The 144,179-nt window shown below is 42.3% G+C and overlaps 2 pseudogenes; both read left to right on the plus strand.

Annotated features, from left to right (window-relative positions):
• The first annotated feature begins 25,023 nt into the window (after positions 1-25,023).
• LOC125426229 lies at positions 25,024-78,500 on the plus strand (annotated as a pseudogene).
• A 6,730-nt stretch (positions 78,501-85,230) lies between these two features.
• LOC125427586 lies at positions 85,231-85,350 on the plus strand (annotated as a pseudogene).
• Positions 85,351-144,179: the final 58,829 nt, after the last annotated feature.

Genomic DNA, 144,179 nt, shown 5'->3' on the forward strand with positions numbered 1-144,179 from the left:
CATTAAATGTCACATAACTTGTAATCCTAAGGACAGTTTCCTGGGAGCAAATGTCTTTGAATAGCAGGAGGCTTACTTCTGAGTAGGCCTGCTTAGGGGTGCTTGCATAATATATTGACACCGTAAAGCTGGGGGTGGGCAGTGAAGTTACTGAGTTGGGGCTACATCCTGGATGTAGAAATACTAGTTACTGTGCTGAAACAAGCTTTTTGACTTGCGGTTCATTTAAACAAATTTGTGAACAACAAACATGCATTATCTATTTCTCTTCTGAAGCTATGCTTCTGCAGCACATGTTAAGTGCATTATTTTATCATAAAAAAAGTAAGTCATAGCTGAGGTGCTTGGATATGAAGCACTTACCCTCTTGACATTAGTTTGCAGCAACAATGTTCAGTTCCTTCTTCAAAGTACATGATTATCAATTCTGTGAATGTCTCAGAGGCACCTTTGATTGGAATCTATCATGGATGTCCTTTCTGCTGCTCAACACAGAAACACTTTCCTCTTAATTTGGTACAAATTGTTCAACCTGATGTGATTAAGTACTCAGAACGGCTAATGTGTGACTTACTACTTTAGGCAGAACCACGTACAAGGAGTATGAAGGCTTGGGACAATAAAGGTCTTTATTACAGTGCTTCTTGTATGGGTGAAAGCTGGAAACCCAGTCCTTTAGTGTGAGTTTTCTCATTATTAGAGGATACATTTTTATCCTTCAGGGCTTAAACATTACCCTGTGACATAACCCAGTTCTTGCAGGCATGGTATATGCTAATATTACAGAAGTACAGGAATATTAGGTGACCCTATACAATGTTGCAATCTACTGTCATTCCATATAGCAGTGACATTTTGTGCTTCTTAGCACAAGGGCACACAGTCTTGAAATAGCTATATTTAGGCTGTTCAGAACAGTCCAGAACAAGGGTATCTTAGCAATGGGATGGCCACATAGAATGATTATATCAATTTATTACCTAGAGTTGGGTCAAGCAGTTTGTTGGTCAAAAGGTATGCAGTCCAAAACTGACTACATTCAGCTGCAGGTGGTTCACTGAAAAAAATTCCAGCCAGGTGAATGTATTCCATGACAAGCACATTGGGCATCAGTCCAGGTTAACATACTGCCATTCCGGTCCATCCCTTCCCCAGTTTTCAGTTGATGCTTTGCAGAGAGCTTGGTGATTCTTTTGGTGTAAGTCCAGCTGGGTTAGCATCTCATCCTCAATTTAACTCCAAGCATATTACGTGTCACCTATTATGTCTGGAACAGCAAGAGACCAAAGGTGCCACTGCCCACTGTTCCAAATAATCCTGAGATGTTTTGCTTACCACTGAACCTTTGATGTATGGCCTTTCTGGACCATTCAAATTGGCTTCATTCCAGTGGTGGGATTCAAATAATTTAACAACTGGCTGTTTACAAGCACTATTTTAACAACTGGTTCTGCCAAAGTGGTGCGAACCGGCTGAATCCCACCACTGCTTCATTCCCTCCCTTATTCCCTTCCTTAGCCCTCTGTTAAAATTGCTTTGGAATTTTTAGAAGATCAATTGATGTAAATAGTTTGACAGAGACTTGAGCTAGCATAATTCAAAAACAGGCAGAAGAAACCGGAGCCAACCAATCTACCATTTCTTTCTTCTTCACTCTTTTCCAGTATATATTTATCCAATTCTTGGCCTCCTCCCATCATTCAAACTCCACTGATGCTCATCTTCCCCATATATTGTCTCCTCTATCACACCATGTGTGCTTCTTTCTTCCTTCAACACCATATCTCTGCCACCTATTGTTTTTTCACACCTGCGCTGTTCGGGTCCTATTCTACTTAGTATTACTTATTTTTAGCTACTCCATTTCCTTACCAACCAGCTTCTCTCTCTTCTTTCCCACACAATAACCAGTACCTTCTGAGATCAGCCTGACACTTTCCAGGTCATGGCAAAATATACACGGTTCTGTATATCTAACTCCACCCACAAACTTTCCTAGTATTTTATTATCAGATTTTCATTGTGTGTGAGAAAAGTGCTGTCAAGTTGCAGCCAACTTATGGCAACCCAGCAGGGTTTTCCAAGCAAGAGGATAACATCTCCATCCAAGGGGGGGAACACAACTTGGGGGAATTGTGTGGGACTGTACCAGTGGATTTGCGCTCCCCAGGAAACTTATCCTGGCAGAGGGGCAAAGACACCAGTGGGTGGCCATGGCTGTCCTTTGGAACATCTGGGTGCTAGGTGTCACGCCAGTGCTCCTGTGCCACCGCTGGCCCTGTCAGCACAGCATAGGGGTATTCCAGAGGCATTCCCAAGGGTGCAGTTGACATTAGTTGACTTTCACCCTGGCTTAGCAGGGAACTCTATTAAGGCATGGGGCTCCAGCTTGCACCTTTTGGCATAAGTCCATGTAGCCCTATGGAGGAATTTCTGGTGGCAGGAAGGTTTTTTTTAAATTTTTTGTCTTCCTGTGCTACCAGAAAGCTCTATGGAGTTGGCATGGTGGCATGGCAAAAGTGCCACCCCCAGCTGCCTGGGGCTGTGGATGGGGCTGCCCCAGGTTTGCATATCGTCCTTAGCATAGCAACCCTGGTATTCCTTGGTGGTCTCCCGTCTAAGTGCTAATCAGGGTCAACCCTTCTTAGATCTGACAAGGCTAGATCTGGCCCATCTGGTTCAGGGGTGCTCATTAAAAAATAACCTTTATTTACTTTAGTTATACCCTGCCTTTCCCCCCCAGTGTGGCTTACATTTTTATTCTCTCCTCCCTTTCATCTTCATAGCAGCCCTGCGAGGAAGAGTAGGCTATGCGCATGTGAGGAGCCTGAGATCACCCAACAAGTTGCCATGGAAGAATGAAGATTTGAACCTGGGTCTACCATATCCTAGCCAGATAATCTGATCGCTACACCACACTGGCTCTTACTGTTAGGTAGCTTTTATTGTGGTCTTGTACCAAATTAATGGTGTGATTTATAAGCAGTGATCCATCTGTCAGATTATTATCGGTCTAGCTTCATGGATATGGAAATAGAGTCACAGTGATAATTAACTGTTTGGATTAGAATGAATGTTGACATCTGCACTGTATTGTGCTTATGATGCTGAAACTTAAAACAGCATGTCTCTGAGCTAGTACTGTGAGATGGTATGTTCTTGTGTTCAGTTTGTAGTCTAGTTAGTGTGAGGAAAAGGAAATTTGTGGAAAAAAACCCACAAAGGGGAAGAGGTTTTATCTGAATTTGTGATACCTTTTGCTGTTTCCTAGAAAATTATTACAGGGCAGCTGGTGGGTACGTTTAATAGGACTGTCATGTATCAATATGTGTATATAAACTATGTTTTCATTTCAATGTTTTGATGAAATCTTGAAAGTCAGGAGTCACTGGATATTATGTGGGAAGGAAGAGGGAGATGCTGGTTGGTAAGGAGATGGGAGTAGCTAAAATAAATGGTACAAAGTAGGCTAAGGCCTGAATAGTAGGGATGTGAGGAAACAATGGATGGTAGAGATATGGTGTTGAAGGTAGCAGGAAAAGAGGAGAAAATTGTATTGGTGCAGTACGCTATTGGGAAAAAAAGAAAGCAGAAGAGAAGACCTGGAGCCAATTGGGTCATCTAGATTCTCACTGAACTTCTGCCAGTTGTGGCTTATGCTATCAGCAGAGCACTGTGATCAAGTAGTAGGCCAGGAAGAGAGGCATTTTCCACAATGATTTGCAATAACAGCCAATTCTTTGGCTGTAGGACTCCCATTCTCTTTTTATTCCAAACACTGTTTGATTTAGTCTTCCATTTACCCATCCTTCAGTCTTTTTCAAATAAGTTTCCTTTATTTCCCGCCCCCCCCCCAGACATGTGAACTCAGTTAAAGCCAGAACAATTGCACAACATTTGAGTATGTTGTGTAAATGGTGTTGCAAGTATACTCAGTTATTGAAGCTTAGTTATTGAGGAAAGGATAGATTCTCAGTTAAGATAAAGATTGGCAACCTTTTTATAGACTGAAAAGTTTTTGAACATTGTGCAGAAAATGTATTTCCAAGGGAAGGAATATATGACTCAATTGTGTCGGCTAAAAAGCAAGAAGACTCTGATGGGTGAGTAATTAAGAAGCATCACCCCAGATAAAGAAACACTTGAGTTATTGTTGATTATAAGCATGCCCCACACTGTTTTATACCATCTACAGTTTCACTCCTACACCACTGAATTTCTTCACAGCAGTCAAAACGCATTTTGCTGATCAAACTGCTTAATTATAAATTAATTTACTGGATTGTCATTGTGACTTTCCTACTTGTTGTTAACATCTTATGTTGACACCAACTGAACATGGACAAGCACTACAGAAATGTCTCATACCCCATGGGTTCTGGAAGATGAAGGATGCAAAACAGACAGGGAATACTTTCTATCAGATCAACATACATGGGGTAAGGAAGTAGAGTATTCACACAAAAATCTATCAGGGAGAATGTCTACCAGTAACCTTCATGAAAGATGGGACAAACACAGCTTATTGGTCCAGATCACCCCACCCCCCCACTTTCTGATCTGCCACTACAGATCTTGTGCATTATCTGAGGTCTCTTCTACCATTTTGCCAAGATAATCAGAACTGCCTGTACCAGATCAAACCAGTCCTTGTAGCCCTATGAAGCCCTGAAATGCAAGATGGAGAACCTATCACAATAGTGACCGTTTTTTGGGTTGCCCCTCGAATTTCCTGGGTGTTACTATTTTGCAATGGCGTTCCTGCCTAGGGACAGGGGTTACCCTCTGTCCCCGGGTGCCCCCCGTTTGGTCACGTGGGGGGGGGGGCGCCAACATTTCAGGGTCGTTTGTGTGTTTTTAAAGTTTTTAAGTGTTTTTTCACGTTCCGACCTGCAGGGGGCACATTTTTAAAGCTAGCAGCACCACATTTTCAGGGTATCATCCAGAGACTGTCCTGATGATACCTCCCAAATTTGGGGATGTTTGGTTCACGGAAAGCAAAGTTATGGACCCCCAAAAGGGGTGCCCTATCCCCATTGTTTTCAATGGGAGCTAACAGGAGGTGGGGGCTACCCATTTGAGGGACCATAACATTGGTCCTCCTGAACCTAACTTCACCAAACTTGGGTGGCATCATAACAATAGTTAACAGATGATACCCTGAAATTTTGGTGCCACTAGCTTTAAAAATACACCCCTTCCAGGCACCCTAAGAAATTTGCCCAAGATTCTTTGTTTTGCAGTGATTTAGCTCCATTGTAGCCAATGGGGAATTTCTGAGTGTGCAGGCAGGCTGCACATTTTTGAAGATTGAGGCACCAGACTTTCAAGGTGGCTCCAGGAGGGCCTCCTGGTAATAGCATCCAGGCTTAGAGACCTTTGCTTCTGAGGGTCCATTTTTATGGGCTCCCAAAAGGTTTATTTTGTTTCCCTGCTCCTGCACATGAAAGCCTGTGGGCTGAGTTCTCTCAGAACTCTCTCAACTCCCCCCCCCCGCACTTCAGAAGCAAATCTCACCAAGCTTGGATGCTATTACTCAAGGCCTTTTGGAGCCACCTTGAAAGTCTGGCGTCTCTATCTTCAAAAATGTGCAGCCAGCGCTTACACACTCAGATAGTCCCCAGAATCTGCCAGTCTCTTCAGCAAGTTCTGTGGTGGGAAAAATTATTTTTCCCACCATAGACTTCAATGGGGCTTTCTGTTATGCCCAGATGGCTCTGTGGTAGAGGTTTCAACAGGAGGCACTGTGGTAGGGATCTTGCTCTGGGTGGGGGCATTTCCTATAGCTGCTGGTGTGAGTCTCCTGAAAGAAACCAGCCAAATTTGCTAAAATGTGTGTGGAAGAGGAAAATGCTGTGGGCACTGAGTTGAAGGTGAACCTGATGCCCACAGCATTCGGCCATCCCAGGCAAACTTTAGCAAAGTTGGCTGGTTCCTTTCAGGAGACTCACACCAGCAGCCCTGCGGGAAATAAGTGCCCCCGCTCAGATAAAGACCACTACCACAGTGCCTCCTGTGGAAACCTCTACCACAGAGCTGGGCATAACAGAAAGCCCCATTGAAGTCTATGGTGGGAAAAATATTTTTTCTCACCACAGAACTTGCTGAAAAGCCTGGCAGATTCTGGGGAATTTCTGAGTGTGTAAGCAGTGACCACACATTTTTTAAGATAGAGGTGCCAGACTTTCAAGGTGGCTCCAAGAGGCCTTGAGTAATAGCATCCAAGTTTGGTGAGCTTTGCTTTTGGGGGTGGGTGGGGGCGCTGAGAAGTTCTGAGAGAACTCAGCCAGCAGGCTTCATGTGCAGGAGCAGGGAAACAAAATAAGCCTTTTGGGGCCCCATAAAAATGGACCCTCAGAAGCAAAGGTCTCTAAGCCTGGATGCTATTACCAGGAGGCCCTCCTGGAGCCACCTTGAAAGTCTGGTGCCTCTATCTTCAAAAATGTACGGCCTGCCTCAGAAATTCCTCATTAGCTACAATGGAGCAAAGTCACTGCAAAACAAAGAATCTTGGGCAAATTTCTTGGGGTGCCTGGAAGGGGTGTATTTTTAAAGCTAGTGACACCAAAATTTCAGGGTATCATCTGTTAACTATTGTTATGATGCCACCCAAGTTTGGTGAAGTTAGGTTCAGGAGGACCAAAGTTATGGTCCCTCAAATGGGTAGCCCCCATCTCAGGTTAGCTCCCATTGAAAACAATGGGGATGGGGGCATTCCATTTGGACATCCATAAATTTGCTTCCCCTGAACCAAACTTCGCCAACCTCGGGTGGTATCATCAGGGCAGTCTCTGGATGATGCCCTGAAATCATGGTGCCGTTAGCTTTAAAAATGCGCTCCCTGCAGGTTGAAAAAACACCAAAAATATCCCCCAAAAGCCCAAATACCTTGCATTGGCATTTGTTCATATTTGGGCAGGACATAATCAGACAATTTTTGTCCGAATGTGCCCAAATTTGCCCAGATTCCAGCCAAATCTATTTGTTTCATCTGAATCTCCAACCCTCAAAAGTGATGCTGTTTCAGGGTGGGGGAGAATCCGCCCCCAAACAGCATAACTTTAAATTTTGTTTTAACCGGGGACCCCAGATTCTCCCTTTAAGGTAGATTTAAAAGAAGAATATGAGCTCCCTAGTTTAAACACCATTGAAAGTGATGCTGTTTGGAGGTGGATTCCACTGGAGGTGTTTTGTGAGAGATGATGCTGACATTTGTTTGGTAAATGTTTTGCTGGGGGTGATTTGTGAGAGATTTACATGCTTAATACCCACTTGCACTGGCTTGGAGTTGTTTCTCAGGCTAACAACCTACCTCATAGGGTTGTTGTGATTAGGAAATTAGGAAAAGAGTTGGTGGGGAGAGAGCCATGTATGTTTTGCTGGGAGTGGGAGGTGTTTTGTGAGCTGGTACAAAAAATCATTGTTTGGTCATGGTGGGGGAGGGTGGCCGCCCATACGCCGGGCGGGGGGGACGACCAAATTCAGGTTTTGTCCCCAGGCACCAGTTTGCCTAGGTACGCCCCTGCTATTTTGATTCTTTTGTCACCCTTTTCCGTGCTGCCTTTTAAGATGTACTATGCATTTTTGCATAGCAGATTTTGTATGATGGTAGCAGTGATAATTTCTGCCTTTCTTGTACCTTTTGCACGACATTACTATATTATGTAAAGTAAACATACATTCTCACTACCGTAGGCTGGACTGGGATGTTAAAATGTCTCAGGAGTAAGCCAGGCTGAGCGACCCTTGCAGCTCTACAAGTCATTTCTTGTGAAGCCACTAACTCGGATCTAGTTAGCAATGTTGGTGATGGATGTTGATTCATGAATCCTTCAGCACTTCCATTAACTGGCGTCCAACCACCGACAAGATAAGATAAGGAAACAGGTAAGCTGACCCATTGTTAGTAACACTGATCAGGTCTGAACTGAACAGTAGCACTGGCAGAGCTACTGGGGCATAGCTATGATTGCTCTTTGCTGTCAGTGGCTCTGCAGGGTAGCGGCCACACCAGGACATTTTCCTGCAGCTTAAATGGCCAATCTGTTCTTGCAGACTGTCCTCACTATCATATGTCCTGCACCACCACATTAACAGTACAATCCCAAACAGAATTAACACCCATCTAATAAGTACATAGAAGTCAGTGCTCGGTCAACAGGTTAACTGCTCTGTAAAGAAACAAACATGGCAGCACCATGTTGACACGACTGTACATACTCATTGCTGTGAGTTAATGATCTTCCCTTAGGAATAAAGTGCTATTTGATTTTACTGTCAGCAAAGGCAGCAGTTCTTGTATTCTGCTGATCTGGCTGCCATCAAAAAAGGCTCATTTTACACAACAAGTCACAGGAGTGTTTGTAGCACATTGATTCAGCGCATCAGAATCCAGAGCTCATTTTACATCTGACTTTAGAAGACAGTATTAAAGTTTGCATCAGTTCTAAATTAAATATGAGTCAGCTGGATATGAAAATAGCAGCATCTTTAATTGCTTGCTGAAGAATCTTGAAGGTGACTGCATGCATTACTTGTCTATTTCTGCCCAGTAGGGGAAAACACCATCTTTATATTTTGTTATGCAATCAAGTGCAAACAAATCATCTTACAAAAGACATTTAGTAGCTACTTGTTAGCATTTATGAACGTTTGTCTTCTTGGGATTACCCACAATTAAATGGGTTATGTATTTGTAGGAAAACGAGAGGGAATATGAAGATGTGAGGGACTTACAATGTCATCCTACAAACACTTTCCTAAGAGTAAGACACATTGAATTGACAGAATCTGCTGGATTCTGCACGGGCCCCAGGAGCAGTGTACATGCTCTGTATATGACACTGTACATGACACTGGCACCGGCCTTGGGCCATTTGCACACTTGTGTGCCGGTGGCCCTGGTGCTGTTGTCGTCCGCAGTGGCACCTCCACATGAAGGCGCATCATTTTGTTTTTGTAACTTACCTCCTCCTCCCTGTGTAGCTCTGTCAGGATGAAGGGACACACCCCCATGGCCCTGGCAACGGCCCAGGGGGCAGGGGACAAGTCCCCTCATCCTGACGGAGCTGTGCAGGGTGGAGGAAGGTTTTAAAAAGTGGTTTGCTGGCAAACAGCACCTTCTACCTGGTGACTCGCTCATTTAGTGAGTCAACAAAACACCGGGGGGGGGGGGGGGGGCGGCACTGCCTTGATTTGGAGGCGGCAGCCTGGGAAGTTCCCCCTCCAAACGGTGTTTTTACCGCGCTGACACAAGTGATTTTGGCCCATGCAGACTCCGCCTCTGTGTAGACCTGGTTAGGATTGCTATTTATGACAATGAGAATTCGGATGCATAAAAATAAAATTCAAACTTCCAGCATAAAGAGAGAATATGTATTGTAATCCAGTTGTGGAACATGAGGCTGTACTGCATTCAGAAAACTCCCAGTTCAAACCAGCATGGTGCAGTGGTTAAGAGCAATGGACTCTAATCTGGAGAACCAGGTTTGATTCCATCACTCCTCCACATGAGCGGTGGACTCTTTATCTGGTGAACTGGATTTGTTTCCCTGCTCTTTCACATGAAGCCTTTTGGGTGACCTTGGACTAGTCACAGTTCTTCAGAACTCTGTCCCACATGCCTCACAAGGTGTCTGTTGTGGGGAAAGGAAGGGAAAGGAACTTGTAAGCCCCTTTGAGTCTTCTTACAGGAGACAAAGGTAGGGTATAAATCCAAACTCTTCTTCTAACCCAAAGACCATCCAGTTGTCCTCAACCAAGCTCACAGCTTTTTTGGCTATGGCCCCTGCCTAGTGGAACTCTCTGTTGAAGGAGACCCAGACCTTAATGGATATTTTCCAGTTCCAAAGGGTCTGTAAGACAGAGTTGTTCTGCCAGACCTGTGACAGCAACAGTTTTATATCTATGACATTCTATTTACTGGCCTGGACCTTTCCCTCCTGCTTGCTTCTTCTTTCCAGTTTCTTCCCCCAGTCTTTCCTTTGCTTTGTTTTTACCCAGGCTGGGCTTTGTTGTTACTCCCTCATGCTGTCTGAAATACAATCTGATGTCCCAGTATTGGGGGTTAACAGATGAAGAGGTACGATTATTTTAGCATTATCTTTGCTTGCGTTTTATGATTTCGTCATTTTGTTTGTCATTCAAGATTGATTTTTTTTTAAAAAAATTCTTGTTGCAAACTGTCCTGAGCCCTGCTTTGGTAGAGGGAGGGCATGATGATTGATGATGATGATGATGATGATGATGATGATGATGATGATGATGATGATGTAGTAGAACAGTGGTTCTCAACCTGTGGGTCGGGACCCCTTTGGGGGTCAAACAACCCTTTCACAGGGGTCGCCTAAGACTTTCTTCATCAGTGTTCTCCATCTGTAAAATGGGTAAATGTTAGGGTTGGAGGTCACCACAACATGAGGAACTGTATTAAAGGGTCGCAGCATTGAGAAGGTTGAGAACCACTGATGTAGAAGAAGTAAGTAGGACTGGAAAAATTTTCTGGATCCCAGTAGAGGTGCTGCCAGCTAAAGAAGAAGTGCTGAGTTAGATGAATCAATGATTTGGCAGAATAAGACAGCATTCTAAGTACAACAATTAATTTCAGTGGGTTAAAGTGCACTTTTTGCAAAAATCCTAAGACTTCCAGGTGTTTATTTGTTTTCAAATAAAAGTTCAGCTTCTGTGGTTGTGACAATTATTTCAAAGAATAAAACCAATAAAATCAATCCAAATAATAAATCTCAAATAATGGGGCATTTTCATAATAAAAACTTAACACTGCCACTCAGATAGTTGGAGACTATCTTTGGGACACACAGTGGGAAGCATCTGCACACCTTCGAAAGCATTCAGGGCTGAAGAAGATGAAGCAGGTCTTGCTACGTTGTTTGTCAACTGCAAGTTCATCAGAACAAATTACTGCAGCAGATCACAATCTTATTGTTGAGCCATTTTAATTAGTCTGTGAGGACTGAGGGCTCTTTAGGAAGCAAGGCACCCAAATCAGATCTTTAGGTGAGCTTCCTTTAGACCTAACCTCACATTATAGGGTCAATGTCATAAGACAGGATTGTCAACTGGCATGTCACATTTGGTAATGGTTATTTACTGCCAGGGCACTAATATAGATAGTGATGAAGGGAGGGGGAAACCCCAGTCTTAAATTGGAAAGGGCATAGCAAATTACAGCCAACACTGGAAAACACTCTGAGGCAAATTATTCTGTCCTCAAGAGGTCTGACCTTGTTTGTCATCTACGAGGCCCTTGGCACGATCTTCCAATCACAATCCCCGATGTTTAATTGCAGGAACTGTGGCAGTGATGACAACAGCTACAGGAGGAAGGAGGCTACCCTCATCTCCTTTCACTGATGCCTCAAACATAATCTGGACAGTATCCAGTGCACTGGGAACCATAGGAAATGTATTCCTCAGATTCTCTGATGTTAAACATACTGGGAACTACATTTCCATAGATCCCGGCAACTCAGGAATAATAAAACAGCATAAAGGGGAATAGGATGGAGGGCGGGGAATGAAGGAACACAAACAATAGCAGAGAGAACTATTCCCTTTTCTTGCGTGCAGTTGTGGCATCTGCTGTCCATGTAGGTAAGTGGAATTGGGTGGTTTGGAGGAAGAGGAGGACAAGATTTAGAAGAAGAAGAGAAGAGTTTGGATTTATATCCCTGCCCTTCCCCCCTCACAACAAACACCCTGTGAGGTAGGTGGGGCTGAGAGAGCTCCAAAGAACTGTGACTAGCCCAAGGTCACCCAGCTGGCATGTGTTGGAGTGCACAGGCTAAACTGAATTCCCCAGACAAGCCTTCACAGCTCAGGCGGCAGAGCGGGGAATCAAACCCGGTTCCTCCAGATTAGAATGCACCTTGCTCTTAACCACTACGCCACTGCTGCTCCACTGCTGTAATTTAGATTACAATTCAAGGGAATTCGTATTCCAAGTGCACAGAACATGAACTTTGGAGGTATTTTTTGTTCCAGAGGCAGCAAGACAAAAAAAGGAAATGAATAGAATTAAGACTGTGGAGAGTCTTAATGGTAGCATTAAGGTCTGCTGGGAACCACCATGGGCCTCCAGACAAAAGTTGGATGTGGACCTCCTATTTGATCCTGATCTAAAACAAATATTGTAAGCATTGGTTTTATTCTCAACAGAGCGGCCATGTGAGTTGAATCTCTCAAAGGTGTCTTCCTGTGCCTGCACTAACTTTAGAAAGCAACTCTAGTCCCCTGATTGTGAAATCCAGCTAGCTCCAGACTCTCTTTTCCTCTCTTCTTCCCTCCCAGCCTATTTCCTCGAAGAGAACAAAAAGCATGAAAGGAAAGGCACATTGGGCAATTGAAATAATCTTGGAAATAATTCCCAGAATGCTTCTGGTCAGATTGGAGGTACAGATCCTTAGCAGAGGTACAGAACCTTACCAGACCTTCCTTAAAAGTCAGTCTCATTTTATTCAATGAGTCTTACTCCCAGCTTTCAGTTTTTTAATGGCATAAGTGGTTTTTTTAATTTAACATATAACATTAATTCATTATTATGTGTTTTAATGGGAATTTTATCTGCTTTCCTTCCATTCAAACAAAATTTTTTTCTGTGTATAAGGCTTTATTTTCAGAGGATACATTTATGGACCTGATGAAACAGCTTCTAACCGCAAAAACTGCAATACATCTATTATTTTTTAATGGTGGCACAAGTTTTCCTTTTTGGTTTTGCCACAACAGACATGGCTTCCCCTGGAGAAGCTGTCTTTTGTAATTATTCCATTTGTACAAAGATTTCACATAGAGTTTAACCCAATAGATTGTTTTCAGCCTGGGATGAGTTTTGGAAAAAAAAAGTGCTGGGCATGCACAGAATGCCTTTCCTTTAGTGCTGAACAACTGCAGTCTCCTTTCTTCCCACACACTTTAATAATTCAGTAGCATACTTAAAGATGCAAAAGAAGCGATGGGATCACTGAATTATATTTTTAAACCCCTCTGTAAAAATGAGAACAGGTACCTATATGCCTTGTTCCTTCATAAAAATGAAATAAGAGGCTTGCTGGATCAAACCAGAGATCTCTTCAGTGCAATGTCTTATTTCCCACACTAGCCAGCCAGATGCTTCCGGAAATCCCACAACAGGGGGGGGGGAAAGGCAACTGCCAGCCCACACGTTTGCATTGGGAGGCAAAGAAAAAGCCAGACAGCAAGTTTCTTGAATACAGAACTAATGTTTACTAATCTCGTACCAAAGACATTTAAAAGCACCTCACTGTATTCTATCCATATACGTGTGCGCCTCCATACGTGCCTCTGCCATCTTTAGATGCAGCTGATACAATTTAAATTGGAGAATCCTAACACGTATTGCTGGGGACAGTGCTTTTTACTTGCCCTTAGATCGGAGGCATAGCTCCAAGGGCGTGGGGGGGGAGGTGCGCGATGCACTGGGGCGCGCCATTGTGGGGTGTGTGGCGAGGGTGGTGGCGGGGGCATTCCAGGGCGGGGTGGGGGCGGAGTACACACCAGTGCACCGAGCACTTTCCCCCCTTGCTACGCCTTTGCCTTAAAGTATTTTGTAACCCTTTGCATCTCACACCCTGTATGAATTATGCCCTCCTCCTTTCTAGGAAAGTAAATATAACTTTGCCACTATACATGTTAAGCTTCTACTAGAGACTAACTAAACAGATGTTTAATATATTTTGTCATGAGTCTAATGCAGGCATTGCTCATTAATCCCACCAACAAGAGAAACTATGCAAGCTTCTCTCACAAAGCCTGTTAAGAAGACGAACCCCTGTAGTAATTTTCATTTTCCAAGTTTGATTTTGAAATGTTTATTCTTTTATTTACATTCTCCGGGTTTACTGATTCTAAGAAAAGTGGGTAACTAGACTGTCTGGATATTTAAAAATAAACCCAACCAGCAAAATCCCCAAAATACCTTATTGTATTTTTTTTTTGGGGGGGGGGGGGTTCTCCTGAAAAAAAGACCACAATGAACAAAAAGCAAAAAAAAAATGGTTTCTGAAAAGTGCAGAACCTTTTTGGAATTTTCCGGGCCTGTTTGGTCTGCAGCCTGAAAAAAAGAAAAATAAAACCTCTATACCCCTCCCTCTATCACGTACTTGCAGCCTGGACAGGCCCAGTGTTCAACTTTGTTCCTGCCTCTGGACACCACATGGATCTCTGGGGCAGCAGGCGGCATGGGTTCAGGTCTGTGCCACCTGCTGCCTCCCTGACCCACGTGAACTCCTGAGGCAGGCGTATTTTTCAGGTTTGGGCTTAATAACCTGAACATTTTTGGAAAAACCTGGAAAAGCCAGTATGTGGTATTCGCTTTTTGTGGACTTTTTGAAAAATTCTGGGTTTAATAAACTTTAACCCAAAAAATACCAAGAATTTTATTTTGCCCACCCCTATCCTATTGCCTGAAGGAGTGGTGGCAAGAAATGTGGTTTTCTGACAGAAGTTCCCTTACCATCCTAGGGCTCCTTCCGCACAGGCAAAATAATGCGTTTTCAAACCACTTTCACAACTGTTTGCAAGTGAATTTTGCTATTCTGCACAGCTTCAAAGAGCACTAAAAGCAGTTTGAAAGTGCATTATTCTGTATGTGGGGAAGGAGCCTAGGAGACATGACAAACCTAAGTTCCTGCAGCCAAAGTTTCCTGCAGCCCATTTCATGAGATGCAATGAAAAGCAGGATTTACCTGTTGTGATATACCGATGCAAAACTCAAAATACAAAGTGAGCAAGGTGGCCATTTACAGTAGCTGTAACTGTGTCAGATTAAGTTCGGATTAAAACACTTAAACCTACTGTTAGTCCTTGTGGTGCCACAAAACTCCTTTTCATTTTTAAGGAAGAACAGTTGTACCACCCCCAAATGTATTTTGCCATGGAATTATTATCCTTTCCAGTAAATGAATAAGTATTATTTGTTTAATGATAAAGAAATTTTTAAAAATCTGTTTCCCTGGAAACTGCAGGGTTTTTTTTCTATGATCCCATCTTATGCTGTATAGGAAGTAATGACAGAAATGGCAGCAGAATGGAAATTATACCTTGCTTGAAATGACAAAATACCTTGAACTGTTATGAGGATGAAGTTGAGAAGGTATCTTGTCTTCAATTGTTTTGAAGATGAATAGGGCAAAAATACGAGGACTGTTAAATATGAGCCTGGGAGCCACTCTTCTTGCTGAAATGGATTCCTTGCTTTAGCAGAGGTGCTTACTAGGGTGGAGTGTGGTGGGGTTTTTTGGCTTCAATGGAAAGCACATTTCTGGATGTATGCCTTGAAATAAAATGTGAAAGGATTTAATCACTGTCTCAAGTTTCAGTTAGAAAGAAGAAATGTTTCATCTTTTAGGGTAACTTTTTATTAAATATCGAAGCCTTTATATATAAAAATGAATGATATCAAACATAATATTTCTATGCTGCCTCATCAGAATCCTAGGCCAAGCTTCAAGACGGGAAACATCGGTAGGGGTTGGGGTCGGCAGACATGACGCCGGTAACTCCAACCCCTCTGGGACCGTTTCAGCGATGAACAGTCCCAGAACTTACTGGGACGCATTGAACCTACTGGTCGACTCTACCTGTTTGGCGGCTCCTCCGGGACACGCTAAGCCGAGGTTAGGGGACACGCCTCTGCCTGCTCCCATGCCACTGCCCGCGTCACAGGGCAGAGGGGGCGTGTCCCCAGGCCTCGGCGATGCGCCAGAGGGCCGCAGAGCAGGTAGGTTGACTGGACATGGGGGGAGGGAAGATGCCTTCGAGCCGCTGCCATTCACACGGCAGTGGCTCGAAGCCGCCATTTTCCGTAAACCTAGCTCGGGGAGCGAGGTAGGAAAACGGCAGCTTCGCGCTGCTCGGGTGGAGCGAGGGCGGAGTGGCTGCGAATCAGCTGCGCCCCCTGTGCGAACGGCTCCCTGGGGACTGCGTTTTTGCCGTCCCTAGGGCGTCGTATTAGGCCTGGGCGGAAAGGGCCCTAGTCAAGGTGACTTACAATTAAAAACAAAATCAGAATAAAAGCTATCCATAAATTATAAACACAGAGACAAATTATCCAGAAGGGCTTGCAGGGGAATCTCATTTCCCCCTCTCCCATTATTTCCTCTATCCCTTCCTTGATATCCCTATATGCCATTCCCTTTTTATGCTTCTTTTTTAATCCTTTCCACCCACTCATCAGCCAGTCTACATTTATCTGCCCCTCCTCCCAGTATTAAGCTTTCTCTTTGCTCCTATCCCTGGCAGCCTTTACCCAGAAAAACTATGGGCTTGCTGGCAGTGCCAGCCATTGGGCTAGGCTAAGTTGCGTGGTGAGGAACCTATAAGAACCTGCAGGGGACACCACATTTTCTCCTGTTTCATCTTCCTTACATTATTACCTATATATCTCCTGGCAACTCTGAACCTTTCCTTTTCATGTTTCCCCCCCCTCTCTCTTATCAACAAACCAATGAATCTACCTAAACTTTATCTGTCCCCCTTCCCATCTCCAGCTATATTATTTACTGTTACACCTTGCCTTTCTCCACAATGAGTACCCAGAATAGCTTGCACCAGTCTCCCCTTTTTCATCTTATTTTCATAACATGCAAAATAGGTTATTCTGGGAATATGCGACTAGTCCAAGGTCAACCAGTGTGCTTCCAGGGCTGAATGAGGATTTAAATGTGGGTCTCCCATATCCCTGTCTGAACCTCTTAACTACTATACCAGGTAGGGCAGCCAGATCTTTCCTGGCAATGAAGGGAGATATTGAGAGGCAGGTCCAAAGGACAGCAATTAGTGGCCATGCCCAATGATGTCATGTCTGGTGTGATAAGGAAACACCAGTGGGTTTCCATAGGTCTTGGGGAAAAGTGATAGAGCATCCCCCAGATGCGGTGCTGGTGCTTCTGCACCAGGCTCAAAGTGATGCCATTGTGTCCTCCCATTTTGGGTGGCCAACTTTAACCCGCTGAACATCTGAGTATCGGTTGTCTGTTCCAGGAATCACCAGGAGACTGCCTGTAATTACAGGGTACCTTAGAATCCTAACACCATACTGGCTTTCACATCATGACTGCCGTTCAATAGGAGCAAGCAAGCAACCAGGCCAGGCAGTGGTTGTTGTTGGGCCAGGTGCAGATCAATCTTCCCACAAAGGCCAAAACAGCCTCAGAAAGGGTCCCGTCCTCCTGCCTTTTACTGGCCCTTTCCCCACTTACCTTTGTCTGAGGGTTGCTGCGCGCAATTCCCAGTGCGCGCAATTCCTGGTGCGCGCCCCGGCTTCCCCACGACCCCGCGCTCTGCGCGGGGTCATCAAAAGGCGCCATTTGAAAAGGCACCAGGAATTACGCACGCTGAGGGGGCGCGAGAGAGGCAGCATCGGGGCGGCTGCATTCTTGCTGCCCCTGAAGTGGGGAGTGCAGCTGGACCCCGCGCTACTTTAGGAGAGTAGCGCGGGGCTTAAGGTAAGTGGGGAAAGGGCCACTGACAGAAACTAAGGCACAATGGCTGACAGTATTGTTGTGGTTAGTTAACAACGGCCACTGCAGAAGGCATTCATGTCATAAAGATACAGACATTACTTATATTCTTTTTGGAATTTTAACCAACCCTCTCCCTCGTTTATTAATTTCAGACTTTTCTGCAAACCTAATGTTTTCTCAGGTTTGTAGAAAGATCTGCCTTTTCTGTTTTATGGCTCTAATCTCCAGATTTAAGTGTTCAAAAATGGGGGCATATTGAGAAGTATATGTATTGATACATCAAAGTGCAGTCCTAAACAAAGTTATACTCTTTCAAGCCTATTGACTTCAATGGATAAGAAGGCTATAGCTCTGCTTAAGGCTGGCACTGTAAATTGCTTTAAAACAATGCTATTAATAAACTACTAAATGACTCAGTGATCAGTTAGTATCCCAAGGTCTTACCCCAGCCAAAAATGAAATAAAACATCATATCTAAATACATTCTATAAATATTCTAGCAGCACTCAATATGATAATGGTAGCACACTGCTTCCCAAAGAATTATCTGCATATTCCATATAAAGTGCCACTTATTATAAAATGTATTTGCATTAAGCAACCTTGTTATTTTTCAGATTTGACTTGTAATTTTTCCAGATCTAATTGAAAATTTTCTTTTCATGCCAATAACTCAATGATGGTCTTGGTTATTTTTCCATGGAGCCATTAGCAGTAGTAATAAATTGTTCTAATAATTCTTTATGTCTTCAGTTCTCATTTTTATCTTCAGAAATATCAGAAATTGCTAATGCCACACATACATTAACTTTCTGCTTTGTAATTAAATCTACAGAGTCAAAAATGTTGGACCAAAGCATACAATTGCTTTGGAACCCAATCGCATGTATAATGTACTTGACCACCACAATCACGCCAACATTATTTGTTCTTCTTTTAAATATTCGTTACACTTTGTAAGTGTCATCAACTCACAACTGACTTATAGCAACTCCAACAGGGGTTTTTCAAGCCAAGTGAGAAGTGGTTTGCCCTTGCCTTTCTCTGCAGAATCTTCTCTGGTGGTTTCCCATCCAAGTAATGACCCTGCTTAGCTTCTGAGATCCTATAAGGTTGGGCTATACCGTACTATTCTATAGTCAGTTCTTTTCGCTCTAACTGGGATAAAATGCCATCTTCATCAAATGTTTTAGATTAGTTCAGATACAACATGGAACCACTGTTTAATGAACTAACATTAACCAGATACTAACACGATGACCTAAGGAATGTTCTCCAAACATGTTCACTGGAAACATTTCTTACACTGTTCAAATTTGGTTCATGTGCCCTTGCTCTGTTCCCCAGACTGCAGCTGTGAGGTCAAGTGCAGCGTGGGTGGGTGGGTGGTAGATGGTACCAGATGCCAGTGGACAAGCTATTTGGTTGAAACAGTGCTGATCATAGTGATCATACTGTTAACTATTAAAGAAGACCTGGTGGTGGATGTACTTTTAGTATGCTGCATAACATCTGTGAATTAAGAGAGAGTGTTCTTTTCAATGATCAAGCAGAACTGCTTCATTGCATGAACCAGAATTTGGTGAGTGACATCTTTAGCAGCCTCCCCATTCCAGGCAGATGTCGATCTCCACTGGCAGCCATCTCACAAGAGGCTATCTATAAAGAAAGCACATCTGGAGCCAATATTCTCCATCTTTCCAGAGGCCCTAGAAAGTTTATGTCTGCCTTCAGATTCCCTATCCGATCCAATCCAATCTGATCCGATCCGATCCTATCCAAAGCTCCATTATATCCAACCTATTCTAATTCCCAATTCCCAGTCTGTTTCCAGTCCTGTGTCTAGTTAAGGACACATAGGCTGATTACACACGAAATCTTTGCTGCGTAGTGGAGGCCAGTGTCCACTGCAGCAAGATTTCTTGTACGCAAAGATGTAGGTAAGGGGGGATTTCTTGGATTCAAACCCCCCATTACAAGTCTGAAGCTCCGCCCCCTGGTTCAGTATCCTGTAAGGCTTGGAGCACAAATAGGAGGCTGAGGAGAGTGTTTACTTGACTTTACGTGTGTGTGTGAGGGTATTGAGGTTGGAAACAGGAGTTTGCTTTTCTAGGTTTTTAGTGAGAAAACAATTAATGTGAAAGCTGGCCATGGCAGATGCTATTTACCATTCCAAGAGCGGCTGAAGATTCCTAGCAGAGACTTCCCTGCTCTCACACTGCCACTGGCCAATGTTACAGAAGCTGGTGAGCTGATGAAGTTTTGCCCTCAGCTGGGAACCACAAAGCAGGTTGGTTTACTAACCAGGTCCCTGGTGGAGAGACAGGGGAAAGAGTGCTGAAGTCAGCAATTAGTGAAACAAGCCTGATTTCTCTTTTCATTTATGAAATGATTTCAGGTTTTACAAATTAACCGTGATTTAAATAAACCCTGATTTCATATTGTTCTTCAGTTTACCTTATAAAAAACTCTAGCAAACATGTACCAACAAACACATTACACCACTCATAAAAATAGTATTTTTTATTTATTCCTAAATTCATCTCCAGACATTCCCTTACCCCATCAGATGTTCCGCATACACTGTCTAATAGTAACTGATATATTACTGATGGGTCCCATTTAGATCCACTTTGAAATCTAATATCAATATTTCAAAAGCAGTTAATGGGCTTTTGATTTTACAAAGTATAAGATTACTGTTCACAAATTGTACAGGACTCAAGGATTGGTATCATTATATCCTGTATGTTTCCTAATTTATTTTGTATTACATTTAAAAGGACACAGCTAACATTCTGAAGAATATGTACACAATGATGTACATTTTCATTGTGCCATATATCATACCACTATTGGGAAGTTTGAATTTTTGGAAATTCATAAAATGTGACAGTCATGACAAGCTTAGTGCCTTTTTTATGCAGCTTATCCAAACAGTTTTGTGAAAGGATGATTTAGAATCTAGGTAAAAATTAGATTACTCAGTATTTTATACTGAGCGCATACCTCACATGTCAACTCAGGAAATATCTGATTTTCTAACAATTTTGAACAATTGACTCAAATTAAATGTGTGATAATGCAATTTTAAGTTTGATACTCTATGTCTGGCTCCTCTGTTATTTCTGCAAATAGCATTTGTATCTTAGGTTTCTTGCCCCTTGATTTCTCAGTGTCCAGACCAAACAATGTCCTGCATTTTGCCATTCCTTTAATTGCTTTTTGTTGAGTAAAGTTGGGATAACCACAAAGAAAATCTTGGGTATTAACCTAAAGTGGAATTTACGGTATTAATGCCAAAGATTGGTTTGCCTTAACCCACCTTGGAGACAAGGAAGACATGAGGCTTAATTAGGTAGCTACATTTGATGTTGCAAATAAAAAGGTGTGATTATGCCAATTATGTTGTGGCTACCCATCCTCCATGCAGGCTTTTCTACTGTCTGCTGAGGAGGGCAGTTGGTGCCAATTTAGTGAGGTTAGAAATTACCTTTTATATATCGGTTGTGGCGTTCAGTTTGGGGTGTTTAACAGAGTGTGTGCCAGTGGTGTGCTTGTAGACCCTGGGGTTGGTTGGAGAGGTTTCATGTTCATATTTGGAACTATGAACAAAACTTAAATGATAGAGAAGTGAGTGACTGCTGTGACTGCTGTGAGTGACTGCTGTGCATATAAGGGATTTTTTTTTAAAAAAGCTCATAACCCACCCCCCACTATCCAGCAGCCTCTCTGTGCCACTCTTGCCTTTTTTCTGATATTCTGAGTGGATTATGCTAGACAAGGCTTGAGAATCTGACTCCAGGACCAGGTCACCATTTCATGCCTTGCCATCAGAGGTCATTTTGATAAGTGACACTGAGAGAGAATGTGGTCATTTTGAATGGTGTTCACTTGAGTATGGTGGGCATTTTGAGTGGTGCTTGGTTGAGCTTGGTGGTCTTTTGAGTGCTGTTGAGTATGGCAACCATGTTGAGTTGTGCTCCCTTCTCCAGAGCCCTGCCGGCATAACTGAGGATGCCAGCATGACTGGGGGTGGGCTAGGGGTGTTCCCCAAAATGGAATGTCCCTCTCCCCAGCCATTTTGCCCTATGGAAACTTTCCAGGTGGCTGGGAGTTTTCTTGTTTTGCCTTCCCATGCTGCCTGAAAGTTCTGTGGGGGTAACATGGTGGCAGCATTGTTCCTGGCCAGTGAACACTCTGGATTTGGCTGCCCAGCAATTTAGTTTTACTGGAGCTGAAAGAAAGACTTTTATTTGAGTTTGAGAGCTATTCTGAGACATCAAATGAGAATATTAGCCAAAGGATTATAATAGCCTTGGCAGATTTATTGGAGTTTTCAGAGAAAGATATGGAGAGATAAGTTGATAGTCTATAGAATAAATTCTAGATATGCTGCAATGAGAAAGGTCCCATTAGGCACTCTGGTTCATTTTGTAAGGAAGATCAAATTCTGCAACAGTATTTTGACACAAGATTGACAATAGACAATATAGACATAGGCTCATTCCGCACATGCAGAATAATGCACTTTCAAACTGCTTTCAGTGCTCTTTGAAGCTGTGCGGAATGGCAAAATCCACTTGCAAACAGTTGTGAAAGTGGTTTGAAAACGCATTATTTTGCGTGTGCGGAAGGGGCCATAATTATTCTGAAAGAAATCCCTATTAGACAATATAGACAATATAGACATAATTATTCTGAAAGAAATCCCTATTAGAATTTTACACAAGAGAAAAGAATATGACTTCCTAACTGAAAAACCAAAACAAAAAGAGAGATTGTTTTATTGGGAAAAATCGGCGGGTATATTTTTTACTTTCAAACAACAGATTCAGACTGAATATGATTCAAAAAGTGCAAGAATTCCTGAAGTTCCATGAAACAGAAACTTTGGAAGATTTAAAACAATATAAACAAGAATTAAAGCAGCTACAACAAGCAAAGGAAAAGGAAGATACTGGATTGGATGACAAGGGCCTTTAAACATCTGGAGCCTAATTTTAGATTATGAATGTTTAACGTGGAATATAAATGGAGCTAATGCTCCACAAAAGAGGAGAAACATATTTTATTACTTGAGAGCCACATTATAAAAAAGGATATAAAATGTTTGTCCTATAAATCTTTGGCCTTAGATTAAATATAAAATCTTACAAGATACAAAGGAAAGAGAAGGACTAGGCTTACCTGATCTGAAATTATATTTTGCTGCCTGTTGTTTGGTTTGGTTGAAAGAATGGATTCTGTCGAGAAACAGATTTCTGGAATTAGAGAGAGATGAGATTCAGATGGCATGCCTATTTATAAATATGTTAAAGTAAATGAGGATTTTAAAAGTCATTATATTAGGCATGTCATTCTGAGAATATGGGACAAATATAAACCCAGGTTGTGTCAGAAAACACTGTTATGGCTTTTGTCACAAAAGCTGTATATAGATGAAAAATGACATTTGAAGATAGGTGGCCTTTTCACAACGGGACTTTTCACAAGGGGAATGCAAAATGCAAAATGAAATCGAGAGAAGACTTATGGCCCAATTTGAGGGGTGGGTGAAACTGCATCTGGGAGCAGTGCAGGGCCATGCCGACATACTTGCCCCCTCTGCCTCCATAAAGGGAACTCCTGCTGACAGAGAGAACAAAGATGCTAGTGTCCAAGTGTCCCACAGCACTGCGATGGCCAAACCTCGAAGTGGGCACTGCTGTGGAGCTACACTGGTATCTGAGCAGAGGCTGGGGCAGGGGCGTACCTAGGCGAACTTGAGCCCTGGGCAAAACCTGAGTTTGATGCCCCCCCCCATGGGTGGCCACCCTCCCCCACCATGACCAAACAATGATTTTTTCCACCAGGTCGTTTCAAAGTCACCATCACATTATAGAATATCTCCCAACTCACAAATCTGAACGTAGCAATGGGCCATGCCACACAGCTGAAATAATATTTGGAATGCATTTGCAACATGCTTTCAAAATGCTTTTATTACTGCTATGAAAACATTTTATGGTGTTGTATCCAGATCCTTAATTAGGGAAACAGCATCATTTTCAATGTTATTTAAACTGGGGGGGCCTAGATTCTCCCTTTAAGGATTGGATTTCTAAAAGGAGAATCTGGGCTCCCTAGTTTAAACAAGTGATGCTGAAATCCACCCCAAACAGCATCATTTTAAATGGTGTTTTAAACTGGGGACTCCTCAGATTCTCCCTTTAAATCCATGCCGAAGGAGGTAGATTTAATAACAACAACAACAACAACAACATTTATTAGGCACTGAAAGAATAAAAGAAAGAAAGAAAACAAGCAGTGGTGGGAAGGGAGTGAATTTAAAAAGAGAATCTGGGGAAATTTAGGGGGTGCCTGTTGTCAGGGGTGCAATTATTAAGATAGCAGCACCAAAATTTCAGAGTATCTTCGTGAGACCCTACTGATGATAGCCACTTCCAGATTTGGTGAAGCTCACTGGTTCAGGGGGTCCAAAGTTATGGACCACTCAAAGGTGTAAGCCCCCATCTCCTATTAGCTCCCATTGGAAACAATGGGGGATGGGGGCACTCCCTTTGGGAGTCCATAACTTTGGACTCCCTAAACCAAACCTCACCAAACCTGGGTGATATCATCAGGGGAGTCTCCCCAAAAATCCCTGAAATTTTGGTGCTGCTAGCCTAAAATCTGCGCCCCCTGCAGGCCAAAAACGGGAAAACACTGAAAATACAAAATCCCTCACAAACCTGCAATTTTGTCGCCCACCACAAGGTGGCGCCCAGGGCAGCTGCCCACTTTGCCCAATGGGAGGTACGCCTCTGGGCTGGGGCAGTGGGGTCAGAGTGTTCCTGGGGTGGAGCTGACTTTAGTCAGCTTCCACTGGTCTCAGCTTCCACTGGGAACTCTGTTCTCCCTGGCCTCAAATGTTTCACAGCCTTGAAACAATAAACTCTAAAACTTACAACTCAGAACAACAGTCTCCCTTCCTTACTAGTTCCCATTCATACATCAGAGTTACCTTAAACATGGTGCAAAGAGCCTATAATTAAATTTCAAGTTCCCACCTGGGTAGCCTTGCTTCCATCTTCTGCTTCCTACACATTCTGCATCCTTCTGCCTCTAGAGGCTCCGCCCCTTACTGGCTCATTCCATTCTTATCTACGGGTTATACCAGCATTTTCTGTAATTATAGAAACTGGTTGCTTAAATTTCTACCTCTGGCATCTTGCCATGGGAGGAAGTAAGTCCATTGCTTGAATTACATTTGCTAGTTTATATCTCAAACTATGTAATCAATTTTGATAATCACATTGGATCACTATCAGAATGGCCGGGAATATTCTAAATATCATTTGACAGAGGCCAATTGATCTTGAACAAGAGCAGGCCCTGTTGGGCCTGAGAAAAGAATGCTAGATAAACAATAATATCATCAGCAGTTAAACAATGCCAGCAGAGGCGGACCGCCCATTGGGCAGAGTGGGCAGCTGCCTTGGGCGACGGAATTGCAGGTCACGTGAGGGGCGACAAAATGTCTGACCGGCCCCGCCCACTTCGGACGGTGGCTGGCCTGGTCAAGTCACCCGAGCAGCCAGCAGGCTGCAGGTCACTCACTGATGACGTGAGTGAGTGAGTCACATGGGGAAGAGAGCTCCACCTCCGCCTCCTCTGCAGTCCCGGTCCCGCCCATCTTCCCCAGCTTGAGCCTGCCCAGCCCAGCCCCTGTTGGCCCGCCGCAAGCGCAACTTCCACTACTCGCAGCTCGGAGCAGCAGCCGCTAGCCGGCAGGGCAGCGGCTGCCCCAGGGGTCTTCCACATGCTGCCGCCGGCCACGGAGGCCTAGCCTTGCGCTCTGCCACCCGCTTTCCTCTCCGGGCCGGGGACCAGGTCACTCCACGCCTGGGCAGGTCGCCCCGGAGCAGAAGCCGCCGCCCCCAGGAGTCCCTCACATGCCGCTGCTGGCTGCAGCGGCCACTCCTCTCCCTCTGCCGCCCGCTTTCCTCTCTGGGCTGGGGACTGGGTCGCTCCCATGCGCCCGGGCAGGCCGCCCTGGAGCAGCAGCCAGCAGGGCAGCCGCAGCCGCCCCTGTCCCCAGGGGTCCTCCGCATGCCACCGCCGGCTGCTGCGGCCTCTCATCTCCCTCTGCTGCCCGCTTTCCTCTCTGCCACGCGCCCGGACAGGCCGCCCCAGAGCAGTAGCCGCCAGCTGGTAAGGCAGCCGCCACCCCAGGGGGCCCCCACATACTGCCACTGGCCGCCGCAGCCTCTCCTCTCCCTCTGCCGCCTGCTTTCCTCTCTGGCTGTGGACCGGGTCACCCCCCGCGCCTGGGCAGGCCACCCCGGACCAGCAGCTGCCAGTCGGCAGGGCCGCCCCCGCCCCCAGGGGTCCCCCACATGCCGCTGCCAGCCGCCGCGGCCTCTCCTCTCCCTCTGCCGCCCGCTTTCCTCTCCCACCCGGGGACTGGGTTCCCCCCAGCGCCCGGGCAGGCCGCCCCGGAGCAGCAGCAGCCAGCTGGCAGGGCAGCCACCGCCCCCAGGGATCCCCCACATGCCGCCACCGGCTGCTGCAACCTCTCCTTTCCCTCTGCTTCCTGCTTTCCTCTCCAGGTCAGGGACCGGTTCGCCCCCCCCACCTGGGCAGGCCGCCCCGGAGCAGCCGCCGCCAGCCGGCAGGGCAGCCGCCGCCCTCGGGGGTCCCCCACATGCCGCCGCCGGCCAGGAGAGGCGACGTGTGCATTAGAGCCGGGAGGAGGGGGGGCTGCCCAGGCGCGGAGGCCGCGACCTGCTCTCCGGCCAGAGAGGAAAGCGGCCCATGGGGGGGCACCAGACTCAGGGCAGCCCATGGGGGGGGCACCAAACTCAGGTTTTGCCCAGGGCTCAGGTTTGCCTAGGAACGCCTCTGAATGCCAGACATTCCTCTTTATCATATAGAGAGTAAAAGAATTGCATGCAGTGGATGTTAGAGCTGCTGAGATACATTAGAGTATACTTACCCTTTGGTCTTGTGCATAACAGATGACACTTACTCTCTTCTTCTCTTTTGTAACTCCTGTATCATAGTGAAAGAATGACATTTAATGTCCATGCCCACTTTTTACAGATATGTATTAGTTCAGTCATACCCTTATAGTCTCTATAATTTTGGATCTGTTCATCATCCCTCTCTACTTCCCTTGGTCAGCCCTGATTTTATGTTAATCCTGTTTTCCCCATCTATCTAAGCTTCGTTGATAGTTCAGAGGATGGCTTCACATCTATCAGCCCTCTCAGTGATGAATCTTTTGATTGGATCCTGTTTTACAATGGCCTCTGTTCATAGCATCTTTGTGTTCCTTGTTCTAAGTATAAATCACTCGCCTATGGATGTACCCTTCATATATTTGACTCATGAATTTTAATGCTGGAATAAATATTAGTCTTCAAGGTGCCACTGAACTCTTGGTTAATGCTTACATTCAGTGTTATGGTGGTTAGAGAATCAGATTAGGATCTGGGAGACCCAAATTCAAATCCCCACTTTTTCATAGAAGTTCATCCACCTCACAGGATTGATGTTTAAAATGTAGGAGGGAAGAATGATGTTGTAAGCTGTTTTGGGTCCCCATTGGGGAGAAGCTGGAATATACGATCTAAAAAAAGGTCTATGTTTTTTCCTGCTTTGTGAGTGGCACTATCGCTCTATAGAATTAATATACCGACTCAAACAACTTAATAAATTACCTGTATTTAAAAAGCAAATTTATGGTATGTGACAGCATGAGATCACCTGGTATCAGTGCAATTAAGAAAATGGACTGTTAGGACGGGTAAAGTTTGCTGATACCGATTCATTGAGAATGTATCTTCAAAAGCTTGAGTAAGCTATGGTTGGTTTTGTTACACTGTGCCATTGTTGAAGGATGGCAAAACTGTGCCCAGAGCAACCCCTCTTCATCATGCTTCACTTCTGAAAGATGGGACACATCAATGGAGCAGGAAGAATATGTCCACTTGAAGAACACATAAAAGAATTATTTTCCTTAAGAAGCTTTGATTTCCATGATTACAGGAGCCATCAGATGCTATCCTTTTGAGAAATGCCAACCTTCTCATTTAGCACAATGGTGGCTACCACATAATTCTAACTCCAGTCCTAAACACATTTGCTTGAGAGTAGGTGTCCTTAATAATGATTGTCAAGCAATTAAAAAGATTTCTAAGCTATGTAAGTGGCAACAGAGTCAATTGAGGATTAATCTTGCAAATGAAAATAAAGAACTTTTGGATTCTTTCAAAACTATCTTACACATTGTGAGTCAGAAAACAAATCCTTGACAAACTGATTTACTGACAGTGTCATTCATGGGGAGTCTGCTTGGACATCCTCTCCTTTGAAGTGACTGCACACCCCGCAGCATCCAAACCAGAATAAACAGCTTTGCTAGGTAATCTAAAAATATCCTGACAAGTTCAACCATCCCTAGTTGAAACCCTTGAGCACTTGCCAGATTAATGTATCCTACCAATGAGAAGTCTTCTGGAGTGTACCATGTCATATGTTTGTACACTCAGAACTCAGCAAGCTGCTGTAAACTCAACAGCCTGAGAAAGAAGGCCTGAGCTTAAAGGTAAACATTGGATCATTACTGACCCATGGGATGATATCACATCACGTTTTCTTGGCAGACTGTGTTTGTGAGGTAGTTTGCCACTGCCTTCCCCAGTCATCTACACTTTACCCCCAGCAAGCGGGATACTCATTTTACTGACTTTGGAGGAATGGAATATTGAGTCAGTCTTGAGCTGACTACCTGAAACCAACTTCCATCAGGATCAAACTCAGGTTGTGAGCAGAGCTTTGACTGCAGTACTGGAGCTCACCACGCTATGGCTGTTTCCACACGGCCAAAAAACAGAGCCTCAGGGACAGGAAAAAACCCAGTCCCTGGGGTGCTGTTCGCACAGGAGGTGCTGCTGCATCACAGCAGCGCAGTCCTGGCTCCCCCCAAGCGGCGCAAAAGCACCGTTTTTTAAAAGTGGTGCCTTCAAGCTGGTGCAGTGCAAACCGAACCTGCGGGAAGACACCACATTTCCCCTCCCCTCCCCTCCACTGCCAGTGTCACTCTGGAGGGCTGGAGGAACATGCCCATGCTGCCCTCCAACCCCTGGAGGTTGGAAGGTAGCGTGGGCATGTCCCTCCAGCCTTCCAGAGCGACGCTGGAAGAAGAGATGAGTGGAGGGGACTGGAGGAGAGGCGGCTCCATGAGGAACCGCCTCTCCGGCTGGGGAGAAAATTGGGGCTGCTTGCACGCTATGGTGCGAACAGTCCCCGAGCCTCCACCAGCATAGTTTATGCCGGTGGAGGTTCATTTCCATGGCTGTGCCTTGAAAACCCTACGAGGTTGCCATAAAACAGCTGTGACTTGATGACCCTTTCTACCACCACCACATCTAAAGGAGTCAACAATAAATAGCAAGAGAGCATGGCTACAGCATTGAGTCCAGGGGACTCAGAGCTACACTTTTCAAAGCCCAAGACTTTCTAAGTCATTGACACCTCACAAGCATATAACTCTGCACAGTTGGTAATTCTTCTCCATCTTAAATTCTTCTCCGCATCTCCTTCTGATAGCGAGCCTCTGCAGTTAGGTGACCAACTTGCCAAAAACTTCAAAAAAAGTAACAAAAAAGAAGCAACCCCCTTCCCTGGCTAAAACAATAAAGAAGCAGAACAGCAGAGGCAAAACTTCTATATGAATTCAAGGGTTCAAACCTGGGAGTCACATAGCCTCTTAATGGAAGTGACTTTTTGAACTAAAAGGATGCGTGATTGTAAAGTACTGTCAAGCCACAGCCAACTTATAATGACCCCAGTGAGGGGCTCTCAAGGCAAGTGAGAAGCAGAGGTAGTTTGTCATTGGCTTCCTCTGCAGTTTTCCTTGGTGGTTTCCCTTCCAAGCACTGGCCCTGATTAGCTTCTGAGATCTGACAAGATTGGGCTTCCCTTCCCTTCCAAAACGAAGAGGATATTCCCTTTAAATTTGCACATGGGGATATGCTTACAGCCTCACTCTATTCATGCTTACTTAGAACTAAGTCTTGCTGAGTTCACCGGACTAGCTTCTAAATGAGTGTGTTTGAGATAGCAGCATGCTAGTTTTGTGAATACTGTTCCATTTTAATTTTTTGAAATATACATCTCCTTTGTTTCTTATGGATTTATTTCAGCTATTTACTGGCAGACCTTTACACATTCAGAGGCTTTTAATCTGACAGCCATAATAAAAGTAACCTTTAACCTAATGCCTTTTCTTGAAACCTTAAAACCGAATTAATTACAAGAGGAGGAGGAGGAAAAAGTCTATGTGGAACTGGTCAGAGCCTCAACATGGATCCTAAAGTCCTTACTGTAGAGTTTATTTTGAAATGGAAGCTGAAACTAGAATGGCAGAGGTTGTTCTGACAGTTCATGGGTAGTATCACCACACAACACCCTTGAAGCATTTTTAGTCACTAGTATTTTAAGATTTAGGTGAGTTGCTTCCTATCTAAAGAGACATTTGTTTTGGACTGGAAAGAAAATCAGACTTCTAAGTTATGAGATGTTGCTGTTTGTCATGTCATGTCGGATGCAACAGGGCTTCCACTGTCCCAAAATCTAAGGTGACAGATTTTAAAAAATGATTGTTACGAAAGAAATTTTCACTAAAATATTTGATGGAACTGAATTGTTGGTGCTAATCATTATATCTCATAGTTTTGGGTGATGAAACAGTTGTGCATATTGTTAGAGTTCAAGTGAAAAAAATTTGAAGACTATGTGACTGAACACAGGGGACAGCATATTATCATATCCACCCTGTGGCACTGATGGCAGCAAAGTAAGCTCAGTTTTGCTGCCACTATTGTGTCTGCACAATGCTGTCTGGTGGAGCTATTTGGGGTTGTGAACAGGGCTTTTATCTCAAGCCCCAGAGAATGTTGACCTGGAAAACATACATTCCTACTGTGATTCCTTTGTAATGCATCTTGCAGATAAAAATTGTTGTATTTGAAACTACTTAATCACCACTGTTGGACTGGTTGTATCTCAGAATGCTATTGGAGCACAGCCTGGTCTCGTTGTATGGATGGCTTTCAGTTGGTAAGACCTGGTGGTCAAAAAGGTGGGAAAGTGTGCAACCTACCACATTCAGTCCTGCCCCTTGCCCCCTCATAGCTAATAGTATGGCCCAGTTGACTGGGTCCAGGAGGTAATAAATGCCTCTGCAAAAGTTTTGAGTGCTTTGAAAGACGCAGTTGTGAGACTTCTCCTGAAGAAGGTGTCCATGGACCAAAATGACCTAAACAGCTAACACCCAGTGGTGATATTCCATTCACTTGTAAGGTGCTTAAGCATGTGGTGGCTACGCAGCTCATGGTGGTCTTGGGGAGATGGGTTATCTAGATCCATTTAAATCTAGATTCAGGCCTGGTTTGAAGATAGAAATTGATGACACTGATTGATGACTTTCATCAGGAAAGTCACAGGGGGGAATATGTTTTTGTTGATTCTCCTGGAACTCTCAATAGATTTTAATACCATTGATTATGGTATTTTTAATGGAGATGCTGGCTGGGTTTGGTTTAGGGAGCACCGTGTTCTACTCAATTGATTCCAGAAAGTGGTTTTGGATCACTGTAGCATTCATGGGAGGGATTAGGGACAATAAACTGAAGCTTAGTCAAGGCAAGACTGTGGCTGTGTTTGTCCGTGGAAATGTGGATTGAAGATTGCAAAGCTGTCCTGTCCGGGGGGGGGGGGGGGCACTCTGCCTACAGAAGCAGATTCACAGCTTGGGGTTGTTTCTAGGTGTGGTGCCAGTGTGGTGTAGTGGTTAGGAGCAATGGACTCTACTCTGGAGAACTGAATTTGATTCCCTTCTCCTCCATCAGAGCAGTGAACTCTTATTTGATGGACTGAATTTGGTTTTTTGCTTCTACATCTGAAGGCTGCTGGGTGACCTTGGCCTAGTCACAGGTCTCTGAGATCTCTTTCAGCCCCACCTATCTCACAAGGTGTCTGTTGTGGGGAGAGGAAGGGAAGGAGCTTGTAAGCCACTTTGGGACTCCTTACAGGAGGGAAGAGCGGGGTATAAATCCAAAATCCAAACTCCTCTCCTCTTCTAAGTTCTTAGCTATAGTTGGAGGCGCAAGTCTTGTCCATGGCACACAGTGCCTTTTATCAACTCCAACTAGTTCAACAGCTATAGCCATTCCTTGAAAAGTGTGATCTGAGCACTGGGATCCAAGCTCTGATCACAACCAAGTTAGGTTACTGTAATGCAGTCTGTATGGAGATACCTTTGAAAATGGTCCAAAAACTTAACTGGTCAGTTTCCACGAAGCTTTTCTTGCCAGAATGCTGGGGGTTTGGGTGTACAGCACCCTTTTGGGTGACATTATCCCATAGAGCCCAATGAAGTGGAGATACTTTTTTTTGTTTTTTAGCCTTTCTGTGTTGCCAAGAAGCCCTCCTGGAGGTGGCAGGGCAGCACTGAAGCAGCTGCGTGGCCCTCTGCCACAGGCTCTGGATGGGGCTGCTTCTCTCTTAAAGTTGATGCCTTGGTCAGTAGATATGGTGCTGGTTATGGCTGATAGTTTTTGAATATGTAATGTATGGTTATGGGGACAAAGCAATCGACAAACACCAACTTAAGTATACAGCACATTCTGTATTAAATGAGGCTAGACTAAAATGCCAAAAGAAACACACAGAAGCAAACAGTGAAATAGGGAGAGAAAATCTGCAGAAGATTAACAATAAGCCACTAAGTGTGGGAATTGGGGAAAGTGTAATGATGAGGTTTCATGGCATTTATGACCAATTCGATTGCGTTGATAGATTGAGTGGCTTTCTCAAATACCTCAGGTGCCTCTTACATCCACCCGGCATTGCCAGTTGCAACAGATGGGCCAACACTGCATTTGGACAAGCTGACGGATCTCATTTGGATGTTTTGTTTTCACTCTCTCGAGTTGGCTACTCCATCTGCCTCAGTTTAGCAATCCATGCATCTTAATTCCAGTTGAAAACTCCTAATTGAAACAATGCACTAAATGAGGCAGTGGAAGTATCTGTGCTGGGAACTAGTAGCTGTTCTGTTTTTCAACCTTTCTGTTTGTTTTCATTCCATCAGGATCAGCATATACAAAACTTCAGATATATACTGACAAAAATTCCTTGCTGTTTTGGCAGCACTTCTTTCCGTCATTAAAGTACCAGCATCCATGTTTTACCTTTCCAGTTATAGTCTTTTCAGTTGTTACAGCAATGCAGCAATGCACTCTGTGAAAAAAAAATCCCACAAGTGATCATTTTTATGGGATCACAAATATTACACCTTTCCCAAAATTGTGCTGGTTGTTTTGAATGGAACAGCTATTGTTTGGTAGGTTCCATCTGCCAGTAACGTCCTCAACTTCCTCCAAAGGCTTCAGGAACTCACCACGCAGGGGCGGGAGGGGGGGGGGGGCGCCCTGAGCAGGTGTTGTCCCAGGTACCATTTTTCCCAGTACGCCTCTGCTGTGCAGAGAAAGGACAGGAGAATTATCCTTCAACCTTTACTCAGTTTTGCTATTTGCTACATTTGGATACATTTAAAGAATGAAGAGCTGTTGGAGTAAGACTTCTTAGGCTGGAGAAAGGTTTCAGACATCACTGAGTAGAGTGGTAGAATAGGGGTATAGTCCGCCCTGGTGAGGTTCTAAATAGCATATTTCCCACCTTTAAAATGCTAATAGTAGAATAAGGGGAACTAGTTTCAAATAGTTTGCTGAACCACTGGAAGTTTGAAGGGTTACACCCTCTCTCTCCCCTTCATGACCACGAGGCAAGTGAAGACTGCACTAGCCTGCAGTTTGCATTTTATGGACAGAGTGAGATGCATGATCTCCATTTCACCTGCTTGAGTCTTCAGATTCCATACCTTATGCCATCTAAATAACAGACTTTGAGAGCTTCTGCCTATCTTATAATGCAGAAAAGAAATGCAGGCTGCCATGTAGTATATACAACCATGAAAAGCCATATTGAACGGAAGATGTATTTGGCAAAGTTAGTCTATCTGGATATTGGGCTTTCTCCATGTTAAGAGTCCTAGGCAGGAATGATGCTGTAGCTGTGCTCAAAGTAACTGGTGTCAAGAAACTGAGTCCCTTAGTGTAGTTTTGTATTATCTTACCCATTGGTTCAGGCTTCAGACCTACAAGTTTAAGTTGGAAAATAATTGTGCTGTTGCTTGAGATTCAGCAAAGCTGTGACCTTTTGCAAGCAAGATAAGAACACGGGGGGTGGACAAGCAAATTTCTGTCTTGATTCCCCTCTAGTCTCCAAGGCTAAGAATAGTGGAGCCACATTCCATCCAATTAGTGAAGAAGAAATCATGAGCCTTGATACCTGTGAGAACTGGGCAGGCTTAGCTGCAGATAAGCCCCTGCATCTCACTCTCACTTCCCCTGGGTCACATGGCTAGTAGCACAGACATCACCAGCCATGGATCTGATTGGTCAAATGAGCCCAGGACAACTCAGAGCATTGATCATAAAGTTTAATATTTTCATTCTAGTCTTGCTCTTGGTGCCTTATTTATGGCTACTTGGATTCTTAACCACTGGAAACATGTCTGCCATTTTACAGAAAGGAATGGGTCAAGTAAAGTATGATTCACATGTTGCTGACACTGTTCTATTATAATATATCCTGCATTTTCCTATTCAGACAGCAAATCCAAAAACTGAATGATTATAATAGTACTACATCTCATGATGTGTAGATCCTTCCTAATTGCAAGAAGCAGCTGACATGCTCGCAACACGACTTATAGCCCAATTCACAAACCCCTGATGGTTGTGGACAGTGCTGCTGTTGCGCTGCCTCCAGAGGACTTTCAGGCAGCATGGGGAGGCAGCTAACACAAAATAACCCCCCCAAACCTCCTAAAAGCCCTTAATACAGCTAAATGGAGTCATGCCACCCTTTGGGGTGGCAAAAGTTTGAGGCTCTGGCCACCATGTTCCCAGCCTTAAAGCCTGGGTGGGAGACAACTAAAGTTGACTCTTCCATTGGAAGTGCCCTAGCGTGGCCCCCCTCCTCACCAACTTCTGATTGGATGCCAGAATTTTCCATGGTGACACCCACTTTCAGGTTTCACCACTGTGGAGCTGAGGGGCACCTGGTCCCTGGTGCTTTTGCCCTCTCTGCTGGTAGGGGTGTCCCTTGTGCTGGCAGAAGGGACAAACATGTGGTGTGCCTGCATGTCATCTCCACCAGCTTGTCCACCTCTCTCCATAGGATTGGGGTGTTAGTCATAAGTAACTTATCCTGAATTGGGGTTGCAATATTTTTGTGGAACTTTGCAGTAAAATGACGCAATTTTTAACAGCAGGGAATGGGATAATATAGTATGGTGTGAAAGCTGAGTTTTTATATAAGTTGTCTAAAAGAGTGTATAAAGAAGATTTAACAAGAGAAAGAAACACAACAGGGATCAAGCAGTGCTTGAGTAACAGAAGGGACTGAAGAGACTTACTTGGATAATAAGCATCAATCAAAAAGGAGCTTGATGTCAACTGAATTAAAAGGAACTTTTCAGTCTAGGGGGACATGCAGAATATTATTTTCAGCTGGAAAATAAGTAACAGCTGGAACAGAGAGGGAGGAGTACTTGAAGTGCTAATTACCTGGATTCATCTAAACTAAAATGACTAACACAGAAGAAACAAAGTTGCTCTAATAGAGAGGTGAGATCACGCAAGTGATTTGGCTATAATGTAAAGTCTGAGCAAATAATATCAATCAGGCTGCATAGAAAGCTGATCAACACAACCATCATTCAAGTTTATGCCCCGATTACAGATATGGAATAGGAAGTCACTGAAGAAAGCTTTTATGCAAGTGCCCAGGAAGAATTTGATCACACACTTAAACAAGATTGTTGATAATCATAGGTGACTGGAACACAAAAGTAGGAAACAAAGTAGAGTCAAATATTGTTGGAAGAGTTGGGCTAAGAGCACAAAATGACGCAGGAGAGGAGAAATCAGTGAAGATAACAATTTGTTCATTGCAAACACACGTTTCAGGCAACTGAACAAACAATTGTATTCAGGAAGACACCGGATGACGAATACAGAAATCAGATAGATTACATAATCAGAAGCAGAAGATAGAGAAGCTCCATTTTCCCTGCTAAAACAAGATCAAAGATTCTCTCTGCTAAAACACGCTGATTACAGTACCAATCATGAATTGTTAATATTGAAAAATACAATGAAGCTGAAGAAAAAAACCAAAATATTTACAGTGCCAAAATACAGTGCCAAAATAAAGTCCTAAAGACTTTAAAGGCCATGTAAGTAACAGATTTGCATTATGGGGTCATCATAACTTGACAGCACACAAACATATACAGACAAGAAGCAAAAGTAAAAAGTGACAGAAATAGAAGTATTGCACACAGAGAAAGAGACCTATTATAATAACCAATGTAAAGAAATAGAAGTGAGAACAAGGAAAAAGGAGGAACAAACGATCTGTTCCACAAGATACAAGAAATCAAAGGGAAATTTGAAGCATGGTTAGGCATGTTGAAAGATCAACAGAGAAATGTATTGACTGAACAGGACAAAAATAAAGAAAAGATGGGAACAGTAGACTGAAAATGTACACAGAAGAGATCAAAGCATGTCAGGTTTCTTCCAAGAAGAATCTTTTGAGGAAGAATCTACTGTTTTAGAAGAGAGCAAGTGGGAGAAACAAATCACGAGCAGTAGAGGGGATATCAATAGAGCTATTCCGAGTCACAGAAACAGAGTCCATAAATATCTTCACAAGAATATGGTAGCAAACACAGAAAGCAAAACAATAGCCCACAAACTGGAAATGGTCAATTTACATTCCAATTCTGAAAAAAGAAGATATCATGGACTGCAGCAACTATCACGGCATCACACTGATTTTTCATGTGAATAAAGAGATGCTCAAAATCTTACAACAAAGCCAGTTTCAAGATATACCAAATCTTCAAGCTAGATTCAGAAAAGAACAGAAAAGAACAAGAACAAGAACGCTTCAAATTTATGTTGGTACTGGTACACACAAGATAATTTCAGAAGAAAATCACCTTGTGTTTCATTGATTACAGCAGAGCTTTCACTGTGTGGATCATTAAAAGCTATAATTGGTTTTAAATGAAATGGGTGTGCCACAGCCTCTGATTGTTGGACAAAAGGCTAGGTAGGATAGAATATGGAGAAACAGAATGGTCTCCATTTGGCTAAGAAGTCAGACAAAGCACCTGGCGATGACGTGGCCCGCATGTGCGGGCCAAGATCTGAAGCTACGTCAGGGCAATGACATGGCTTTCGCCTGGGGGTCCCTCCCAGCCAGCAATAGCGGGCCGTGCACAAGCCGCGGCCTCGCTTTATCTCCCTATTTTTTCAATCTGTATGCAAAAGATATGATAAAAAGGGGATTAGATTTAAATGAAGATGGAGTGAAAATATGTGGAAAGAACATTAATAATTTGAGATATGCACATATGCAGAGGACATCACATTACAGGTAGAAATTAGTGAAAACTTGATATGGCTACTACTGAAGGTTAAAGCAGAAAGGGTCAATGCAGGATTGCAGCTGAACATCAAGAAGAAAAAAGTAATAAATGCCAAGGAATTATACAATTTTCAGTTTATGAAGAAACTGGAAATGGTAAAGACTTTCTATTCCTTGGCTCCATCATCAACCAAAAGGGAAACTGCAACCAAGAAATCAGAAGGAGATTGAGACTGGGATGGACAATCAAAAAGGAAAGATCCTTAAGTGGACAGTAAAGAAAGTTGACAGGAATGAAGTTGATTAATTTGAAATGTGGTGTTGGATAAGTGTTTTACAGCCATCTTTCCCTGCTGAAAGAACAAATAAACATGTTCTATCTAGATCAAATCAAGTCTGAACTCTCCCTAGAAGCTAGCATGACTGAACTGAGACTATAGTACTTTGATCACATTATGAAAAGGCAGGAATCACTGGAGAAGGCCATAATGCTAGGAAAAATTGAAGGCAGCAGGAAAAGAGGAAGACCCAACTTGAGACAGATTGACTCCATCAAGGAAACCATGGACCTCAGTTTTCAAGGGTTCAGCAAGGTTGTTAATGAGGACATTTTGGAAGTAATTTCATAGGCTGTTTCCGCACGGCCATGCTCAGGGGTGCGTCGGCGTATACAATGCCAACGCACCCCCTTGGGACCGTTCGCACGAACGGTCCCGGTAGGGGCAGGGAAGACAGCGCAGCGCTGCACCGTCACCCAAACGACGTACCTTCCCTGCGACCTTCTGGCGCGTCGCCCAGGCCAGGGGACACTCCCCCCTGCCCTGCGCAACAGCTCTGGAGTCACAGGACAGGGGGGCGTGTCCTCAGGGCTGGGCGACGCGCTGGCAGGTCGCAGGGAAGGTACGTCATTCGGGAAAGGGGTGTTGGTGCCTTCCAGCCGCTGTTTCCAGAAAACCTCACTCGGGGAGTGAGGTTGGGAAACAGCAGCTTCGCACTGCTGGGGGGAAGCGAGGGCGGCGCAGCTGCGCCCCCCTTGCGAACAGTTCCCTAGGGATGGCGTTTTTGCCGTCCCTGGGGCACTGTTATTGGCCTGTGCAGAAAGGGCCATAGAGTTGCCTTAAGTTGGAAGTCCTACCCCTTCCTGCTCCCCAAGCCCCACCCCTGGCCTCAGTGCTTATAAAAGCTGAGGCTGGGACTGCAGTCTCTTCTGGCCTGCCCAGAGGGGAGGTCAGAAGAGACTGCTGGCTACTGGCTGGGAGCCCAGCCGGCAGGGGGAGTCGGGGGGGGGGTTGGGCACTGGGCATGCTCAGAATGTGGGGCACTGGGCATTCTCAGAAATGCTTCTGAAGCAAATACAGAAGTCCAGGTCATGCAGAGCAAACCGAAGCATCACTAACTCTGCTCCTGGGCAGAAGTGAGGAACTGTGCGTATGCAGAAACCGGGATAAAAGAGCCCAGATATATACAACCCTGGTGTAATTGTGCTATGCAAAAATGGCCTTTGACTGCTTATTTACCATGTGGTAGCAGGATTAGCCTATATCATCTAGGTTAGCCTGATCTCATCAGATCTCAGAAGCTAAGCTGGGCCAGTCCTGGTCAGTATTGGGATGGGAGGCTGCCAAGAAAAACCATGGTCACTATGCAGCAACAGGCAATGGCAAAGTACCTCTGAATGTCTCTTGCCTTGAAAACTCTAGGAGGTCACCATAAGTTGGCTGCAACTTGGTGGCAAAAATAAAAGCAGGAGTAGAAGCTGCAAGAAGAGCAGTTAGTGATCGAGGCATCCAGACCTTTCCACTTGAAAAAGTTTTTTTTTTCAAATGAGAAACTATAAGATCCCAGTAAAAATCACACTAGGTCAGCTGGATTGTACAAACTATATGCATGCATGAAGAGGAAATTAGCTCCTTGCTCTGTCCCACCACTTAAAAATTCAACACTGTGCCATTAAATTGGGGTTTTACTAATAATAGAAATATTCAGTGCTGTTGACAGAAAACTGTCAGTCATGTCTCTGTTTTCAGTACACTATTTCCTACATTTTGATGGCATTGGTGCATTTAGTGTAGGCAGAGATGATGTGACACTCTGAATGTTTGACTAGTTTCCCACATCAAGATTTCAGACCAGTTCTGTTCTCTTGGTGTTTCTTTCTATTATTTCTTTTCTATTGCTTGTTACAGCTGGTGATACAGTAAGCTGTTGCATTGAAAGGTGGGTTGTGTTTCCTTAAGTGACAGGAGTCCCTACCCCCAGTTTCAAGACAGCTGCCAAAGCAGCTCAACTCATATATCTACCAGCTTTAGCATGAAAACCTGCAACTACTCCCCCTTTTTGCCCTCAGACCCATGACTTTCTGCCTCAGGAGAGGGACCAGTTGTACTTGAAACAGCATGGCTTATGGAGCCTTAGCCTTTTCTATTTTGTAGTTTCTTGTATATATTTTATAGCTTTGCATTGCAACCAATTGAAGATAAACCTGTTTTCTTTATACTCTCCAATTCCAGTATTCTTCCAGGCATCATAAAAGCAGCTATTCATTCTTGCACAAGCTCCTAAGCTGAACTTCCTTTTTATTACCTAAGAAGTATTTTCTTAGTGGTATTGTCTACTCTCAACCAGATCAGCCTTTGGCAGCCAAGAGGGGGGAAAAAATCCAAGCTGAACCTCTCATGTGCTTTCCAAACATGGCCTTCAGCTAGTCAACATAATCTGCTCATCATGTACCACTTCAAGTCGAGGACTGGCTTGATAGACCACTTCTGAACCTGCCTGATGACTATAATAATCTTTGGAGGCCATTTGGGGGACCCTGCCTTTTGTGGCAATCATGGAGAGGGTCTTCTTGGTCATGGCACCGAAGCTCTGGAACTCTCTCTCTCCAGGAGGATTCACCCGTCGCCTTCTGTTGACATTTTTCATCAGCAAGTGAAGACTTCTTTGTTTTATTTGGCATTCCCTTGGGTATCCCTCTTTCCTGATCAATATTTTAATTGCTGTTTTTGTGGCTTTATATGTATGTTTATTGGGGGGGGGGTCAATTTTAATTGTTAGCTGCCTTGATGGCCCTTGTGAAGACAGAAGGGGGGGAATATAAGTTTGTTTATCTTGTTCCTTATACAAAATATAGCCAATATAACAGCAGAGGGTAGGAAAGAGACTCACTGAAGCATGCTCAAAGCTTGGCGCAGAGGGGTCCTTTCCGCACAGGCACAGAACAGTGGGTTGCAGTCAGGGTTAAGCAACCCGCATTGCTGTTGGGGCGTTTGCATGCCTCCATGCAGGCAGCAAATGGAGCCCAAAGAAGCAATGTGTGTTGCCGTTGCTCCTTCACACGGAGGCACTTTTTTCCCACTCACCTTCCTCTGCTGCATAGCTACGAAGCCAGGCAGGCATGGACCTCCATAGCCATGCTGCTGTCCTTGTGCTCCTCCATAATTATGCAGCAAAGAGGCAAGGACTGAAAAAAAGGGAACCACGGCCAAGTAACGCGCTTCTCGGGGAAGTCGTTCGCTCGGCCGTGGCTTCAATCCATGTTAAAACTAAAGAATTGCTAATAGTGCAATTCTTGAAAAAACCAGGTTGGAGGAGGGGGGGGAATGTGGAGCGGACTCGGGGTAGGAGTGGGATCCATGCAAAGTTCCCCCCCCACGCAGGTTTTATACCATGGTTAGCCTGCATTTATTAGCCCATGTGGAAGGGGCCAGGGTACTGCTACGCTAGTTGCTGGTGGTGTCAGGCCAATCCTCGAGCCAGCTGGCAGGGTCAGATGTGTGCTGCCACTTACAAACTCCAGAGGAGGTGGGTAAGTATGGAGCCTGCACACTTCTCCCAATTCTCCACATTAGAGTCCATGCTGGCAGAGGTGGGATTTGCAGGAAAGTTAGAGGCAGAAGCCTTCCCTTGCTTACTTGTGTGGCTTGAATTGCCCTTGAATCGAGAGTGGAAGATACAGGTCAGTGTTTGTGTCCTGGGTTTATGTTCTGAGCAAAGCAGTGTCAGTGGAAAGCTCTAACAAGGTTTGCTCTCCTCCTTCTTGGCTGTTTGTGCAGAGTTCCTGTTCTTTAAAGTTCCCATGTGACACACACACCCTTTTTGGTATAATTCAGGCTAAATGGATGTAGCCAATGCCATGTCTCCTGTTACCTGTTGGATGTGTGTCCTGGTTCAGGTTTCTAAGATGGTTCAAAACAATGCACACAGGTATCGCACCAATCACCATCTTCGAAAAGTCACTGCTCCCTGTGTGACAGTGAGGGGGAAATGTTTTCACTTATATTAAACATAATGATCTTAAAAATAAAATAAAATCAGCTTGCTGATTAATTGGGAGTACTTATTTAATTGATCAAAAGGTTTTCCATCAATTGAACTAACCAGTGGATTGACTAAACGTTTCAGCCTTATAAAATAATAATAGAAGCAAAATTCTGACAGGCTACAATTGAGGGTTTATTCAGAGGCCAGTTGCTCAGAAATGAAAACATGGATTTAAAAACACATCATATTCCATTATCAATCCCCAGAGCCAGCCAGTCTCCCAGTTAAGATGATTTATATTTTCTGTGGCTTCCGCAGTAAGCAAACTAACCTATCAATGCCCCCCCCCCCAATTACTTCCAGTCTTATTTAATACAATGATAAGCAGTACTTTCAGAATTCAGGGAAAGGTTTCTTTCTGAAACATAACATTATCATTGAGGAACAGGCAATGCATGTGCAAAATAAGAAAATATGATCTGGTACTACAAAATAATATAGTGAGAATACTATTAGTTGTTCCAGAAAGTCTTCATTTGATTTGTAAATCTAGACCGTTTCCGCATGGTCAAAATATCTCGGGTGAGTGAGAAAAATATCCCTGTGCATCTGTGAGTTCCACACGGCTCCCGGTGCTAACGTGGGCCTGCCCCAGTGCTGCCCTGCGATGTTTCCCTTACCTCAGGATATTCAAAAATCACCAAATTGGTGATTCTTTTCTGAGATCCCGGGGTGAGCCAGCTGCTGTACAAACACTATAAGAGCAGACCCGGTATATTTTTCCCCCTCGCCACTTCTTCCCACTTCCTCTGTCTTTTGTAAACACATATTCAAATCACCTAAACTAAAGCAAGATGGGGCTGTTAGAGCTGATTTCCCTAGCAAATAAACCCATGGCTGTTAGACTGAGCTCCAACTGCACCAACAAGAAGTAGCATTTGCATTGGACAGGATGCATACATGGCGCTTCACAGTGCGACATTTTATAACTTGCACTGCAAAATATATATGCTGCTTTTAGGTTATTTTTCCCACCTCGCTACTTCCTCCCACTATAAACACCTCAGGTATGTACGCGCATGCGTGGATACACTCACAGGGTAAATACAAAACACCCGGGCTGCGCGGAACAAACTGGAGTATTACCTCCTGGTCCAACCTCAGCTGCTGGGAAGCCAGGGATAAAATAGCCCTGGTATGTACGATCTCGGTTCTACCCTGGTGTGATTGTGCCATGCAGAAACAGCACTAGAGGACATGTATTAACACTGTAAACTCATTTGCAGGAGGAACTTGACTGTTTTTCTGCTGTGGAATGTGACATGAATATTAGTGGTGTACAATTTTTTAAAAAAGTATTCTCCAGATGTTCTATTCCAATCTGTTTCTGTCACATGACCTGGGAAACCCCCAGCCACATGTAGCAGAAATGTCAACTTCCTGATTGCCTAATTCACACAAGGGACAACCACATCTATTGTGTGCATCATAGGAAACTATGGACTCCCAATGCGCTCAGCTGGTGAACTTCTGGTTTGTGTGAACAGAATGGAACATAACATCTGAACAGCATTTATAATCATTATTTGTAAATAGGGCTGCTGATTCCAAGTTGGGAAATTCTGGCAGATTTGATGGTGATTAGGCTTGAGCAGTACTCACAATATTCGGTAAAATTCGGATTCCGGCTCATTCAGGCATAAAAGTATCTGTATGCCCGAATAAGTCCAAATAACATATATTTGAGTTTTTCTTTGGACTGCCTGAACCAAACTTCACCAAATTCAGGTGGTATCATCAGGACAGGCTCTGGATGATATCCTGTAATTTTGGCACCACCAGCTTTAGAAATGCGCCCCTGACAGGCACCCCAAGTAATTTGCCCAGATTCTGTGCTCTGCAGTGGCTCATTGTAGCCAATGGGGAATTTCTGTGTGTAAGCAGTCTGCATATCTTTCAAGGTTGAGGCAGCAAACTTTCAGGGTGGCTCCAGGAGGCCCTCCTGGTAATATCACCCAGGCTTGGTGAACTTTGCTTTAGGGGGTTCCATTTTATGGGACCCCAAAAGGCTTGGGCCCATCTCCCACCACCCCCTGAAGCACACCTTATAATAAATCTGCCTTTGGACTCAATTACTGTGTCAATAATCTTTTTAAAAACTTTGTAAAAGGTAAACATTTGTACTAAACCATTACCAAAATGTTACCTTCAAACCTCCAGAAATCAGTAGGATTTCTTTTAGCAGTATTCTTTTCACAGCAATTTTTTCACATCTGTGTTTTAATTCATTTTGTTTATGGATGCATTATGGTATTAATTTATTGGCAATACAGGCAGGCAATGGCAAACCACCTCCAAGCAACTCTTGCCTTGAAAACCCTACCAGAATCACCATAAGTCAAATGTGACTTGATGGGGGGAAATTGGTAAAAATGTGATATTGCATTGGTCTATACTCTCACAAAAAGATGATGGTAGATTGCATATTCCTCTGCTACAGAACTCAACATGCTGGGCCTTCTTTGTTGTAGAATGCTCCACCTGGTTCCCAGTGCCTACCCAGCCCTGCTATTCCCATCCATTTGAAAGTTTGATGATTTATAGTTCAATGAACTACAAATGCTCTTGTATCAAAGTACCATGTTCAATAATGCACAAAATAATGGTTTTGACAAAGGCAGCACATAAAATGAATGATAATTGTCATATTCATTCGGGACTATATTCTAATGTGGAAGCATACCATTTTCTTGGCTGCTACACCTCAACCAACCATACCAACATCTTTATCTGAGACAGAGTAGCCAGTCAAATACAATGATACTTATTACATGAGACAATTTTATGTAATGACATTTAATTTCATGAGTTTTTATAAAGCCAGAGTGGCAAAGGGGATCTTGGATTTGAGAACTTCTAGGGGTACTGACTTAGGTCTGGAGGTGACCTTGGATTAGCCACTATCTATCAATATGATCTATCCCAGTGGTGGCGAACCTGTGGCATCAATATGATCTATCCCAGTGGTGGCGAATCTGTGGGCACGCGCAAACAGAGTGCCCCCCACATCTAGGCTGGCTGGGCTGCTGGGCTCGATTATTAGCATTAAACCTAAGACCCAGTTTTGGGGAAGCAGCCCTGTTAAGTGCTGCTAAACCCCACTGATTTTCATGCGAAGAACTAAAGCATGATCCTTTACCTGGGAGTAAGCTCGGTTGCTGGCAATGGGGCTTGCTTCTGAGAAAACCCTCCTAGCATCGTGATTCACCCATTGGAAGAGTTGCACGGTTGTTTCAAAGCAAAACCACCGACTACCACCAAGCCTACTCCTGAGTAACGCACGCCTCGGAGCCCACCATTTTTTCTAAACTAAAACCTCAGTATTCAGGTTAAATTGCTGTGTTGGCACTTTGCGATAAATAAGTGGGTTTTGGCTTGCAATTTGGGCACGGTCTCAAAAAGGTTCGCCATCACTGATCTATCCCCTTTTTATCTAGTCAGCTTCCCAGCAGAGTGAGAATTGGAGCCATAGACTCCTGAGTCTTCGCCTGAGCCTCTAATCGCTACACTTGTTCTCTAACTTCATCTGACAGAATAGTTGTGAAGATAGAACAAAGAAAGGGAAACATGTACATAAGCTTCTTGAAAGACTGGACAACAGGATAAGACATTTATTTATTTATTTGATAATCAGATAAACATAACTTTATTTAAAGTTATAGAGGTATACATGCGCAATCAGTTGGATGCTCTGTACCAAATGGGACAGCATTAGGCCATGAGTTGACAAGATTACTTAATGAATGGGGTGCTGTGTGGTTTCCTCTGAAGATGCCAGCCACAGATACAGGCGAAACGTCAGGAGAGAAAGCTGCTAGAACATAGCCATACAGCCTGGAAACCACACAGCACCCCAGTGATTCTGGCCGTGAAAGCCTTCGACAATACATTACTTAATGAACTTGAATACAAGGCTGCTCATGCTTAGCTCAGATGTTTTCAAAAAGTCATAATTTTCATAGGGATAATCGGGAGGGGGAAATGCTAAATATAGGAGTCAAAGATTCTGGATAGAATCTGTCAGAAAGTCAGACTTACTGGTAAGCAATTTGCACATTAAGTTTCCACATATAGAAGAAATAACTCCAGCCTCTGCAAAAAGTTAATATCTAAATTGTCCCCATTACTAGCTTCTATCCAAGTGCTTCCATTTAAATTCCATTCAAATAGTTCATCCCACAGCAGCCTGTCATTTTCCCAGTCTTGCGAGTTAAATTATGTTGTCAACTACACTTGTCCATCTCTTCATATCCTTGGTGCCTTCGAATGGATTTATTGAATGCTACTTGGTACATGATTATATTGCCGCACACAAGTGGGTCTAATAAAGATAACCTAGAATCTGTGAGGATTGGATGCACTGTGCTTTGGTCATTCTACTCCTAGTTGGCTGATTGATAACAAAGGTTCTGCTGGAGAATTACTTGTGTTCCTGAACTGCCACCCCTGAATTAACAACAACAACAACAACACTGATTGAATGATTTATTGAACACCTTTTTCCTGAACATCTCAGGATCCAAGCTGTGTTACAAACAGTCTAAAGGCCCTAAAACAATCTCCTAAAATATTTGCATAACATTTGCACAACATTTTCAGTCCCCCCCTTTTGTTCGCACTCACCCCCTCAAAGTGATTTGTGACTGTCATTACATGATTTTCCCCATTTTTGAGTTCTGTGTTGAATTGATGTTTCAATACTTCACAGCCTTGTGCTGCATTCTATACTCCTCAAATTCTCAATTCTTGGAAGATCCCCCTTCCCTCATTAAAGGACTGAGAAATGTTGCAAAGAGACAGGCAAGGGGAAACGACGCGAGCTCAGAAAATGGCACCCAGGAGAAAGTTCGGGGAAGCACAGAGTGTCAGAAATGTAATCAATAGATCACCTGAAGACATTTTCAAAACATTTCAGCCAAGGAATTGTTTTAAAGGGGGATTCATTGAAAACATTTTGAGGCTAGAAATAAAACATTTTGGGGTAAAAGCAATGCAAAACTGCATGGAGGAAACATTTTATTTCCTGCCTCAAAAAAGTTTTAAATGAATGCTGTGGAAAAGCCCCAAAACATTTTATAATGTTAAAATAACACTGATTAAAAATTTAAAAAACAAACATAAAAACATCCTATACACTCTGAGTATTCTCCCTTTGCCTAGGTTCAGACTGCCCCCAAAGTTCTCTCTTTCTACCTCATGTTGTTTCTTAATTTATTCATTTTAAGCAGATTGCTAAAATATACAGAAGTAGATTACATTTGAATAGCTGCAGAAAATTCTCCGGAACAACTCTGGCATCTTCACTGAAAAGGCAGGAGGGTAGAAGCCCATTCTTCCCTGCTTCTGGAAAGTTGTTTCACCACAATAGCTTTGAATAGTGCTGTACACTTTTTGCACATTTTGTTTAGACTTGTATTAGGCAAGAGATATTTGGAGGTGATTTGCCATTGTCTAGCTCCACGCGGGCTGAGAGAACTGTGAGTAGCCCAAGGTCACCCAGCAGGCTTCATGTGGAGGAGTAGTTCTCCAGATTAGAGTCCACAGCTTTTAACCACTACACCATACTGGATTGGTATAGCACATCCTTATACCTTATTTTTCCCTGTCCCTGATGTTTTAAAACTACATCTTAGACAGATTTAAACTTTCAAAAGATCTGAAAATTGTTTCCTTTTAAATAATTTGTTTTTCTATGGGATGGATCACAACTAACAGAACCTTGGTTATAAAAAACCTTGTGCAGGCATAAGATACCAGTTGTTTTATTTAGGGAACAAGAAAGAAAACTTATCATATATGTTTGGTTTGGGCACATCTGCTTTTTACTTTCTTCTCCAGAATATCATATGCTGAGGACAAAAACAGGGAATTATGATCCCTCATTGTTTCTGATTTGTGAACTTTCAGATGCATATGTCTGGCCTTGACCCCGAATTGAATGGAGCCTGATTCGCTCCAGCCAAACATTCTTGTGCTCTTCTGTTCCCTGCCTCAGGAGAAAGAAAAGTCACAAAGATCTGTTAAATATTCAACAGAGACTTCTGTTTGAAACTTAGTCACATGGAGATGACGCAAAAGGAAACAAGTCAGTAACTAGTTGTCAAGTCTCATATGCTTGCAAACACATTCACATCACCCCTTTCAAAAAAGTGATAGCCGAGTGATAATTGGCATCTTTATTTGGCCTACAGCACTTTACTAAACTTTGTCCCAAAACTTAGTTTTTTATTGATACATCCAATTGCCGCATGTATTTAACAGTTACATGGTTCTGGCTACTCTTGCACTCCACTCCAGATATAATGCCGTAGGTAAAGTCTGCGTTTCTAGTGGTGATTGATCTTGTGCTGTTTTAAAGTACAACAGGCTTTGCATTCATGTTGCCAATTTTTCATTGAGCTGGGAAGATAACTTTCTATCTAGATGATCTAGATACCATCCTGTAGGGAGTCACACTACTACTAAAAGCAGAGAATTGTAGCTAACTTTTCCATTGCCTCCTTTGTTAATTCCATCTAGAACTTTTCATGTGTGATTTGACCTGGGGCAATAGTTATGGGGAAAAAACCAGTTATGAAACATTATAAGCAGTGTATACTCAGTACAGGAAAATACTTGTGCATGCACCTAATTGTTTTTTCCAAAGGATGATGTGATTGTTTAACTTACATTCCAACCATAAAGATACTTAAATGGAAGGATACTGCATTTGTGTTGGTATTTGCAAGTGTCCGTCACAATTCAGACATGAAGGAGTTAACTGCATGCTAATTAGCTACTGAGGTCAGAGTTCTATGGCCAGTCTATTGATTAAGCTATTGGTCAGCTAACCCCAGCATTGCCTATGTGAGACTAGCCACGTAGACAGAAGTTATAAAATATGTCCAAAACATGTTCACCCCTTAGCTCCTTGATACCATTTAAACGGGGATGCATAGCAGATTATATATGCATAATACTGAACCCTAGCCTTAGAAGAGCTATATCATTGGCTAGGTTCAGTGTTTTGCCTTGAGCGCTGCTATATGGTAGATTGAAAAAAAATAGAGGGCGCAAAGAGATTCTGCTCCTGTAACTCTAATCAACTGGAAACTTTAACCCATTCCCTCTTCAATTGCACTAAATATGAGTGAATTAGGGGAAAATATGCAAATGCTCTTCCTTTGAACTGTGACAGGATTTCAGATACTCAAAAGATCTTATACTTGCCAAATAACCATGATCTTGTAGTTTGTGAATTGGTGGCCAAGTTTACTAGAAATTATACACCCTAAAGGATCGTTCTGTTTTTTAACTTTGTTGTGTCACTCTGTTATTAAGAGATTCTTTGTTATCATTCTCTTTGGGGATTGTTTTAAATCTGGTTTTTGTTTTTTCCTCTGTATTTTACCTGCATTATCTCATATGCCAATAAAGGCTTGGTGCTACTACTACCAAGGAAAGTATGTTTCTTTACTTGTACCACACAAGGAAAAACCTTTTGCCTTACTAGGTAGGCCCCATGTGCGATCACATGGTGCTCAGCTATGTAACCAAGTTAGTTTTAGAATAGAAAACTGTTATTTATTTTTCTTTCATGTAAACCTTCCCTAATAGAAAGTAAACTCTTTTATAAAAACCAGCAACTGTCCATGGTCTCATTTCTGCTACTCTGCTAAATATATTAAGTTAAAAAGTCCAACAAAATTTACATCTTTGGGTTTTACATCAAAGTAGATACATTTTAGGGCCAATGCATAAAATAGTTTTAAAACCCTAATCTCCTATCCTACACCCACACCATATTTTAGATAATAGATCCAAGGAAGTCATTGCAGAGTAATGTTTAAAAACATATAACAATTTTTAACGCCTTCTGTGCTCCTCATGTACCAGTAGGAAGATAATGCAATTTCTGCATTATATACATATTTACGAGGAATGGAGTTGATGAAACAGAAATACCTCAGATTCTTCCTTTTTGCTTATACATCAGCCAGGCTATCTATGCATGGCAATAAGGAGAAAATCTGTTTTTTACTGGACAAGCAGAAAGGTAAGATTAGAAGCCCAAAGCACACCTCTATCCCAATTAATCTACTTATGGTTATGTTTTCTAGTGTTTTGCCAGCATTCTTTATCTATACTCCATTCCACCTAAAGAACTACATTTGGTCTGTAGTGGTTCACAGCAGAGGTGGAGCTACCAGGGGAACGGGAGGCATTGCGCTGGGTACATGTCTGGGGGCAGAAAATCACCTCCAGCCCCCCTGCGATGCCCCCCACGGACCCCCACCCCTGCCTCCCTGCGGCACCCCTCACACTTACCTTAGTGAAACAGTGCAGGCTGGAGAATTGGCCTGTTCCCTTCAGACTGAAAATGGACTGGTAGGAACTACACTTCCCAGGAGACCTTTCGAGGCCCAGGGTCTCCTGGGAAGTATAGTTCCCATCAGGCCATTTTCAGCCTGAAGGGAACAGGCCAATTCTCCAGCCTGCACTGTTTTACTAAGGTAAGTGTATGTGAGGCGGGAGGGAGGGCGCCACGGGGGGGAGGAAAACACAGTGTGTGCACCGGGCTCAGTATGGCCCAGCTATGCCTCTGGTTCACAGGAAGAGGCAGTAGCATACTTCCACTTAAGAAAACAATCCTGAAAGAACATTAGCATTACAGATTTGTTTTTAAGCACTGTCCTTGTTGAAAACATCATTCTGTGCATGATGAAACCTGGCAGTTTAAACAACAAGCATTCCACTGCCCCTAATGACTATTGGTGAAACTTGCCTTTTTTACACAGAAAAAAAGGTCCCTTTCCATGAGTCCTGAGTCATCAGTGCGGGCCAAAGTGAAGCGGCAGCTCAGTTCACAGCAGTCAGTAGAACCAGCCAGCTTGGGCAGCCCTGTCTTACATTAATTGAGGCATCAGTAGGTTAAATGTTTTTGAATGTTTATTTCAAAGAAAAACAGTAAACTAGCTCTGTAAGTAGAAAAGAGAGTCAACAAGAACAATATGGTATCAACAATAACTTTAAAAGTACAAAAACCTTAGCTTTTTTGTAAGAAAGGGTTTTAAACAATGGATATTACAATAAAAGCTGGAATGAACATGCCTGTTCACTGTGACTCAAAACTACCTGCTTTTAAAAAGAATAGTTCATTATTTTTAGTGTACATATTTTTAAAATTGCACATGGCAGGTGTCATTTTGGAAGGGACATTCACACAACCTGTCAGAGGAGGAATGTTTATGTTAGCAGTACCAACATTTCAGAGTATCTTTAGGAGACCCTCCTGATGATACCACCAGGTTTGGTGAAGTTTGGGTCAAGGGGTCCAAAGTTATGGACCCTCAAAATGTAGCCCCATCTACTATTAACTCCCATTGGAAACAATGGGGATAGGGCCCCCCTCTGGGGGCCCATAACTTTGGACCCCCTGAACCAAACTTTACCAAACGTGGCTGGTATCATCAGGAGTGTCACCGGATGATATCCTGAAATTTTGGTGCCACTAGCCTAAAAACTGTGTCCCCTGGCAGCCGACAAAGTAAAAACCCTTAAAAAATTTAAAATACAGCTGACTCGTGTAAAAGTCGAGGGGGGCTTTTTCAGCACAAAAATGTGCTGAAAAATTCGACTTATAGTTAGGTGGGGGGAAAGCCTCTTTCTCCTCTGATGCTTTTTTTTGGTCCAGGTTGTCCAAACAAAATATTAGGAGATATCTTTTTTTAAAGACATCTCCAGGACATCTTATTTGTGCTGTGCATCATCGGCTAGTACCGTGCAAGATTTCTAAGATTAAAGAGCAGAGGAGATGGCTATAAAGCCAGCGTGGTGTAATGGTTAAGAGTAGTGGATTCTAATCTAGAGAACCAAGTTTAATTTCCCACTCCTCCACATGAGCGATGGACTCTAACCTGGTGAACCAGATTTGTTTCACCACTCCCCCCACATGAAGCCTGTTGGGTGATATTGGGCTAGCCACAGTTCTTTCTCAGCCCCACCTACCTCACAAGGTGTCTGTTGTGGGGAGAGGAAATTTTTATTTTATTTATTTTATTTTTTTTAACTTTTATACCGCCCCATCCTCTAGGGGCTCTGGGCGGTGTACAGTATAAAACATGGTAAAACAAGTCACTAAAATCTTTAAAACAGCGGTAACAAACACTAATAGCAATAATAATAAAAAGAAGAAGAAAAGGCGTCCGACCGGCCCCATATTTCATTAAATGTTTTTGAATGGAAGGAGTTTGTAAGGTACTTAGAGACTCCTTAAAGTTGAGACAAATAGGGTATAAATCCAAGCTGTCCTCTCTTCTTCTTCTCTTCTAAGCCAGTTTCACCTCTTCAAGTCATTCACCAAAAAGCTTTTGGGCTCCATCAGCTTAACTCTACTCCATGCAAGTTTACCAGGCAAGTTCCAGGTTTGCAGTGCAGATGACTACTACGTTACATCACTGGGGGCAGAAGTCAGAAGCTGGGTTCTGCTGCTGAAGGGAAGAGACCAGCAGTTCCTGGAAACTATGGCAGGTGACTGGTGAAACCTATGATTCTTTGGCACGCTTCAGAAATAACTTGCCTCAGCCCTATAGAGTCCCAATCAGCTTGTGCTGGTTTCTTTTGAGTTTTGAGGTAATTTCGCCATGATGGGAGAAAATTGCATAATGAAGCTATTTTGTTTATGTTATATACAAGCCTGGAAATATGCCAATGGAAAAGTCCCACATGCCTCATGTTCTATTAGAGAAACTCTAGGAGATGTATTAGATAAAGAAGGCGGAGGCATTAAGAAAAGGGTTATAACTTGCCCAAACAAGTGGAATACACCTACTATGTCCCACTTTCCCAAAAGAAAGAAATTTGTAATTATAAAAGGAAGACATTTTTTGCATGTGATTTAGAGTTGGCCTTGGGCAACTGCAGTTCATTGCCTCACTCTGAGATCTTGACACTCCCTTTATCATGAACAACATTTCAGTTTCATAGTAGAAACAGTGCCGACTGTAATATTTCACATTATCCATATGATACAGCATTGGAGATAATGAATAGAGCATACTGGTAATTTGCTAACACCCACTTGCTTTAATTTAAGGCTCCCTGCTTTTTAAATAAATGGTTCTGGAACCAGTAATGCATGTAAAACAAAAAAGTGTAATTTATTGCAAAATAGCACAAAGTATAATTTTAAGGGCTATTTCCAGTAGTCTAGGTGGGCATTAACTCTGTTGCAAGTATTTAGGCTTGAGATGTGCACTGCATATAAAATTGCATATACCTATTTTAATTTGCAGTATTTTCTGACTAATAAAACTCAAGTGTTGGATGTCTCTCAGCATTCTGGATCACTTAGATAAATGTGAGACCACTGAGCTGGTATTGATAAGACAAGCTGGGGTTGACGAGTCAAAAAAGATTTATACATAATTATTGTGCCTCATAAAAAGAAATAGCCACATCCCTATAATTTAGTCATTGGATATTGAATGAATGCTTTAACATAGTAAATTGTTTCAGCATTATAGAACACTTATAATTGACTTTATTTATACAGGGGGTGTCTATAATCCCTGTTTAACATTTAAGTGCAAAATACAAAGAAAATTTTGGACCTAATAATGGAGTGTGTATTGCACACCCAACAATTCCCCTTGCATGTCATTTACAGCATGGGGGGAGTTAATAAGCTATATATTTGTAACATGTGGCTTGTGGCAGTAGTTGTACAGATGTCTGAAACAGATCCATCTGAATAAGTGTTTTCAACATGTTTATGCAATGGCATTCTGCCATGAAATGATAGCTGTGATTATCAGAATCCATGAAGCATGCTTGCCTGAGAACTGCACAACTTTCTCCCTTTTGTCTGTAGAATGTAGAGTCTCTATGGTAGAAGTTGCTGTGGGGATCTTCTATATTTCTGTACCGCCTGAGGAACACTTTGTATTATTGACAGAATACAGCACTATGACATTTATTTCTTTAGGTATTGGGGGCATGAATCGAACTGGTTTAAGTTATTCCTCATGGATAGGACTCAAAGGGTTGCTATTGGAAACCAGTTATCACCGGTGAGGAACCTATCTGCAGAGGTCATGTTTTTCAATCTCTATATAAAACTCTTGGGACAAATAATTTGTAGCTTTGGGGTTGTTGGTCATCAATATGATGATGATACTCAGCACGATATATTCTGAATCACTGCCTGAATCGCTGAATCACTGCCTGGCTATAACTGGTTAAAAGCAAGCAAATTGAAACGAAACTCTGACAAGACAAAGGCCTTGCTGTTTGGGAAGAAATAAGTTTTAAAGGACACAGTGCTCCTCACTTTTGATGGCGTTCAATTGACCCTTTGCTGATTCAGTTTATGTAAAACTGAACTATTCAAGAGGGATTTTCAGTACAGGTAATATGGTTGCATTGAACAAAATGGCTTTACGAACATGCTTGGATAAATGGTTATGGATTGTAGTCTATACTGCTGTGTTTAGCTTAAGTATGTAATGTCCATAACCACTTAATTGTGATTTCTGCACAGTCTTGAAGACATTTGAAAAACTATTTTGGGGAAGAAATTCACACAGCTTTCTCCCTCAAAATGTCTTCAAATCATTTTATTTCTCTCAACTTGGGTTTTTCAAAAATTGCTAAACTTGCAATCTTTTCCCCACTGATCTGGGTTGAAGATGTTTCCTCACGCTTAGTGAACAAAAGCAAGCAGGATATGCTTTATTTCTCCCGCCCAAACCTCTTACTTTCATTTTCGGCATTTGCACCCACCATTTTGTGTCCTGCAGTAGAGATTCTCTGAAGGTTCCCCATGAATGTTTTCTCTTCATGCAGCTCATCTGTGCATGATTTCTGTGTAAAAGGTAGAGGAATAAATGTTTTGTCAAAGGCTTTCACGGCTGGATTCAACTGGTTGTTGTGGGTTTTCCGGGCTGTGTGGCCGTGGTCTGGTAGATCTTGTTCCTGACGTTTCGCCTGCATCTGTGGCTGGCATCTTCAGAGGTGAGAAGAGAATGCTTAGTGGGGTATATATTGTCCATGACCCAGGGCAGAGAGTCAATCAGTAAGTGTTTGGGTGGAACTTGCTATGCGAAGCTACAACATCATGATTAGAGAAACTGCAATATGCACATATTTGTATCTTCATGGTATAGGGAAGACTTCTCACTATTGCCTCCATGAAGGCAGTTTAATTGGCTGTTTACCTAACAGAACATTCATCTCACCAAGAGACTTGCCCATGTAATTCCAATAGTTACTACTGTAAACAAATAAGGGCATAGGTCAGGCGCAGATTTATTCATTTTTGACTCTTTTACCCCTCCACCATTGTCCACATGCAGACTCAAGGCATCTTTTACTAATTTAAAATCACAGCCATAGTTATAACTATTTCAAAAACATATAACCTATAAACACCTTCCACAAATACTCGGAAAAGGGCACAGTGGAGGCAACCATTACATTTTTTGGACTCTGCAGTGAAAATTAGTAAATAAATTATTGAAATAGATGGTATGAGTGTGGAACAACTCAAGGCCTTAATCTGTGTAACATGGTAAGAATTTAAACATGTCTAAGAATTTACATCCTAGGTAATTTCCTAGAATGTAGGTGGGGGTGAAGAAGGGTTTGAACTGGGGAAGCAGCATACTGCCATTTGAGCACTCTGTATAATAATGACATCCATCATGTGGTGCTGTGATCCTCACAACAATCCAGAAGCCCGAAAGCTGGAAATACCATCTGGAATCCGGGTATAGGTCCAGGCAGGAGAAACCTAAATTGTGGCCAGATGGAGCCTCCACCAAACTAAGCATTAAACCTGAGCTAAGGTGACCAGGACGCTTGGCCATCTGGGATGCAACTGAAACTATCTGGTGTTGAGTGTGTATCTCTATCCTGACTGGGAAGGATGTGACAGAAAAGCCAATCAGACTAAGGAATCAGAGATGTAAAAGGAAGCAGAAAGTGGAAGGCAACAGATCTATGAGAAAGCATTGTTGTAGGCCTCTTAGTACCCTGGCTGTGGGAGGCAAGGAAACTTGAAGAGGATACCAGTAGTATTCTTGGCTTTATCAGAGAATGGCTGACCTAGGGTGAAGACAGCCTAGAAAAACACTCCAGGTGTTTCTGAAGTTTACTCTTGTCTGACAAAAGAAAGACCGCAGGGAAAGCCCAGGATAGAAGACGTAACTCCAAAGCAAAACAGAGTGAATTGAAAGACTGGAGAAGGAAACACATCAAGAGTTCTGTGCAAGAAGCCTGTTGTAGGGTATGGGCATTTAAAATAAACTGTGAATGATATATAACCGTTTCTACTCCATTACTTATCAGTACAGGTGGGCCTTTCTGAGGAATGATCTTGAAAGTCATTTTGATACATAATTCATACTTAATTCATACTTAAAGTTCTGTGTCTTCAGTCTATATATTTGATTGAGGCCAGAGCAGTAGGGAGGGGGAACTGCACCCGGAGCAGGTGTGTGCCCTGCGGCCATGCCACACCCCCACCTGCCATGCCCTGGAACGCCCCTGGAACGCCCCCACACCGGTGCGTGCCCGGTGCAAGATGCCCCCATTCCCTGGGCACTACGCCACTGATTGAGGCTGCTAAATTTCAGATTCAATGCATACTGGAAGCGGTGCCCTAAATAGGATTAAAGGTGGGACCTGGCTGTGAAACCCAATAAGATGTTCTGGGTCTCAGTAGAGCTGTACATAGATCCAGAGAGTTTTGGTGGGTCTATGAACAGAGCCTGGAAGCCTGTACTTGATACAGGAGCACAACCCCACACAAAAGATTTCTATGCACCTAAAAAATAGGACAAAATGGTGTTTCTAAGGGGCTTTTTTTGGAAGAGAAAAAATATTGTCTTTCCTTTTGCATTTCTGGCTACTGCCTGGAATAAAGAAAACTGGCCCAGTTTCTTTTCTATGCTCAGATGTCAACCATAGTCTTACACCCCACTCATTTACAATGTAAATGTAGGATGTGTTACAAAATTCAAACCTTATGAAACATGGATTTTAATTCTGGCACCCAAATCCACACCTCAAACCTTGAGTTGTAACCGCTTACCTTCAAACCCTACCCATACACAGCAGCCTTGGTTCTGTTTGAAATCACTTTCTTCTGAGTAGGCCATTGAGTTTGAATCAGTGAGACTTGGTGAAAGGAAGTTGTTTCAGGATTGCAGCCAAAATTTACAAAAAGAAACCCTTCATTAATCTGAGGCACGCTGCTGAGAGTTGTGTAATATGTTTGAGACATGTGATATTAACACAGCAATGTAGCATAAGCACATACTGAGAAGGAACGAACAGCCTGGCCAGTTATGTCATCTGCCACAGTGTGTTAGGAGAAAAAAACATGTAAAGTAAAATTAGATTTCACCAAATGCAAACACTGAAATGGTTCTGATAGCATAATTCACCCATGTGAGGCTTTCTCCAAGTCACTCCTGCAATGGCTGATAAAACTATATGGCAGTTGAAAGTCTTAAAGTCTTGACAAGCTGCAGTTGACTAGGCATTTCAAGAGATGAAGAAAAGTGCTTTGCCATTACCTGCCTTTTCATAGCAAACCTGGACTTTTGGGGTGATCTCCCATCCGTGTAAAACCAGGGCCAACCCCTCTTATTTTCTAGGTCAGAGCAAGAAGCTGCACAGGATAACCTTTTCAGGAAATGGGATTTGCAGCGTTTTCAGTAACTGCCTCCAAACGTTTCCTGCACTTACATAACAGCGTAATTATTTAGGTAAAATGTGATCCAATTTTTTTTTTTTGCTTTTGCATCAGATGTGCTCTGTTTGAAATATCTGAGAACTCGTCGTTCCTTCTCTAAATGAAATCACTTGAATTTCCTGGCAGATAAAGGAATGTGACCATGTGATAGTGCCAACCAACAAAATCGAGTATTTCAGGATGGTGGAAAAGCTTTGCAATGCATGTGCCATTTCAAAGTGAAGGAAACTTGGGATGTGAATATAAATCTACCTTTTTTTATAGCTATCAATCAATTCTGCAAGTTGGTAGTTTTCTTTCTGGTTTTCATGTGTGCATGCCATAAGGGTGTTGAGCACCTAGAGTGGTATGTGGGAACTCTGCAAAAAAGTAGGAACTGCGGGCCTCACCGTGTCTAACAATCTAATCCTATGATGAATTTCTATAGTCTAAGGACCAAATTACTAATTAAAGGCCCAGTCCAGACTGTGGAGGTGGCTGGGGATGGTAATGCTGCTCTGCTGCCTCCAGATGGCTTTCTGGAGCCATGGGGAGGGAGGGAACAGCACAAATACTCCCCATCTCTGGAAAGCCTTCCATTGGGGCCAACAAACTTAAGTCCAGGCCCAGGGCTGTGGCACAACTGGCTGCAAACTCCGAGAGTTGGCTCTGCCGTCGGGAATTCCCCCCAGCATTTTGTGATGGCTGAGCTGAGGGGCACATGTCCGCCCATGTATCGGGCCCTCCACCTGCATATTTGCCCCTTGTGCTAGCAGGATGGGCAGTTGTGCTCCGCAGATTGGTCTGCACCTCCTCCCTCCAGATTGGGCTGTTAGCTTTACACTAGTTTGCTAAGGTGACTTGCAAAGGTTTCTGTTTTGTCCTTGTTTTGGTTTTGGGAGGGTGCAAAGAGCACTATTTGCCCCTCTTACCTTGCACCACACTCCCAAGTTGGGTGTATGTGCATATGACATAATTAATGTCACTATGTCACTTCCAGGTGAAACCCAGAAATGGCAACTGGCTGTTCTCGGAATTTCCAGAAACTCTATAGTAAAACCATAGACTTTCCAACAATTCCTAGAGCTATGATAAAATTAGAGAGTTTTTAGTAATTCTTAGAGCTACCCTATGTTAGTGATGTCGCTGTTTTTTTTTTTAAAAAAATTGCAGCACAATGGTAATGGGGCTTGTGAATGGGAGCCTGAAGTCATGCTTCAGAATGCAGCTGCATGGGTCCTCATGATGACTCTGTGGAGAGGACATGTACAACCAGTGGTCTGGCAGGTGCACTGACTTCTGGTTGTTTTACGGATCAGGTTCAAGGTACTATTACTTACTTATAAAACCCTAAATCATCTGGAACCTTAGTTCCTTTGTGACTACCTTTTCCAGTATGCCCCTCAAAGGGCCCTTCGTTCATCTCTGGGCAACTTACTGGTGGTTTTGGGCTCAAAGGCCATCGGCTGTCCTCAACTAGAGCCAGTGCCTTTTTGGCTATAAAAGACCTGGCCCAGTGCCTTTTTGGCTATAAAAGACCTGGCCCAGTTTCACCAGAGCTAAAAGATGGAGATGTTTCACTGGCCTAATAGTTGAGGACAATGACAGTTTATATGGTCTTCATGGTTAATATTCTATGCTGATTTGGATTGTGGGACCCCTTTTGCTGTTGTCATCTTTATTGCTTGCCACCCAGTCTCTTCACCTTATCTCCCCCTCCCAGATTATTGCTTGGGTTTTTGACATGTATGTTTGAAATAAAGTTTTGAACAGTCCTCCCGATCCTTGGAGAAGACAGAAATAGAGCAGGGGAGGTGTGGTGAAGCCCAAAAGAGACCCTTGCAAAAGGCTTGCAAAAGCCAACTCTCTGTTATTGTTATGTCAAGATATTGATGTCTTGATATTAGCATTTAGAAAAGCAGGAAGGAGTTGGCAATATGGGGGGGGGTGAGGTGGAAGGCATGGATGGCAACTCAAGGGAGTGGGAAGGATGTTGCTAGGTAGACTGGCCATGGGTGGAAGGAATATGTCTGGGACAAAATCATGCTCATTGGCAAATCTACCTGCTCTGGGGGTGAAGAAAATTAAAAGTTGTGCAAGAAGTGTTATCGCTTGCTGTGGAAAGAATGGAAAGAGAAAGCGGGGCTTAAGAAAATATGTCTGTACAAGAAATCTTGCCGTGATGGAGATTCAACCCTGCAATGTGGCAGGCACCTTGTGCCTAATCGACCAATATATATTTTGTCTGTTTAACCCTTACCATGTGCTATACAATGTTATTTCTCAAAAGTATTCCATTCTGATTGACCATTTGCCCCACCCAATAATCTTTATGAAGACTTTGATTACAAAATTTGCAGAATCAGAGGGTTCATGGTGTTTGATTTGGACTGAGGCCATTTTAATTCTCTGAATTAAATGGATAACAGTTTCAGTTTGTCCATCTTGATTCCAGTAATTTAATTAGTGAAGCCTATATTGACTTAAACAGGAAAAAAAAATCTTTAACAACCAGCAGTATTAAACACTAATAAATTATTTCTAACTGCATGTGATTAAAGCAACTGATTTTTTAATATATATATAGTCAAATATAGGGCGTAATGCAACTATTTACAATCCAGCTATACACAAAAGGAAATCTTGGTGGTATTTAGTATCATTGATAGAAGGCATATGTAATGTCTCTACTTTTTCTGATAGATCAAATGTTGCTTACGGAATTCGATTGTTATCAATCAAACCTCACTTGTTAGTTCTCAGTGCAGAGTCAGCATAGATTATCAACATCTCACACGACTGAAAAATCATAGATTTCCATTAAGCTGTAGGCATTACTTTTATGACAAAATAATCCATCTTTGGAGTCTTAAGATCGGATGAAGACATCATTTTTATTGGGCCGAAAAAAAATCTTTTTTTTAAACCACAGAGCCTAATTTTTCAGAAAATACTGGCAGGAGTCTAATTCCTCTATTCAGTTCTGTGACTGAGTGATCAGTGATCAAATGCATCAGCAATAATTCATTTCCACTAAGAAATGGAAGATTAAATTTACATTAGTTTTCCAGACATAGATACACATCTATCTTTTGTTGTGTATTAGGTAGGTTTTTATCTATGTATGAGAAACAGGAAAAGAGGAGGGAACTTGTTCAGCAATGAGAACTGCTTTTGAAATGCCATGATGGACGGTGGCTGCTACCTGGTACATTTATTCTCATGCCCTCGATGAAATGTGCGTACCATATTTAGTGTACACTAGCGTGGCCCGGCCACGCGTTGCTGTGGCTTATTGTGGTGAAATGGGAAAGGAACAGTAGCAGCAAATCAATTGCAGAGGCCAGCAGTACATGCTCATGCAAACACGCAGCCTGATACTGTGCAATGTCAGTGATGTGTGTGCCCACATTCCTTGGGGGGCGGGGATGGAAAGGCACCCCTCCCACACATCTAGGCTGGCTGGTCATGATCCTTTACCTGGGAGTAAGTTTGGTTGGTGGCAATGGGTGTCGCTTCTGAGGAAACCCTCTGAGGGGCGCGACGCAGCCATTCAAAGTATGTCATGGTTGCTGTACTGAGCTTACTCCTGAGTAATGCATGCCTGGTTTTCTTAACTGTAACTGCAGTATTCAGGGAATCTAGGGTGCCTGGCCCCTCCCTCCCATCCCTTGCATGTCACCCCTCACTCTCTTCCCTCCCTCACTTCTCTTCCCTTGCATGCCACCCCCCCTCCCTCCCTTCCCTTTCCCTCCGCTAGGGTGGGTGGGTCATATCAAGATGCTGGGCCCCTGCCTCCCCTCCCATGCATGCCACCCCTCCCTCCCTTCCCTTTCCCTCCGCTAGGGTGGGTGGGTCATATCAAGATGTAGGGCCCCCTGCCTCCCCTCCCTTGCATGCCACAGCTCACTGTCTCCCCTCTCTCACTTCTCTTCCCTTGCATGCCTCCCCCACCATCCCTTTCCTCTCCCTCCCTCTCTTCCCTTGCATGCCACCCAGTGGTGGGATCCAAAAATTTTAGTAACAGGTTCCCATGGTGGCGGGATTCAAACTGTTGCGTAGCGCCAATGGGGCTGGGCGGGGCACGGCGGGGGCATGGCCGGCCATTCCAGGGGCGGGGCATTACTGGGCGGGGCTGTGGCAAGGACGCAGCCGCTGTGCCGGTCCTTGGGTGGGAATCGAATGCATGCAGGCGCAGGCTGCCACGCACGCTGGTGCACCTCCTGCTAGACTGCTTCAAGTTCTGCGCGCTACTTCTGAGAGAAGGGGCGTAACTAAGGCAAAAATCACGTGACAAAATCACCAATTAGTAACCCCCTCTCGGCACACACAAATAATTAGTAACCTACTCTCGGGAACCTGTGAGAAACTGCTGGATCCCATCTCTGATGCCACCCCTCCCTCTCAGTGGCAGTGGAGGTTAAGAGCTCGTGTATCTAATCTGAAGGAACCGGGTTTGATTCTCCGTTCTGCCGCCTGAGCTGTGGAGGCTTATCTGGGGAATTCAGAGTAGCCTGTACACTCCCACACACGCCAGCTGGGTGACCTTGGGCTAGTCACAGCTTCTCGGAGCTCTCTCAGTCCCACCTACCTCACAGGGTGTTTGTTGTGAGGGGGGAAGGGCAAGGAGATTGTCAGCCCCTTTGAGTCTCCTACAGGAGAGAAAGGGGGGATATAAATCCAAACTCCTCCTCCTCCTCTTCCTCTTCTTCTTCTCCTCCTCCTCCTCCCCTCTCCCTCGTGTGTATGTGTGTGTATGTGTTTCACTTCCACTTGAGTTACTGCCTATGTGCTGTTTCCACTGCTCATCTTTGGCCATCTGAGTGAACATTCTAAGGGCATGAACATTCTAAGGGTGACAGTTACACACAGGCCCCTCCCTGTCCTTCACCAGGGAGCGCCAGGAAAAAGGCGTTTTTACCTGGGCCAGGTATGAAATTTCAGGTATGTGAACATCTGAAAACACTCTCGCCTGCCTGACTATAGTGGCTGGGAATTTTCAGAGGAATTGGCCCAGCAGTTACTGAGGTACCTTGTCATCAACACATACACGGTTAGCTTTTTATATATATAGATATAGAATAGCAAACTACAGATATTTTGCCCACTGTAATAGTAAGAATAATACTTAATTCTGTAATAGTGTTTAGGGATGGGTCATGGACAGTGATGGGATTCAAATAATTAAACAACCGATTCCGGTGGTGGGAATTCAAATAATTTAACAACTGATTGTTTACATGCACCATTTTAACAACCGGTTACGCCGAAGTGGTGTGAACCTACTGAATCCCACCACTGGTCATGGAGCAGTTTATTGAAAGACTACCAGCTCCTGCTTATGAGCACTGCTGAATATAAAGTGGATCTTGCTCTAATGCTGGACGGCACCAAAAGATGCCAACAGAGGCTAAAACTTTGAAGAGGTACGGCTGGAGTTGCAAATTCTTAGAGATTTGAATGTGGTGCCTGAGGAGGGTGGAGTTTGTGAAGGGATGAGATGCTGTAGAGTTCACCCTCTGAAGTGGGTATTTTCTTTCAGGATAATTGGAGTCTGTAATTTGGAGATCAATTGTAATTCTGCAGGTTGGTAACCCTTGGTATGGCTACCAAGCGATTAGGAGTGTGATTAATGTGCAGCCTTAGATATCATTGCCTGAGCTCATCATAGGTGATGTCATCCACTCATCAGCCATGTCCTTGCATGTGGCTTCTAGAACACTTCAAGTACTCCTGTCGCCCCTCATGATTCCCCTCAGCAGGCAGAGAATTACATTTAGAAGAAGAGGAGTTAGTTTTTATATTCTTCCTTTCTCTACTGAAAGGTGTCTCCCCCAGCAGACACCTTGTGAGGTAGGTGAAGCTGAGAGAGTTCTGGAAGGACTGGGACTAACCCAAGGTCATCCAGCAGGCTGCATGTGGAGGGGTGGGGAAACAAATCCAGTTCACCCGATAAAAGTTCATGCAAAGCAATGGGGAATCAAACCCGGTTCTCCAGATTAGAAGCTGCCACTCTTAACTGCTACACTTAACCCAAATCTGAACCAAATATAAGCCATTGGTTAATCTTGGAATATGGATAAAATTACGTCAGACCGTTGGATTTGATAAAGCCATATCTCAATATTTTTTTTGGCTATACCACAATGTCTGTGGCTGTTCTCTACTTTCTGTTTCCATTTCCGAATGCTGTCTTTAAACTTCCATTTCCCTCAGGAAATAGAACATCTCCTGAGAGTTTCATACTAGCTTGGAAAGAAGATGAAATGACAGGTGCGAATGTATTTTTTCTTGAAATCAATGTAAATGCTTACAAACTTAATTAACTAACATGTGGGTAGCAATATTAAAGAACTGCAACAAAATTCTCATTGAATAGATTGATCCGTGTGTGAACTCTGATATGTATGTCTTTGTATATCCCTTTTCTTCAGTATTTCTTCAGGAATCTTTGTTTCCTATTTTGTAGGTTTTACAGTGATTAGTGTTGCTAATCTCCAGGGCCTGAAATTACAACTGATCTCCAAATACTGATATCAGTTGCCTCGGAGAAATTTGCCTTATCACTGGGCAGACTCTATGGCATCACACAGACACAGACACAGACACACACACAGACACACACACACACACACACACACACACACACCAGTCCTTTGTGAGGTCTCTCCGCTTTCCCAAACTCATCCTCCACAAGCACCAGCCAGGAATTTCCCAACCTGGAGTTAACCCAAGCAATAGTAGGTGTTAATTCTCCAGTTGGCCTTTGCATGAGATAACTCTGACAATTCTTTTTGCCCCTTTGCACAACTTATCTCAGTCGCCTTTATAAACATTCCTGTTAGGAAGGCCTGCACGATTATCCTTACTACTTATTGGCCCATCAAAGTTTCTTTTGTCCATGGCATGACTGTCACATATACTGGAAGAAATCCAAGGGTTCACCCAGAAACTTCATTGATACATGGACCCAACTTCTTCCAGCCACAAAGAATCCCTCCTATTTCTCTGTGCACAACTCTGTTGCAATTCTGGCTCCTTGGTCAAACTGGAAAAAGATGTAATGTTTGAAGAGTGGGTGGAATACAGGAAACTTGCTGTTAGATATTTCTTGTTGTGTTTAATTTTTTGTTTATGTATAAGTTGCCTTTTGAGAAGGTGAAAGCCCCCACCCCCACCAGACAAGCCATTAATCATGAATAATTGCTCATCGTGCTGTTCAGTGTGCTGAGCGATCATCTCTTTTGAAGAAATGGAATGACCTTTAAAATGGAAACAGAATCTGTCCCTTCCCTTGGCAAAAGGAACAAAGACCAGGATCCTTCAATAGATCACTTCCCTCAGGGGTGTAGCTAGGGTAAATGGAGCCCGGGGCAAAATCTGAGTTTTGCGCCCCCCCCCCCCCATTTGGGCAGCATTCCTCCCCCACCACGACCAAACAACATTTTTTGCACCAGGTCATCTCAAAGTCACCATCGCATTATAGAACATGGCCCAACACACAAATCTGAACACACCCAGGGCTCCCTAGTTTAAACAACATTGAAAGTGATGCTATTTTTTGAAGACGGGGAATCCACCCTGAAACAGCATCACTGTTAATGTTGTTTAAACTACAGAGCCCAGATTCTCCTTTTAAATCCACCTTAAGGGGATACTCTGGGCTCCCTAGTTTAAACAACATTGAAAGTGATGCTGTTTCAGGGTAGATTCCCCACCCCAAACAGCATCATTTTCAATGTTGGTTATTGTGGGTTTTCTGGGCTGTGTGGCCGTGGTCTGGTGTATCTTGTTCCTAATGTTTCACCTGCATCTGTGGCTGGTATTTTCAGAGGTGTATCACAGAGAGAAGTCTATTATACACTGTGTCCAGCCTTCTCTTATAACAGACTTCTCTCTGTGATACACCTCTGAAGATGCCAGCCACAGATGCAGGCGAAACGTTAGGAACAAGATCTATCAGACCACGGCTACACAGCCTGTAAAACTCACAACTACCAGTTGAATCTGGTTTTTGAAAGCCTTCAACAATACTTTCAATGTTTTTTTAATCTAGGGAGCCCAGATTCTCCCTTTAAATCCACTCCAAAGGAGGTGGATTTAAAGAGAGAACCTGGGGAAAATTTGAGGGTGCCTGTCAGGGGAGCAATGTTTAAGCTAACAGTACCAAACTTTTAGGCTATCTTCAGAAGACTCTTCTGATTAAACCACCCAGGTTTAGTGAAGTTTGGTTCAGGAAGCCCAAAGTTATGGACCCTCAAAAGGGTAGCCCCATCTACCATTAGCTCCCATTGGAATGGGGGATGGAGCACCCCTTTTGGGGGTCCATAACTTTGGACCCCCTGAACCAACCTTCACCAAACCTGGGTGGTATCAGCAGGAGACTATCCTTATGGTACCACCAAGGTTTAGTGAAGTTTGATTCAGGGGATCCAAAGTTATGGACCCTCAAAATGATAGCCCCATCTGCTATTAGCTCCCATTGGAAACAATGGAGTATGGGGTCACCCATTTTGCGGGTCCATAGCTTTGGACCCCCTGAACCAAACTGCACCAAACTTGGCTGGTATCATCAGGAGAGTCACCTGACAATAGTCTGAAATTTTGGTGCTGCTAGCCTAAAAGCTGCGCCCCCTGCAGGCCAAAAATGGGAAAAACCCTGGAAAATAGAAAAAGCCACTAATGAACCTGCAATTTTTCCGCCCACCACAAGGTGGCGCCCAGGGCGCTTGTCCCCGGATGTCCCCATGGTAGCTACGCCTCTGACTTCCCTTTAAAAGGGGCAATCTTGGGAAAGCACTCCCTAAGCAAGGGAGAGTGGTGATAGGTCAAATTATCATTTTTTAAATGTCAGTTGAAAGAGGTGACCCACCAAGGGTTCCTCAGGGAGATCCCTCCTCTCTTTTGTGGAAAAAAGCATGCCAAAGTTAGGGGAAATATCACTGCACTAAGTAGTGTAAACAGCAGGTGCCACTGCAAAGGAAGTGAACATTTTTCCCACTTGTGCATCTCTAAAAAAGATCATCCAAGCCTGATGCCTATTTTTTTTTGTGATGGGTAAACATTTCGTTTTAGGATTATATTTTAAATCCATACTGTAGTTGGGGCTGCCATATATAGTAGCTTATATAAGACTATCCTGTAAGTTTGTGCTGGTGTGAACCAAGGTTTATTTTTTGATCACATTTTCCAATTGATGCAATCCTGCCAATGTTATGCAAGAGGAAGCCCTGTAGATTTGCAGAGAACATTTGCAAGCAATGAGTTGCAGGACTGTAGCCTTACATTACTTGTTGTATATAGTACTTAATAGTCCTGGTAATGCTTTCTATTGGGAGTGGGTTCAACACATTTCTGTGCCTTTTGCACACAGAAACACTCTGTAAGGCAGTTAATTATAAATTATGTTTTGGTAGATGCCAAAGGATCACATTAGATAAAATGCTGGGAGACCTTTGATTGCATTTCCTCAATCATCCCCGTATACGAGCCTACAGGGTTGGGAAGCAACCCTGGGAGAGTGATTCGTTCAGGGGGAGAAAACATTACCCAGCAACATATTGGAGCTTTGGGCGATTGGCTTAGTAATGGTTCACCTCCACTACCTGATCAGTTGACAAGATATACTGATCAGAACAGACAGTGTAGCAGCCAAAATGTACCTAATCAATCAGGGTGGCTCCAAGTCAACCAGACTACATTGAGAAGCTATCCATATCCACCCCTGCCCCACCCTGGAATGCCCCCGGAATGCCCCCTCCACAGCCTGGCCATGCCTCTACCATGCCTCTCCATGGGACATCACACCCCACCCCACCCTGTTGGCACTACACCTCTTCCGTGAGGTGGGTGGGGTTGAGAGAGCTCGGAAGAACTGTGACTAGCCCAAGGTCACCCAGCTGGAGTGCACAGGCTAATTAGTTCTCCAAGTTAGCCTCCACAGCTCAAGTGGCAGAGCGGGGAATTAAACCTGGTTCTCCAGATTAGAGTGCACCTGCTCTTAAGCACTACACCACTGTTGCTCTCAACAGGATATAATGCTCTCCAAAGACAACATTTTCTCCAAGGGAACTGATCTTGGTCATCTGGAGATCAACTGTAGTAGCAAGAGAACTCCAAATGCCACCTGGAAGCTGGGAACCCTAGTTAAAGCCACATTCCCCTTCCTCAGGGCTACATTCCAATCCTCATGCTCCACAGTTGATTGTACCAGATTTGGTGAAGTCCAACAGAGCACCAGCCAAGCTAAGTTTAAAGGCGGGGGGAGTTATAATGTAAAGACCATTCAGCAGTCTCATGAATGGGCTTTAAATTATTTTTGAATTTTAAATCCCACCACCTTGTGTCCTTACATGGACTATGGGAAAGTCAAAAAATTGATCCCCCCCATCTTTTTGGCTTTTGGCTTTTTTGATTCATTCAGATTGCTGCCTTTTTGGAGGTGGGGGGGAGGTTGAACATATCCGAGTGCACGCCCCTAATCTCCAATATTCACATCAATATCTCTGTGCAGTTGGCTTGTAAATGGTGTGCATGGCAAATTTGTTCACTTTTATGGAGAAGTAAATGCAGACTAAGTTCCAAAATCAATATAATAAATTCTTGGTAGCATACCAGCTTAATTATTGCTTTTGACACATCTTCAGGTGGGACAAAGCATCCGTTTTTCACCATACTTTGCAAATATCCTTAATTGCATCAAGGCACAAAATATTTCTAATAAACTTAATTTATAGTCCTTTTACTTTGGTTAATGAACAATTTGTGGGGTGATTTTAAATGAGGATCTTAGATTTCACTCTAGATATTTGATGACTGATTGTATAAGGAACTTGGAGTTTCTACCTACTGAATGACTTGACCAGCAATAAACTATTGCAATTGTAATGATCACAACTAAACTTGCTTACAAACTTCTTAAGCAACACACGGAGACAAACTATGGGCACAGTGTACATCTTTTCTAAAGGATACACTTATATGAACTCACTTTATCCCTCAAAAAGGGACTGTAAGGTAGTGGTAACAGTATTGGACTAGGAACTGGGACAATCAGGTTCAAATCTCCATTTTTTCATGGACGTTTGCTGGGTTACCTTGGGTCATCGGCCCAAAGGATTTTCACCCATTGACCATAACTTCCTTGCCTCCCCCTCCAATTGCAAACTCAACATGCCTGCGAAGGCTGCACCTTTGGGATGTGGGACTCCTAGAAGCAGCTTGGATAAGAAGTTGGAGTTTTCCCCTTTCATTCAGTTTGTCCCCACCCCCTTCAATCTGTTAGAAAGGATTCAAGTGACAGTTGACAGGATCCAGCCCATTTGTTTTCTAAAGCTATACAGTACAATCTTCAATATAACCAAGACTTACAAACTGCAGTAAGTCATATTGTTATCTTTCCTAGCCGGTGGTGGTGGTGGTGGCAGCGGGGAGAGCCTTTGACACTAGAAATCCAAACTAGCTCATAGTTATGTGTCATCCAGTGATGTGTTTTTAGCGGCATTTTCACAAGAGGGTTGGAACTGCTGGCAGACAATATGTTTGGCAAGCAAATGGAGAGAACAAACAGAATATCCAGGCAGGAGAAGCCTTGCCTTGTGGACTACAGTTTGAAAGAGGTGAACATTTTGACAGCAGTAACACCTGCTCATACTTTCTCCTAGGAACTGTTCTCATAATAACACTGCAGGGTGAACTTCATTTGTTGAGCCAAAGAGGCCTTGAATGCTAGCTCCATTTTGGAAAGATTTGCAACCAGCATTTTAAAATGGTTGTTGTAGGAGTTGAGAAGGAAACAGAGGTGACAGCGGGCAGGTCCTGAAGATTTGCATAGATGAAGTAGATGAAACACTTGGCATTCCTTGTCACATTCAAAGCTATTGAGCAGTTATGGGAATTCTTAGTCTGGGCCCATAGTCTGGGTAAAAAGGTCAGTGGGACTCCACAATGAAGAAGAAGAATCTCAAAGGAGCAGTGGCAGAATGCCAAGGGGGCAGGGGGTGCATCGTGCACCGGGCACAAGCCTAGGAGCAGAAAATCACCCCCTGCCCCTCCCCTTTCCCCCTGCCCCTCCCCCATGGTGCCCCCACGGCACACACACACACACACCGCCCCCTTCCCACACTTACCTATGTTCCTTTTTTAAAGTACGTTTTGAGTCTGAAAAAAGCAGCCTATTTACAGTTCAGGCTAAAAACTGCCTGAGGAACTACAATTCCCAGGAGACCTTGGGGCTCCTGGGAAGTATAGTTCATCAGACCGCTTTTTTCAGCCTCAAAAAGTACTAGAAATAGAAAAGGAACGTATGTAAGTGTGGGAAGGGGGGCAGTGGGAGTGCCACGGGGGGGCAGGGGTGCCACGGGGGGCCATGGGGGGCAGAAAAAACACAGTGCGCACCAGATGCAGTTTGGCCCAGCTACGCCTCTGCAAAGCAGCTTACAACTCCTTCCCTTCCTCTCCCCACAACAGAGGAGGTAGGTAGCGCTGAGAGAGTTCAGAAAGAACTGTGACTAGCCATCTTCTCTCCCCCAGCAATCCAAAATGGCTTACGACAATGTTTTCTCCTCATTTTATACTCTCAACAGTTTTTTAATTTAAAAATACTTATATGCCTGCCGTTCTTTTGAATGTCTCAGCAACCCTAAGAGGTAGGATAGGTTGAAAGAGTTCACCTAGAGAGCTTCCATGGTGGAGGGGAGTTTCGCACATGGATTTCTGAGATCCTAGTTTGACATTTGAACCACACTGCCTATTATGTGAAAGAAGATTACTCATTTTGTAGAAGAGAACCTTAGGGTGCAACATGAGATGACTGCTACCTATGTATTAAGTGTGAGGCGCAGACTGTTGCACAAGCAACCATTATCGAGTCATCTTTGAAGCCTGCAGCCAAGACCAGTATCTATCTATCTTCCCTTCCCACACATTGCTGATCAGAAACCTCACTTGGATACTCAAAGGAAAAATTGTGAAGACTGTTGTTCCAGATAATGCTGGTACTGCTGCTCCTAGAAGTTTATGTTCCTTCCTGTAAAGTGAATGAAGTCACCCTGATGGTATCAGGTGGGAAAGCATAATGAGCTTTTAATTACTTACATTTTAAGATCATAACAAGGCTAAGCAATATTTTAAGAAGGTATTTCCAATAGAATATTATTGTTGTGGTCTCCATGGGAACATTGCTGAAGTCAAACAGTGCTGAAATTCTCACTCCTGCTCTCTCTGTCTCACCCTTACGCTTCCTGCCAGTCCCCTTTCCTATATTTTGGATTTGTTCTTCCAGATTCTTGATGCCTCTCGCATCCTCATTGGAGAAAGGGTGGCAAAGTAGTTCTAGAGGCAACAGCAATGCCTTGAATGACAGTGAATTGATCCCAGTGATATATAGGTGGCTGAAAAGCTCAAGGCATTCATATTTACCGGAGCCATGATCTCATGTGAATTTGTGAGATGTTGCCTGGCTCATGTCTGAACAGGAATTTTGCCCCTGGCATTTCATTGGAACCAACTCTCAGCAGCTGCCAATGCCCTGCTGGAGTCAGTTCTTATGATAGCAGTCAGCGAATCATTGATCATGTGGGTAATTTACTTGCATGTGCTGTTGCTTGTGAAAGCAAGCCAATGATTGATCATGCGAGAAACTCTCAAGTCTACAGAAAGCATGTTTTGATCTGGCAGTAGTTCTGTATCTATGGTAATGGTCTAGAATTGCATTCTATGCATTTTAAAATACCTGTTTGAGAAGTTGCATAAATCATACCACATTGTAGGCCTATGAATCCGAAGACTTCAGATAGCTTCTGTGACCACCTGTACTACACAATGACACACAAGAGGGTAATGGTTTTCTCTGTGGCCACTGAGGGTATCTACTACAGATTTACTGGAAATATGAGGAGTGTTATTTAGAAGAGTCACCACTATTTTTGTGGGGTTGCTTCCTGACCTCTAGAACTCTTAAAGCAATGATAACTCCTTCTTCTGTGTTAGGGCCAGTGGTGATGGGTGATAAATTAAGGGATTTTAAAAAGTGCATTAATACTCCAGAGCAAGAAGGTTTGAATATGAAGATACTGATTTAATCCCATCCATACTTTGTTAAAGACAGAAAGAGCATTGAGTGGTCTCATTTATCTACCAATAGCTTCAGGGTTAAAGATGGATTAAAGGATCATAGAAAGCAAAGAAAAGGTAGCCCATATTGATACACAGGGATTAAAATTGGCTAGGTAGATTACAGACTACCCTACATAAAGTTGTAGCTTTAGTTAACCTATCAATTTGCCTTTTTTTTCTTTTGCAACAACATATACTTGCTAAACACTGGTTCGATCCTAGTCAAAGGGAATAGTGATTCTTGAATGGGAAAGATATTTAATAGTATAAAAAACTCAAGAGCCCTTGCAGTCTGTTTGAGGTTTCGAGTGATTACAGATCAAGTAAGTTTGAAGCCAAGAGGCAAGTATATACCTGTATCTCATTAGCATTTTTCTCTCATTTCCTTTGGGTAATAGAAGAACATTCTTTCCGATCCCTTTCATTAAAGTTAAACTTGCCACAGCAAAAATGAGATCCGTGCCAGAAACCAAGCAAACATGTCAAATCTGCCCTGCAGATGCAACCTCTATTCACATGGTGGCTAAATTTTATAAGGGTTTTATTGATGAACATTTTATTACCTCTTCTCCACATTGTAATATAAACAAATCTTGTGTAAAAAAAGAAGTGAGCTCTTCATGGTGTTTTATTACCATAGTTATGGAAACCTGCAATACTTTAGGCATGGTATAAAATTCTACTTGGCTTCAAACTGAGGTTCAGTTTCTTGAAGGAAATCTTAAACCAGCAGTGAGATGTGAAATCTTCAAGTAATTAGAAGTGCTAATTTCCTATTTAAAAAAGAGAAATAAATCCATCAACATAAGGCACAGTCCTTTCCTATGTGAAATAGTAATATGAAGAAATTACCCCTCTAAGATTCTACAGAGTTCTCCCCCCCCGCATATCTTCTCACTCTCCCTCCCCAGACATTGTAAGTGACTCAGAGTATGTTTGCTTGTTTATTTAATTTATTTGGTCTCCACCTTTCTCCTCAGTGTTCTCTTCTCCTCTCTTTAATCCTCACAACAACCCTGAGGGGTAGGTTAGGCTGAGAGGGTCTGACTGGCCCAACTTCACCCACTGAGCTTCTATGGCATAAGTGGGGATTCTCCCAGATACCAGTCTGACACTCTTAACCATTTTTACCACATGGTTTTTATTTCTTCAGCACAGCACTTAAGATTACTCAGTTATAGTTCCACTTAGATGGTGGTTTCATAGATGTTACCCAGTTTGTGTAATTCCATTATCTTATTTGGTACTGGCTTATGGTTTCTACAAACAGGATCCTAACATAGGCTATAGATACTTATTCACAGTACAGTCACTCAGCCCTCCCATTAGATAAATCCTTAAAAACTAAACATAAACTCTCCACTGAGGTAAACTTGAAGCAAATCCCGATACCCCAGACTCACTGGTACACTGGAATTCTTCTCTACCTAAAAGATATTCTTATCCTGGTTTATATGAACTTCACTTGATCCTCCTATAAAACTAACCCACCAGTATACTTGATCAGTGTATAATTGCTTTCTCCAATCACTCAGGCTGTTGACAATAATTCCTGTCACACACACTGACTGAACTATCCCCCTCAGAGATGTTAAGTTTTCACTCAGTTAAGGCAATCAGCTCTTAACAGCAGGAACAATTCTGACCAAAAGCCTCTCAGATTGTCCTCAGCAGGGAGATAACCTCATCCCTCCTCTGCATCACACTGTTATTTGCCCAATCAAAGTGCAGGAGGCCACAGCCAATTAGGTGACTCCTGTTCCTAGGCTTCCTGAAGGTAAATAATTCTTTTCTTAGATAAAACTGCAATTTAAAATTACACTTTTCCTTGCAGACTGTCACATGTTGCTTCACTAACAGATCCCTACCAGTACAATATCACTGTTCAATCCCTTTCCCAAGTAGAGCTTTGCTTTTCTAAACACATTAATTTCAATGGGCTTAGGATAGTGCTGTAAAAATCAAAACTTTGTCCACAAGGGCAGCCCTAGCTTTTCATTGTAGGGGGGGGGGGTGCAGGGAAGTTTGTGTTGCCACAGCTGAATGGTGCATTCAAAACTCTAAACTTCTTTTCATTAAGCACAGGCCATCCTTTACGAGTAATAAGTACAGCCCAGTTGCTAGCATGTGTCTGTCATCATACCTCTCTGGTTGCAACCTCAAATGTGCTTAAAATAGATCAGATGTAATGGGCAACGCACTAATAAGTACTGTAGACTGGGATGAATGAGTGAGAATCATACTAAGGTTCTGTGAAGGCACTTTGGATTCACAAAACCATTTGGGGTTATTCAGGTGAAGAATGGGAGGAATTGCTGCTTTTTAAAGACAAGGTGGAATGAAACCCCCAAATTTGATGTTGCTGAGAGTAATCACAAATACATAAAATCATAGGTTTGGATCTACAGTAATTTTTTTGTTGGGTGCAAGAACTTCCAATGGATCAGACCCCATGAGCAAAATTTTATATTGGGGTCAAATTGGGGTACCAAGAGTGTTGGGGAAACAGGAACATCCATGGGTGGAAATGCTTTACCTGTGGATAGATTAATCTGTATCAATTAATCTGTATCAAACCAGCAACTATAGTTAGGCACACTTAAATTTTTTGATTTCCTATGGACTTTAGCATTTATTTATATACTGAATTTGTGTCCCACCTTTCTCTCCACTAGTAACCCAGGTTGGCTTACATAATTCTCCTCTATTTTATCCTCACGACAGCCCTATGTGGTAGCTTAGACTGAGAGTGTGTGACTGGCCCAAGGTCACCCAGCAAACCTCCATGGTAGAGTGGAGATCTGAACCTGGTTCTTTCAGATATTAATCCAAGTACAATAGCATACATAAAAGAATAAAACAGGTGTATTTACTGTCAGTTACGTAAGATGGTTTGGCTATCTGGAGGCTGAAACTGATACCTGCACTTCTTACTTGCAAAAACTGATGCAATTGTGTAATGTAATTAGTTAGGTGCTCCTCCCCACCCCCATCCAGACAACTTTCTTGTGTCACTTTGGATGATGGTCCAAACCAGTAGTCTCCAAACTTTTCAGCATGAGAACTGCATTGCATATTTTACAAATATTTGCGGGCCATTAAAAATCAGTTTTATAAAATAAATGAATGAAAGAAGTTTAAATGAATGAGTTTTACTTGGATCTTTTTTGTAACAAATTTGATATGATTCAGAACCAAAGAGAAATGACAGTTACAATTAAAATGTAGCATGGTTTTTTCAGTGAAACAAAAAAAATTGACAACACGAAACAAAGAACAAAATTACAACAGAGTATGTCAATTTTAAATAAGATCCTACAGGTTCTGTGGATCCTCCATTAAATGACAGGGCTCAAAAGTCATCACTATGAGAGAAATTTGTTTTAAAAGTGCCATCTTAAACTGTAAGGAAGTTTGTTTAAGCATCACAATATGCCAAAGGAGAAGACATGTTTTGTGAAAACCCACCCAACATCTGAAACCCACTCAGTCTATACCCCCCCTTTTAGCTTTTTTTAAAATAAGAGAGTAGAGTGTACTTCATCAATGTGCTCTGTTGCTTCCTGTTGCTGTTTGTCATCAGACCCATTTTTGGTTGGAGTCCAGCTCTTTCTTGTTGGCTTTGGCTGCTGGTGCTGAGGAAGGGAGAGAGGAAAATGAAAGGGGGAGGGAGAGCACTTCAGCTAGTGCAGCTGCATAGGGCTGGGAGCTGAGTCAAAGCCTCATCTCAGAGTAGGCTTGCTTAAGCTGCATGTTGTCGTTCTCCACAAAGACCTTCCTCACTTTGTTCTCCCTGATTTCTGTGTCTGGGCTTTCCAGTAACAGGATGGTGGTGGCATCTGCGGTACCCTCATGCTACCTCCACACAGTTAGAAACTACCTCCACACAGCTAGAGAGCCAGCATAATGTAGTGATTAAGAGCAGCTGGAGAACCAGGTTTGATTCCCCACTCCCCCACTTGAGTGGCAGAGGCTTATCTGGTGAACCAAATGTGTCTCCACATTCCTGCAGGGTGACCTTGGGCTTGTCACAGTTCTTCGGAACTCTCTCAGCCTCACCTACCTCACGTGTCTGTTGTGAGGAGAGCAGAGGCATACTACCTACAGGGACATAGGGTCACCCATGTCCCTGGGCACATGTCTTGGTCATGTGGGGGGCACTGGGCACACCGCTAACTTGACCAAAAGGTGTATGCCCCAGCCGCACACCACCGAGCCCCCCCCTCCTTGTAGTCTGGCTCATTTTGCTATTGCAAAGTAAAATGGCTACCCCTCTGGAATCTTTCTCTGTGTCCTTGTGTGCCTGGGTGAATAGGGTGATAGACAGACAGACATGATGAACTAAGACAGAAGAACGTGCACAGAGGAATATCCTCCTGATACCACTTGTGACTCTTTCTTTGAAGCCAAAGGCCACTTGAGACAATAAATGAAAGTCTCATCCCAAAAGAATGAGAGAGTAGGTAACTCTGAGGAAAACTTGCAGCGTGTAAAGGGGGAGAGGGAAGAAAGTCAAGAATGCCAAGAGCCATTATTTCCTCTCCAAAAATGCAGATGGCAATACATGTATTGCAGACAATAGCTTCAGTCCTAAGCCTTCTTTCCACTTACACAGCATCCTTTCCCACTGAGGAGACAGCCCTCCGCTGTGGAGTGTGTTACTCAGGCATTCCACGTTTCCACTTTTCAATGAGCCCTAAAAGACCTAGTATGAAAGGAACACGCTCCATACAGGAGGATCAACACAGCACTGGATGGAGAAAGGTGCAAGTTTAAGATGCAAGCCATCAAGAGGTTTGTGTTACCTTTTGTCGGGTTTGCTGTTGCTAAAAAAACTCAGCTTTATTTCTTTATACATCAATTGATGCTATGTGGATACAAAGAATGACTGCTAGCTTATGCTAGAGAGAGATGGGAACAAGCTCATTTTCACTGTTATTGTGGACAAGAGAAACAATTAGTCAGTTTATTAGACACAGCTGGCCCATACGCTCTGCTTTTATTGTTTTAAAACTAGTTGGTTTTTTTCTTTGTTTAGGTAGGGGTTTTTTTTCTTTAAATTTAAAAAAAACCTTAGGTCTTTACTCTGCCTCACTGGCTAACATACTTTTTTTCCCCCTTGACTAATCTGATCTAATATATCTAAAATCCCACTTGACCCCTTCTAGTCTAATAGAGAATGACACAATGCTTGCTTTTTCTTTTGTCGCCTTCTGCTATTGGCAAACAGAGCATTGACCATCGAGTGAGGGAATTTTTTTTAAAAGCAATTATAATGAACAATACTTAAAACTCTGAACAGATGCAAGCATTCAAAGTCTAGCGCTACTTTTGCCATCTATATGATCTCTCTTATATTGCTGTTTGATGTTCTGCTAGCAGCATTAGTGGAATTTGTTTGGTATGAACTGGAAATCTAAATAGCTGTATGAACACAATGACAGATGGCAAAATCCCAGATGGAACGTATGGCCAGCAAACTGGCTGCTATTTGTTTTCACTCCAGGGTAGACAGCAGACATACTGTGTCTGTAAAACAGCTGTGACAAATATTTAATTCCAGAACTTTCTAAGACAGAGGAATATTTCCAACAAATGGGAGATCTGGTGGAAGCTTGAGAGTTTACCTGGATAACATTTCTGTTCTTGATAAACACATGCATGCGTGCACAGCCCCATATGAGAGAGAGGCAGATTCCACACAGGCCAAAAAACAGCAGTGTGAAACTGGTGTGAAACCGGTATAAAATGGTTCAAAACGGTGTAAAAGGGTTTACACTGTTTTCACACCGTTTTCACACCACTGTTTTTGGCCCGTGCGGAATCCGCCAGAGATCAGCTTGTGAAGACTTGCCAATAAGTAACAAAATGTTTACTCTTAGTATGAAACTATCACATTTTGTGAGTGATGTCATGCCTTTTATTTTTATTGGACAAAGATTATTTCAAAGTGAATGAGCTGGTTTATGTAATCTGAATGCTGAGGTATCTTGTCTCAAAGTAGTAGTAGTTTATTATTACAGTGAAAGACCATTAAAATAGTAAACATAAAATAAAATCCGGAAAAAACACATCACAAAGAAAGTTTGAATAATATAAAATGCGTGTATACAAAATTGATACTATAAATACTATAAATGGAAAGATTAGAATAAAATTATTTAGGATCATTACCTCAACATTTCTCAGCCTGCTTGCTATGGGTTTTAACAACATGCACACAAATCCTAGCTATGTTCAGTGAGGTTGAGGCATATTCATCAGCCAAAAGTTTCTCTAATCACACCTTATCTGGGCAACCTATATATTTGGATCTTGTCTCCATGTGAAAAGGGCAGCACAAAGTATGTGATCCTTGTGAGCATGAGCAGAGTCTTTCTGCACAGGGGATTTTGATAAATTTACATTCTAGTACAGCAGAGGGCAAGGCATCCCATCTAAATTGAGGCTTGTCACGGGCAAGGGACTGTTGGACGGCTGAATACACATGTCTCAGCTTCAACTGACCTTTATTAGGCATATCGATAAAACAAAATACAGGACAGAGTGGGTGTTAAAACAGGACATAAAACTGGACAAAGCACGTAAGGTTGGTACAGAAGAGGTGGTCAAGCTTCCATTATGTCTTTGATTTGAACACTTCTAATAAAAATTCAGCGGATTTTCCAGTTATCCCGCCATTGTTATTATTCAGCAGGTGAATAATCTTTGTATGCTCCAATCAACTTTTTTTATTCCCTAGAGCTGGTACAAGTAGGGAGAGCCTTGGTAACGCATATCTCGGGCAAGAAAACATAATATGCTCGAGGGTCTCAACAGTATCCTGACAATCTGCACATGTTCTATCCTGAGGTGAAATATTCAACTGTCGGCCCTTAAGAATGGCAGAGGGACCACACATGTTTCAGTTTGTTACATGTCTGGGGAGCCGGAGGAGTGCTGAGTTGCTATCCTATCCATTTGCTCCACCAACATCTCTTTCCACAGTGCACAGAAGCAGCCCAGAAGTACATGATAACCCTGAGTGATCAAAAGGCTGTGTCAAGAATGCAAATATGTCTGGGGAGATGCAGCAGGAGTCCGTGGAGTGTACTACACAGTCCTTGGAAAAATATAACATTGGGAAGAACATTGCTGCCCACATAAATAAAGAGTTTGGCAAGAAATATAATCCTACTTGACACTGTATTTTGGGAAGAAATTATGTGACTCACAAGACCAAACACTTCATCTACTTCTACCTGGGCCTAGTTACCATTCTCATCTTCAAATCTGGTTAAAACATGGGATCAGTTCTTCAAATCATGCATTTAATGTACACTACTTCCAAATACACTGAAGTCTTTAGTCTTTCCCAAGGAACATACCTTGATCCTCAAGCCTTTTGTTGTTTTAATGGACAGGTACTCTTCTGTACCAGACTGTGTTTTTGCTGTGTCCATATTTTTTCTTAAGTCATAATGGAGTGGATTCAAGGATTCCCTTGTGATTAGTGAAGAGTTTGGCTCTGTCAAAGGAAGGCTCCTTCACTTATCAGAACAAAGCTGTTACATCCATTCCATTGTGCTGGATCATGTGATCTGTTACCCAGTGCAAGAAGTCTTCCTTCAGGAGAAAAAGCCTTGTTCCAATGGAAGAGATTACACTGGCATGGGATCCAGGAAAATGGATCCCCCCCGCCCAAATAGCTGCAGCAGCCATAGCAAAATTGCTTTTTGTTTGCTACTGCTTTTGTAGCATTGGGAAGGGGTACAATGAGAAAGGAAAGATAGGAAAGACCTCTGTCAGCATCTTGATTTTGTGGAGCACAGGATGCATCCTCTTGACTGTTAGAAGAAGACAGCTGAAACACATCACGTTAATATATTAAACCAAGGGGAGGGAAGATGACATGATATAGCCCAATCTCATCAGATCTCAAAAGCTAAGCAGTTTTAGCACTCAGAAGGGTGAACATCAAAGAAGACTCTGCAGGGGAAAGCAATGGCAAACCACCTCTGCTTCTCACTTGCCTTGAAAGCCCCTTGCTGGAGTCACCATAAATCAGCTGCGATTTGATGGCACTTTAAACACTGATATTAATCCAACCCCCTCCCCCAAATAAAAACACAGAAAAGTGTAACTTGGCTTAGGATTTATTTGCTTAGAACATTTTAGGACATTTTATGCCACCTCTATGGAGTCCTGCTGGGAAATTGTACTGGTTAAATATATTATTTGGGAACATATATTTATATAATGCATATGCTGCTTTTTCAGCATATTGCATGGTAAAATCAATACAATATTATCATGAAAATAATATAAAATGATAGATAATAAAACAAACCACAAGCATAAAAACAGTATAAAAATTCAGCACCCTAAAATGTTTGTAAAACAACCCTCAGGCTAGAAGCGGGCCATAAAATAGCTTAAAAAGATGTGACTACAGAGGAAATCAAGTCCCTTGTTCAACTCAGGCCCCTTCTGCATGGGCCAAGAAACATAGATGTAGGGCACTAAAAAAACGTTTTTTGGGTGGGGGGGACTTCGCACAGATCCCATCCAAAAACAAAGTCTGCCCTGTGTTATTTCCCCCAAACTGGGTTTTTTGAAAATCGCTGAACCAGCAAGTCTTTTAAAAAATCCCAGCAAGTCTTTTAAGCAAGTCTTTTAAAAAAATCCCAGACTGCAGCTGCTCATGAGCAAAACGGCCAGGCAGTTTATTCACCTCCATTTTCCTTTTTATATTTTTTTGTGGCTTGCACCTGCATAACTACTCAGATGCAGATGGTCATATCATGGGACATTGGCATGGCTGCGGGGGTTCATTTGTGCATGCCTTTATAGCTATGCATTGGTGGGAAGTAATGTTTAAAAATAGATGCGTCTCCGTGAAAAAGCAACCCAAATTGTTTCCATGGCCTCCAATCGCTGCTTGCACAGATGCATGTGAATGCAAAAACAGGAAAATGGGTTCCTTTATCCCGACTGCAACCCATTATATATTTTCTGTGCAGAACGGGTCTCAGAGCCAGAGTGGTGTAGTGGTTAGGAGTGGTGGACTTTAATCTGGAGAATCAGGTTTGATTCCCCACTCTTCCACATGAGCGGTAAACTCTTATCTGGTGAACCAGATTTGTTTTTCCACTTCTATACATAACCCTGCTGGGTGACCTTGGACTAGTCATGGTTCTTCAGAACTCTCTCAGCCCCATTTTCCTCACAAGGCGTCTGTTGTGGGAAAAAGGAGGGAAAGCAGTTTGTAAACTGCCTTGAGTCTCCTTACAGGAGAGAAAGGCAGGGTATGAACACTTCTTTTCTTCTTGTCTATTCATTCCCACTCTGGGACTAAGTAGGCACAAGGCAGCTATTGAGGTTTAAAGATTTCTATAACTTTTTAAAGCTTGTCAGGCACTCCTTGCCTCTATCTGCATGGGTGTGAGATTTCTTCTGAAAACATTATGTAGTATTGGTGGAGAGAGAGTATCCCTACTTTTTAGTTTCTTTACATGCTGCCCCTACTTTCTTCTTTTGTCACCCATGAGTGCAGTATATCTTATTTATGCTTCAATAACAAGTTTATCTTTTTCTTTGAGAAAAGTTTCTATGGGTTTCTTTTCTGAAAATGGCCCCAAAAGTACTCTTTAAGAAGGGTAAAGATAGAAAAACTAAGATGACTCAAACCAATGAGCACCCCTGTCTCTTTTGTCTTGGCAAGGCTCATAACTTGGTCATGTGTTCTGTCTGCCATCCCACCAAAGGTTCTCAATGATCTGGTTTCATGCCTTAAAGATGCTTTATGGGGAAAGCCTCCAGCTGCTCCAGACACTCTGGCCCCAAAGCCCTCCCCCCACTGTTCCAGACCTTTCAAATATGGTGATATACAGATCCTTAGTTCCATTTGTTTTGAGGCCAGATCAGATACTGTCAGAGCAGAAAGAATAGACCCCATCATAATCCAAGTCAGAATGTGATGATGAACATTGCAGACCAGACTGAAAATAGCATGTGGTCATTCCAGAACTGTGTTGTACTCATACACAATGAGAGTGGGAGCCAGTTGTCAAAGTCTGGATGATTTACAGGGCTTCAAGGGAGGACTAAATTTTGTGCTTGACTTTCCATCAAAATTCTTTATTGGGTCAGTTATCACTTTTGGCTGTAAGATCAGCAAAGATGTTTCTTTACATGCTGCCCCTACTTTCTTAGTTTCATATAAGTAAGGTAGTCTTACACTAGAGTCTTGCTATTCATCCTAAAGTGGTATCCCAGTTTTGCCTATTACAGGATATTGTCTTCTTGGTATTTTTTCTTCCCCCACCCAATGATTCAGAACCCACACACTGAAGTTTGGGTGTCTGTAAGGCTTTACTGGGGTTTTCTTTGTACAAGTGTTCATGCATTTTCCTGCTATATGAACCCTACCTAGATCAGGAATGGCAGATTCTTCACAAACTTTCTCCAGATGAACTGTCACTGTCATTAAATACTGGCCATTTACATACATGTTGTCTCCTTCATTTTGAGTGAATGTTCCCTTTGGGTTTATTCTTGGTTATGCACATGTTTTCCCCTCTTGGCATCTGCTTTGCTGTCAGACTAGATAATCAATTTGGGTTCTGAAAGCTCTTAAAGTATGACTTTTTCTCTTCCTTCACAGGGAAAGTGATCACCATGTGTTTAGCTTTCCTTGCGTTTTCTTGCTCCTCCCAACCTTCTCGTGCCCAGACCATATCAGTTCCTTCCACTCTTCAGGCCACCGTTTCAGAAGGATCAGAAGGGCTTCTTTTAAAAATATTTTATGCCAAAGGTCTATCGCTGAAGTGGTGAACGAACCCAAGTGAAATTGACAAGCTGGTCAGGCAAAGTAATGCTAGACTAAAGATAGCAACAACAACAACAACAAAGGCATCAGACAACCTCCCCAAGTGGAGGTTACATGGAAACAGACAAAAAGAGATGGGCAGGTTGGTGATGTTGTGGATCGGCTTGGCTAGGAATATTTCACAGGAGGGTAAACTGTGTAAACATTAAACAAGGGGAAACCTTCATGTGAAGCAAAGGTAGAGAATCAACTATGGGGTAAGAAGTGCATGCATAAATGGCCAATGTTACACTCTGGCAAATGCCACCTGTCTTTTGCAGCTTATTGCCTATTCCACAGGAAGCCCAGCTTTATCTGCAGTACTTCTTCATAGAGTCCCACTTAATGAAAGCTATGAGGTCCTTTGCTTTGACTTTTTGTATGTCACTATTTTGTGGACATACATTTTAGACATAATTCTGAATTTGGGATGGCAGCTCTTCATAGTTTATTCACTTGACAGAATGACCTCCAGCACCCTTAGCAAGTGAGTTTCCTGTTCTCCAAATGTGAATGTGTTTGTTTATTTATTTGTATCCCACCTTTTTGCCTTCACATACATGATAAAATCACATTTTAGAAACCATTAAAATACCCCCTCCCCCAGCACATGTTGTTGTTCCTTAAGATAATAAATAAATGAATAAATAAATAAAATAAGAGTCTTCTGTGCAGTCACACATTCCCTCCTTCCTGAGATTGCCATTCTCTCCCCTCCCCCATCATGTGGGCTAACATGAGATGCACATTTTGGGATCATTTACTTGGTCACCCTCCAAAGTAATAAATTCCATCATTTGTCAGCATCGATGTTCTATCTGTGTTGGACTACAAGGAGAGTTCTTATACAAAAGAATAAATTTGCATAAATCTGACATTTTTAAAAAAAATCTCAGTATTCAGAAACCAGTGGGTGATCATTTTAATCTTGCAGGTCATTATGTTGTTGCTCTAAAAGTTACACTTTTCTTACAAAAGGACTTGAAAGTGAGAACTTGAAACACAATTGCTGGAAGAATTGATGCTGGAATAAATTTAGTGTCTTTAAGGTGCCACTGGACTCCTTCTGACCCAGTTAGTTTGACTGAGTCCTGCTGACTTCAGAAGACCTTAAGTGTGACTAACTTTATCTGGATTTGTTTTTCATGTTTTGTTTAAATATGATCTGAATATAGATGAGTCCAGTGGTGGGATTCAAATAATTTAACAACCAGTTCTGGTGGTGGGATTCAAATAATTTAACAACTGGTTGTTTACAAGCACCATTTTAACAACCAGTTCTGCCGAAGTGGTGCGAACTGGCTGAATCCCACTGGACGAGTCCCTGATTTGAAGGGGGAAAACACAACCTGGAAATATTCTGATTCTAAATTTGTTTATTTATTTATTTTGTAATACTGGGGGGGGATCTTGTGGGGAGCATCACATTGAGCCTGTTTTCTGTGGACCCCAGTGAGACCCATGTGCTGTCAAGGCTGTTGTGTTGCTTGCTCCTGCAGTCCCAAGTGGAGGCACCTGTTTGGACACCCTGGGTTGGATCCAGATTCCAGTCTAATGTTTCAATGGACAACAAGAATGATGTTCACGGAGCTTGATTCTGCTGCGTCCCCCCCTCTTGTGCCAGTCCAAATTACTTCCTGAAATTGTGTTTTGGGTGGGGGTAATTTTTCCTGTGGGGGCATTTTGTGCTGCTGAGGAAGGGGAAAATCAGAAAAATAATCACAGTTTGTGGGCAGAGTTTCTTGTGGCCGTAGAAACATCTAGTCTGGCTTGAAGCCCCAGTATCTCACTGGGCAGACTTTCATCTCCAGTTTGCAATATGTACAGCTTCGGGGGAATAGAACAGAGCCAGAACTATCTCTCCCACCACTTCTGTTCCATCTCCTCAACCACATTAAATCCAGCCACTTCCCCTTGCCTCTCTCCTCTCCTTCCCGTCTTGCTTCTCATCTTGTGCTTCTTCCATCACCTCTGTACCACTCTCCCCAGTGGTTATGTCTCCCTGACTGTGCCTTTACTGCTTGTGTCAGCCAAGTTCCATTCCACCTAAGGATGTGTGTCTCATATATTTCACCTCAGCCACAAACCAATAAGGCATCACTTTTTTTTTCAAACATAGCATCCCATCTGCAATACGGAAATAATAATATTCACCAGTCTTACAGGGTATTGTAATGATAACCAAGATTAGATATGTAAAGTACCAAATCCTTGAAACAAGCTATAGAAATGCTAAATATCATTTACCAGCAAATTTCAAAAAAGTACATTCAGCAAGGTTATCACGTAGCAGTCAATGTCAGTGTATGCCAAACCAGCAAGAAATGCCCCTAATTGTAAAAACAAAAACAAACCCCTGAATTGCTTTTCAGACATTCTGACATATGATTATGTTTAGCAGACAAATATGGCCTCTTCTTATACTGCCAAGCCCCTTCTTTGTTGACCTTGTTATTATCCTTCACTGGATGGGCCTTGCAGGCTGCATAGAAACCTACAGAGCTTCCGGGGGGCGGGGGGGGGGGGGGGGGGGGGGGGAGGTGTCAGGTTTTCCAATCCCTGCTGGAAGCTCTGATATGTAGCATGCAAAACTCAGGCAAGTTTTCAGGCTGCATGGAAGCCTGCAGAGCTGTCGGGAGGGGGGGGGCGGCTTGGGAGTCCCAATCCCTGCAGGCAGCTGCATGTTTTGTGTTGGTTTAAAAATCCCCCCCCCCCCAAAAAAAAAAAAATTGTTCAGAAACCACAAAAACCTGACATGGCTCATTTAAAAAACCCAAAGCAAAAAAAATAATACAGGAAAAAATCTGCATGCCCCAAGTCCTAACCATCACAGAAGCAGTTAGAAACAGACCTGGGGCCATGGCTGGCTTGTGGGTTTTATAGGTTAAACAGCATGGGCTGTTATGTGACAATTTCATGCATTTTGGTTCCCATACTGTCAAATAAATATGTCACATTTTTATTCCAGTCTTTTTCCAAGGCATTCAAGGAGCTGATGCACAATTTTGCCAGTCTCCACTTTATTCTTTGAAGTTATGTGGAATGAGAGTGACCAACCTACAGTGCACTTGATGGCTGAACGGGGGTTAGAATCTGTGGCACAATTATACCAGGTTACAATCAGTATCTTACAAAAAGGGTCTATTTTACCCTGGTTTCTCGCCTACGGCCATACCACCCTGAACACGTCCGATCTCGTCTGATCTCGGAAGCTAAGCAGGGTCGGGCCTGGTTAGTACTTGGATGGGAGACCGCCTGGGAATACCAAATATCTATCTATCCTGGTTTCTCCCTTCGCATGGCTGCCCATTTCTGTGAAGGGATTGAGTGGAGACCAGGAGGAAATACTCCAGTTTGTTTGCACAAGTGTAAACTGCAAGTGTATCTGCACATGCGCAAACATCCCTGATGTCTTACATTCTGATTGAATAGAATAGAATAGAATCTTTATTGGCCAAGTGTGATTGGACACACAAGGAATTTGTCTCCGGTGCATATGCTCTCAGTGTACATAAAAGAAAAATACATTTGTCAAGAATGATTGTCATATAGGTCTAGTAAGCAATCAGGAAACAATCAATAGTAATGAAAGCATAAAATGTAAAATCTTAAAATAAGATAAAATGTCAGCACAGGCTATAGTCATACAGTCATAAGTGGGAGGAGATGGGTAATAGGAATGATGAAAAAAGTAGTGCAGTAATTATATAATAAATATATAATAAATAGTTTGACATTATCGAGGGAATTATTTGTTTAACAGAGTGATGGCATTCGGGAAAAAACTGTTCTTATGTCTAGTTGTCTTGGTGTGCAGTGCTCTGTAGCGACGTTTAGAGGGTAAGAGTTGAAACAGTTTATGTCCAGGATGCGAGGGGTCAGTAAATATTTTCACAGCCCTTTTTTTGACCAGTGCAGTATACAGGTCCTCAATGGAAGGCAGGTTAGCAGCAATTGTTTTTTCTGCAGTTCTGATTATTCTCTGAAGTCTGTGTCGATCTTGTTGGGTTGCAGAACCAAACCACACAGTTATAGAGGTGCAGATGACAGACTCAATGATTCCTCTGTAGAACTGTATCAGCAGCTCCTTGGGCAGTTTGAGCTTCCTGAGTTGGCGCAGAAAGAACATTCTTTGTTGTGCTTTTTTTGATGACATTTTTTGATATTAGGTGACCATTTTAGGTCATGAGATATGATGGAGCCTAGAAATTTAAAGGTCTCTACTGTTGATACTGTGTTGTCTAGTATTGTGAGAGGAGGTAGGATGGGAGGGTTTCTCCTGAAATCTACCACCATTTCTACGGTTTTAAGTGTGTTCAGTTCTAGATTGTTCCAGTGGCACCACAAGGCTAGTTGTTCAACCTCCCGTCTGTATGCGGTTTCATCGTTGTCTCGAATGAGACCAATCACTGTTGTATCATCTGCTGTTGTATCATTCTGATTGGCTGTTGTTTTTGGGTGGCAGCTTGAATGAACATCTCTGCCCTGCCTTTTGAATTGCTGGGCCACAAAAAAGGCTGCGCTTCTGATTGGTTGACCCACAGCAAGTGGGGGAAAACAAAGTCCCTCCTTTATTCCAGTTCTGGATAGGGCATGGCACAGGCCTCAACATGGAAAGCAGTAACAAAAAACAACGGGGAACAACATCACATCACATTCCCACTCATGTTCTCATAATTTTGTGGAAAAAGAGAGACATCCCCCTCCATGCTATGCCCACTAACATTCAGCTCAAAGTGCACATCTCCCTAGCTATGTGCTATGAACAACCAGTACATGTATAGAAAAGAAAACAGGAACATTTTGGGACTCCACTCCTGATTAACCCAGGCGAAATGGCACCAGGTCGATACCATGAGCAGAAAACATGCTTGGGGGAATGTTTCAGGAAGGGTGGGGTTCAACGGTTGGTGGAGTTTAAAACTGACATGACGTCATGTGGGGAGATCAGGGGGTCAGGCAGCGGGGTGGGAAAATAAACTGATTCTACTCCTGTGGTGTTTGAATGGTAGCAGGTTCAATGCGGGATTTTTAAAAAGAATTGCCAAATTGGTGATTTTTTAAAATCCTGGGATGAAGGAAATATCACAGGACAAACCCACTTTAGGATCAGGAACCATGCAAACTTTTTGACCAAACTGGGATACTTCCCTTGCTCAACCCAGGATATTTGGACCATGCAGAAACGACTAAAGATGACACAAATATATTGGCATATATGTTCAAAAGACAATGTGAGCTCCTCTGTTCTGTTCTGTGCGAAATTACCCAGAAGTCTATCAAATTTCCATGCAAAAAATGCATGGGTAAAAACACTGCAGATCCAACCAAACTGGCAGTCATTAATGTTGTTAAGAATAGGTAAGATTATTTTTTAAATGTCACAACTGCATTATATGATTTGCGGCCAGATGTGCAGATACTTCCCTAGGTGAATAACTACAGGACATGTTCTGGATTGAATTGGGCCACAGCCCTCTATTGAATGCTGAAGCTGAGCAAACAAGAGGAGCACATCTTAACAGCTGGACAGCATCACAACTGACCTGGCACCAACCCCAATCCCTATTGGGGTGAACAGATAGGTCCCAGGCTGTCGGGCATCCACCCCTTGCGGCCCCCTAACTGCTGAGTTGTTGGGCTCCTCTGCAGAGGCCTTCCCGGCATGCTCCCGGAGCCCGACCCATCCCAAGCCCCGTTCAGATCTCCCAAACCGCAGGGAAGTCTGTCGTGTGATTTCGGCCTCCCCACAAGGATGCGCTCCTCTGCCCAAGCCGCTAGGGCTGTGATGTAAGTGGCAGCACATCTAACAACCCCATCCCAAAAGGCAGGGAGGGTGGGTCAGTTTGTCAAAGGCACCAAAAAGAGGCTGAGACCACCATGTACTGCCTATTATATAGGGAGCGTGCTCCACCCATCGCTCCGTGCGTGATGCATGACATTGCCAGGTGGAAAGGCTCCGCCGTGCGGCCGCCCAGGGCCACACATGCTCCGTGCATGGAGTTCACCGCGTGCCCTGCCCCCATCGCAATTACGGGCCTTGTTGATTCAAGTGCGGTCATTTGTGACCAGTTTAGGTTTCTAAACCATTATTTGCTGAGCAGAGCACCTAAGCAGAGCAGGTTGTGTGAGTATGCAGGTATGAAAAGCTGATTGCAATGTATTGTACTGTTTGGAAGAAATAGTTGCAGCAACTTGCTGTATAATATGGGTCAATAAACACATAAGCATTTGTCAAAGAACTAGCTTCCTGTTTGTGACTAGTGAACCAAATGGGAGGGAGTCTGAACATCCCTAAGGACCATTTCTTATCTTACAGGTACTGCCTGGAAGCTTCTAGAAAGATTTATGTCATGGTAGTCCTTCACAAGTTCAGATAAGAATGATATTTAGCACTTTTTTGTTGCCACCATGAAGTACTTCTGGTGTCATCTGTGTAGTTACTATAGTATTAAGAATCAACCATGTTTGAATGGAGGTTATGGCCTGAAAATCACTAATCTATATGAAATTACAGCAGAAACATGGACAGACTTTGAAAGCCTTATTCAAATACATTTTATGTATCTATTTATTTGTCCCTAACAGGATCTATGTTGTTATGGAGTTGCTATGGGGATTTATGTAACTGGCTATTTCAGTTGCCATGGTACCTAGCATTTAAAAAAACCCATATTTTTACCTTCATCAAGGTTTCTTTTTTCCTAATCATTATCCTGCTTTTTTTCTCCTCATGGGATCTGGTGTTTTTCAGCCACTGTTCCCATACTTTTTGGCAGCCACTCTGTTCCGTCCAGACAACATCAGTGACAGGAATTATTATTAATAATAAGATCTTTTTTTCCTAAATGTTGCATAACAGGCAGTGCTCAAAGACTATGCAGATATCATCTCTGAAAAAATGGAAAATCTGTGAAGAAATGGGACAGAGAGAGAATTTTCAACAAAGAATGAGCTGTACTTCAAAAGAGTTGGAGGGCCTCATCCATTCAAAAGGGATATGTCTTGTCAAAACCTTACCAGTATAATAGACATTTCAAAATATTTCTCTATGCATTGGAGAAAATATAGATTAGATGATCTGGCTGAAAGGAAAGACCTCTCTCACAATCCTAAGACTTTTTTTTAACTGATAAGAACTTATTGGGGAAAAGGGAACATTCCAAATATTCTAAAGGCAAATATAATATGGCAGAAACATTTGGCACAATGGATCTTGTCCATCAATACCAGGATGAAAAGACCTTTATAGAGATGCTATACATAATAACGCACTAAGCACCACATCAGATCTGGCATTCCCCATTGGAGAGGAAGGCAATATATAAACAAGGTCAATAAATCAATCAATAACCACTTGGATATTTTTCTAGTTTGGTGAAATTGGTGATATTGTAATTGGAATGTGAATTCTTGGTTCTGCCTGGTTCTGCCTGACCATGAAGTTTGCTGTGTTCCTCTTTTTGTATCCATGTACTTCATTGGGATGTTATTAGTTATTAAATGGTCTCATGCAGAGCATTTTAAAGCCTGATGGCATTTGGGATGCAATCTGATGAATGATAAATAGTACTAATCTGTTGAGAGATTTCACCAAATCGCAAAGCACTAATGAAAACAATGTGACTTAACATATACAGCCAAACACTTCCAAAAGTTGAAGGGTTTTCACTTGCGGGGCATGACATCTTTACCTCTGCCTCCATCTGCAGCCCACGTTCTTTGATTCGTGTCTGGGTGCTGCATTTGGTGGTCCCTATGTAGACTTGTCCACAGCTACACGGCACGCGGTAGACTCCTGCAGAAGTTAGTGGATCCCTCTTATCCTTTGCTGAACATAGCATTTGTTGAATTTTTTTAGTGGGTTGCACTGTGGACAAGTCTACATAGGAACCACCAAATGCAGCACCCAGACATGAATCAAAGAACATGAAAGGCACTGCAGACTAATTCAGCTGGAAAAATCAGCAATAGCAGAACATGTGATAAACCAAGCTGGGCACAGAATATTATTTGAAAACACAGAAATTCTGGACCACTCTGACAACCACTATGTCAGACTACACAGAAAAGCCATTGAAATCCACAAGCACATGGACAATTTCAACAGAAAGGAAGAAACCATGAAAATGAACAAAATTTGGCTACCAGTACTGAAAAACACTAGAATCATGATAGTGACTAATGAACACAACCCAGACAAAGGATATCTCCAGGCAGTAAGCAATCAAAGGGTTAGTGAACACCACCCAGACAAAGCTTGGCTCTAGGCAGTAAGCAACCAAAGGGATCAAAAGGCCAGGCTACTACAATGCAGATGTCCTCACTAATTGATTATGCTATCTTCATGGTTACTCACATGCTAAATGTGAGTAGAACACATAGAAATCAAGCTTGATAATTGCACCCTTTACACTTGTTAACTGGCAGAGGGTTCTTTCTCCCACTCTGGACATTCCACAGGTATATATACTCCACTTGCTTTACTACCATCAGATCCTTTGAAGATGCCAGCCACAGATGCAGGTGAAATGTCAGGAGAAAATGCTGCTAGAATACGGCCATACAGCCTGGAAACCACACAACACTCCAGTGATTCCAGCCGTGAAAGTCTTTGACAATACACTTGCAGCACTTCCCACATTAGTAACTTAAGGAAGTTAATTGACTTCAAGATTACATAGGTTTGGTTAAATAACATTGCCTTTCCCACATGCAACATTTGGACATATAGCTATAAAGGATATTCTGTTTCAGGCAAAAATGTCAAGTAGATAATCTGTTTCGTCCCTTCTATGTTTGCAGTTCAGTCATTAGAATTATCATGTTTGGCATAGTGAAAGTCAACCATGATATCTGAAAACATCATTACATATTTAACAAAGATAATTATCAATTTTTATATTTCAGATCTTGCACAAATCACTATCACAAGTCAAAGCCATTAATGAAAATCATGTTCATTTACACAAACTCATTACAGCACATTATAGCTACTCAAGTCAACCTTTTCAGAATCTCAGCTGAAACATAAATATATGAGGCTGCTAAGGAGATTGTAGGTAGTTCTTTGAATCCATCTTCTGAAGAAGTCGGAAAGGCACAGAGACCTGGGTTGCTTAGGAGTCAGCCATTTCTCCAGAAGCTACTGAAAGGTACTAATGTTTATGCTTCCATTTTGTAAGCAATTTTGAAAACATTTTTAGCTGGTCAAAAAAGCAGCCTGTATTGTCACATGACCGATACATCTACAAAAATAAAAAGAATCATCAAAATTAGATTGTTTAATTTTTCATTTTTTAATCAAAAGGAAATTGGGTGGGGAGCTGAAGGCCAAAACTAGCTAGACTACTTATTCATAAATACATCTCATAAATACTGTTATGACATCACTGTGCTCCTTAGCCAACCAGAGCTGGCTATGTAATACAGTTGATTGTGTGATAATAATGCCAAGGGCAAACAAATGCAGAGTTCTCCCCTTAGTTTAAATTGGTATAGGGAGTTGTGGGAACATCCACATTGTCAAAGTAACATGCAGTGCATCAGTATAGTTCCTTAGCAACAGGGATACAACCTCTTCCTCCAGTGAGCACACTGCACCCTTTCAAATCCCTTGAATAATTGTTGTGTAAGTATGGATTGGTGGTGACACGTGTGTGTGTGTTTATGAAAATATTTTTGAAACATCCCTGTCCTCCTTTCTATCTCAGTTCTTTTGATTAATGTATTACCCTTTCTTCCTGAATGTACACAGTGATTCAAAATCATTGAATAATATTTGTTACGAGCTCAAGTAAGCAGCTAGATTTTAAACGGATAAAACTTATTTGCCTTTTTATATATGAATCCCTCATAAGTGATAAATGTTTCATAAAACGAGATTCTGAAAATCCAATCAGACTGTTAACCAGAGAACTAAATATCCTACAGGCAGATCTCTTTTGGTGTTCAACTTTCCCAGTAGGCTGTAAATTCAGAATAAATTATTACACTTATCAAACTGTTACAAACCACTCTGTCTGTGTTGATACAGAAGTCAGTACAGCACAGTTTGTACATTTGGAGACTTATTCTAAAAAGACATTGGAACACTTCTGCAACAGTCTTGACTGCCAAAAGAATAGTCAATAAGGAAAAGTACAGCAATTTAGATCAACTGCAGACTTTACCAATTTCAGAGATTTAACCAAATACTAAACTGAACTAATAAAAATAAAACGTTCAGGTACTGAAATGGGGTTTATTAGTGATGGAACGTAGCAGATGCTTTAAGAAGTAGCAGTAAATTACATTTCATGTTTGCCATTTGGAAATGTGGCCAGTCTGTACTTTTTTGGTCACAGTAATGGATTGTATGGAGAGATACTGGTGAAAATACCTTTTTCCTAGTAGATTATATATTACCAAGAGAGTTTCTCACGTATTTTCTCATTACTGCAATCTTCATCCTGTCATTAATCTTACAGGATGGCCTTGTTCAAGACATTCTTTCAAAGCCTAACTTGCCTCATAATGTGATTGTAAGGATAAAATGGAGAGAGGATGGGGTGATAGTATACCAAATAAATAAATCTGTGGAATAGGGCAATTTCTTCCTCAAATTTCCTTCACTGCCTCCCTTCCCTGTTTTATCTATATCTCTAATTCCTAGAATTTATCTTCAGAGTTCTCAATGATTATGTTCCACATTTCAATATGGCTGTATTTTTTGGTCCTTCTGTGTTTTTGGTCCTCCAGCATCAAATGCCCATGTCTCTTGTTCCTTTAGGCTGAAATTCATCTTTGTGACCCCTTATGCATGAAAGATGGGTTTAGAACACCTCTAAAGTCTGTATTTTGTCCAGGGGAAAAGAGTAGAGCACCTTAAAGTCTAACAAAATTTCTGACGGGGTATGTGCTTTTTATTTATTTATTTATTTATTTATTTATTTATTTATTTGATTAATTATTTAATATACCGCCCCATCCCTGAAGGGCTCTGGGCGGTGTACAGCATAAAATCACATAAAATCATCATAAACGTCATAATCATCATAAACATTTTACAGCTCACTTCTCCAGAAATAGCTAGAATGTGAGTCCATCAGTCTTTAAGTAGAAAAGAGTGAATTTAGCCACCCAATGGCAATTGCGTGTAAATATAAATATCAGGTAAATGTCAATAGCAGGCATAATAGGATTAGCTGTGATATGCAAGGGTAGGAGGTATGAAGAAATGAGTACTGATAATTTATTTATTTATTTTATTTAATTTGATGCCATCTCTTGAAAATGTGTGGTAAAGAATGACTTGGATCCTATTCAGTATGTGTGCATAGAAAATGTCCTTGGGGGAGAGGTACTGTAGAGTGTCATTCATGGAAGCAGCTCAGGCCATGTCTGTTGTCCAGCTCTGTTCTTATGTTGGTTATGAAGGAAAATATTGAGTCTATAATGACTAAATACTACAATTAGCCTTCTTAGATAATCGGGGAGGACATCTTTACCAAGGACAATTTAGGCCTAACAAATCCATTGTTTTTCACTTTTCTGGAGTTCTTGGTTTTAATTAAATAAGTGCTGCTCTTTTAAACATCAAAAATTTCTAAAGTTTACAATAACAATACACTGATGATCACTGTAATCATATAGGCAATTACTTAATACAGTCCAGTAGTGGTTTTATAGAATGCTTTGGATGTTCCCACACAATTCTTTGTTTCTTACCCAGGATTATTGAACTAACTATTTATGTGTCTCAATAAATCTTTAAACTCTATAATATAATTAAAATATCTCAGAAACATTTCTCTTTAATGCTAATATCTATTGAACAAAGATGTTCTGCTCATGTGAATAAATTATGTTCACCATCCAACTCATAGTCATAGTAGTATTCAATAGGATTTGTTTGAAATGCAAAGGTTAAAATTTTTAACATGAACTTAAACTCAGCTTTCTATGCTCTTGGTGTACTTAGCTTACTGGAGAACCCAATAGGGATTTTCTTTCAAGTACTGTTGAAATGATAGTGACTGATTGCCTGTCAAATGTACAGATTTGCGCAGTGACAGTACATAAGGGATTTCTCCCAAAGGAGAGCGTTTGCTTTAGTGAAATCAGAGTTTGCTGAACTTTTTATTAAGGAAGGAATTGGATTGCTGAGTAATTTCTGAAAAAAAACCCCTTTCTGGTATAGGAGATCAAGTCTCAAAGGTAGGCTAATTTGAATGATTCTTTTGGTAATAATATATAGTATAGGTGTTAGGAACTCCCTTCAAAAACATTTTGAATAAAGGAGTTTGAAAGTGTGGATTCTAGGAACTCACTAATCCCCAACCATGAGAAATTTTAACATAGTATTGCCTGTTTAGGCTTGAATTATTAATCAGGTGGTGCTTTGAAGATTTCTAGAAGGTTCACTTACTAACTCAGGAGTTTCCCTGATGAAACAGGAACACAGTTGTAGGCAGCTCACTCAATTTGTTCTTGGTATTGTTTTTGGGGACTAAGATTTCTTTTTTTAATTATAGGGCACTGATGAATCTCCCTGGGGAGGGAATTCCAGAGCTTTGGTGCCATGATTGAGAAGGCTTTGATCCACGTATCCCAATCTCAGAAGAGAAACAGACAAAGTAGGGCCTCTGATCATAGGGGCTGGACAAGTTCATAAGGATGTATGTTGGTCACAAACTATATAGGGTCTGAAGGTTAACATCAGCACCTTGGATTTTGCCTGGAATTAAATAGGGTGCCAGTGTAGCTGGGCCAAGACTGGAATGACATGATCCATACAATACACTCCAGTCAACATCCTGGCTGCACTATTCTATACCAACTATAAATGGCATTCTGTCAGTAATTTCCTGGCCTGGCTGCCAACAGTGCCTCTCTAACCAAATTTTGCCCTCTGAAGGCATTGATTTGGATGGACTTAGAAGGGTGTAACTCTGCTTAGGATAATACTGCAAATCTTTCCTTCAGAACATGTACTTAGTCATATGTACATTTTGGCTCCATATTCTCAACTCAACAGGACTCCCTATATAACACTGAATCTTTCAAACACCTTTACTCTCCTTTGGGTCTGGCTGCTGGGCTTTTTAAAAAAAACTCCTGCCACTTCTTGGCCCCAGTAACTTCAACCACTTTTTTCTTGGATTCTGACTCATGAACAATGTATGCTAGTTGTGTAAGTAGGCATTTTTCTTTTATTCTGTCCATCTGCACCTCCATACTAATCTATCAAAACTTCTTTTGATGGTCTGCCACTAAGATGGAAAGAGACTTTTAATGGACATAATGCTGTTCATTGTAAACAGAGGGCATAAAGAAATGGGGGTTGTTGGGGGTTTTCTCATGCTTCCCAGTTATGTACTTTTTTGCCATCAATATTTTTTGCTACAGCTATGATGATTCCACAGGGTTTTCAAGGCAAGAGACATTCAGAGGTGGTTTGCCATTGCCTGCCTCTTGTGTTGTGACTCTTTGACCCTTTCTGCATGGCCATTGGGCCACCCCTGCGCTGGCAGGAATTCTGCCGGTGCAAGGGTGGGGGCCATTCACACAGAAGCGTGCGAACTGCCCCCGCAGAGGCCGGCACAGGAGAGGCGGCTCCACACAGAGCCGCCTCTTCCCCGTCCCTCTCCCACTCACCTCGTTGCCGTTGTCACCCTGCTGGCCTCCGTAGACCCACCCACGCTGCCCTCTGACCTCCAGGGGTCGGAGGTCAGCGAGGGAGGGTCGTTGGAGGCCAGCAGGGCAACGACGGCGACGAGGTGAGTGGGAGAGGGATGGGGAAAACAGCACATTCCCGGCGGTGCCGCTCACACCGCGCCGCTGGGAATGTGCTGTTGTTCCAAAAACCTCCCTCCAGGAGGGAGGTTTTTGAAGGTGGCCTGAGGCCGCCCTGGGGGAGGGGGAGGGGAGCCAGGTCGGCGCTGCTGCGTTTTGGCAGCGCCGCCTGTGCGAACGGCTCCCTGGGGATGGCGTTTTTGCCGTCCCCAGGGCGTCGTTAATGGCCCGTGCGGAAAGGGCCTTTGATTCCTTGGTGGTTTCGCATCCAAATCCTGACTGGGACCAACCCAAGATCTGACAAGATTGTCAAGCCTCGTGGGCCACTGCGAGTAGCAGAATGCTGGACTAGATCGACTCTGGTCTGATCCAGCTGGCTTGTTCTTATGTTCTTATGACTATCCTGGTCAGTAAAGAATATATTTTTGGAGTGTGTATACACAATGTGTTGTGATTTTGCTATTCTTTTAACTGTGTACCCTTTTCCAAGATCTGACAAGGTTGGGCTAGCCTGGGCTATCCAGGTCAGAGCATATGTACTGTATGTAATGTATAAAATACATGTTTGACTTTTCTGGGTCTCCATTGCTTTTGCACAGTTCTGATTTTAATATATGGCACTGTCTTTGATGAAGTGTATTTATATGCTGTTTTTGTGTGCAATGAAGTATATTATCGTGCATTTTAAATAAAATGGGAAAGTACTGAAATGCTAATTAAATGCTCTGTGCTTTAAACAAATTGAGCATTCTTTCATAAAAGCTGTCTATTTTTGGATACTTTATTTGGGGAAGGGGTAAGTTTGAAGGGATGTAGTAAAAACAGGACTGGTTGAGACATAATACCACAGTTTATTTAATTATAGCTAGGATTTGGCTGTGACCACTCAAATTTTTCTTTCTTCAGTAAATAGTTGATGTATTGCCAGATGTCAGGTGCCACATTGGGAAGGCTGCAACCATTTTTCAGAGAATGAACAAGATCTGGTGCTCACCAACCAGTGCCCTGAAAACCAAGCTCTGCCTATTCACCTCCATTCACCTCCATTGTGATCCCGACAGCCATTTATGCTAGTGAGACCTGGAAGGCATCAGCACGTATCAACAACAGACTTGACTTCTTTTAACAGATGTGCATACACTGAATCCTGAAGATCTGATATTATGACCACATCACTAACAAAGAGGTGCTCCAAAGGAGCAGCATGTGCAAACTCTATACCATTGTTGCACACAGAAGACTTTGACTGGCTGGCCACATCCTGTCCATGGAGACTGGTCAGATTCCAAAGACAACAATGAGGTGGATACCTCCTGATGCCAAATGACAGCAAGGATGACCCCAAAACACCTGAAGAAGAACATTTGAGCAAGACTTGAAGGTATAGAATATTGCATGGGAAGAGACTGAAACACTCATCTAAGACCAGAAATGCTGGAGGAGGATCTAACTAACTAACAAAATTGCCTTCACAGTAGCCAGGGATCTCAGTAGCCAGGAATGTGTAAGAACAACATCAGGAAACAAGCCAGGATTAAACCAATATGTCTGTGTTCATACATCACGCAAAGCCATATTTAAGACTAACTGTGCTTTTAGATCCTGTCTTGAAGGATCCTAACCAGTGAGATAACCCATATTTAGACAATCCACATTAACCATAATTAATAAACAACAGTTTTACATTGTGTCTTAACCAAAAGAGTGTGGATTCAGATTGAGATCACAGTCAAATCCCTTGGGCAGATTGACATTTCTTGATCTAATGTAACTCACAGGGGGTCTTGTAAGAAAATAATTAATTCTTATGAAGAAGAGGACAGTGCAAATAAATATGTGTGATATGTAAATTCGGAGTAATGGTAAGCTTATTTACGTGCAATTGACACATAAACAATGTTGAACAACACAATAATTTTAATGGTAAAAAACTCCAGCATGAGGAATTAAAAACTGTTGCAAGAACAGTTATTACTCTCCCAAGAACAGTAATTACTCTCCCATAGTAATAATCCATTAGTAATGTGTTATTTCTCTCAGGGGATCTCAATTGTGCTAGGAAGGAAAAACTTTACTGGTGAATGCATCTTTTCTACTGAAACAATTGTTAACAAACTCAAGCATAATTACCAAGTGAATACTTTGAAATCTATCCATAAAAAGTCCAAATAAAGTTTTTAGAAAAATGAAATGAATCTTTTTTTTAAAAAAAATCTGTGCACATTTCCAACATTGTTCAAACAGGGATATGTGGTGAAACATTTTTAATGTAGAAATTTATAATCTACTACTTCCCATTTGAGATCCAAAATGTCTTACACCATTGTTCTCCTTTCCTCCATTTTATTTTTACAATTTTAAAATCTTTATTATGGTCATAGACCAGCATAAGATAAATGAAATAAAGTATAGTACACTAAAACACATTAAAACAGTAAACATAAGTACTAAAAGGGGTAACGACATAAAAAAGAGGCTAAGTATAAGAAGACACTAAAATTGGTAAATTTTAGCTTACAGCTGTCAGGTCACCAAACCTACTGTGTTCCACAGATCACCCCGTGACATATTTCAAGTATCAGGATTGGTGTCTGTAAACAACATGGAGGTATAAAATTGTTCTGTATGACCTGGAAATGTATGAAACAGTGGTGAAATATAACTGATATGCGTATTTTTTGAAGAAATGACAGTGGAGAAGCAAGTTTTACTGTTTCTATGTGCCCAGATCCACGGGACATTTTCTTTCCAGGTACGGAGTCTTCCAGTACTGGCCTTCCATGACAGCAGAGGGGAGATCTTGGCACCATGCCAGTGTAAAGGCTCTCCATTGTTTAGGCTCCAGACAAGTTAAGAATGCCATGGGAGAGCCTGAATAACTATACTGGCAGTAAAGAATGGAGAGTCCAACACCATTCAGCCAACCAGCAGTGGGACTTACTAGGTGTAAATGGAGGCCAATTTTGATGCATCACCATCCCTTATTAAAGTGATGTAATCTCATCACTAACAACCATGGAGATGATCTGGTATTTGAGCTAAACTCTATGGTAAAAAATGGCTTCTATCATATACTTTTTGCCCAAATACCAGAGCATCATCTCAGTCATTGGTGACTCGATGATGTCTCTTGTGGAAATGATATCTATGCATCAATTCTGGCTTCCATTTACAGCTAGTATGTCCTGCAACCCACTGGTTGCCAGAGGGCAGTGGACACCTTGGAATCCTAGTTTCTGCCTGGATTATAATATATAAAGAAAACTACTATACATATTTTAACATAATATAGGTCTTATATATGAAAATGAAATGCTCAAAAAAGGGGAATCTCATACAGGATACTGGCTGCCTTTTTCTCAACCTATTTCTTGCTGAAGATATGAGGTATTTTTAAGGCTGAGTAACAAACCAGTCTTTTAGAAGATCACATTGTTCTGAGGATGAAAGAACAAGTGAAGACTAATGAACTAGACATATTTCATTGGTCTGTTTAACTGGAGTTTGTGGGGAAAGACAGTCCAAGAATGGCTCCTAGAGCCAACGAAAACATGTCAAGGCCTGAGTTTTACCCAGCCTCTTTTTTTTAGCTCAAGAACAATCCTCAACACATGCTAGGAAAATAAAGCAGTTTGGAGGGATAATACTCTTCTTGAAGGACTGTTCTCGTTATGAAATGTTTTAATCATAGTGCCTCTTCTTCTGTCTTAAATTGACATTTTTGTATGTGTTTGGGGGCTGCTCCCCCTCTCCCCCATTTTTATCCCTTCTGACGTCAAAGCAGACCAAATGGGGCCTCACTAAATGTGATCAATTCCCACTGGAATAAAGCAATGCGTTCCTGAAAGCCAATAAAACAGTTGAATCTTTCTATTAGCATTTAACTTTTCAAAGCAAACAAAAACAACTTCTATCACACACCTTGTGGTTTTCTTACTGCTTGTTTTGGCTTTCTAGGGTATTTACTTCAGACCTGTTACTTCCTAAGAAGCATCTTTTGCAGCATTGATCTTATCATTTGAACAGTCATTACTGTCCTGGCATGCTTTCCACAGGTATAAGTGAAACATTTTAAAATTCATTTCACAATGATTAAAAAAATGGAGAACCAGCATTTTATTCTGACAGTATAAACTGTAAACAGCAGGATAAACGGGTTTAAGTGTTGGCTGGCCTTGTGTAATATATGCCAATACTTTGAAACTGTTAGCAGTGCTGAGAGTTGTAATGAATCCTGTTCACAGTTTTTGCCAAAAGCATACATTGTTTTCAATTTTGATATTGGAAAATGTCTTTGAAAATCTTATGATAAGGCAGGGATTGCATCTTGTTATCCTCCATCAGTGGTTTTTAATCTGTGTGCTGTAGGATCCTGGGATTCCCCAGAAGCTTGTTAGGAGTTCCTTAATAAATGGCCTTAAGCTAAGAAAAGAGGCTGGATAAAATTCAGGCCTTGGCATGTTTTCTTTGGCTCTAGGAGCCAGTCTAAAAATGTAGGAGCCAGCTTAATTTTTCACCCTTCAGGTTTTCCTATTTTAATGACCATATTTTGTAATTATTCCTACCACAAAACCTAATTGTAATTTTATTGAAGCTGTAACAAAAGTGCTGCAGTATATAAATAAATACAAGGGTAACCCTAGTTGTCATCACCACAGCAATAATCCATAACCATAGCCTAACTCCTCCTTGGTTTCTCATAATTCCATTATTGATTTTAAAAAGCTTAGTTGTATCAGGCTCAATAGATCAAGTCAATCTCTACTTATAAAATGCCACAGTTGGACCATTATGCCCTGAAGGCCCATTTAGGCATGCCTAACCATCCCTGTATAGGCAGTGAGCTGATTTATGCTTGCCCTTGGAGACTTATGGATCCTATTGGTTTCCAGCAGGCTCTGTGGGATTCGAAGGCTCCAAGCAACTCATTAAAGGAGTTGATAGAGGATTGGCATCACAGTCTTTCAGAAGCCATTGATGAGATTGTTCCCTGATGTCCTCTCCATTCCCACTCCAGATTATCTCCTTGGTATACCTTGTATCTGAGAAAGCAGGAACCGAGATGACTACGACAAGTTTGACAGAGAACTTGTGACAAGGTGGGAGGAGGCCCCATATTATTCGGAATTCAGACCTCATCTGTGAGCCATTTTCAAGTTTTTTTGCTGATAGAATCTTGTCCCCCTACCCACCAATTTAGATGTGGTTAGCAAAGGGGAAGTAGAGACCCCTTGGTTGTCTTCAAATCCTAAATTGGGCCAATTCAGCCATCTCTCCCAAGACAAGAGTGACAGAGTCCTCAGATCTGTGCCCATCCTGACTGGTGAAAGCCATTGGAGATGCAGTATGGACACCCCTAGGGAATATCATCAACCTGTTCCTAAGTTCAGTAACCTTCCATGGGGGGGTTAAAGAAGGCAGTGGTATGTCCGATTTTGAAATAACCAACAGATCCTTCAAACTATCACCCAGTGTCCCATCTTTCATTTCTGTCAAACTCTCAGTTCATAGAACAACTTGCTTGATGGGTTCAAGGATTTTATTCATGACAGCAGAGAAACAGCAGAAGTCACTTCTGGCGAGATGGTGCCAAAACTGTTGATAATATAATGTAGCAATCCCCACCCCCCATGTGAACTAAAGTAATGGTGGTCGATTCCCCACCGAAAAAATGAATGTAGATACAAACCGGTTTGGGAAAACCTGGGACCTTTTCAGCACGGTTTCAGTGTCTCCACTGCAGCTTCTGCCCCACAAACAATCCTTGTTCCCAGAAATGCAGCAGCAATGAAGGATTCCCCACTGAGGCAGATTGAACACGCAATCCGCTCAGGGGCTATCTTGATTGGCTGTTGCATTGTGTTGGGGCAGGAATTTTTTTTATTTTCAAACTTCCGGATCCACGTCTCTGTGAGCATGCACAGAACGACCCTATGCGAAAACGAAGAAACGGGCAATTAAAGTTAAGCCCTGTTTCTGCGCACCTCCATGTAGTCGGATCCACATGGATACAACGTGTAGCACTGCTTTGTATTGCCTTCTACTCAGTCAATCAGTCAAAACCGGCCCCATGTTGCTTTGTATCCACATGGATCTCTAGTCCACAAAATTAAAAAAAGGCTGCATGCGCATCGCGCACAGCCCACTGCATTCTCATTGGATGGGAGACTCCACGTCACTACCAGCAGCGGGGAAAATGAATCCGGATTCACACCCCCCCCCCAACTTCCCCACCGCTCCAGATTGCCCACGCATTTTTTCGAAAAGGTCTACTTTCTAAAATAGCACGTGCGGGGAGTGGGGGGAGCCAGAAACAGGATGAAAGTGTGTTCAGCGCTGGTGCAGTGGGGAGTTCTGCTGGAAACCTGGATATTTTGTGTGACAAGCACACATCTAATCCTCAGTGGGGAATCAACCAGTAAGAGTCCAGCCTGAGAGTCAGATTCAACCACAGAACTTCAAGGGCAGTATTCATAATAAACATCTGTAAAGCAAAGGCAAAGCAAAGCAAAGCACTTCCCCACAGCTTCTCTCCCCCCCGTAGGAATGGCATCCTGAAAATTCCTTGGTACGGTAGTTGAGAGCAGCTGTGGAGTACCTCCCGACTTTTCTGGAGGACACATCAGTCTTGGACCCATTTCAATCTGGCTTCCACAGACTAGAGATGGCTTTGATCCCCCTCATGGATGACCTCTGGAGGCAACTGGACCTAGGCAGGTCAGTGTTGATGTTGCTGCTTGACCTGACAACAGTGTTCAACCCAGTCAACCATAATCTTCTGGTCCACTGCCTCACCAATACTGGAATATGTGGGTGACCCTTACAGTGGTTGTGCTCATTTCTCCAGGGTCAGGAATAGAGGGTAGCAGTCAGAGGACCTTCATGCACCCTCTTGTCAAGTTGATCTGGAACTTTGGTCTCAGTTGCCATCGGTATGCTGATGACACCCAGCTGCATCTGGTAATGGATGGATGGCTAGATATTGCCTTGGATAGTCTGGCCAGCTGCCTGGATGCTGTGGTGAAATGACTCAACCCATGGAAGATGGAGGGCTGTGGCTGGGTTAGGGAGGCTTAGAGGGGGATGGGCAACCTGACTTTTGACAGTGTGCACCGGTACCAACTGTCAAGAGCCTATGTGTGATTCTTGATGCCTCCTTATCAATAGAGACTCAAATCACAAATGCTGCTTTCTATTACCTTTTCCAGGCAAGTCAACTGGCATGCTATCTATTCCAACCTGACCTAGCCACAGCTATCCATGCAGCTATCAGCTGTAGACTGGACTACTGCAACTTGCTCTATGTAGGGTTCCCCCTGAACATACTCTGGAAACTGCAGAGCTGTTTCTTTCCCCCACATTGGCCTTTCTCCTCCCCTTCCTCTTTTTAAAAATCTTCTGCTATTTCTTTCCCCTATATTGGTATGATAGAGAAACTTGGGGAAATTGGCTGTCTAACTTGCTAGAATTTTAATGCCATCTGGTAGAAAAACTAGAAACCACTGCAGGAGCAAAATGCTGCAGTGTAGTTCCTTACCAGTATCCTGTGGAAGGCACATATCCAAGGAGTGCTCTACCAGCTGCATTGGCTCCAGGTGGAGAACTGAATCAGGTTCAAGGTTTTGGTGTTTACCTTCAAAGCCCTAAATTGTTTGGGGCCATCATATCAGCGGGATTGCCTCTCCCACTACAATCCCTGAAGAGCGTTATGCTCAGTTAATAACAATTTTCTGGTAGTCCCCAGCCCAAATGCTGTCTGGCTGTCCTTAACCAGGGCTAGGCCTTTTTTTGCACTGGGCACCAGCCTGGTAAAATGCTCTGACAGAAAAGCTCCAAGCCCTGCAAGACTTGACACTATTTGCAAGGTCTGTAAGATAGAGTGGTTCCACGAGGCTTATGGTTGAGGCAGCCAGTGGTATTCCATTCTCTTCTTTTATCTTCTTCTGCTGTTTCTTTCCCCTATATTGGTATGATAGAGAAACTTGGGGAAATTGGCTGTCTAACTTGCTAGAATTTTAATGCCGGTTGAATCACTAGAAACCACTTCAAGTTGTATTATATACTTATTGATTTTATCGTTATTATTTTATGTTGGAGGATGCCTATTAGTGGAATAAAATAAATAAAAAATGAACAACAGGGACTATGAACCTAAAGTTATGAGACAGTTTAATAGTCACACATACTAAACTCTATGCAGTTACAATCCAGTTAAATCCATATAAACTGAAATTAGGACCCTTCAAAAGGGTATTACTGTGGCACATATCTCTTTATGAGAGAGACAATTTCTTGATAACCTCAGTCACAGAACTCCAGGATTTTATGTTCTGCCTGAGATCCATAGGAATGTTTTGCTTTGCCCGAGACCAATAATTTCTGCTTATAAATCAGTTTCACAACCATTATCTAAATATGTGGTTTTCTTTCTTAGACTTTTTGTCTCAATGATGCCTTCTTACATGGAAGATATCACAGATTTCATTAACAAACTGGATGAAATAAGCAATATGTAGGTGGCTATTTTCTTAGTCACTTTGGATGCTATCTCTCTTTATACCAGTATACCTCAGGAAAATGCTTATTCTGTAATAATAATTACTTTAAATAACAAACAGTATTATTACCTGTCTACTTCATTTTTGATGCGATTAGCAGAAATTGCCCCTAAAACGAATTATTTTTCATTCAGCAACAAATTCTATTGGCGGAAGAAAGATATTGCAATGGAGTCTTCCATGACACCAGAGGTTGCTATTCATTTATGGTGGATTTTGAACAGCTAGTTATTCATTCTAGTGATAACCCCTTGGCAAACTGCACAATAACACATACACAACCAAAAATGTTTAATGGCATTAAAAAAGGATAAAATAATTTTATTGCATTAATTAATTAATCAGCATCACACTTATCCTGGAAAACTCCTTTTGAATACTCAATTGTGAAAAATGTCGCTATTTCCTCAGTAACCTCACAATTATTATCAGCTAAAAGAAATGTAATACTTCGATTGTCCACTCTTTTTGGGGCTCGAAGAAAGGGATAAAGCAATTGAGAATGCAGCTGAGTGTGCTATGGACTGTGTAAGAGGATATATACAAAAGTCTTTCTTCACAAGGAATATTTAAATATCTGCCAACAGTGATTTCAGATGGGAAGATATTCAGTCTGGCCCATATGGAGACTTGACGCTGAGAGGGGATTGTTAAGTTCGTAAAATACTGGGCCATAATTCTCTGTGAGAAAGATCCATCATGGCAGCATGGGTAACAAATCTTATTGACATCATTATCTAATATCTGTTTTTCATGTCCCAGATTCTTCTTTTAATTGTCTGGAATAAATACGCTTCACCAGAGTTGACCAGTGCCTCTAAGTCAATGCCAGGCTGTTAATTTTATGTTGCACTGAGAGAGACCGTTTCGAGCAATATGAATTAGCAAGCAAACAAGCTATTAGGCCATGGGGTCTGATAAATCCAAGATGGTGATGGGCCGGTGCCGAATGCATAATCAAATGAGGGCATTATATCAATAAGGTATTCTTATTGTGGAGAGGAAACTAACTTAGATTTTCACAACTGGATAGACTAGTGGGCTGTGAATACAAAGTTTGAATGACATATGTATAACAAGTAGATAAATTTCCTGAATATCATGGTTAACATCAAGGACAGGAACATATACAGGTCGGTATAAGAAATCTACAGATTAGAATTCCTTTTTAAGGCTTGACAAACACCATAAAACACATATTAAAAGAAATCTGCCAAATTCTAATTGCTTAGGATCAGGAAGAATCATGCTAAAATACAAGACTTTCAAAATGACCACTAAAGGATACCAACATGCACATTACAGCCTATTCTAAAACCAGTTCAGAACAGCAAGAAAACATCTGACCAGAAAAAAATCTGACCTGGAGAGATTAGCCCAGGCCTCACTTTTGTTAAAGGATAAAAATAGTAAAATGAGAAATATATTTTAAGCAATGAACATACGCTCACAAAACATACACACAAGATGGAGCCCAAAACTTTCCATTTTGGAAAGAGATGTTCCTTGTTCTGATGCCAGTCTTTGGTCTGGTGCCTTCATGGCACCCTTTAGTGGGAGATAGCTTACAGCAACAGTACCAGCCTCCCATTCATGCCTCCCTCTCTGCTCCTGTTGTCTCTGCTGCCTGAAAGAGGACGCAGGCTAGCTGCCTCTTCAAGGATCCAGCTGGCTCTCCTCCTTTCTTCCCTAGCCAGTAACTTCCCAGAAACCAAAACATTCCAAAAATTTCATCTGATCACTTTTTGGCAACCTGAAAATTTCCAGATAGTTTTCAGCTATTTGGGGGTATTTTCTGAACCAGAACAAAACATCAGTTCCCTGACATCATATCATCTTGGGAATATCTGAATGCATACCTGTATGGCCTTTCACAAATTTCAGAAGTCCTCGCATGCTTAACAAGGTCGAGGACTCTTGCCTTGCATGAACTGGAGCAGACCTGGAATGCTCTGCTATGTGCTGGAGTTCTATGATAGGCATAGTTTTAACAGTATGAAAGTATTCCCCACTTTTGGAAAACCACTGTTCTAAAACACCAAAGCTTGCTTTTGATTAGGAACTTTGAGAACTCTCTTAGACTTTTGAAATGCTAGAACAAAGTGAAGCATTGTGTTATTTGTTTTATTATGGTAATTAGCAATGTACATCTTAAATTACTGGTCATCATCTCTGTTTTTGTCACAGAGCCAACCACACCATTCCTTTCATTTCTGTTGTTATTAATATGATTGGAGTCTTAGGAAAAATATTTTTGTACCTTGAAAATTTGTTATATGGAGACAACTGGTGTTTTTCAGCCATGGTGATGAATGAAGCCCCTTTTGGATAGCTAGAACAGCTCTTAGCATTGCTACTGTTGTACACTCTTGAAAACTATCAGCTTTGCTGCCATAGGATTTTAAAATAATAATGCTCCTAGGCATCTCTGGGGTAGTGGAGTTCCAAGGGCAGCTGAGTTCAGCACTGGAGTTCTACTCCATCCTTGGCTGACCTATCCAGCCTTCTTGTAACAGAGTCCATGTGAAGCTTCAATGAAAATCTTATTTATTTATAGCCTCATCTGCCAGACCACTAGAGAGTCTTTGGGGTTAGCCATGCCATTTTGTACTGCAGTATCTTATTCCATTTTCGTCAGTTGCTTTGAGGCATTCTTTGCAGCAGTTTGCAACAGTACAAGTTAGCTGAGAGTCAGCCACTCCCCTCTGGGTGTAGACATCTGAAGACAGCTGTGGTTAGAAGGCTTATTCAGTTCTCAAAAAGGCTATTACAAGATCTCTTCTGAGATCTTGCAGAGAATTTTACTTGCAGTTTTGATCATCCTACATTTTTCATCTCTTTTCTGTAAACATTACTTTGACTTTTTGATTACTTTCCAAAGATAATACATTTTTCAGAGCTTTTCTGTAGGTCACTTTTTAAAATCTGTCCGAAAAAAGCCCAGTTTATTGATGATCTTTCAACTCAGCTCTAGAATTTCATTTTAAAATGCAGTTCTGATGTACAGTTACACGGAAAGTAATTTCCTTGCCCAGTTTCTTTTGAAGGTCAGCAAATCTCTAGCTTCTAATTACCATTATTTTCTCATTTTCACTTCACGTGCTCTCAGTGATTCTGCTCGTGTTTTTAGGAAAGTGAAACGTTCAGTTTTGTTTTTATTCTATTTTACATCCTGAGAATTTTCATTTTACTTACTTCAATTTGATAGCAGAGCACCTGTGCTCTTCAAAGATCTCATCCACTTTGGCAACCTGAACTTGCAACCTTATTTAGCATATCTTTTTAGCATATCTTTTAAGTACAGCTCTACTGTACAAGAATGTTGAAATAAACTTAAATGCAAAGTAACATTTTGAAAAACACTGTAAAATTCTTCTGATCAGTATTCTGTAAAGTAAAATAGATATAGCTCAGCTATGCTGACTGAGAATGAAGCACTAATTTTAAAAAAGAAAGCATTAAGCTATCAAAAACCAGGGAAAACATGTATACAAATGAGCTTTGATCTGATTTGTTTCACACTGTAGTCATGAAAGAATCCAGCTCATAAGAAGAGTAAGCATATGTACCTGAAAGCAAGGAATGTTGAATGTACTGTTTTCAGAACAGGTTGTAAAAGTGCCTTGTCTTAAACTCTTTGAGCAAGTAAAATGTTTCTGATAGATAGAAATACCACCTTGTCCACACCATTTGTTGTGTGGGCGAATTCATTCTGAGATTGTGCTCTAAAGTACAAAACAAAATTATCATTCAGAAAAAAAACCTTAGCCTGTTCTAAACTTTATGTAACAAACACATCTAGCCAAGCAGTTCTGCCGCAGAATAAGAACAGCATAGACTTTTGTCATGCACTATCCTGACGCTAAAAATCTTAGGGAAAGGTCTAAGCTGCTATATGCTGCTTGAGAAGCTTGCAAAGAGCAAATTTATGACCCCTTGTAATTACAGCATAAATGCATGAGTGGCATGCATCAAATGCTTGGCTCTCCTATGGTCATGGCAAGGGGCATCCAAAGATCTCACAGACGCACCCTGCAATGACTTCTCTCTCCTCTACTTTCCCTACACTTTCTCTCCTTACTTTTGACTAAATATGCCAAATTATGCTAAATTCCAAAAAATGCAAAATAAGAGCAGCTGGACAAATATGAAAAAAAAACCTGTTTTGATACTGGCATACACAAAAACTGAAGTGGATGTTCTGCAGTGATGACATCATAAAAACAAACTGATGTTCAAATGTCAGTTCCACTCAACTATTTGTGTGTGCGCTGCTGTTTGCTATATGAAGTCCACTGTCGTTGTACAGCCAACAGCCCACAGTCTTGAAGACTTTCTAAGACTCTCAAACTCACAGCATGCATAAGCAGATGCTGCCATATCCTGTGCAAATCAGTGTTGGCATATGGAAAGTCTTGTGCGGCAGCATTTGAGAAATTCCAATAGTAAATATAGATTCTTTAATCCACTATTGGGCAAGAGGTAACACAGGTAACACGGAGCCGCATTCCGCACAACACAAAACATGAAAATAAAACGTTTCCTGCAGAGATCCTGCACAGCTGCTTGCTCAAAGTGTTTGGAAAATGTTTTGTTTTTCCTCAGAACGTTTTATTTTGAAAATGCTGAACTGGCAACTTTCCCCCCTAGAATATTTTCAAAATGTTTCCTACTTTCTGTGCTGAGAGCAGGAGACATTTTATTTTTCCCACCCAACTGTAGAGCTCTCACTTTCATTTTGTTGCGTCTGCCATTTCATGCTTCATGTGATTCTTCGTGCCAACTGCCATTTGCAGAGTTTTTCCTCTGCAGGGATGTTTCCTCTGCTGGCATTGCTGCTGGGCGACATTGCACTGATTTAAGGACGTGGATCGACTCAGTTTTGCCTGCCGATTTCGGCAACATGTCACTTTTCCTTTTTAGTTTTGTTTTCCGGGAGGCAATTTTGAAGCTATGCAGATATGATATGAGAATCAGCAATACGCACATATTTCAAGTCTCTTCAAAGCCTCACTGAAGGGAAAAAAGAAAACACATTGCCAAAATCAGCAGACAAAGCTGAGTTGATTCGTATACTTAAATCAGTGCAATGTCGCCCAGCAGCAATGCCAGCAGAGGAAACATCCCTGGGAAAAACTCTGCAAATGGTGGGCGGCATGGAGAATCACATAAGGAACAAAATGGCGAGTGCAATGAAGCAAAAGTGCAAGTTTTACAGTGGGGCAGCAGGAGGGGAAAAAAAGAGCCATTTTCACCTGAAATGCTTTTATTTTGCCATGCTGTGCACAAGAAAAAAAGCCAAAACAGTTCTTTTTAAAAACACTTGCAAGTTTTAAATGTTCTGTGTGAAAAAAGCCAGACTCAAGAGAGCAACCAGGGCCCCTTCCGCACATGCAGGATAATGCACTTTCAATCCACATTTAATGCACTTTGCAGCTGTGTGGAGTAGCAAAATCCACTTGCAAACAATTGTGAAAGTGGATTGAAAGTGCATTATTCTGTGTGTGTGGAAGGGGCCCAGAACAAATTGTATCCTTTCATTGAAGATCAGTATGAATAACAGAAGAATAATGGCACTATGTATTCAAAGCAAGCTCATTCAATAAGTAAAATTATTAGCTGCTAAAGAACATTGTGGAACAAATTGAAGAACATAATACCCAATCCAAAGTAAAGACAAGACAGTGGAGAAATGAACCTTACAGTGATGACAAAGAACAATAGATCCTTAAGGCAAAAAAGAGAAACCTGTTAAACACTTACTAACAGAAGAATTCAAATGCCAATAAAGGTATTCTGATGTCTGATGTCAGGAGAATAGTGGAGAGAGAAACCTTCGAAGGAACTTCAGACAAAGCATTAAAAGAACAAAAATTAGCTATGGGATGGTAACAGCCAAGCTCTATGAATCACCTCCAACTCTCTTAATCTAAAGCTATACTAAATTATCTCCTAATGTCATTCATATATACCTCTTCCAGGTAGATTCAGAGGTGTGAACTGCTTCCCTTTTTAACTTAAAAAAATAACTGGACAACAAAGAAAACAGAGAAATAAAAAAGAAAAGCAGAGGGAAGAAGGAAAAAAACAAAAGTGTGAGGTCATTTCGCTCCAGAAAATGTCTGATCAGGATTTATTTTTAACTTTGCACTGCTCTACAACATGCAGGGAGAGGAACATTTTAATCAGCTTCTAACTAGCTGTATTCCTCTGCACATACAATCCTTGGTGTTATTCACAGTATCTTTGAGCCTCCAGAATTTAGTGAAGTTGTATTGAACTGGACTATTACCATTGACCAGACTTTGTCCTAGGTCATTTGGCAATATTCTTCATGGGTCAAGAAGACCAGATCAACATAAGTCCTAGAAATATGGCCATAGTTGGTGAGAATGTGAGGCGGGTTGAAAATGCATCCATACCAAGTGGCTGAAATAATATTGATTAATATGGTGTGCATAAATAATGCACTCCTTTCATCAATGTAGCTTAATAACTGGTTTTTCTTTTTGGAAGCAGCAGAGAGGAGTAGCAGTGGAGAGGAGAAGTGGGGCAGACAGCACTAGGTGAGCTCTGGTTTTTTGGGGGGCAGGCTTTTCTCAAAGCCAAACCTTTTGTTTTCTTTGTTCTGGCCGTGTGCTTGCTCCAGGATTCTGAGAGGTGGGGCTTGCTGAGAGGCGGGGCTTCCTATTAGCTCCTACTAGCTTCCTATTATCCTAATGGTGCGCACAGGTGTTTTACTGAATAAGGACATATCTCAAGGGATAGTAGAAGGTACAGAAAGCTCAAGGGGGAGGCCCTCACTAAAATTTTAATATTTGAATATCTAAACAAAGTTAGATATGAAGGCAGGAAGCCAGCAGGGGTGTGGGTGCTTTCCAGACTTTTGCAGTGAGTGTCACATGTACCACTATCTACCACTAGGGCAAAAGTTGTGGGTGTGCCCTCGCTGCAATGAGCTCCTGGCACTCAGAGAATGTGTGCTTTCTCTTGAAGCCAAGGTGGTAGACCTGGAGAAGCTGAGAGAGGCAGATAGGGTGACAGATGAGGCTTTCAGGGACATAACAGCCGGAACCCACTCCCAGGGTGACATCTCTTCAGATGTCATGGAGAATGAGGGTCTGGGGGACGGAGCGTGCCAGTCTGAGGTAGTGGAAGATGCTCCCTTAGATTGGACCCCTTCCTTAGCTGGTGATCAACTATCTTCTCGCACCAAGGATACCTATCGGGGAGATGGAGGGCTTCTTGTAGTAGGTGATTTGATCATTAGGAATGTAGAGACTTCGGTTTGTGAGAGGTGTGATGACCGCATGGTGACTTGCCTGCCTAGTGTGAAAGTTGCAGATGTCACTCTTCATCTAGATAGGCTGTTAGTGCTGGGGTGGAATCAGCAGTTGTGGTCCACATTGGCACCAACGGCATTGGGAAATGTAGCCAGGAGGTTCTGGAGGCTAAATTTAGGCTGCTAGGTAACAGGTTGAAGTCCAGGACCCCCAAGGTGCCATTCTCAGAAATGCTACTTGTTCCATGTGCAAGGCTTACTAGGCAAGCGGAGATACAGGGTTTCAATGCGTGGATGAGAAGGTGGTGTACGGCTGAGGGTTTCAGATTTGTCAGAACTGGGGAACCTTTGGGGTCAAGACAGGTCTGTACAAAAGGGATGGGCGTCATCTTAACCAAAAAGGAACCAGGCTGCTGGCACTCAACATTAAAAAGGTGGCAGAACAGTTTTAAACTGATCTCTGGGGGAAAGCCGACAGGAGCTGAGGTGACTTCGGTTCAGAACACAGTATCTATGGGGATGCAGAGAGGAAGGTTTTTCTAAATCAACCAAATACAAGCGTGGAACATAGCAATGTGCATGTGATAAGTGATAGTGTCTATAAAGGGCTGGAGGGCAAAGCAGATAAATCCCAGGTTAGGGACCTGCCTTACAAACTTACTAGAGTTCTTTGAGGGTATAAACAGGCATGTGGATAAGGGGGAACCAGTGGACATTGTCTACTTGGATTTCCAAAAGGTTTTTGACAAAGTTCTTCACCAGAGAAAACTCAGCAATCAAGGAATAAGAGGGGAAGTCCTTCTATGGATTAAAAATGGTTGAGAAACAGGAAGCAAAGGGTAGGTGTAAATGGGAAGATCTCACAATTGAGAGATGTAGGGAGTGGTGTAGGGAGATCCTCTGAAGATGCCAGCCACAGATGCAGGCGAAACGTCAGGAGAGAATGCTGCTAGAACACGGCCATACAGCCCGGAAACCACACAGCACCCAAGTGATTCCGGCCGTGAAAGCCTTAGACAATACAGGAAAGGAATTGATAATAAAACTGCAAAGATTGTCTTGCCCTTATATAAAGCAGTGGTGCGACTGCACTTGGAGTACTGTGTTCAGTTCTCTGGTATTTAGGTAAAACTCTATGATAAACTCTTCTACTGTAGAGTTTTGCCCAATTACCAAGGCATCTCCCTCAACACTGCTGATGTGATGACATCACTTCTGGAAGTGATGGCAACACTGGCAACACTGAAGCCTAGGCTTCATTTTAAGCCTGATAAGACCTAGCTGCCCTCTCCCCTCTCTGTTTATGAGGGGGTACTTGGCAACCCTGATGAAAGTTTAGTAGGATACAGATGAATGAGACATAGTTCACGGGGGAGGTTAGTGATAGCAAAACAAACCAATGTGTTAATGGCTTTCCATGCACTTTCCCTCCATTCTGTCGGTAATTCTCTCTGGTAAGAGATACATTTGCATTGCAAGCAGAGTTCACTGAGGCAAAACATAGTAAAGCTTACCGATGCATGTGTGTGTGCTGGCAACAATAGAATCTTGGAGCTAATTCATAGTTTCTAACTCATAAAAGGAGTTTTTATTAGTGAGCTTCATTCTGGATAGAAAAGTGGAGAGATGGGTTCTCCATCCTGATCTATTTAGTTGAATGGCGAGGGATGCTGTCTGCATCTCTCTGCACACATGGTGCAAGATGAAGGATGTGTGCAAGAATGATGGAGAGTGGAAGAGAAGCAGGAAGGAAGGATGTTCCCTGAGAATAGCCGTCTATATATCAAAGGGATAGTGTCAGAGCAGTAGAAAAAAGGAGCCCAGTATCTTAACCCACTCTAGCTATATGACTCACTGATAAGTCCCCCTCTGCCATTGAGGCATTGAGCTTAAAGTCTTTCATTTCCAACACATTCTTAATTTCTGATTTAGATCATTTGTGGTAAAGACTTTGGATATGGGAGTACCACATGTGACATTGGCTCATGGTACATTCCCACTTCTGGTCTTCTTGTTGTGACAGTTCTGTTCTCTGTGCACATACCTCTGAGCAAAGGAGTAAGTATTCTAGGAAAGCGACAAAAAGGTTTTTTTTAATGGATCAGAACTTCAAAGGAACAAAAAAAAATCTGATTGGTTCACGACATTCCAAAAGAGAAAGAAAGATACATGAACACAAAACACTTTTCAAAGCCAAGATGATTTGATTTCAACTATGCTGAGCTGTAAATCCCAACTGTGCAAATTTGTCAGAGATACAGTTTTAAAAATTAAATTGTAGTTAGAGAGGGAGAGAGAGGGAGAGAGAGGGAGAATAAACTTGTCTGTTCGGCATGGGTTAGTTTAGTCACATATTCAGTGACTAGCATACCTAATAATTGATTTATTCTGCTCTTCATTTATTACAGCAGGGATAAAATGGTATGCAAGGACAGGATATAATCCATTCATACTCCGCAGGCAATGGCTCAGAGTGATGCTGGCACCACATTAGGCTTCATTAACCCTGGAACATGTTGCATATTCAGGCTTAGCTTTCTGATATAGATGGCAAGCAGTAACCCGTGAGTAATCGTATTACTTACAACCAACTGTACGCCCATGGAATAGGGGAACACAATTACAGCCTTTTGAGATTCAATTAGGAAACTGTGGTCATACTTATTTTCAAGACTCGAAAGGGAAGCTTCTGCAGTTTCAAACAGAAAGAGGAGATATAGTAAATTAGGAGATGTAGTATTAGGAGGTATAATTCATTGGGGGATGTAGTAAATAATTACTATAATGAACAACTCTTGCTCTCCTGCCCGCTGGCTGCCTCGTTTTGCATCTCAAAAGGACTTTTCAATATAGTCCCACATTCTATCAGTCGGCTTAAAGGAATGACATTCTTATTCGTTTACAAAATACATGGAATTTAGAAATGTCAAGTTTATTAATGTTTATTATAATGTTTATTATAGGTTTTCCAGACTGTGTGGCTGTGATCTAGTGGTTTTAGCTTCTAACATTTCACCCACATCTGTGACTGGCATCTTCAGAGGCATGTCATGGTGCCATGGAGAGGAATACATCTTATCATGACACGCCTCTGAAGATCAACAGAATACACAACTCAAAACACAAGATGGCTGTATAATAAAGTACAAATATGAACATGTACTGCTAGATCAGGGGTCGGCAACCTTTACCACCCAAAAAGCCATTTGGACCCGTTTTCCACGGCCCTGAAAATCTACAGAGCCGGAGAAGCGGCTCCACATGGAGCTGCCTCTGGTTCGGCCCCTCCACTCACCTTTCCTTCCAGCGCTGCTCTGGAGGGCTGGAAGGACACGCCCATGCTACCCTCCGACCTCCAGGCTACGCGGAGCCACAGTATAAGGCTGAAAGAGCCGCATGCGGCTCCGGAGCCTCAGGTTGCAGACCCCTGTGCTAGATGGATCCAAGTTAGAAGCAGATTGCTTTATCTTCTGTAAGGAAGGAATCTAGTTAGCAAGTGTGCATAAGGCAGGGATCATAAATTGCTGTGATAATACTTGGTTGTATGCCTTCATAGGTGATAAATGCCACACAGAATTTTTGGTTGCTTTTGAAGCACACAGCACTCCTATTAGCTGACTGTTGTGATTAGTATCTCTTACAATGTCATCTGAAATTATAATCCTGAGCTACATCCTGTGGTAACTGTGGAGTATATTGGGATATACCAGAGCCAGACCTAGCAGTTCTTGCATTTTTGGTAGAGAAGAAGTGACGTGACTATTTCCGTTTCTTTTTGATTTGCTAAATTGCCTTCTCAGTTTCTTTTTCATTGCTATTGTCAATTATTTTCTTTTATATCACTGGTGTTCCATGTATATAAATACGCCATTTCATGCTATTTATTTAACATTTTTGTAATCTTCTGTTTATGTAGATAGGATGCTAGAATAACACTGAAAAAATCTTAATGTTGGTAAAAATTCAAGATGGAGGAAGAGAAAATGGATTAAAAAATGCCTGGGTTCATTTCTCACTAGGGAGAAGTGAAATCCAAACAGGACATTCAAGCTAAACCAGACAGAGTCAAAATTTGGACTCATTCCTACACTTTGGCTGACTTTGGTTTCAGCTTCTGATTGTTTTTCAAGGGTTTTTTTTTGTAGGCTGCTTTTCTTTGTAAATTCATGTATTGGAGCAGAAAAATATAAGATGTGCGCATAAGCTATACAAACACTTGGGACAGAATATAAATTTAATTCCACTATGGATTTCCCAAGCTTTGCAGATACAGACAATGCGAAGCTCCTGAATATTAAAAGGTTTACTGGCTAATCTTGAAAGGCTTGATGGAGGAACATCATTGCCCTCCCTTGATCCTGCTGATTAATTTGTGTGTCATAAATCAGCACCCATAAGGGTTCAGTATGTGGTGCTGAAGGTCTCTGGCTGTTCCATATTGTATAACAAGTTCTAAGGGAGGCCATGTCAAACCTTTTATCATTAGCATGTCAGACGACTCAGTTTCAGTAATCAGGTCTAATAATTTAATCAAATTCACATTTCTGTTGGGTTTCATTGCTATCCCCCCAACTATGCAATTTGATTTTTTGTAATCATTATTTTTAATTAATCGCTACGTGCCAAGGGAGCTGGTCAAACTCAGCAGTCATTATTAGTCACCAAGGTTTGAGGAAATTGGCAGTGGGTTTTGCAAGAGTTCTGCTATTCTAATTGACTGCAGCTGTGGCCCTTAATTAAGAAAATCAAAATGCAGTCACGCAATCTGAAATCGAAGCGCCTCAAATGAAATGATTGTGAAAGAAGGGAAAAGGCAATGCAAAAAAAAGAGACATTCCAGGACTTTTGGCTGTGCAAAAGGATTTTTCCCCCTTTGGATTTCCAGCTCGCAAATTGGGAGAGTTATAAATTAGGTCTCCAGTGATTATCTGACCTTTAATCAGCTAGAGCAGACCGGCAAACTGCACACAGTTGAAGCCAATAATTAAGAACAGTTCAGATGAATGAAAAGCTCACCCGGGGGCATATTATGACTTCAGAATAATTTTTTTCCTGCAAATGTAATAGGTCTCAGAATACATCCCTTTCAAGATGTTCTCCCAGAGAGATAACGAACCAGCATGGGAGGGATTATTGGAATCGTGGTGGCAAGCTCTGACTCCAGAGTATGTATGCTCTTTGGCAAGCATGTATAGAGTCATTCTATGTCTATATGACCACATGTGTGTAAAGGCCTTTCCCAGAACTAAGAAAAAGTATGCATTCCAATTAAGATCCTGCTGCCTACCCTACATGTGTTCATAATCCTTCCTAAAAACGTCTGAAAAGGACTCAGTTTGCACTCCTATAAGGATGTTTAATCTCATTAAAATCAAACATATACATAAATAGGGATAATTGGGTTGTTTTCTCCAAACTCCTGTCAGTGTCAGAGGAAGGAGACAACATGTCAACTCAGCCCAGCAGGAGAGATCCATGTGTCTTGCCAACATGGGCAAAATCTGTGTGTCTTGACCATCAACATAGCCATGTGTGACCAGTTCTTATTAAACTGCATAAACATGCCTTTTGATGCAAGCAGTACTGCTATCAAACTGTCCCATCAGTTATTACATAACCAGTCCTTTCTGATCTGACCTGATCTGGATGGCCAGGCTAACCCGATCTCATTCTGGTGGTTTCCCCACTTACCTTTAGTTGTGCGCTACTTTCGGCGATTGAGGCGGGGTCCGGCGTCACTCCCCACTACAGGAGCGGCGACAACGCAGCCGCCCCAATTCTGCCGCTCTCGCGCCCCCTCAGTGCACGTCATTTCTGCCCCTGTTCAGAATGGCGCCTTTTGCAAAACCTGCGCGGGCAGTGGGGAGCATGACTGCGCGCTCAGAAACACCCGCTGTTAAGGAATCCCAGTAAGCCTCGCTTTTCTTTTCAAAGTGGGGAAACGGCCTATGTCTCAGAAGCTAAGCAGCATCAGCCCTGGTTAGAACATTGATGGTTAACCTCCAAAGACTACCAGGTAGGCAATGGCAAACCACCTTCCAGTGTCTCCTTCCTTGAAAACCTTACAGGATCACCCTAAGTCAGCAGTGACTTGATGGCACACACACGTACACAGTCCCCTCTGAATATTGATATTTCAGTGGTTTTTATGTGCTTAATCACATCATTGTTTTGAAGATTTCCCCCCATTTCAATTCAATTTCTGTTACTAGAAATTCCCACATAATTATTTGATGTTAGCATTAGCAGTAAGTGATTTCTGAGAGAATTCCGAATGAACTGTGACTAGCCCAAGGTCACCCAGCAAGAATGTAAGAGTGGGGAAACATATCTGGTTCACCAGATAAGACTTTGCCACTCATGTGGAGGAGTGGGGAATCAAACCCAGTTCTCCAGATTAAAGTCCACCTGCTCTTAACCACTACACCATGCTGGTACACCATGCTGGATTGTGCTGAATCGAGTCCTACTCAGAGGGCAAAGTTGGACTCTGAGAACAAATATCTAATTGACATTCCAACCAGCCAATTTCCCTCCTCAGGGTTCTTTCAACTGCCAAGGGGCCATTCTCTCATAAGTTTTAAAGGAACAGCAGCTGCCAGATGTATTATTCTCTTGGCTGGTGGTTGTATGGAGCCAATGGGCAAGACGATCCAGGTATTAGCCGTAAGCCTTATGGCAAGGCTGCTTCTTGGTATCAACTTCTGTTAGCGAATGGCTTCTTTGCCCTCATAATTTCACTCCTTTTTCTTTAAATTATTGTTATGTATTAAATTTCCAGACTGCCCTTCCCCTTGCAAAGGAGTTTGTTCCTCCTGCAGCTTCAAGGATCTCATGGATTGGTTAGTTGTGTCCTCTTTAGGGTTGCCCATTCCTGGTTGGGAAACACCTGAAAATGTTGGGAGTGGAGCCTAGGGAGGGTGGGGTTCTGAGAGGGGAGGGATATCTGCAGGATATAATGCCGAACAGTCTGCCTCCAAAGTAGCCATTTTCTCCAGGTGAACAAATCTGCATCATCTGAAGACCAGTTGTAATTTTGGGAGATCTGCAGGCTGCACCTGGAATGAGGTAACCCTGGTCCTCTTCCTGTCCCATCTTTGGATGCTGGATGGAAGGAAACACAGCATTTCCTTGGCTTTTCCTTCAGTATGACTGCCAGTCATGCTGAAAATGTTCCTGGTCACTCTTTGTTCCAATGGTTTCTGACAATATGTATAATTTTTCCCCCCTGTGGAGGGAAGGAAGTCTATTTTTTTAACCCCTTACTATATAATTCAGGAAACCATAAGAACATAAGAACATAAGAACAAGCCAGCTGGATCAGACCAGAGTCCATCTAGTCCAGCTCTCTGCTACTCGCAGTGGCCCACCAGGTGCCTTTGGGAGTTCACATGTAGGATGTGAAAGCAATGGCCTTCTGTGGCTGTTGCTCCCGAGCACCTGGACTGTTAAGGCATTTGCAATCTCAGATCAAAGAGGATCAAGATTGGTAGCCATAAATCGACTTCTCCTCCATAAATCTGTCCAAGCCCCTTTTAAAGCTATCCAGGTTAGTGGCCACCACCACCTCCTGTGGCAGCATATTCCAAACACCAATCACACGTTGCGTGAAGAAGTGTTTCCTTTTATTAGTTCTAATTCTTCCCCCCAGCATTTTCAATGAATGCCCCCTGGTTCTAGTATTGTGAGAAAGAGAGAAAAATTTCTCTCTGTCAACATTTTCTACCCCATGCATAATTTTATAGACTTCAATCATATCCCCCTCAGACGTCTCCTCTCCAAACTAAAGAGTCCCAAACGCTGCAGCCTTTCCTCATAAGGAAGGTGCTGCAGTCCCTCAATCATCCTCGTTGCCCTTCTCTGCACTTTTTCTATCTCTTCAATATCCTTTTTGAGATGTGGCGACCAGAACTGAACATTAGTACTCCAAGTGCGGTCGCACCACAGCTTTATATAAGGGCATGACAATCTTTGCAGTTTTATTCTCAATTCCTTTCCTAATTATCCCCAGCATAGAGTTTGCCTTTTTCACAGCTGCCATACATTGAGTTGACATTCCCATGGAACTATCAACTAAGACGCCCAAATCCCTTTCCTGGTCTGTGACTGATAGCACTGACCCCTGTAGCATGTATGTGAAGTTTGGATTTTTTGCCCCATGTGCATCACTTTTGCTACGTTTTTGCTACATTGAACTGCATTTGCCATTTCTGAGCCCACTCACCTAATTTATCAAGGTCCGCTTGGAGCTCTTCGCAATCCTTTGTGGTTCTTGCCACCCTACATAATTTGGTATCATCTGCAAACTTGGCCACCACGCCACCCACCCCTACTTCCAGGTCATTTATGAATAGGTTAAAGAGCACTGGTCCCACACACGGATCCTTGGGGGACACCACTCCCTACATCTCTCCATTGTGAGAATTTCCCATTTACACCCACTCTTTGCTTCCTGTTTCTCAACCAGTTTTTAATCCATAGGAGAACTTCCCCTCTTATTCCTTCATTGCTGAGTTTTCTCAATAGTCTCTGGTGAGGAACTTTGTCAAAAGCCTTTTGGAAATCCAAGTAGACAATGTCCACTGGTTCCCCCTTATCCACATGCCTGTTTACATCCTCAAAGAACTCTAGTAAAACCAGACCACTGCATCTCTGTTTCCTGGCCAGCACATCCATATATGGGTTACTTTGTGTGAAAATAATATAAATCATTACATGCACAAAAGGGGAACTTGTCAGTGGTGGCACACTGAAAGTCATGGCCTTCATAGACTTGATGTGCTATTTATTAGGACACATATTTCTTAGCCCATGTGTCGGCAGGGTTGTGATGGCAGTGAGAGAGTTTGTGACACTTCACAGAGAGATTTCCAGAGGCTGACCCAGCAAACTGTGTGCTGTTGTTTTCTTTCTGTTCTACTACATGCCTGTTGAGGAATCCCTACTTTCAGAGGTTCATGAAGATGTTTTATCTCTATATTCTGGTATCACAATGGTATAGGCTGTGGATCCCATTGTCAACTGAAGAGAGTAAGCTTATATATAAGAATGAATCTAATATGTAATACATAAATGAATCTTTGAAGAGGCCACAAAGCTAGATGCCTCGGTCATTTGTATTAATATAATAAATAACAATGAAAGAAGTTCATGCTAAACCTATGTCAGGAATTTGGTTTTTTGAAAAGAAAGATGCCAATTTTTGGATGCTTGGCTTCCCCTTTTATGTTTACTTTGGGTAATGTTTCATAGGATTTTTGAGGGGGAGGGAATACAGTTTATTGATTCCTATCAATGCAGAGATTGTTATTGTTAGTAATTTGAACTTTTAACAAACACTGCCAACAGTGTTTTGGGAAACAGTCTTTCCCCCCAATGATATTTCTCTGCTATGCTTGGAATAAAAGCAAATCTGAAGGATGCCATCAGCATTTTTATGGGATTGGAGATTTCTTCATTTTATGTTGGAAAACAAAGCTACCAGGAAGAGCAAAATTGCACGCCCAGGGGAGAAGCTAAACATACACTGCCACTGTTAAGAAATGATTTTCCTTTTGACTTCTTTGGAAAAGGAATTTGAATGAAATTTTTTTAAGCAACTTGCGTGTTTACCAGAGGTGACACCCGCTCCTAATTTACTGGAATTTTCAATTATGGCAACCTGCCAAGCAGCAAACATCTGGTTTTTTTGCTGCCTTCTGCAACTTTCATAAGCAGAGACTTTGTTGTACCTCTGGAAAGCCACAGTGTACAGCTGGTGTGTTCCTTCTTGTTGGGTGATGGTATGCTACTTCATACCTGATCTGCATATAATGCTTTGATTATCGAGTATGTTTTTATTTTGCCCTGCCTAAAAGAAGCTCAGGACAGTGCACATGGCTCCCCATTTTATCCTAACTACGGCAAGCTGAAAGGCAATGAGCCTCATGACTTGACTGGAAGTTTAAACATGGTTTTTCCTGTTCAAAATCTGACAGTTGATTACTGCATCCAAGTCAAGAACCTTTAATGACATATATTCAAATGAAACACACACACACACACACAAATAACCAGACATAAACTTACAGTGACCAGACATAAAACATTGATTAAGAGCGCTTACTTATAACTATGCTAAGAAACCAAGCTATTTGCTCTAAAGCCACACCCAAATGTTAATAAAAAGAAACAATGTCTTTTGTTGATCAGTCCAGCCTTCAGAACCAGCCAAGAGAGGCAGCAGAAGCTTTGATCTAGCTGTTTCATATAGAGGGCTGTGGAACAAAACATAGTGTATAGATTCCTCACTATTTAACCTATCATCAAGACAGTCCCGTACTGATACCACCCATGTTTTGTGAAGTTTGGTTCATGGGGACCAAAGTTATGGACCCTCAAAGGTGTAGTCCCCATCTTCTATTAGCTCCCATTGGAAACAATGGGGAATGGGGCAAACCTTTTGAGAGTTCATAACTTTGGACCCCCTGAATCAAACTTCACCAAACCTGAGAGGTATCATCAGGAGAATCTCTTACTCATACCGACATAGTTTTGTGAAGTTTGGTCAATGGGGTCCAAAGATATGGACTCCCAAAAGGGTAGCCCCGTCTACTATTAGCTTCCATTGAAAACAATGGGGAATGGGGGCACCTCCATAAGTTTGGACCCCCTGAACCAAACTTTACCAAACTTGGCTGGTATCATCAGGAGTGTTGTCTGAGGGTACCCTGAAATGTTGGTGCCCCTAGCATAAAAACTGCACCCCCTGCTGGCCAGCAAAGTAAAAACACACAAAGGGGTGCTGTGTGGCTTCCGGGCTGTATGGCCGTGTTCTAGCAGCATTCTCTCGTGACGTTTCACCTGCATCTGTGGCTGGCATCTTCAGAGGATCTCTGAAGATGCCAGCCACAGATGCAGGCGAAACGTCACGAGAGAATGCTGCTAGAACACGGCCATACAGCCCGGAAACCACACAGCACTCCAGTGATTCCGGCCGTGAAAGCCTTCAACAATACAAAAACACACAAAATTTTTAATGACCCAAATATAAGTCGAGGGGAGCTTTTTCAACATTACAAATGTGCTGAAAAATTTGACTTATACACCAGTATATATGGTACAAACAAAATTGAGGAAATTGGCATTTCTTTTGAATCCTTGGGTATGTCGTCCCATGCTGAAGCCTATAATAGTTTAAAAGAAAGATTACTAGAAACAGAATCTCAAAACCTATTTGCAGCGGCATCCAAAATATGTTCACCCCTTATCCTCTTGATATCATTTAAACAGGGATGCATAGCAGATTATATATGCATAATACTGAACCCTAGCCTTAGAAGAGCTGTATCATTGACTAGGTTCAATGTTCTGCCTTCAGTCCTGCTATAGGGTAGATTTTTTAAAATAGAGGGTACGAAGAGATTCTGCTCCTGTAACTCTAATCAATAGGAAACTTTAACCCATTCCCTCTTCTATTGCACTAAATATGAGGGAATTAGGGGAAAATATGCAAATGTTCTTCCCTTGAACTGTGACAGGATTCCAGATACTCAAAAGATCTTATACTTTCTCAATAACCCTGATCTTGTAGTTTGTGAATTGGTGGCCAAGTTTTTACTAAAATTATACACCCTAAAGGATAGTTCTGGTTTTTTAACTTTGTTGTGTCACTCTGTTATTAAGAGATTCTTTGTTATCATTCTCTTTGGAGATTGTTTTAAATCAGGTTTTTGGTTTTTTTCTCTGTATTTTACCTGCATTGTCTTATATGCCAACAAAGGCTTGGTGCTACGCTAATTACCTTGAGATTATAACCTGTAAGGTAGTCTTCCATGGACAATTAGTTTGCTGATAATAACTGGTATGATGAGTTTGGTTTCAGGGGTCGGAGAAGGATGACTTTGGGAGAATTCTTTCCTGTGCTGAATAACAGTAAAGACATCTCATAGCAGCATTGATACATTGCTGTTCTGCTATTATGACCATGGACCTTCTTGGACTTTGGTAGTTTTGACAGAATTTGCAGTAAATTTCCAGGATACTAGTTCAGGATACTTACTGCATTGGGTATATGGTGTGGTCTAACAATTAGGCAAAAACCTTTACTGAACTGATGAAGGCAAAGCAACTCTAGGCAGAATATGTCTCAGATCTCTCCCCCTTCCAAATTTTGTATCAGTCTGCATGCACCTTGCTAATACGCAGACACCCTTAATTTCAGAACTTAGAAGATTGGGGTGCCATTTCAGTTCTTACCCTGGATGCTATTTTCTGAAGATAGGCCCTGCCTGATAGATAAACATGAAAAGGAAGAGAGTTTATAATTTAGGAGAAGGGTAGGCTAAAAACGTCGAATAAATTTAGCCTGTCCAGATCATCACCTGCCAAAAGCCTGTTTGGATATGGCTCCCATTCCTTGCAGGGGCAGCGGACAATTTTGGGTACCCATTGGTGAGAAAAACAATATAAATAACTAACACATACATACATGCACACATAGTGTATTATTGTTTTAATTCTTCTCGCTCCCTGCTTTTGGTCTCAATTGGTTTTGGAGAAAGATGTAATAAATATTATATCTATGTCAATATCTATAAAGATAGATAGATATGGATATGTACTTTAATCTGTTCCTGAGTAGCACAATGTAATAGTCAAAACTGCTGAGTCAGTCATATGTTACATACCATTAAAAAGCTTTTGATGGGGAGGGTTGAGAAATAGGATAGTAGAACCCACTATAAGATCTTTCACCTGTGCTTTCTTAAACATTATGTCTGGATGTCAAGATGACATTATACATTTATGTAGAGAAAAGTTAAATGATCAGCAAGCAGGGAATTCATGTTGCTCTAAGATGATCAGACTTATATGGCTAATTTGTACTTTACTAGGGTTTCTGTGGTTCACAGATGTGCCTTAGATTTGTTTAATTTTTGTCTCCAGTGGGAAATGCTTATATATTGTCTTCAGCGGAAAATGCCTATGAATGATAAAATATGCTTATAAAATTACATTATAAAATAATAAAAGATTCTGGGAATGAAAAATCTCAGTCTAAAGCATATTTTCATAGTACAAATGTATGTTTTCCTCAGGACAAAATACATATATATTGACGCAAAACAAACAAAAAACATAAATAAAATAATAAAAAACCTTTGCATAAGCTTTTACTGTTTGGTTGAGATGTTTCCCAGTGCTTAATTAGGCTAGCTCAGGGACCAATAGAAACTGCCATTTGGAAGCAATTCCTTCACTGTTTTTCAGCTTCAGCTACTGCCCATGACTAGGCCAGAAAAATTGCAAGCAATACTTTCTCCACATTTGCAAGATCTCATTAGACATTATGAGCCAGTTGAGAACTTTTCAGGAAAATGCCTTTAGACTCATATATAAGCATTACTCATGCCATGAAACTGATGCTTCAGGGGATATGTATAACTCTCTAAAATAAGTACACTGTAAATGAAGAAAATCATAGTGTGAATCAGTTACTTATGGATTTCCCCCCATATCACTTGTAGAAGCTGGAAGAATGTAGGTTATACTGATTGGTAGATGTATGATCAATTTCTGATGCATCAGATGGTCCACTAGAAAATTGACCAGCAGTTCATTAAAAGCTAGCACTTTGCATTTGGAAAACTATAACAACAACAACAACATTCCTTTTTAAGGGATTTCTGTTTTTTGTTTTGTTTGTTTCTATTCTACCAAAGTATGAAATAGGTCATCATGGAGACAACAAATTAAAATTAATAGGGACCTTTTCAAAACTCGCCAATCAGTAGCCCCCCCAACTGTATTTTGAAAGGGTTTCTGTTTTGTAACTTGTAGGTGTGCTTTTCCTGTGGCCCCTGAATCTCAAAGTGTTAGGTCTCGGGAAACTTAACCCAATAAACGAACTCTGAAATGATATTCAGCAGCGTTTATTAATGAGGTAGTCAAGCATAACACTTGGCAAAGCCAGTTCTAACAAAACTAACATCTCAGGTCCTCCAAGAATCCCCCCTCCTGAATTCCCAGAGGAAGCATCTGGGGCTGAAACTGTGAGTGTACCCAGCCCCATGGTCAGCAACAGATAGCAGAGGAGTCACCTGGTCTTCTGCCCACAACAAGGTAACAGTCATAACGCTTTTCTCATGGGGCAGGCGAGGCAGGGGAGGTCTACTTCACTACAAACCATGCAAAGCTACAAAGTGTAGATCAGGGAAAGAATGCATAGATGGCAATGGTTACATATAATAGAGCTGGTTACATATATTAAGAGTACATCTTGCCCAGATAAGCAGCCCCCTGACACAAAGTCACAAATGCACAGATCTGTGACACTAACAAGATATTGGGAAATAACTGGAAAAAATTAAAAAAAAAAAACCAAAGTACAAACCCTTCTAAAACTGGTCATCAAAACTCTCATAGTTTCCAAAAGGAAAGGGCAATCTGATAAACCTATTTCTTCTGGCAAATCAGAATCCATCAATAGTATAATTGTTTGCATGCTCTGAAGCTCCCCCCCCCCCAAATTCAAATTACCTTTAATGGCATTTGTTTGATTTTAAATGGATAAAATTAGATAACAGAACATACCCTAAAATAGGAAAATGGTTAAAATTCAACATATACACATTTCAGTTAATTTTCTTTTTTACAGTTTAAGCCTGAAAAGTTACTACAGATTAGTGAAGTGGGGGGGGGGGGGTCTTGGTCACTTAACAGGAATTGAGTCAGTGTGGCATTATTTAGATTGTTCTTCCCCTTGGTATTTGTTAAGTGGAGAAATAGTTTACGAAAATGATTGAATAGAATGCATTCCAAAATCATATAGGGAATTGAGTTGGGAGTGTTAATTCCGCAAAGACAGAGTCACTCATGTGGGGGGATGCCTGTGAATCTTCCTGACATTCAGTCTTGCTAGCATGAATCTCTTCTGAGTCATGGAGAATTCAGCATATTAAGATAAGAAGATGCTTGTTTGTAAGTTGTGTGAATGCTGAAAGTTTGTAGCAAGCAAACTCTACATTTAGATGGCAAAAGGGCTTGACTCTTTACATCTTCTAGTCTAGTTTTAATTGCATGGAAAATGTACTTTTTGTTGAATATTGAAAAGGAGTCAAGGTTAAGGTCTAGTTGGCTGAGTTTGCAGGAAATGTCCTGCAGCTAGGTGGGTTGGAAGCAGATGGCATTAAACTGTCAGCCCTGGATCTGAAGTGCATTTTCAGTCAGTATTTGAAAGTCAAAAATCATGGTTTGGTTTTTAATTTTTGAAGTCCAGGTTCATTGTAAATTGCCGATTGACTAACACACATAGGGATGCCCAAAAGTTGTTTAAAGTTAGAAGTCTGCAGTATCTCTATGGTGATATTGAAGGTTTTCCAGGGGCGTACTGGCCTAGAGACATGGGGACACCCATGTCCCTGGGCATACACCTTTTGGTCACAAGGGGGGGGGTACCAGACGCCCCCCATGTGATGAAACAGCATGCACACATATGCTACAGTGCCCTTCCCCCTCCCGGCCTCCCTGAAGGCCAGCTTCTGCCCAACCCAGGCCCTGGGGATAGCAGCAGTTGGTCTCCAGTGGTGTGCAGGGGGCCGGGCATTGCAGCAGGTGGTGGCACTCCCCCCTCCCCGTACTCCTTGCAGGCTGACTTCTGCCCTCCTCAGAGCCTGGGGAGAACAGCAGCCGGATTCCAGGGACGTTCTTTTAAAAGCATAGAGACTGAGGGCGGGGCCAGGGTGCAAGGCCACACCCCAAGTTCTGCCCCTAGCCTCTGTGCTTTTAAAAGCACATCCCTGGAGGCCGGCTGCTGCTCTCCCCAGGCTCTGGGGAGGGCAGAAACTGAATTGCAGGGAGCCCGGGGCAGGGCTAGGGAGTGGGGCTAGGGGGTGGGGCCACACGCTCAGGTCATGCCCAAAAGCATGGGAGGGCACCCAGAGAAGGAGTTGTCTCTGGGCACCATTCCCCCCTTACGCCTCTGAGGTTTCTTATCCAGATTGGTATGTCTTATAAGATTTGGGTGCTCATCTTGGCTTGTAGATCTGAAGCATGGGAGGGATGACTGATTACCTTTTAGAAAGAAGAAACATTTTAGTTGTGCTAGTAGGCATTTAGAAGCAGCAACTGTCCTGGCTCAGTGGGCAGTCCATTTGGTATTGAAGTTGAAGGTGAGCCCTAGGTATTTGAACTGTTTAACTTGATCAATGTGATGCTTTCCAATTTTCCTGCTATATTTGTGCCAGATTTTAGCAAAAACCATGATTTTTGTTTTTGCACAATTTTTTGCACAATTAATTGCTAGTGAGTTAATAATACAGTAGTGGTGAAAACCTGGGAAGTAGTGCTGGAGGCTGGTGTAGGTGTGGGACAGTATGACAGTGTCATCTGCATAGAGTAATAGTGGCACTGGGAGGCTGCTGCTTTTAATAAGTTGCTGGCACCATGTAAGCCTTTTCTGTTCACCAGTTCCTTTGCTGCTTCTGGTTCTGTAAAGCGATTTTACACAGCTATTTTTAAAAAATGCATATACCTTGTATTCCTTCTGTGGGTTAGTTATATGAGTATATGCGTATTTATATGAGTATTGTGAACATTACACCTTGTCTTGAAGTGTACAGCTGAGTTGCACAGTGTAAATATTCCAGATAAATAAATTTGTAACATCAAGGATAGACTATTGCAATAAACTCCGCCTTTTTATGTAATGAAGACCTGGAAGATGAGGTCATCCAACTTTTAATATCCCTATCCCAACGTGAATCTAAATATTCAGTTTTAAATTATGCTGGCACTTTGCTAATTAAGTTTGCAATTCAGTTTAATAAGTTTTGTCTAAACGGATTGCAATATTTTAAAAAATGCTAGTGATTACACATTTGTATCTGCGTGCAGTTTAAGTGTAATTTGACTATGTGTTGATTCCCCCTTTGTTGATTATTAAACTTGATATTTAGCAGAGTGCGGAATAAGAGACCATGAGACAGTTGCTGTTATATAAAAGAGTTTACTTACTAATAAGGGAAGGGTTTATGTGGAAGAAAATAAAGAACAACTTTCTATTCTAGCACTAACTTGGTTACATTGCTTAGGACCATGAGCTCTCACATGGTGCCTATCTAGCAAGGCAGAGATTCACCTCTTGTGGTGATCTCAACATTGTGTGTGAGACTGTGTGGATGTCTGAGTCTGAGACAAAGAAACATACTTAACTTTATAACCTTTGACTACCTGACTTGTCTCACATAAGCAATGCCGGGGTTAACTGACCAATAGCTTAATCAGTGAACTGGTCATATAACTCTGACATCAGTAACTAATTAGCATGAACATAGTTAACCCCTTCATGTCTGAATCCCAATATCCCAACACCCTTACCTGTGGAATTTTTTAGAAATTTTTATTATTGATGATGATTATCTGAGTGACCACTTTCCTCTTGTGTTTAGTCTGAAATTTAATGAATTACATGGAAACGATACAAAGACAATCTTTAAACAAGATATTTTACTTAAGAAAAGATGGTCCCGATGTCTGGAGAGGGCCACTATTGCTATGTTGGAGTGAGCATCAGTAGTAGAACTTAAAAACTTGATAATCAATGCAAAGGCACCAGAGGAGGGAATTTCTCTTTTCAAAAGTCTAACAACTTTAATGGTAAACACTCTTAGTAATAATGCTGATGCTAGGAATAGCAAAAGTCCAAAGATCAGTGGATGGTTTGATAGAAAGTGCATCAAGACCAACACCAAATCCGGTCTCTTTACAAAATCCACCGTCAACTAAGAGACAATCTTATTTTTTCTAGTCTTCTTGATTTTAAGAAATATTTCCGCCTCCTTAAGAGACAGAAACATCAGAAGTATATTGAGGCTAAAAGGGAGTTTCTCTATCAAGAAACAATCTCCAACAATGGCAAATAATTCTGGTCTGTAGTAAATAGAACATATTTCTCCTGTAATCTATGTTAGTTGTTCCAGCAAATAACTGGTTTTCATATTTTTAAAACTTCTTTCACGAGAGCACAGCTGACCGAACTGAGGAATCTATCCAAATGGCCATCTTGGCCACCAGTCACGTACCATGAAGTAGCCGATTTGTTTGGGTGCCTAAAATCCAGAAGGCCCCAGGCCCAGATATTATTACCGCAGAAATTCTCAAGGTAAACCCAGATTGGTGGGCTCAACTCCTTGCTGCTCTGTTCACCCAAATAAATAGTTCAGGCATTGTACCGGAAATGTGGCAGAAAGCCATTGTGGTCCCTGTATATAAAAAGGGGACCCACAATGACCTGGCTAACTTCCACTCCATTAGCTTGTTCTCAATAATTGACAAACTACTATACGCTACATTTTTATATGCCAAACTTGAAAAGTGGGCTTGTCAGGTCAAATTCATAGGCCCTGAACAGGTGGGTTCCTGTAAAGGCAAATCTACTTTGGATCATGGCCTAGTTGTGTCTCATTTAGCACATAGATATGCCAATTATTGCTCGAAAAAATGTTTTGCTACTTTTGTTGATTTGAAAGGGGCCTTTGATTCTGTCTCAAGAGATTTATTATGGGAAAAGCTAACTTCTTGAAATATTGACCCTTGATTGCTATTCTTAATCAGACAGTTATGTTCCACTACAACATGCCAAGTAAAATGTTCACCAGAGGGCTTCTCACAAGTAGCATCCCTGTTAACCATGGCGTTAAACAGGACTTTATTTTAGCCCCCCTCTTATTCAACATATTTTATATGATTTACTATTGGCACTTTCAGAAGTTAATGGTCATAGTCCAAGACTAGGCTCCTCCCAGGTTCCCATATTATTATATGTGGATGATTATAGACCATTTTCAATGGCAGCCCCAAGTAGAGGTTATTACAGTAATCCAGCGTGGGTGTAATGAAAGCATGGGTCACTATGACCAGAATACTTTCTCTTCCTTGCCCCCTAGAAGTGGCATTGTAGTCTGGGGTCAGAGGCAAGAATGACATGTTCCAGGTATGGATATCTTCCTGAAATGAAGACACCAAAGTGTTGTATAATGTTAGCTTTTGCTGCTTCATTTTCATGTAATTATTATTTCATGCATTTTCATGTGATTATTATCTGCATTGAGCACATGCAGTGGTAGGGATATTTTGAATAAATGCTAAGGCCCAGAAATGAGTTGTTGGTGTAAACTGATCTCCAGAGTTTGAAAGGGTATGAGTGGCCTGTCCCAAAGGGAAGGAATGGATGTTGCAAGTTTTGTCTGCCAGGCTTACTGGTTAATTTTTAAGGATATAAATGTTTTGTGCCTATGTTTTTCCTGGCAGAAGAAAATCAGATTTCTTAATGTTCTGTCCCAAATTACAGTTGTGTGAACCTGGGATAATCAGCATAATCTTCAGATTAGACCACCGAAACCAGCTGAGACACTGAAATTTTGATGATGTTGAAATGCTGGCTTCATTTTGAAAAAAAATTCAGTACATGTTTTTTAATATCATGTTGGGCAGTTGTTTCAGTGAAACAGTTTAGCCCGCAAACATCTAAATAAGACTACATGAAAACTATGCTATCAGAAAAGTGAGGAAATGGAAGGGAAGAGCAGATTCCAGATTTCAAAAAGTGAGGCGAGTTTGTATAGCCCTTAAATAGTTTTTTCTTCTTATTTCTTTTGCACGCCATACTATTCAGTGGCACAAGATGAGTAATTTTCATATAAATATTCTTTAACTTCTCTCTGTGTATATCTGTATACCCATCAGCCCCTGGCCAATTGGCCATGCTGGCAGGGGCTGATGGGAATTGTAGTCCATAACATCTGGAGTGCCAAAGGTTCGCCACCACTGGTATATACAATAACAACGATGGATCCTTGCTTTTTTAAAGGAGCAACATGAACATATAGTTCTGGTTTATACATTTGCTGAAATAGTGCCTTCTGCCATGAGAGGATATCTCCTGTAAACCAGATGCATCTTCAGCCAAATGCTCAGCAATCCACCCAGTTTGCAAAATCTCCCCAGTTTTTTCCATCTAGAATTCTGTTGTGTATTATATCAACCAGGTTCCCTGCAAATCTTGTTGCTAGCAAGTTTGTAATATATGAAGGGAAAGAATGGACTAATGATCAAGTCTGTAGTGGGCTTTTTGGCGGCGGTGGCAGTGGTGGTGGGGAGATTACTGGGCCAATATTTAGGGTGACAACAGGCCTGGAGAAAAATGCCCTGTCTTTTTAATTGAGGTTTAATGTATGGAAATGGGCAGTTGAAGCTTTTCATGGTATGGAGTTAAATGATATCACCTGAAGAAAAATATCTCATTTGCGAGGACAGAGCATTTTTTTGTAGTCATTTGGCAACCCTACTTGCATTAATTAACTGGTGTGCTCTTTAAATTGATGTCTCTGAGGCCCTTCGCTTCCAAATTCTCCTTAACATCTCTAGCTCATATTCACTAGTAGAGTCTCCCATCAGTAAATGACTCATCCGACTTTATTTTTTGTCTTGAGATGAAATGGGCAAGGGGCTGAATGTTTGAGTACCATTTTATTTCTTTTTTACACCCTGACTAAATGATACTTTTTTCCTCAGTTGGAAAAAAATAATGCATAATAAAGAAATATGAAAATAAATACATCCTTTATAAAAATCTAAACCTGCCCTCAATATAATGAAGAATTATATTAAGATTTTGTTCTGAAAATTGAAAAAAAAATAGTGTGAATTCACTTGCAAAATACTAAAAATTGCTGAAGAAAATGGAGGGTTTTTTTTGGGGGGGGGGGGTAAGGATTGATCTCAAGGATGAGATTCAAAAAAATGAAGGGCAACACTGCCTTTAAAGAATTTGGATGGAGCTGCTAAGTACACCTTACAAATTTTTTTTTCCTGGGGTGGTCTATATGCATTTCAAAATCAATAATTTTAAAATACAGAAAAACTGTACATTGAGTTGCAATTTCATTTTGTCAAGCTTTTTAATTTACTTTACTACTGACTTCATTTATAGTCTGCCATCTCATTGAGATTCAAAACAGATTCCACCATTAGAAACAATACAATATTAAAAAGTCACAATGCAAAAGCAATAGCCTACATATAAAAGATGCAATAAAAACTTGAGTAAAATAAAGAATGTGTAAGAAAAAATGTTTAATACATACAATGCAGGATTACAAAATTGGAACACAATGCAAAAAATCAGTAGGATAGAGGCAGTGCTATTAAGACCGGCTTCCTCATTCACGTGCCCCCTCATTCTTGATACTGCCTTAGAGCAACAGCGTAATCACTTCATCCTATATGACCATTGAAGTTGTCTAACAGCTGCCTCCAAAACAATTTTTCCCAGTAATGCATTAAAGATGTAAACAAGAACTGGGGACGGGGCATGCCAATGTTCCAATGATGCACTCAGCACTAGGGTTGCCAGCTCTGGGTTGAGAAATTCCTGGAGATTTGGGGCTAAAGCCTGAGAAGGGCAGGGTTTGGGGAAGGGAGGGACGTCAGTGGGATATAATGCCATACAGTTCACCCTTCAAAGCAGCCATTTTCTCCAGAGGAACTGATCTTCGTAGGCTGGAGATCAGTTGTAATTCTGGGAGATCTCCAAGCCACACCTGGAGGTTGGCAACCATACTCAGGGCTAAATGTAGACTTTCTACTGATATCCTGTACATGCCCTGTGGGTTGCTGGTGTTCAAACTTACATGCAACTCCCTGATTTACCAAAATGTCAACCAGGGATGTAGCTACAGAAAATGGTGCCCAGGAGAAGCACTGAAATTGCGTCCCCTTCCTGGACTCAGCTGCAGCAGAATTGGGGGGGGGGGCACACTGAGCACCCAAGTTGTGTTAATTAAATGGAGGGAGAAAGGGAGAGGGAAAGACAGACAGATGCACTCACACTGTAGGTAGAAAGTAGGTAGGTAGGTAGGTAGGTAGGAAGGAAGGAAGGAAGGAAGGAAGGAAGGAAGGAAGGAAGGAAGGAAGGAAGGAAGGAAGGAAGGAAGGAAGGAAGGAAGAGAGAGAGAGAGAGAGAAAGGGAGAAGAGAGAGGAAGGGGCAAAGAAAGAGAAAGGGAGAAGAGAGAAAAGGGGAAAAGAGAAAAAGAGGGGAAGAGAGAAATGTGGGATGGGGAAAAACTGGAAGAGAGAAAAGGGGAAGAGAGAATTTTGGCAGAAGCAGTGGGGGACTGTGGGAACATTGCCCACATTCCCACCTCCACCACTGACCTCATCAAAAGCTGTGTGATTGCTGGGGCAGTGATTCTGGGTGGTGGATTCTGGACAGGGGAATCCTCAGATTCCTGAGGATTCCCCTGTCCAGAATCCAGTGCCCAGCCATGCTGGGGTGAAAGAATCAGGGCAGGGGGGTTGGCTAAGGGAAGACTGAATGGGGTGCAGGAGGAGGAGTCCCAGGCAGTGCAATGGTCCATCAGATCTTAGCTCCTGTGGAGGAGGTAGAGGGCATTCAGCATGTGATCCCTCACATGTGGTCCCTGGAACTGGGGCTTGGGGCTCCTGCCCCCAGTTACCCCCACGATGACTATGATGGCAATAGACATGCTTTGTAAAATGAGAGAAGAAAGAAGTCATGGCAGAAGTTGCCCTAAAGACACGTCCTCAGAAATATGAGAAAGATCTGGCCCATGTTGCTTCCTTTAGGCTGCAGAGTGAACTGCACAGTGAAATGTCAATGTATGTTACTGACTATTTTCAAGGTCTGTTTGCTTGCAGGAGCTTTCAAGGCTTTTGGTGTTCTTCTGCTCCTGTGGTCTTTTAAAAGGCAAATTCTTGAATTCTTCAGATGGTTGGCAACATACAAATCTATGTGGCTTAATTTTCACTATTTCACTATGTGGCTTAATTTTTTTATTAGTTTTATCTTTTCCTGGCTTCTCTTGTATGCTTTGTATCTCTGTTTCTTTCTTGATGTTTTGCGGAACCATTTTTTTATTTGGTATCCCACAGCCAGGAGCATAGCGAGAAGATAGCGAGAAGATAGGGCTTTTAAAATAGGTAAATCTGTTTGGTTTGATGACTTAGCACACATTTGGAAATGGGGGTTTGAGTAATAGGCAATCAACGTATTCAGTTGATTGTGGATTTGACAGCCTTTTGCAGCATAGATGTTGGAACCCACAGGGTTACCAACTACAGATTATGAAATTCCTGGAGATTTGTGGGAGGGGTGTGTGCCAGGCATGGGTGGGTTTTTTTGGGGGGAGGGACATCAAACAATCACCCTCAGACATCCTACGGTTCTTCAGAACTTTCCATTCTGCCTGACAGATGGTGGTGTTGTATGTCATAATTAGTGACGGTGTGTCTTATTACCTCACTTCATGAGCACAAAGGTTACCCTCTTGGTAGAACAATTGGCAGTTCTGCTGTGGAGACTTTGCCAGACAAATGGTGAAAGAGACCTGCTTACCCAGATGGAGGGGAAAAAAACCCTCTGGTAATGACAGACAAACTAGATTACAGGGTGACAGAAATGTCATGTATGATCAGCTCCCTCAGATAAAGTTCTGAGGATTGTTTCCACCCTGTTCCCCTTTCATACTCCATGTCTTTTGGGGGAAGGTGGGTGCAGCAGCTTAAGAAAAGAGATGCCACGCTTTCTGACAAGTTAATTAAGCTTTCACTTGTGTTATAGGTGTAGCAAAAAAAAAAGTATTGTCTTTGTAATGTTGGAACAATTCTTGCCACCTGCTTCACAATTACCTGCACATTTTCTCAGATTTGTCACTGATTTTCAGTCTCTATTCAGACTGAACATTATATTTCAGGAACGATAATTTTTTTTAAAAAAAAGATGGAACATTCTCTGGTCAAATTAGAACACTTAAATCGATTGATGGCAAAGGGAGAGTTTCAAGCAGGCGTTTAACTTTCTCATCAAAATATGTGGCTTAACTTTGACTGAATCACACAACTGTATTCAGCCAGCAAGTTATAAGGACATTTTCATCTCAACATGATACTGAGATTCTAATATCATTTTGGAAAACCTTGTTTTAATGAGATCGTATTGCTGATTTTTGTTCAAATAATTTTTTTTCTGTTCACTTGTTAATTGTGTGACTGTTTTTATTGGTATTTCTGAGTATTTTTTGTTAGAGAAGCACATATTATCAGCTAATTAGATAATTGTTAAATGGTATATTTTACAGGCTTAGAGGAAACCTGAATGAGGTCAGGGTTGTCAGCCTTTCATACACTGCAGAGTATTATTATTATGCGTATTATTCGCTTCCTGTTGCTTGAGCAGAATGCACCTTATCTCAGGGAAAAAGGATCTCGGTGTGTGTTGCTACAATTTCTTCAGATTTCTCTCTCCATTTGTAGTTCTTCCCTTGCCATTCCTGATGGTTCTCTATTCAGGACAGAGTTTTGAATGGATTAAAGAACTCTATAGCAAGAAAGTGGAGATAAGAAACGCCAGTATGCAGGCATACTAGGCGCAGTTCCAGCCTAGGACTGGGAGGCATGGGTTCAAATCCCCATTCACTGTTATGAAGCTTACAAGTGACCACAAAGCAGTCACTGTCTGTGACTACCTGATCTATGTCAGCCTAACATACCACACAAGGTTGTTGTAAGGATAAAATGGAGGCAAGGTGACAATGTATCCTGCCTTGATCTCCTTGACAAATGGCAGGGTAGCAGGTAATTTAGTGTCGTTCTGCTCATGGTCTCCAGATTCTTCCCCAAAAAGCTAATCTCGTTGTATGAAGTCTCTTTTAAACTGAAAAGAAGTGAAACTATTAACTGTATTTAAAGTATATCCCTTTATCAAAGAAGGCAACAAAAGCTATAGATCCCTTTTAGAAGAGAAGAATTTCCACAATCAACATGGAAAACAATCAGACATAGCTGTATTGTCATTTTTCTTGGATTTGGTAGTATGTTTAATCAATTAAGTCTAACAGCCCAATCTGGGGGTGGGGGGCTGAAGCAGCTCCTGGAGGTGGTGCAGTAATATGCCCATAGAAATAGCCACCTTTAGGCACTTACCACAGTGGAGGGGCAAATTCACCTGTGGGTAGCTTCTGCCGTCTCCTTGGGTGCCCTGATGTGGTACTGGTTGCTGCATCAGCACCTCTGTGCTGCCACAAGCCCCACCAGCATAGCAGGGGCATTCCAGAGGTGTGACCAGAGGTGGTGCCAAATGGCTTCCACCCTGGCTCTGCCCATAGATGTGCTGTGGTTCAGGTTCAGATCTGCACTACTTTTTTATGTGGTGTAGATTAATGGAGCCCTATGGAGGATTTTCCTATGCAGTGACAGGGGCCTTACTTTTCTTTCAGCCCAGTCCAGAGGTCTGGGTGGGCAGGGATGATGCTGCCACAGCACTACCCTGAAAAGTAAACCCCCTGTCACCAGGAAACCCTCGATAGGGTTCCTTGAACCTACTCCACTCAAAAGAATGCTGTAGATTGCAGCTTGGGGTTGTGGCATATGTGGAGGCAAAACTGGGGTGGAAGCCAACTAACACTGGCTCCACCTTTGACCACATGTTGGGGTATTCTGGGAGGCCATGGCTTCCTGCCAGCAATCTTCCCCCTCCACTGGTGTAAGTGCCCCAGGGAGGGAATTACCACTGGCGTAGGGCCGTGCTACCTCCAGGAGTTGCTTCAGTCCCCCCACTCTGGATTGGGCTATTTTTTTCATCCCTCCGCTGCTGAAATGCCCTCTGGAGGTGTGTGTGTGTGGAGTGGGACATCAGCAGCCCCATCCCCACTCATCTGGACCTCAGGATTGCACTGTAATTACTTTGGAACCATCTGCCACTGCCCCTGGGCCATGAGAGCACACATAGGTTCTGAGCTGGGCTGGATGAATCGTGCTGCCAACTGGACAGCATACATGATTCATAGATCTTTATGGCATTGAGCCTCAACCACATGTTGGCTGCCTGGCCAGAGGCAAAGGATGACTGCTGGGTCAGTATTCTGGGCAGAGTAGGAAGGAAGGAAGTGCACCAGGCAGGTGTCGGCAGTCCTGATTGATGTCATTCCATCCATAGTTGGTGATCATGGAAACCCCCTCCTCCCTTATGTTGTACCATCAAAATAAGCACCTGGCTGTGCAACCTACAACCAAGTATACCACCAAACCCATATGATCATCAAGTGGGCATTCAGTCAGCTGAAGATATAGTTCTGTTGTCTCCATCATATGAGAGGAAATGGGCCATGCAACCCCTGACAGTCACCAGGTTCTTTGCCATATTTGCCATATTCCACAACATGGTGATCTGATAATGGCTGCCAAAGCCTCCATGGGTCGGTGACAGAGGGCCTCTGGGCCAGGGAACAGACTGACAGGCAATTGAAGGAGGCCAGGGGCCACATTGATGCCAGGGGCCACATTGAACGTGAGTGTGTATGTCATATGTGCTACCCTGTCACACATTTGCTGTGCGGGTGGCTGGCCCTTCAGCGAGGTGAGTTATTAGGCACCTTTGAAGCAAGATAGTAGCAGGCCCATTGGAAGGGAGGTTTGCCACTAGGGTTGGTCAATACTAAGAAAATTCGGTAAAATTCGGATTTGGGTATTTTGGGGCATAAAATGATTTGTATGCCCGAATCCGAATCATAGCCAATTCGGATATACCCGAAAATTCGGGTAAATCCGAAAAATTCGGGTCCGTTTTATTATTTTTTTTTGAATTTTGGGTGTTTTTACACGTTTTGGCCTGCAGGGGACGCAATTTTAAAGCTAGCGGCACCAAAATTTCAGGATATCATCTGGAGACTGTCCTGATGATTCTCCCCAAGTTTGGTGCAGTTTGGTTCAGGGGGGGCAAAGTTATTGACACTCAAAAGGGGTGCCCCATCCCCCATTGTTTCCAATGGAAGCTAACAGGAGATGGGGGCTACACTTTTGAAGGTCCATAACGTTGGACCCCTGAACCAAACTTCACCAAACTTGGGGAGTATCATAGGGACAGTACATTTATGATACCCCCGAAATTTTGGTGACAGTAGCTCTAAAACTGCACCCCTCACAGTCACCCAAAGAAATTCCCCAGATTCTGTGCTCTGTAGTGGCTGGCTGGCTCCATTGCAGCCAATAGGAAATTTCTGTGGGAGGGCTGTGGAGTGCACATTTCTCATGGTAAACCCACAAAACTTTCAGGGTGTCTTCAGGAGAGTCTCTTCATGACACCATCCAGGTTTGGTGACCGTTGCTACAAGGGGTTCAATGTTATGGGTAGGGTCCATCTCCCACTGCCCCCATAAGCAAAGTTCCTCAAACCTGGATGGTGTCATTCAGAGACTCTCCTGAAGATACCCTGAACATTTTGTGACTGTACCTTGATAAATGTGCACCACACAGCCCTCCACCAGAAATTCCACATTGACAGCAATGCAGAAGTCACTGCAGAAAAAAGAACCTTGGGCAAATTTTTTGGGGGTGCCTGCAGGGGCACATTTTTAGACATATCAGCACCAAAATATCAGGGTATCATCAGGAGACTGTCCTGATGACACCCCCACGCTTGGTGCAGTTTGGTTTAGGGGGGGCCAAAGTTATGGACCCTCAAAATGGTAGCCACCATCTCCTTAGCTGTCATTGGAAACAATGGGGGATAGAGGCCCCCCTTTGAGGGTCCATACCTGAACCAAACTGCACCAAACTTGGGGGGTGTCATCAGGACAGTCTCCTGATGATACCCTGAAATTTGGTGCCACTAGCTTTAAAAATTCCGGTTTTCATGTTTCACCGCTCCTGCACATGAAGCCTGCTGGAGTGAGTGAGCGGTGAAACACGCAAACCAGCATTTTTAAAGCTAGTGACACCAAACTTTCATGGTGTCATCAGGAGACTGTCCTGATGATACCCCCCCAAGTTTGGTGCAGTTTGGTTCAGGAGCCAAAGTTATGGACTCTCAAAGGTGTAGCCCCATCCCTATCAGCTCCCATTGGAAACAATGGGGATAGTTGCACCCCTTTTGAGGGTCCATACCTGAACCAAACTGCACCAAACTTGGTGGGCAACATCAGGACAGTCACCTGATGATACTCTGATAATTTGGTGCCGATACATCTCAAAATGCGTCCCCTGCAGGCACCCCCAGAAATTTGCCCAAGATTCTTTGCTCTACGGTGACTTAGCTGTATTGCTGTCAATAGGGAATTTCTGGTAGAGGGCTGTGAGGTGCACATTTCTGAAGGTATGGTCAAAAAAATTCCAGGGTATCTTCAGGAGAGTCTCTGGATGACACCATCCAGGTTTGGGGAACTTTGCTTCAGGGGATACAATTCTATGGGACCCAAAAAGGGTAGGGCTCATCTCCCACTGCCCCCTGAAGTAAAGTTCCCCAAACCTGGATGGTGTCATCCAGAGACTCTCCTGAAGATACCCTGAAAGTTTTGTGGGTTTACCATGAAAAATGTGCACTCTATCAGAAATTCCCTATGACAGCAATGCAGCTAAGTCACTGCAGAACAAAGAATCTTGTGCAAATTTCTGGGGGTGCCTGCAGGGGTGCATTTGTAGATGTATCGGTACCAATATTTTCAGTAGTATCATCAGGACAGTCTCCTGATGATACACTCCAAGTTTGGTGCAGTTTGGTTCAGTGGGGCCAAAGTTATGGACCCTGAAAAGGGTAGCCCTCATCTCCTTAGTTCCCATTGGAAAGAATGGGGGATAGGGACACCACTTTTGGGGGTCCATAACTTTGGCCCCCCTAAACCAAAATGCACCAAACTTGGAAGGTATCATCAGGACAGTCTCCTGATGATACCCTGAAAATTTGGTGCTGATATGTTTAAAATGTCTCCCCTGCAGGCCGAAATGTGAAAAAAACACCAAAAAATAAAAACGCAATTCGGCTGGTAATCCGAATCCCATGGATTCGGATCTGTTAGGATTCGGACAGCTCAGATTCGGCTCCTGCTCGTCCGAATCCGTCCGAATCCGTGCAGATTCGGTAAAAATTCGGATTTGGACTGTCCGAATCTCCAACCCTATTTGCCACTGGATAGCCACTGGATTGCTGGGTTCCATTGCACATACACTTGTCAAAGGGCCTCGTTTTCCACTCTTTTTAATATTTTTTTAATTGTATCATTTGAATTTTACAGTTTATAATAATTTCCTTCTTCATACATTTTCAAACAATACATTTCCCCCCTTTTCTCCCTCCTCCGTTTCATCTTCCTCATAGTTTTGTCACACAAACAGCAGTAAGTTCATTCTCTGTAGCCTCTTCTCCCATATTTCTTCATTGACTCGAGCTTCTTTCATCCAGTCCATGTATATTATCCATATCTTCAAAATTTCATTCTGTTTATCTTGCCACGTCTTATTTTTGGTTAATATATCGAAAATATCAAGTGTCACTTGTTCCCAGATATATTCTAGCCATTTCTGAAATGTCCATTTTTTCTTTTCTTTCCAGCCCAAGGCTATTGTTGCATGGGCTGCTTTAATCATTATTTTATACATATAACTATATTTTTTATCCACGCTTCTATCCTCCATTACACCCATGAACATTAAGTCATTTTTTAAATCAATATTAATCTTCACCAGTTTCTCGATATATAACAATACATTTGTCCAAAAATTTTTCACTTCTGCACATTCTATCCACATATGGCTATAATATGCCTCTTGGTCTCTCGTTTTCCACACTTGGCCCAGCCACTCACGCTTCAGGGCATTCCATCTAAATACAGGAAACCATCCCCTAGCACTATTTTGGGTCGATTTCCCACTCACCATTAGATGTGCGCTCCTCACGGCAAATATCCCGGGGTCCTGCACTTCCCACTACACCAGCAGCGACAATGCAGTCACCCCAATTCTGCCGCTCCTCCCACCCCTCAGCACATGGTATTTCGGAACCTCATTGGAGGTGCACCTTTTTGAAAACCAGCTGCAGTGGGGACCATGAAATCGCGCTCAAAAGGTCCCGAAGCAAACCAAACCGGTGCGTATCTGTTTTCTTTTTTGAAATAGGGAATGGACCTTGGTTTGTCTCTGCAATCTGGGTAGGCTGCAATGGCTTGATATAAGCCCTAACATTATACCGGTAATCCTAGTCCTCAGAACTAAGGGCAAATGAGCCCCTCCCACTGTCCTTCTGGTCCATTACTGCCCTTTTCAATAGCGCCTTCTACAGGGATTGACTGAGGAGATACCGAGGCAGACTGAGAAACAAACTACATGGGAAATTTGCCCATGAAACATGTAAGATGAAAATGTCTTCTGGACCACGCACAAAGCTTAAAAGAAATGAAAAACTAAAGGTTCATTCACCTCTATTACTATTCACCCTTTGAATGTTTTACACATCGATTGCTTTTCACACTGATGCATAATGAATGCTCTCCCCGCCAGGAAGCTTTCCATTGGGTCTATCTTCTTCTCTCTCCTTTTTTTTTGTCTTTCTGGTGATGAAACAGACTGTCTAAAATGATTATTGACCCTTTTTAAAGCAAATTTAAAATCATGCGAACATGTGTTGGGAGAAGGGGGGAGATTGAGTCAATTTATCAGCAGTCTGAGTCAATGATAGAGCAAGTAAAGGCAGCTGAGCAAGGCTCTGGAAAAGATGTCAAGAGCTCTCACATCTAGGCTTTAAAAGTGGCTCCCGAAAAGGAGGAGAAAATGTTCAGTAGACATGGATTTCCCTGCCTAACACTGCAGGTACAGAACACAACAGTTGAAAGTGAATTTACTGTGCAATATTTAGGGTTTGGGTTTAATATCTCTGCACTTGATACAAAGAAAAAGCAAGTTGCAAATACAATTTCAGATGTTATAGATGAACTGAGTTTGAATGAGACAGAATGTCATTTACTTCATTCCCTGTCATACAATCACCACTTCAAGGAGGCCTCCAATGGGCCTGCTACCTCATTACTCAAAACAGTTTAGCCAAGCTCCACACTAAAAAGAATGACAAATAAAAAATTGCTGCTAAATAAAAGAATCCAGGATACATCGGAGTCACGTGCCTCCTCCTCTTGCTGACCTTCTTCTTGCTCGCCTTGTACATGACCATCAAATTAGACATCTCCACCTTTGTGATAAGCCATGATTTGAGGTTATGGATGACTCAACCAACTGCTGTTGGACACTGCCTATAAATCAAGATTTCAAACTAGGAATAAACTATGATTTTGAATCTTGGCAGGCAGAGTCAGCACAACTTGTGATTTCCTAGTTCAGATGTATCAGCAAATGGGTTTGCTGTAAATGCCTAATTATCTGGAGTGTGAAGGAAGGGGAGGGAGAGAGAGAGAGAGAGAGAGAGAGAGAGAAACCCAGCCTGTTTTTTTCAGCAGCAAACTAGTTTGCTAATATACCTGAATCTAGCCAAGGCCAAAAACAAATACAAAACTACCTGTATTCCATGCTAAAGATGCACTAACATTGTCCAGATGTTCAATGTGACCCAAAATATTATTTTCTTCTAGCCCTGCTGATCAACACATTAACATAAATACGCCAAAATGAAGGGTTCATTTGATAGCACTACTTTACAATGACTTGGAGCAATATTTGTTGAGTAGCATATTGCATATCTGTCAAGCCACTTAAAAGGAACCTTGCACACAATGTACAGAATTTCTTCCGCCTGCCTTTTTTGTTATCTTCTGTTCCAAGCACCATCTAATGGCTGCAGAGCAAACTGCAAGTTGATCTTTTGCTGAATAGCTGTGAGGGGGTTTTTTTATGGTGCTCGTTTCCTAACAGGGGAAAGCTGTAGGACTGAAAAGATTGAAACCCACTAAAATGTCATCATATGGAGGAGTGATTTTTCATTTTAGAAACTGATGTCACCCTAATTGCCTTGGGTTTAATGATTTGTCCACACAAATGTGCCCTACTACAAAGTGAATGTTTATAGCTCATCACACCTGGGTCAAGCCACTTGCCAAACAGAAGCTGAGAAAACTAAACATTTTATTAAGATTTTTAAGTTGTTTGTCAAGCCCTTTTCTCAGTGCCCACCACAATGGAATTAACTATGCATTAGGCATGTGTCTGGAGCCAATTATGCACAAGGTGTCTGGTGTGCAATGGGGGCGAATGTCCATTACAACAATATTTCTTGCATGGACCTATTTTCTGGAGCCCAGCTTTCACTTTCTATTCTCTTCATGACAAGCGAGACTACTTCTAGCGTAACTTCTAATTTGCTTTGCTGCCGGAGTGGGCAGATTTGCCAGTGAGCACAGCTTTGTTCCAGACATCTTCCCTTCGCCCACAGCCAGTCTTCCCACTTGCACTGTCATCCATGCTTTCCCTCTCACCACACCTTGGCTACGCACTTCTATGTTGCCAAGTCCTTCCTGCTTCCCTAAATGCTCATATCGATATATCAATATATTGATATAATAACAGAGAGTTGACTTTTGCAAGGATACAGGCAGGGGCTCTTTTTTGCCCCACCCCACCTCCTCTGCTCTACTTCTGCCTTCTCCAATGATTGGGAGGGCTTTTAAAAACTTTATTTCCAACAAGCCTCTATTTTAAAACAAGCCTCTCTCTTTTCTTTTC

The sequence above is a fragment of the Sphaerodactylus townsendi genome, linkage group LG02 (genome assembly GCF_021028975.2).
Source record: "Sphaerodactylus townsendi isolate TG3544 linkage group LG02, MPM_Stown_v2.3, whole genome shotgun sequence".
Classification (NCBI taxonomy): Eukaryota; Metazoa; Chordata; class Lepidosauria; order Squamata; family Sphaerodactylidae; genus Sphaerodactylus; species Sphaerodactylus townsendi.